Source organism: Dermochelys coriacea, chromosome 20, assembly GCF_009764565.3.
Source record: "Dermochelys coriacea isolate rDerCor1 chromosome 20, rDerCor1.pri.v4, whole genome shotgun sequence".
NCBI classification, from domain to species: Eukaryota; Metazoa; Chordata; order Testudines; family Dermochelyidae; genus Dermochelys; species Dermochelys coriacea.
The window spans coordinates 5,511,718-5,613,643 of NC_050087.2; the positions used below are offsets into that span (position 1 = coordinate 5,511,718).

Here is a 101,926-nt window from a genome sequence, read left to right on the forward strand (position 1 = left end):
CCAGGCTGGGTGTTGCATGGCGGGCTGGGCAGAGCTGCTGGGGCTGTTCCCACGGCTGATGCAGCAGCCCCCACCCCCTGGCCCTGCACCCTGGGGCCAAAGCAGAGCTGGGGCTGTTTGCCGCACGGCCTGGTGTGTGGACGGGCCCAGTCCCTGCCAGGGAGCTCTCCAGTGCGGGGCGATGGGGCGTGGCTGGGAGAGCCCACAGCGGACGGGTGGAGCGAGGACTATTCCCGGGGTGTGTGTGTGTGTGGGGGGGGGTCATTACTGCAGAACCATCCACATTCAGGAAGGCAGGGCACTGGCAGGACACCTGGATTCTATTCCTGCCTCTGCCACGTCACTGTCCTGCTGTGCCTCAGTTTCCCCTCACTCCCTTTGTCTAGTTAGATCCTGGGCTCCACCGGGCAGGGAACGTCTCTTGCTCTGGGCAGTGCCTGCTACACCGGGGCCCTGACCTGGGCTGGCGTCTCTGTGTCTTACCACCATGCTAATGGCCAGGCTCAGCCAGCTGCAGGCAGCGCTAGGACCCAGGAGGGAGCGCTCCTTTCTTGTGTCAACGTCCTGAACCCAGGCAGGGCTGGGGGTGCCCCTCCCCCCGTCGTAGATGTGACCTCCAAGTCCAGCCTAGCTGTGTTCCTGGGAGGCCCAACCCTGGAGCCTTCTCCCCACCTGCAGCGTCCACAGGGGTGTTTTATGAAGCAGGATTTGTGCAGTGTCACCCCAGAGGCAGCTGCATCTCAGCACTGAGCAAGCGAACCCTGTATAAACAGCCCCCATGCTCCACCCCAGAGGCAGCTGCATCATCTCCACCCGGGAGTTCTTTGGAGCAGAGACAGCCTGGTGCCTCCTGACGCCCCAGGCGCTAGGCCAGCACTGCCCATCCCGTCAGGCCGCGGATGGGTGGGTGCTGACGGGCTGGGACTGCCAGGTGGGGGCACCCTACACATCAAAGCAGGAGCCGGCGGGGCTGAGTTTCCATCACTTTATTTTGCAAAAATAGAAAAGTCCCCTCTGCGAGAGCTGGGCACCAAGGGGGTGGGCAATGGGAAAGGGGCTTTTCTTTTAAAATACCATGTAAAGTTTGGCTGTAAACATGACCGAGGGGTGGGGGGGGTGCAAAGTCCCCCTCCCAGATCCCCCCGTAACTGGGTCCTTGGCTTTGGTTTAAGGTCTGGGGTTTCTTTTTGGCAGCTCAACAGGATCAGGGAGCAGCAGAGATTTTGGGGGGGGGCTGTGTCTCATGCCAGGGTGGGACCCCTGGGGCACCCCCTGCCCCACTCTCTGTTGGGGTGGGGGCAATTGGGTCCATTTCCCAGGGCAAAGATAGGCCAATAAATAACAAAGGGAAAGTGCTGCCAGGCTGGGGAGCTGTAGAGGCTGCAGGGGGCAGCACGTGGCTACAGCTCACCCTGCCCTTGCAGGCCCCCTCACCCCCGGCCAGGGTCATAAGCATGGGACACCTGGCAAAGGTGGCAAAGTCTGGGCACCTCCCCTTGCCCCCCCATGCTACGAGGCCAACCCTCCCCCCGCCCCCCGCCGCAGAACCTGCTTGTGAGGGTGGTAGTGCCCCCTGCTGCAGGAGTTTGGAACTGCAGCCCCAGCACCAACCGGGGCCTTAGGAGAGGGAGATTCCCCCGCCCCATCTTGTAGTGTAACAGATCAGGGACCCTGCCGGACTCCTTCCCCTAAATCTGGGGGTTGCTGAGGGAAGGGGGAGCCTACAGGGGCTGTGTGCATTGCGTGGGAGGGCGGATTCAACCGCTACCGCTCCCCCCCCGCCCCCGCCCAGCTGTGGGACGACTTTGAAGGGGTGTGTGTGGGTGACAATATTTTCTCCCAGGCAAGGATTGGAGTGGAGGTTTTGTGGGACAACACTGGCCCTAGGGAACATCTGGGGGGGAATCATAGGGGGAGTCCAGGGAGGAGGTGCTATCTACTTTGGTCCATAGGGGGTGCTGTAGAGCAGTTGGGGCCCAAAGCGGCTGGGGATGATGTGCAAAGGGCCCGCCCCAGTGCTGCCCCCTGGGGGCAGCACCCATTTCCTACAGGTACGGGGGGGGGGTGTTTCCCATGGTTACATCATAGAGCAGCCTTGTTGTGGGAGCGGGGGCTGAGTCCCCGGGAAGGTGGCAGCTCCCTGTCCCCATATGACCCCATCAGCTCCTGCCCTCTAATCCCTGCCCCCATGGCCCCCCTCATCTTTGGTCTCTAGTGTTGTGTGTTCCCAAAATCATCAGCACCAAGGGGTGAGGCTGAGGAGGGGCATTGGGGGGAGATGTGTTAGTCGTGGGGGGCAGGAGGCTATGGGAAGCAGCGTCGGGGGTTATGGATAGGGAATCAGGAGTGGGGGTCATGGGGGCAGGATTGGAACTGAAAGTTATGGGTGGGGGGAGAGTCAAGAGCAAAAGATGCCCCACTACACCAAACCTGAACAGGATCAAAAGCAAAACCAGATACAGCCCTGCAGACCCAGACCCAGACCCAGACCCAGACCCCTGTCTCTGGGCCCCCCCATCCCAGCAGAGGCCCCAGGAGACGGGACAGTGACCCCTTGTCCCTCACCGCCAAGGAATGATCCCAAACCATTAGCACGTTATACAACAAAAACATAAAATAAAATAAACCTCCCAAACTTGGACCTCGCCGCCCCCCTCTGAGATCCGCGTCCCCCAAAACCTGCAGGACACTGGGTGATGGGCAGCATCCATTCTGGGGCAAAGTCCCCCCTCCCCGGCCCCCCGTTCAGCCTCCTTTTCCAAGACGCTCAGGTGTTCTGGGCTTTCCACGGGCTGGGGGGGGGGGCTGCTCTGACCCCCACCTGTTCCCCAGCAATCCACAGCTTCAGAGATCTGCATCAGTAGTCCAGGATGCCTGGGTTCCAGCGGGGAACATCAGTTTAGGAGGCAGGGTCTTGATTGATCTTAAGTCGGGAATCTGGAGGCAGCATCGTTGGGGATGCGGAGGGAGGGAAGGGATAACACCCCGACATCCCAGCCCAGGCTCACTTCCAAGTCTCTCTCTCTTGGGCTCCAGGGCGGCCCCCGCTGGACGGGCAATTGCAGTGCTGGGACAGAGTGGGGGGGTTCCACTGAACCCCTCTAGGTCCATTTCCAGGGATCTGCCCCCCACCCCAGGCAGGCAGCTCCCTGGCCCGGCCTTGCCCCCACTAGATTTTTGGCTTGGAGTCAGACTTTGGCAAACAAAAAAGCTTGGGGGGGGTGGAGAAAGAGAGGCTCCAGACTGCCTCTCCCAAGAGAAGGTTAAGGCAAGAGTTACACCTCTGAGGCAGCACACAGACAATCTCCATTAGCTGCCCCCCAGCCCATGCCTGCCCCCCCCAGCAATGGGGGGCAGATTGAAGGCAGCTGTGGCTTGTTTGAACCAGCTGGGTGTTGGACAGGGGGTGGGGTGTCTGAGGATGGGGCTTCTCCCAGTCCCCACTCCCCAGGGTGCTAGGGGGTCTCCTCGGGGCTCTTGCTCTCGGCAGGGCTCTCCTCAGAGCTGGGGGGCTCTGCCGACGGGGGCGGTTGCGACGAGTCATCCTCGAACATTTCGGGGTTTTCCAGCATCTCCCGGATGAGGGGGGGCATGGGGCCAGGGATCTCCATCTTCAGGGTGATGGCTCGCTCCGCACCTGCGATGGGGATGGGGAGAAGAAAGGAGGCTGTGAGCTTCCCTGCAGCAGTGCCCTGTCAGTAGCAGGTGGGAGATGGGTGCTGGGAACTTCCCCCCAGCAGTGCCCTGTCAGTAACCCAAGGACACTGGTGCCGTAAGCCTCCACCCCAGCAGCGTCAGGAAACACTAGCGCTGCAAGCTTCCTCCCCAGCGGTGCCCAGCGGACAGCCCGCACCTTTGGTGCTGATGCCTCGCAGATCAGTGATTTTCATCAGCATGCGGGGGAACATGTATGGCTTGCTGGGTCTGCGACGGCGGGCGTAGATTTTCAACGCTTCCAGCAAGGGCTCCTGTAGCTTGTCTACCTTCTCTGGCTCCTCCAAGTCCATCCGATCTGTGGGGCACACACACGTTGGTTGTCACAGCTCCATACCCAGCCCCCTCCAACCCCCATGGCCAGCGCTCCCACAGCGCCCTCTGCTGGGAGAGGCCTGGCTGTTGTAGCCGGGAGCTCCTCCTATGGCCAGTGCTCCTGCCCCACCCCTTACAGCGCCCCCTGCTGGAGAGGCCAGGGTTGCAGCCCCTGTGATGGCATCCGTGTGCCCAGCCCCCCCGGTACCTCCGCAGATGAGGCAGATGGCACTGAGCAGTCCCGTCTCGGTGTCATCCATCTCCAGGGGTAGCAGCTGCCCAGCAAAGGCGAACACCAGGTCAGTGAGGGGCCCAAAGCCGGCGTTGTGCATCTGGGTGCGGTTCAGGGTCAGCCCGTCCGAGAAGGTCATGGTGTCCTGCTCTGGCGTGTAGCGCGTACAGATCCGCAGCATCTGCCAGGGATGGGATATGGGGTGAGCGCCGGGACCTGCTGGGCCAGCTCCTCCTCACACAGTGGGCAAAGCCTATTGAGCCCTGGGCTGGGCAGGGGCCCAGGGTCTCATCAAGCCACAGCCCAAGGAAGAAGAGACTCTAGGCAGCTGAGTTCCCCACTAAAGCCCCAGGCTGCTCCTCACCAGGATGTCCAGGCAAGCCGCCTTGAGCAGGGTGATCTGGTCGGCGATGCTGAGGGTGGTGAAACCCGGCAGGCGCTTGGCAAACTCCACGATCTTGATGATGCACTTGGTGGCCAGTTCACTGAACTTGTCCCATAGCCCCAGGTCCAGCTGCACCCGGTGATCGGCGCTGGAGTTCTGGGGGAGGGAACGGGGAAGGGGGGTTAGTGCTGCACCACGGGGCCTAGGGGAGGATCGTCCCCTACCCTCTGCAACTAAGAGCCAGAGAGGGTGACCTGCGGCTGCTGGGAGATTACCCAGCCGGGGCCGGGCACGGAACCTGGCACCCCAACCTCATCTCCCTGACAGAGCCGGGCACGGAACCTGGCCACCCCAACCTTCTCCTCGCAGGGCTAGGCATGGAACCGGGCACCCCAACCCCTTCTCCCAGCCAGGGCCAGGAATGGAGGCGGGGTGGCCCAACCACCTCTCCCAGCCAGAGCCGGGCAAGGAACTAGGCACCCTGACCCCGTCCTCACTGAGCTAGGCACTGAACTGGGCACCCTGACCCCCTCTTCCAGCCAGGGCCGGAACCGGGCAGCCTGACCCCCTCTCCTCACTGGGCCGGGCATGGCACCTGGGTGCCCCGCCCCCGTCTCCACACCAGAGCCAGGCACAGAACCTGGGCCTGTAAGGGGCACCAGTGCCTCCTGGTGGCCAGTGTGCAGAATCCCAGCTCTGCACTCCCTGGGGATTGTGCACTCAGGGGCGCGGAGCAGCCTGGCTGAGAACAGCTCCCCCTTGTGACAGCAGTGGCAGCCCGGAGTGGTAGAAGGCGGCTCTGTTATTCCCACAGGCTGATCCCTGGGGCTTGGGGTGCAGGGACCTCGAGGCATGTTCCAGTGACAGAAGCAGAGAAGGCAGAAGAGGGTTCCCAGGTGGGCTGGGGGGAGACGGGCAGTGCCATGTGCAGAGGGCTCACCGTGGTGTATTTGCCCAGCTGGCACAGCGAGGGGAAGGTCTCCTGGTGGGCCTTGCTGACTTTCTGGATCAATTCCTCCAGCTCGGGAGTCATTTCGTAGCTGTCCACCACCACCTCCTCCTTCACGTCCTTCTTCTTCTTGTTCCTGTCGTTCCGCACAGCTGCCGGAGAGGGGGTGGTGGTGAGGACACAGCCCGAGTGACCAGCCCTGACCCCGGCTCAGAGTCCGTAGCTGGGAGCGTGTGGGAGCCACACGGTCGGGGGAGCATTTGGCCCTGGGGGGGTCTGACCCAGCTCAAACACCCCCCCACAGTTGGGGCACTCCTCTTTAAAACAGAGATCACCAAATCAGTGGTCAGTGGCCAGTATAAACTGGTGTGGTGCCATTGACTTCAGTGGGGCTAGGCTGATCTGTACCAGGTGGGGCTCTGGCCTGACTCCGATGGAGTTACGCCCACCTACACCATATGGGTATCTGGCCCCACTGACTCCAACCCAGTGACGCCCATTTACATCATACAGCGATCTGACCCCACTGACTCCAACCCAGTGACGCCCATTTACATCATACAGCGATCTGACCCCACTGACTCCAACCCAGTGACGCCCATTTACATCATACAGCGATCTGACCTCACTGACTGCAACCCAGCAACGCCCATTTACATCATACAGGGATCTGACCCCACTGACTGCAACCCAGAGACACCCATTTACACCATACAGGGATCTGACCCCACTGACTGCAACCCAGTGACATCAATCTACCCTGGCTGGGGCTGGAAGGGCCACATGACTAGGAAGCTGCCATTGTTGCCAGTCGGATCACACGCTTTGGGTGTTCCCTCTCGGCCTGGCTGTTTCGAAACAGTGTGGGCTAGTGGTGGGAGCAGCAGCTGGGGCCGCAGGAGACCTGAGTTCTATTCCCAGCTCTGCTGGTTGATCATGAGCGACTCACAGCTATCTGTATCCCTCAGTTTCCCCAGGTGCTCTATTTAGACAGTGCACCCCATGAGACGGGGGTATTTCTTGCATTGCTATGGTGAGGGAGCATTTGGTGCATGTCCCAGTTCCTGGGCAGGTGGAAGTGAATCCTGTCTCTGCAGAGGGAATCATTCCCCCTGCCCCGGGGCCAACCCTGGTAACCCAGGTTTATACACTGTGGCGCTCTATCCCCCCTCCCAGCAGTTAATGCGCACAATTGGCAGAGGGATGGCCCAGCAAGCATCTGCCCATAGCAACCTGCCAGCCCCCTGCCCTAGCGATGGGGGCCCCTTGAGGCTCATTCCCATCCATGACCCTGGGAGCAGCCAGCGAGACGATGGGCATGTAGGGGTCAGCAAGGGGAGGGCCAGTAGGAGCCAATCTGGTCTGGGTGTCGCCTCCTCCGAGCCAGGCTGCACTGGGCTGGTGTCCCAATGCCCACCCTGCAGGTTCTACACCCCTTGCCCATCCTGACCCCCGGAAGCGGTTCGGCCAGCCCAGCTGGCCCCTGCCCGCCGCGGTTCCCAGCTGCCCTCCCAGCCTTCGCTTGGGAAACACCGAAGCTTGTGCTCAGCCCAAGGAAAACAGGAAACAGCAGACAGGGAGGCCAGATAAAGCGCGGGGGGGGGGGGGAAGAGTGCGGGGTACTCGGATAAATGGGAGTGGGGTGTGACACAGCATTGCCTGCTCCCAGGCTCTCCCCCTTCGCCCACAGCATATGCCCAGGGAGCCCATCACACCAAAGCCTGCTGGCTCGTGATAGCTGCCCCCCTCAGGCCTGTCTGGCACCCCAATAGCCCCTGCCTTCGCAGTGCCCCAGCTGGCTAGACCCCTGGGCATGTGTCCTGCAGGGGAGGCTGGAACCTGATTGGCCGTCCAGCTTCTAACACTGGCAATGGGCAGCTGGGAGCCCAGTCTGTTGGCTGTCCGGCTTTGACCACGTCAGGGGTTCTCAAACTGGGGGTCAGGACCCCTCAAGGGGTCGCAACGTTATTACACGGGGGGAGGGGGTCACGAGCTGTCAGCCTCCACCTCAAACCCCACGTTGCCTCCAGCATTTATAATGGTGTTAAATACATAAAGTGTTTTTAATGTATAAGGGGGGGTCGCACACGCTGCGTGAAAGGGGTCGCCAATACAAAAGCCTGAGAACCCCTGGACCACGTGCAGGCGCCCAGCACCAATGGATTCTGATTGGCCACTTTGCTTAGCACATGGGTCAGTGCCTGACGTGGCTCACCGGATTGGCTGCCCGGTGTCTCCTGTGAAGGATGGGGCTTCCCGGCTCTCCCTCTGTCCCACTCCGACTGCCCCGGTCCCGCTCCCCGGGGAGCCCTCCTGCTGCACCTGTCCAGGCGGGCCCACTGCAAAGTGCTTTGAGCCCTGACCCGTCCCGGCTTGGCCTCCCGGTGGCAGGGGGAAGGAGGGAAATGAACTAGGCTGCAGCCAGGGAGACGGAGACAGCCCCATGCCTGCGGGGGAGAGGTTGGTTCATCCCCGCCATCCCCAAACCAGGGCACCAGCAGTCCTGAGGCCCAGCGAGCCCAGCAGGGCCCCCTGCCCCCCTGGGTCCCAGCGTTCCCGTTGAGTGTGCATTCTCCTGGCCCGCCCTGTGGCTGCACGTTTCCAGGCTGCACTTCCGGCTCACCCCAGCACGGAGCGCCAGGGGGAATCTGGCAACAGGATACGCGAGCCGGCAGGATATCCACTTATAGCCTCAGCCAGCACAATGCCGGCAGGGAGGGGCTGCCAGCAGAGCTCCCCCCCCCGACACCCCACTGCCTTCGGGATCCAGCCCTATCCCCCCAGATGCACAACAGCCCGGGCTGTCGTGGCGTGGGGGGAGCTGTTCAGCCCCCCCACCCTATCTACTGGCACCTTCAGCCCATCGAAGCCAGGGTGACGCATGGAGGCCAGGGGCGGGGCGGGGGGGGGGGTTGTTTGAAGAATCAGGTGAGATAGCCGAAGCTTAGCAGGCGCGTGGAGTGGGGGGTAGCAGGGAAAGGCAGTTCAGAGAGGCAGCAGGTCCCCCACATCTGGGACCTGAGCCAGTCTTCCCATGCAGTGCTGTTCACATGCCCACCAGCTGCCGGGGCGGGAGGGGGCAGCCCCTTGATCTCTTTTCGGGGGGGGGGGGGGGGGGAGGGTCCTGGAGCCCATTCAGTTCTAGCTGGGCCAGCGCTGGGGGGTGGGAGGGATGCCAAGGATACCCGCCCCTACCCAATCCTGGCCCAGTTCCCACAGACCACCCATTTCCTGTCGCCTTCGAGACATCTCGCCCTCACCCCCGCCCCAAAACCCTCCACCCTTAAAGTGACAGGGGCCTGGAAATCAATGGCCAGGGCTGAGACAGACATTCCTAATTACGGGCTCTTAAAGAGACAGTGATTAATGGGGGCCCCACCCCGGCCGGCTCGTGAGGACATGCCTTAGCAGTCGGGAGTAAAAGCAACAGCCGCCGAGAGGCACTCTGTCTCCAGATGGACCATCCGGCTGACAGCACTCTTAAAGGGGCAGCGGCCCTTTTCCAAGCCTTCCACCAGCTCCCGCGTGATTCAGCAAAGCGGGCGGGGGGATGGGGTGTGGGTGCGAGAGATCACCACCACGTGGGCACAGTTACGGTGGCGCCTGTGAACCATGGCTCCAGCTGCTGGGCCTCAAAGCCCACTTTGCCAAGGGGCCAGAACCAAGGATTTGAACCCCGTGAGATTCGGATCCACTTCTGGCCCATGTCCTGTTCCCACCTGGTTCCGGCTACCTGGCCCGGCCAGCCCAAGAATTACCTCTATTGGAAGCATGTCTTAGCGCGTCTTCGCCATGGGCGCCAGACTTGCATGAGACAGGCCTCAAACCAGAGCCTGGATCCAAACTCCCACCCCCTGCCACAGACCTGAACCGGGCCAAACTCAAACCCTGGATCCAAATGATCCAAAGCCAGGCCTGGATGCCATGCCCTAGCCCCATCACAGTCCGGCCCCAACTGTGTCAGCTGGGCAAAGCTCTTGGGCAAAGCTCTCACCAAACACTATGGGGCTCTGCGCAGCACATGTGGGTCGGGGAACCCCTGCTCCCTCACCTCTGCACCAGTGACTTTCCAGTCTTGGGGCACAGCAGTGCCGTGGGGCAGGGCCCTGGGCAACACAAGAGCATGCAGGGGTAGAGGGCTCGGGGGGAACAGGTGCACGTGGGCCTGTCTCTCTGCATGGGGCCATGCCCCAGTTGGATCCAACCTTCCATCTGATCCCGCTGCAGGTGGATTCTTCCCCCACCCTCCATTGCCGTTGCCCCCACCCTCCCGCTGCTCCCTGGCTCCTCACCTTCTTTGGACATGCCAACCTCAAAGCACTTCTGGAGCCGACAATACTGGCAGCGGTTGCGGGTCACCTTGTTGATCTGGCAGTTCTTGTCGCGGTGGCAGGTGTACACCATGTTTTTCTGGATGCTTCGGCGAAAGAATCCCTGAGGGTGGTGGGGGGGAGACAGGGACATGCAGGTAATGGGGGGCGGGGTTCAGAGGTAGGATTGTGGCGGGGGGAGGGAGAAGAGGCAGGGAAGGGGTTACCCCATGCACCCTACAGCTCCGAGCAGGTGCCTTGGCAAAGCTGCACCCCCAAACACAAACAGAATCCCCTGCCTGCTTGCTGGACCACCAGTTGCTGCAGCAGTAAGAGCAATGGCCCATCCAGCCCGGTGCTCCGGCTCTGACACTCTCAACCCCCTTCTCACAGGCAATCATGGACTGATCCCTCCTGACCCCTGGCATTTAGGAGCTGGCTTGTGCTGTCAGCAGGAGAATGTATAGGCCTTCTGGCTGGGATCTGCAAAGAGAGTGGGGTGTCCAAATGCAATGCACCCAACTCCCTTGGGCCCCGTTGCACATCCTGGCCTCCAATGCAATTCACTATTCATGTAATTGCCTTGCCTTTCTCTAAATCCTATAGAATCGTAGAGATGTAGGGTCAGAAGGGACCTCGAGAGGTCACCCAGTCCCTCTCCCTGCACTGAGGGAGCACATATATCTAGGCCATCCCTGACAGATCCTATTGCATAAGAACATCCAGTGGTGGTGACTTCCACAGGGTCATCATTTTGAAAATGCTCTTCCTTGGGATCAGTTTTAAATGGGCCAAGTGTCCCCCTTGGCCTTCACGCCCCACAAATTGTCTCTATCCTGGTCATTCTTTTTAGGGCTTGTCTACATGGGGAAATTGACTGAAATAATGATGACACCTAGCTTGTTTCATCAGCAAATCTCAAAGTACTCTAAAAAGGGGGTACCTATCACTAGCCCCATTTTACAGTGTGGAAACTGAGACACAAAGAGAGGCAGTGACTGGTCACCCAACAGAGCCAGGCCTAGAATCCAGGGGTCCCAAGCCCTAGCCCAGCACTCAGGCCCTCAGATTGTGCTGCTATTCCAGAACAGTGGCCCCCTGGACACTCTATTTTGGACTAAAAGCCACTTTTCCTGCAAAATAATGACTGCACTTCCAAAACTTTGTTCCTCTCTGTTTGCACTGTGAGCCCTTTGGGGCAGGGACTGTCCCTGGCACAATGGAGCCCTGATCTCAACTGGGGTCTGTGCAGCGCCCAGCACAATGGGGCCCTGATCTCAGCTGGGTTCTCTGCAGTGCCTGGCACAACTGGGCCCTGATCTCAGCTGGGGTCTGTGCAGCGCCTGGCACAACGGGGCACTGATCTCAGCTGGGAGGGGTGCCCCACGGAGAGCCAGGCTCCTGAGGGGCAAATCAAGAAGCTGACTGAGCCTCAAGCTGTGCGGCGTGGGTCCCCATTACCTTGCAGCCTTCGCAGGAGCTGACGCCATAGTGGTAGCCAGAGGACTTATCGTTGCAGACAAAGCAGGGCTTGTAGACGCGGGGGGGCGGGGGTGGTGAGGGTGAGCTGGGCACCATCTCCTCCGAACTCGTGCTCTGGGTCTCCACGGCTGATGAGAGAGGGAATGGCAGGGGCATCAGGAGCCAGCATCCGGGTAAACTCCAAGGGCCGCAAGACCCAGGCGATCGGGGACGGCCCTGACAGCGTGGGGGGAAGGGGGGCTGGTGAACCCCACCCCAACTTCTGACAGGAGCCTTCTCTGAGTCCTGGTGTTGGGGGCTTCCCATCCTGGGGGTTTCCTGGGGGGCGGGGGAGTAGGGTCAGGAAGGGCCCCAAGGAACATGCTTCTGTGGGATCCCTCCAGCCTGGGGCAGCCAAGGCCACTTGCTAGGTATTTAGCACTGGCAAAAATAACCAGAGGGGAATGGGGGTGGGAGGGGGAATCAAATCCCTCCAAAACCTGTCCCAATGCCAGAGCCAGCCCCCCAATTCTCTGTCCTGCTCCGCCAGGCCAGAGCCAGCCCCCACATCTGCTGCTCTCCTCCCAGGCCAGAGGCATCCCCCCATCCCCCTGCTCTCGCCCTTGCCAGAACCAGCCCCCACAATCTCTCTGCTCCTGCAGGCCAGACGAGGCCCCCATCCCCTTGCCTTCCACCCCAGGCCAGAGACAGACCCCCATTCCCCTGCCCCCCCCGAGCCAGCCAGGCGCCCCCAGGCCGGGCTGCAAACTGTTTTCAATTCTATCTTTCAGCGCAGAGCGAATTTCCTGTAGCCGGGCTCTAAATGCCACATTCCAGTCCAAACAGGTTGGAATTGTTACCAGAGCCGTGTAACCTAATCCCCCTTCCCCCAGGCCCACGGCATGAGGCGGGGCGCAGGGGGATGGAGGGGGCACACCCATACCCCACGGGGACTGCGGGCTTATTCCTCCACAGAGGGCCGGGCATTGTGTGTCCCGCCTCTTGCCTTTCGGCTGTTTTATCCCCACCCTACCCCTGGGAAGAGCAGCTGAGTCCCAGAAACCCCAGAAAGCCCAGGTGGACCCCCGCGATGGAACGGGGAGGGGGGAGCTGGGGGCTGCCTAGGTTTGGACAGTCTCCAAAGCATCAGCTTCCCCTGTTTGCAAAGCCAGGGGGCGGGGGGCCAGCATCCCATGTTCATTTTTCTTAAAAAAAGGAAAACAATAGCAACCCTACAACGTTGGGCCTCTGAGCAGCCCTACAATAACAAACCAGCGTGTGGAGTCCTATGGCCCTGAGCAGCTCTAAAATAAATCAATGTGTATGGACTTGTGCAAAGAAGCAACCCTACAACAACACACTAGTACACCCAGCTCCAGCACTCACAAGAGACCCAACAATAACAAACCAGCATGGCAGAGTTTGCAACTTCCAAGCAATCTTTCTTCCCTCTGAGTTTTGGGGGGTGAGGGGGTTCTATACAATTAAGTTTAAGTTGCCTGGCCTTCAAGTTATATCAATAACCTTCCAAACACGACCACAAGCCACTGTCGGAGTCTGCAGCCAGCCAGCCAAAAGCAATAACTCAAACTGCTCCCTTTTGATGTGATGTTAACTCTGGAACTTAATGATGAAACAGACCAAGAAACATCACAGGTGCAAAGTTTCCAGGCAACTCCCAGAGTTCAGCAGCATCCCACAGGATACAGGAAAACCAGGAACTTTCTAGGGGAGATATTTTAAACTGATAGCATATTTCATTCACTGCTTTGTTCCTCTTGTGCAAATTGTGGCCTGATTTCACTAGCCCCTATATAGGTTTCAGAGTAGCAGCCGTGTTAGTCTGTATTCACAAAAAGAAAAGGAGGACTTGTGGCACCTCAGAGACTAACATTTATTTGAGCATAAGCTTTAGTGAGCTATAGCTCACTTCATCAGATGCAGTGAGCTGTAGCTCACGAAAGCTTATGCTCAAATAAATTTGTTAGCCCTTATATAGTATGAGAGAGGAGCAGAGCTGTCAATGTGTGCAATGCTGCCCTCTACTGGACACAATCAGAACTGCCCAGCTGTATGCCATAGGCCCTGTACTGTTAGCGGCTCAGGGGCACACTCCAGTAGCTCAAGCAGTAGAAGCCAGGGTAATACTAGAACAGGATTAGGTTCTTTCCCTGCTGCTGTACCCTCTCCCTGAGGTATTTAGTGGTAAATCAGGCTACACAGTGAGCCCTCTAGAGAGAAGGGTTTTCCACTGGGCACTGTTCAGCCCACCCAGGAAAAGGGTGGGAATCGGGGAAGCAGCCACAAGCAACAGGACTGAGCCCAGAACACGTAGGTTCTGCTGCTGACCTGGTGTCCACGCATCTTTCCAGTCTCATCCTGAAACGCACAGAATACACACCCCAGACATTTGCTTCTGGCTGAAAGATAGGACCTTCACCCACACCCCCTTCCCCAGGCTCCCTCCTTGGTACCCTGCCCCGTCAATGGGCACTACCCTACTTCCACTCTGCACCCTCTCCAGCCGCCTTCCTTGGCTATAGCCCCCTGCTCAGATCCTTTCCCCCTCCCTGGATACTAGCTCCCCCTCTATCACCTGCCTAATTCCCCCTGCTCCCAGGATGCTGGCTCTGGCTCTTCCCCAGCTCCCCACCCAACACCCCAGACACGGCCCTTGCCCAGCGCTGGGAGCATACAGCCGGGCTAAAGACGGTGTAGGCGGCACATACACTCCTGGGATCCTCTTTTCTATCGCCACCACCCACAGCAGAGTGCATGCACAAGGGGCACGCCCTCACTTGCCTCACTTCTCCCAGCCCCATTTAGTGCTGGCAGGAAGGCAGAGCTGCCCCCAAGCTGGGGCCTGCTCTGTGCTGGTCCCATGCAGGGCACAGATTGCATGGGCAGGGAAGCAGCATCCTCTGCTAGCCCTTGCTGCCCAACAACCTTTGTAAGCTCAGGCAGAAATCCTCAGCGGCCAGGAATCGGAGATGGCAAAGTGACACTCCAGCAACACCACTACCACCGGCGACCCTGTGCAGTGCACGCAGCACCTTGCACACCAGGGCCCCGATCGCAGGTGGGGCCTCTCGGCATGACTGTAGCAGCGGTTATAATACTGGGGTGTGGATCTCAGGGCCTCGCTGATCAGCTTCCCAATGCGGGAGAAAGCCGTAACACAGAGGACTGGGTAGTTTACTTAGTGCATCTTGCATACGGTCCCTTTGCCAGTCCTGGAACAGAGGTGGTCACAAACTGCACACAGGAAACCCCCTCTGTAATAAATCTCACCCCCAACCCCAAAGCCCAGTTCCCAGGGAGCAAGACTGCCTCAAGAATAATTAACCCTGGTTAGAGAGATTAGGGCAGGGAGCAAACCAGGCCACAGCCAAAGTTTACTAAGGAGTGGGCCTAGATGGAGGGTTTCCATGGGCTCCTGGATGTCATGGTGGTGACCCCAGCCTCTCCAAATTCCACTCACTTTCCTGTCCCCCATGCATGTGCGCAGTTCACAGGGAATGACATGGAGGCAGAAACATCAACCCCTCCCACACACACACACACACACACACACAATATTTCCACTGTGGGGAGCACTAGTCCCCAACACCACCCCAGTTCTGCTGTCCCTGGGCACCGCTGAGCCTGGCATAGCGCAGAGAACAGACCCAGCTGCAGGGTGTGGGGTTCTGCCTCTGCCATTTGTGGCCAAGGGGAAGCCCCCTTGCACCCTGGGCGCAAACTGTCTCTTGCTGCTTGCAACAGCTCTCTGGTGGGTGCATGTCCATCCTCCAACAAACTAAACAATAGCGCGTCTCTTCCAAGGCAGAGCACTGCCTGCAGGCTAAGAACTAGCATGACTATGAAACAGCACCACCTAGTGACTCCCACCGTAACATAAATAAGGAACAGGCCTCAGTTTCACAGGCCATCCAAGCTGCCGCCACTCGCTTCTCCACCAGGCTTCCTTTCTGCCCCAACTTCTGCCAAACAGAATTAGGCCAGCCAAAACCTCAGCTCTGAGCCCCCAAAGATCCATGGGAGTTCAGATCTAGGGGAAAGCTGGCAGCTGGCCCCATGGATTAGTTACATGCAAGCACTCGGGGTCCCACACTTCATGCCCCTCTCCCGCACCCGTTGCACCCCAGATCTCACCCGGGAGAGCATCTAGCCTTTTGCCCTGGCTGATGCATGGGGGAGCTCCTGACTCCATGCATCCCTGTCCCTTCCCCCACAAAGGAGACAACCTCATCTCCATGACAGACAGGCCAAGTGGACGATTAGAGGCTCATGAATTTTAACCCTCTGCATTTTTTCCCTTCTTTACAATAAGACAATAGGGGATTTGAGACCTCTCCCTGTGCCTCCTCTCCCGCCTGGGAGATCAGCAGAGAGACAAAGGAGGGGAGGGTAAGGTGATTATATCTCAATTGCAGCCTTTTATTTACCTGAAAGTAACCCATAAACACACAGGGAGGCGCCTTTGAAAGGCATGGGAATGCGTGTGTATCTCTACATCAGTGGAGTTGATTGTGAGTCTGCAAGAGAGTGTGTCTGTGTGGATTGTGTTTGTGTGGGTGCAGAAATGGGAGAGCATGTGTGCGCTTGATTGAGTGCATATGCTCAGCCCCTGGTGAGCATGTTTGGCTTTAATTCTGGGTGCGCAGTCCCAGGTGAGCACGTCTTGATTTGATTCTGGGTGTACACACTCCTGGTGAGTGCTTACATGCATGTATCACCCACTTTATAGGAACATAAAGACCGCTTCAGGACTCCTGCTCCTCGCCTCCTGCTGCCCCCTGCCGGGGTAGGCTGCTAACCCCCTTCAGACCACCCTCTCCCCCACCAGCAGCCAGCCCCCAGAGATCTGTCTCCATGGCACAGGGAAGGCCCCTCCCTTACCAGCATCTGACCCATGGGAGCCAACTGCCTAGACACCCAACCCATGCAATATTCCAGAAGCCTCCCGCAGGCCCCTGGGGCAGGGACAGTGCTCAGCTGACCCCAGGAATTAGAGTGCTGGAGGGCAGATGCCTTGGAGTCCGGGTGGGGTTAGACAGCAGTTCCCAGGCTACATGGGGGGCAAAGGGAGTGGGGAAATCCGGTGTGGACTGGATCTCGCCCCAGGGACGAATCCCGCCCCATCACACTCAGCCCAAGGCCCATGCAGGACTGGGTGAGGCCCCCTCGCCTCCGCCCCCCCCCCCCGGTCTTGCTATGGAGCCTGGGGTCTGAGAGCTCGGACTGCACTGGCCATGTGGCTTCCAGTGGGTCCAAGGCTGAGCTTCAGACAGGAGTCACCAACCCATGCATCAGAGCCCTCCTGCCCCCAGCTGCCATCTCTTGCTAAGTAGGCAAGAGCTGGGCGTGGGGCTGGGCTCCTAGTGATCATTACAGGCCCCAGCCCTTGAAGGGGCATGTGTGTGGACGAGGCCTGGTTCAACGCCACCCTTCGTTGTGTTGCCCTGGCCCCCGTCCCCTGGCTGGGACACCAGCACCAGGAGGCAGGTCTCTGGGAAGCAGGGGGCCCAGTGCTCTGTGACAGGGTCCTGCTGAAAGGTGCTGGGGAAGGGACTCGCCCCCCAGGGACACGGCTGGATTCTGAGGGGGCCCTCTGAGGCAATGAGTCTATTCTGTCCTTGCCCCCAAATCCATTTCCACAAACCATCCCGATCAGCCTCGTCTGCCCATCCCCATGATCCATCAGAGCTGGCAGAGATACCCAGGCCTGGCCGTGGGCAACAGAGAGGGTTGGTCCCCAGGGAGAGGGGGCACCCTTCTGGAAATCCAGCCTAGGAGCTCCATAACCCCTTTCCCTAGTACCGCCCCGCTGCATACCGGTCCCCCCAAAATACCATCCCCCCGACACAGCTCCCCTGGATACTGCTCCTCCTGGATATCACTCCTCAGTACCACCCCCCTGCATACCAGTCCCCCCAAAATACTGTCCCCCGACACAGCTCCCCCCAGATATCACCCCCCAGTACCACCCCCTGCATACCTGTTCCCCCCAAAATACCATCCCCCGACACAGCTGTTCCCCCCAGATACTTCCCCCCAGACATTGCTCTCAAAATAAACCCCTCCCCCAGCAGGCTTGGCAAAACCCGGCTCACCCATTTCATCAACAAGAACTGAGCACAAAATTCCTGGCCTCCTGATTGCATTTTACAGCCTCCTTCCTTCCTGCCTGGAGCAACAGAGTGGTGGGAGAGGGTGTGTGTGAGACAGAAAGAAAGTGTGATGGAGAGAGAAAGAGGGAGATATCTTTCCAATTGGTTGCTCTGGGGAGCCCTCCTAAATCAGGGTGATGCTCAAACCCCACAGCCACGGCCAGGGCTCCCCCAACTGCCCTGTGGCTGCAGGCCCGAAGCCAGGCTCACAAGGCTCCAGCATCATTAGCAGAGATAAACCTGGAGCCCTGCAACAGGTGGGAGCAGAGGGGAGGAAATAAATCCAGCGTCAGGACAGTTCATGCTGTGCCCAGGGCCTCCCACCGCAGAGGAGAGGGGAAGAGCCGGGTGGGTCATAAATCCCCCCTGCACCTCCAGCAGTCTGATGTTCTGTGCTATGCCTTTCATCACGGGACAAACAAACCCACACGTGTTCCCAGCCCTTGCTGGGGGCCACTCTTCCTCCAAGCAGGTGGAATAGGGCTGCCAGCTCATGGGGCTAGAGATGTGGGGGCAGGATCCCCACTGCTTGTGGGACTCCCAGCCCACCAGACTCACAGCACCGAGAAGCAGCAGGTGGCTGCTAGGTTCTAATCCTGGGCTTGGGTGGGGAGTGTGGGCTAGTGGACTCCTGGATTCTAACAAAAGATCTTGGGGGAGAGCATGGCCTAGTATGTGGAGCCCAAGGCTGGGCTCCAGGACTTCTGGGTTCTAATCCTGGATTTGGGTGAGGCGTGTGGCAATGGAGAACACAGCTGGGGCTTGTGAATCTAGGCAAGTGCGTCTTCTAGGTAAAGCAGGGGCCAAGGAATAAGGACTTCCAGACTCTAGTCTCAGCTCTCGGAGGCAATATGGTGGTTACAGAACCCAGGAGTCCTGACTCACTCTATTTCCAGCTGTCACTGATTCTTGGTGTGATCCTAGGCAAACCACTACATCTCCGAAGTATAATATGATTAACGTGAAGTTCTCTGCCTGTGTCTGTTATTAGATAGGGTCAAAACCCAAGGATCCAAAGACACCCCTTCTCCCAAAGGCTGGGAGCAGGGACCATCACCGATTCCACAGGACATTCCTCCCAGAAGACCCATTAAAAACACAAGCAGTCCTTAGATGCAGCTGCCTCTGGGGAGGAACACAGCAGCTGGTTACTCGTGCTGCATGATGGTTTTAGTGAGGGACCGTGCAGGAGAATCTCTTCTCATTGGAGTGATTGCCCAAGCGGGGATCTGGTCACCAAGCCCTTGGATTAAGACCCCTCATTTCAGGGGCAGGACACAGGGGAGATTTTAATGTGCAATGCCCAGACATAGGCTGGGAGACTCGCTCTGACCAGTGTGTATGTTATACCTTGCGATGCTGGAAAAGGAGCATCTCTTCTTGCAGTCGGCACCACGGATCCCACCACGCTGGCTGGCGGGGGCGGGCTGTTTCCTTCAGCTATTTACCAATGGCAACTTTGGTCTATAAAGAAAGCCCCAGCGATCCTGCTGCCACTGACATAAATGGGGAAAAGTCCAGGAGAGGAAGAGAGGTATGTATGTGGAGGGGGGAGAAAGAGACAGTTGGGTGCATAGATAGATAGATGACTTGCAAGCAGCAGTCTGAGCCCATACAGTTGCTGTTATGTTAATTTCAAATCCAAGGCCTTGTCTGCAAGGCAAAACAGCACCAGATTAAAAGATGTGAATTGAAACTGATTTAGGCTTTGTCTACACAAGAGATTTTTTCAGTATGACTGAAGGCTACCCTGGTAAAGCTACCCAGGTCTAGCACCCCCCAACCCCCACCCCCAAGGCACTCCTGGTCTCGGTCCACACTAGGAAGTTGTAGTGGTTGAATCTTACAGGTCTAGTTAAAGCAGTATAACCATACACACACACACACACACACACACATATATATATATATACACACACACACAGGCACAGTTACTGGGTAGGTGCAATTATCCCAGTACAAATGGATCTGTGCCAGTGTAGCTCATTCCCAGATGGGGAGGGAATATATACCAGTATAACTGCATCCACCTGAGGGGTTATATCGGTATCACTATCAGTAAAAAATCAGTCCCCCAACCAACACAGTTATACAGGTACAAACACGGTGTACCAAGCAGACACCCACCCAGCCGACTAGACTGATTTTATATAGCTGGTGTATCTTGGTGACCCTAAACTCCCTGCGCTGTAGTGGCTAGGTCGACAGAAGAATTCTCCCGTCACCCAAGCTGTATCTACACTGGGGACCAGGCTGACTTAACTACGGGCTCCGAGGGGTGAAGTTTTTCACACAGGGCGATGTAGCTGGGTTGATCTATAGTTCAAAGGTAGACCAGGCCTAAGAGTGTCCACATAGGGGGTTAAACTGGGGTAGCCAGAGCCCTTTATCCCAGGATGATGATATCAGTATAACTTCCCATGTGGACAAGCAGTTCGTTCCTTGATGGGAAATAAACAAAAATCGAGTAGCAGTGTCTCTCCTTCTCTAGAAGAAAAGGAGGACTTGTGGCACCTGAGAGACTAACAAATTTATTTGAGCATAAGCTTTCGTGAGCTACAGCTCACTTCATCGGATGTAGCTCATGAAAACTTATGCTCAAATAAATTTGTTAGTCTCTCAGGTGCCACAAGTCCTCCTTTTCTTTTTGCGAATACAGACTAACAGGACTGCTACTCTCAAACCTCTCAAAGTTTTTTTCCACCAAATGCATCCGATGAAGTGAGCTGTAGCTCACGAAAGCTTATGCTCTAATAAATTTGTTAGTCTCTAAGGTGCCACAAGTACTCCTTTTCTTTTTGCGAATACAGACTAACACGGCTGCTACTCTGAAACTCTCAAACCTCTCCTTCTCTAGGGCTCCCAGGCCCAACATAAGGTGCTAGCTCCTGCTTCCCGGAGGGACAACAGAGCTTTGCATTTCTATGGAGACTCTTAGCAACTCTTTATCATCTCCTCAGCCCCCAGAAGCAGTATCCTAGAGACAATCAGCGATTGGAGGGGAGAGGGATCCTGATGTGAATTAAATTAACTGTTACCACTTAAGAAAGAGACCGGGTAGTCCTCATGGATAGTTCTCTGAAAATATCGGCTCAATGTGAAGCAGCAGCCAAAAAAAGCCAACAATGGTAGGAACCATTTGGAAAGGGATAGAGAAAATATCATAATGCCACTATATAAATTCCTGGTGCACTCACATCTTGAATACTGTGTACAATGCTGGTCACCCCATCTCAAAAAAGGTATATTAGAATTGGGGAAAGTACAGAGAAGGCCAACAAAAATGATTAAGGGGATGGAACAGCTTCTATATGAGGAGAGATTTAAAAAAATTGGGTTGTTCAACTTGGAAAAGAGATGACTAAAGGGGGATGTGATAATGGGCTATAAAATCATGACCGGTGTGGAGAAAGTGAATAAGGAAGTGGTATTTACCCCTCCACATAACACAAAAAACAGGGATCAGCCAATAAAATTAATAGGCAGCAGGTTGCAGAAAAACATAAGGAAGAACTTCTTCCCATAATGCACAAAAAGAAAAGGAGTACTTGTGGCACCTTAGAGACTAACAAATTTATTTGAGCATAAGCTTTCGTGAGCTACAGCTCACTTCGTCGGATGCATGTAACTCATGAAAGCTTATGTTCAAATAAATTTGTTAGTCTCTAAGGTGCCACAAGTATTCCTTTTCTTTTTGCGAATACAGACTAACATGGCTGCTACTCTGAAACCTGACATAGTGCACAGTTAACCTGTGGAACTCATTGCCAGGGGATGTTGTGAAGGCCAAAAGTATAACTGGGTTCAAAAAAGAATTAGCTATGTGAATGGAGGACTGGTCCATCAATGGCTATTAGCCAAGTTGGTGAGGCTCAAAATCCCTTGATCAGGGTGTCCCTAAATCTCTGTTTGCCAGATGCTGGGACTGGACAACGGATGGATCACCTGATAATGTCCTGTGCTGTTCAGTCCCTCTGAAGCATCTGGCTCTGGCCACTGTGGATACTGGGCTAGATGGACCATTGCTCTGACCCAGTATGGCTGTTCTTATGTGCTTATGAATGACCCAGCCCAGTGAGGTGTAATGGGGACCACAATGACAGGTTTCAGAGTAGCAACCGTGTTAGTCTGTATTCGCTAAAAGAAAAGGAGTACGTGTGGCACCTTAGAGACTAACAAATTTATTTGAGCATAAGCTTTCGTGTGCTACAGCTCACGTCATCGGATGCACTGTGACTCGTGCTCCATTCTGGGGGCATCTGCCTGGATCCTGGATACCTTTTAGGGCATCAGTCCTAGATGGGTCTCTGCTGTGAGGAGTGTAAAGAGGATTTTGTACTAAGGCGGCTGGACATAGATAGATCCCTGGAGTTGTCTCTGGATCTGTCTACATGGCAGCTGCTACAGCCACAAAGCTACGCCATGCAGATGGGCCACTTAAGCACCATGATGTAGACACTTCCTACATTGTTAGGTTGATTGAACTACAGCACTTAGGCCATGAAATTCTTCACAGTCCTGAGCGATGTAGCTAGCTAGGTCAACCAAATGTTCAAGCATAGACCAGGCCTCTGGCTTGCTAGCTCCCAGCCTGGGCTAGGTCTTCACCAGGTCACGTCTACACTGGGGCTTTGGCTGGCATAGAAATGCCATTAAAAATCACCCCCTCTCCAACACTGCGGCACCAGCAAAGTTTTCCGGTCAGAGCTGGCCCTGGGCTGCTCCATGGCTCCCCATGGTCTCCCCGAGACGTTGCCTACACCCGGTGGCGTGTAACTGCATGTGGGCCACGGAGCTGGCTGCCACTGGGGCATCTGTCTCGGTGTTTTCAATCCGAACCGCTCTGGTAAAGGATGGAAGATGCTCTCATCCCACCCCCGGGATCGTTCCTGGGTCTGCAGCAGCTGGATAAAAGGACTGGTTGCTGTTCAAACACGGTGGTGGTGGTTAAAGCAGGGCCAGGCAACGTCAGGGAGTCAAAGCGTGGAGCAGGGCTTTGCATTCCCATCAGGTGGCTGCCGCATGCCAGCAGGTGCAGCGAGCAGCAACCTGCCAGAGTGATTAATAACACTGATCCTTTGCCCTTTGAAAGTGCTCCACAGACAATTGTTAATTAAGCTTCCGGGAGGCAAAGCAGGGCTTTGGTACACGAGGAAACTGAGGCACAGCGCAGGGAACTGACTGGCTTAAGATCACACAGCTAATTCCTGGAGCAGCGGGAAGAGAATCCAGGAGTCCTGATTCCCAGTGCTCAACTGTAATCCCAAAGGTCACCCAGCACCCAAAACTGAGAACAGAATCCAGGAGGCCTGACTCCCTTCCCCTGCTCTATCCACTAGATATCACTCCTCCCAGAGCTGGGGAGGGAACCCAGGAGCCCTCCCTCCCAATGTCTGCGCTCGCTGAGCTAGGAGGGGAAAGGTCAGGGGAGTGTTCATGGTAGTTCTGATGGAGCTCGGGGCTCTGCCAACCAGCCTCATTGTCAGATACAAAATCAGATTCAGGCAAAGGCTTAGGTTGGGCAAAGCCAAGAGGGTAAAGCAAAGAGGAAGCGTGGCCTAATGGCTATGGCCTTAGGCTGGGACTCAGGCTAGACCTGGGTTCTAGTCCCAGCTCTGCTATATGACCTTCTTGAGTAAGTCACTTCCCTGTGCCTCGGTTTCCATAGCTATACAATGGGGATAATACACTGACCTCCTTTGTGGAAGAGTTTATAAGCTGTTTATTCTGCTGCTCTGGATGATCAAAGTGCCAGCCCTGGATTTGGCCCAAGCAACAGTGTGGGTGGCCGAGGGGTCCCCTGCACCCCACCAGCTCCCATTACATGGAGGGGGGCAATCCTGTCCCATACACTCCATTATATTTCAACCCCTCTCCCCACACACAGGCTCAGCTCTGGGGCCCTTTCTGGTCCCTCCCCGTGGCACTGCAAGGGACTCAGCGATGGCATGGGCACCCAGACAGCACTCTCTCAATTGCACCTCCTCACCCTACAGAGTGAGAGCTGGCCCCTGCCCCCAAAGAATTGACAGTCTAGACAGAGGGTGGCGGGGGAAACTGAGGCACAGAGACTTGACCACGATCAGTGGCAGAGCTGGGAATAGAATCCTAGTGTCCCGACTCCCCATCACTCCTGCTGTACTCTCCTCCTAGAGAGCAGGCGGCCAAAACCCAAGGTCTGTATCTGTACCTGACCTAGCACTGCCAGGGGCTTCGTTTCCCCTTAGCGTGGAGCAAGGACTTTGGGATCTAGGAGCGGAGAAGAGCCCCTTGGTCGTGTCTAATGCAGCTGTCCCAGCCAGGGCAGGATGGGTCCCTACTACATCGCTTTAACCTAAAGCGCCTGGGCTCCTGGCCCTTCCCCTGGAGAGACGACGTGCCTGTCAGATCCAGCTCCTGGCCCCAGTGCAATGGGGCTCCCAGCCTTTCCCCTGGGGGGAAGTCCCTCTCTGGCTGGATCGGTTCTCCTGCCACTATGTTTTTCCACTTTTCCTAATTCCACCCTCTGTAACGCATCCCTCTGCCCCTTGGCGTTCACCCGCCTCCACCTACCCCACACATCCAGCTCCCTCTCGCTCCCCTCATTGCATGTCCATCCCTTCGGCCCCAGGGCTGAATGCAACATTTCTCTCCCCCTGCCCCCCCATCAGCTTTCCTCCCCTCCTGCCCCTGCCCCTCCCCCTCCCCCATCCCAGCGCTTCCTCCCCATCCATTGGGTGAGAGAGAAAAAGGGGCCCAGCTCCTGGCTTCTTATCAGATCTGGAGCCTGCTGGTAACTTTACAAGAGGCTGGGACAGGCTCCTGGCCCGCTGAGGCCACCAGCTATCGGGCCTGTCATTTCCTGGAGAGAATCACATTACAACCCTAACTTAATCCCTTCCTAATAGCTTCTGTATACAACACGCCAACCCTCCCAGGAGCCCTGGGGTGGGGGTGTTACTTTGGGGAAGGGGTGGATTGAACCATCCCACCTGCGCCCCTAAATCCTCAACCCCAGAGGGAGAATGCTGGGCGCTCCACTCCCCTGGGGATGCGTGTGGAATGGAGGGACACGCAGACGGAGGGACAGATCTGTGGAGCCTGTCACCCCATTCCCTGGCAATCTGACAGCCCCACCTGCAGACCCAGCGCCGGGAGCCAGGAAGGGCCCAGGCCCCGCGCATCCTAGGGCTTAGCACTCAGAGGCAGCCACAGCTGCTGCAGCCCCAGGCTGTTTTACACGGGGCTGCCCGGGGAGGCGTCGACGGGCTCCCGTGACTCAATCTCCTTCCCCAGGCACCAGCTCAGGCTTGCAATCGTCTCTCTGCCAAAGCCACGTGGGCACCTGACGTACGGTGCTCCCCTTCCTCCCCCCCGCCGCTGCCATGGCCCCGCTGCCAGCCTGTTCCTATAATGCTGGGTCATTTCCTCTCCGTGCAGCAGGTGCCCCTCCACCACCCGCCCAATAGCCAATCAGAGAGGGGCCAGGAGATGGCGTCACCCCAGGGCAGGGTCCCTCGCTAGCCAATTGCATCCTGCCCGCCGCCACATGCCCGCGTCAGAGCGGGCACCAGCAGGAGGGTATAAGCAAAAGAGCCAAGTCACCGGCAGGAAACGTTCAGCACAGAAGGGGCAGCTGCCGAGCTAACTGGGGCTGAGCTCTGCAGTTGACGCAGGCCCCAGCTGGGCAGCGTGGGCTGGAGGGGGCAGGACTACAGGTGCTGTGCCCAGCTCAGCCCTGCCCTATCTCTGCTCCCCCTTTGCTGCACCCCAGCTCAGGCCTGCAGCTACCCTTCCCCCCATGCTGCAACCCGGCTCAGCTGCCTGGCATCCCCTCCTCCTTCAGCCCTGCGCTGCTTTCCCATCCCAGCACCACCCTCCACAGCTCTGAACCCTCTAGGAGGAGCAGCCAGTGACTCACCCCATAGGATCCCCCCACTACTAAGCAGCCCCCGCCGCCCATGGCTTTTCCAGCCACCCTGCTTGCGCGGCACCTGCCTTGCATCTCTCACCCCTTGCACCAATGGGCACTAGCCTCAGCATCCTCACCCCTTGAGTCTCCAAAGAGCCAAATACCCTCAGAGGCTTGGAGGAGCACACTGGAAGGGGTCATGGCCCACTCCACCCCATGGCTCCTGAGGTGTGGGGCATTCAGTTCTCAGTTGTTAGGGGCCATCCTTTGGGGGCTGTCCCGGAGGGTCAGATGGGAATTTGGGCTGCCCCAGGCCAGCCTGTTCAGGCCTTGGCCTCTCTGCCCGCCAGCGGGGCTGCTTAATGCCAGCCGCTATGATGGTGTTGGTAGCCAGGGGCCTTGCGTGTGTGGCTCTGGGCTGTGACTTCCCCTGCAAAGCTCATCTTCCACAGGACACCAACCCACCTTGCGGCTCGTGCCTTTTGCTAGCTTCTGGATGCACACCAGCGATGCCAGCACAGGGTGGCTGCCTATCCCACTCCTGGACTAGCTAGAGGCATGGCAGGTAGAAGGGCAGGGGCGGTCTCGCCCTCCAGCAAGGGAACATTTAGGGGCACACACCACTGGGGACCACTTATCTTATCTGGGCTCATTTGTGGCCCCACAGCTCTACCTGGCAGCCAAGACACCCCATGCTCACAGGAGGCTGCAAAGCTCTTGACTGGTATCTGCCAGGACCATGCCAGGATCAGCGGCAATCCACGGCCCTATTGAACCCTTTAATACAAGATCACTGGGCAGCCTCCCGAGGGAGCTGTCATGGGGTCAGCTCTCCCGCAAGCCTGGTGCTGATGGCCCAGCCCACTTGCTCTTGCTGGGCCCAGCCAAGGTTCCTACTCCCAATTCTCCCGCTGCCTGACCTGGGGCAGGAAGTTTGGTGGAGGTTGGGTTTTTTTTTTTGTTTTTTGTTTTTTAAAGCCTAAATTGCTGAAATTGAGGAAATTCCTGCCCTCGCCTCGCACAGCTTCAAACAAGCCATTTATAACCGGCCGTAAAATGTTTGCAGCTGGGTCACTATATAAGCCATTTGTCTCAGTAACTGCATTCCTGACACTTTACAAAGGGAGTAATCCACACACGGCCCTCCCCCCCCCCCCCCCCCGCATGCTCAGACACACACCACAGCCAAACACCCACACATGCCTGCAGCCTCAAGCAAAGACACACAACCGAGCCCGGGGCAGGACTGACGGCTCACCCAGAACCGCACCTCCACCCCATGCCCAGACACACCCATGCAAACCAACACACACACAAGTGCACGCTCCTCTGCTGTCTAGGAGACACACATTCACCCACATCCACATCACTGATCAATCACTACAGCAGCTCTTCCCTGCCCGGGAGGTGCCACAAGCTACTAGGCTGGGAAGCTAAGTAACCACTGCTTTTGCCAGCCCAGTCCCAAATTCCCTCCTGCTCCCTTTGACAACAGCTGCTCCTGGGCCATCCTGGTGACCTCGCTCACTGTGGTTTCCAGGACATCTGGGTCAGCAGAACAGGGGGGTTGAAGAGAACTACCCCATAAGTTGCCCTCAGGAAGATTGCTGCCAAGGTGGGGGTGGGGATAGGGGCTGGATGGCAGGAAATCGAAATAGGACTCTTCCACCTAGGGTCTGGATAGGGGCCCTGGCCACTCATCTCAGTGGGGCTACGCTGATGTAAGACCTGCACCCATGAGCCTTGTGTACCCTGCTGCCTGAGGGGTGAGGGTGGCCCCAGCTCCCCCAGTGTGCACAGAGCAGGGGCCACCCCTCTACCCAGCCTGATTCCACCCTGCTATGTGGGGTGACTGGCAGCCAAGCAGAGCGGGAATTCTGGTCTGGCAGGGCCCCAAGCCCCTCCTTCCCAGGTGGGGATGACAGCAGAGGAGCCCACCCCCAGGGTGGGGACAACCCAGTTGGCCTGTCTCCACTGGGGGAGATTAGCAGCTAGGCCCTGAGCCAGAGGAGTTGCCAGCCCAGAGATGAGGACAGACAGAGGTGTGTCCTCACTCAGGAAGGGGAGGGGCGAGCAAAGAGCAGTTCGGTTGGGTGGGCCAGTCCAGCCCAACCCACAGTCCAGGTGCTGCTTCTCCGAACTACCTGGGGGTCGGCTGGGGCTGGGGCAAGGAGAGGGGGGATTCTGACATTGGGTTACCAGCCGGAACTCAGGGGCAGAGAGGTCACTGGGGTAGAGGGAGGGGTGTTAACACAAGGGGGGGCACTCATTCCAGGCAAATGAGGAGAACATTTTAGGTGTCACACGCAGCCAGTGCCAAGGAGCAACTCATCACACCCAGGATGGGGAGTCCTGGATTCTATTTCCAGCTCTGCCAGTGACCCGGGGCAAGTCCCTTCGCCTCAGTTTCCTTTCGTCTGTGCAGATGTCTATGAGCTCTTTGGGGCAGGGACTGGCTCTGCTGCAGCACCCGGCACATAGGGGACCCTGATTTCAGCAGAGGCATCTAGTTGCTACTATTCTAAACAGCCACAGGAACGTGCATGTTCCACCGGACCCCAATCCCTGATTCCCACCGTGGTGAAAGCAGATGGCTGAGGTAACAACAAGAGAACTGGCTCTCCCGGCTGGGAGGGCACTGGGAGAGCACTCAGCCCTGGTTGTTCTCTGGGGCACCCTGCACCAGGTCAGGACAGAACCATTCAGGCACATCTGCATGCAGCTGTCCTGCTGTCATCCAGCATGGCTCCTGGGAGCAGGGACTGCTGGGTCATTTCCCACCCTCCTGCCATAGAGTGGGGAGAAGACCCCAAGCTGGGAGCAGGTTAATCAGCATCCCCACTACACCTGGGAGAGGTGGGGCCCTGCCCAAGCTAAAAACTCCAGGGGGATGGGTACCGTGTGGAAAACTGAGGCTGAAGAGAGGAGCGAGTCAGGCTAGGAGCTGGGAGCAAATGAAGGAGAGAAAGGAAAAGCAGTCACCCTCCTCCCCCCAGGCACACATAAATGGGGGCCCAAATCCCCCCTCCCCCGCAGTGTTTTGGGGTGTCTTTACCACCTGGCTCTGAATGCCAGACAGGTCCTGGCTTTGCAATGGATTCCTAGTCTAAGAAAACCCATCTGGGTGGGAACTTTGCGGAGGTGGCATCTTAGGGATTCAGCCAGGCCTTGACCTGCTTCCCTGGCCCAGGGTGCTAAGGAAGGGTTATGTGCCACATTTTGGAGCGGGGAGTTAGTGAGACAGGGGCAGCCTTGGCAGGAAAAAGCTTGGCAGAGCGGGGTGGGGCTGGCTCTGAAATGAAACCATTGGAAAGGGGTGGGGGGGCTGAGATGGAACAGAGAAATGGTCAGATTTACTTGGGGGAGGGTGCCCCACAACATCCCTATGCCCATCTCTGCCCCGCTAAGTGCCTGGGGCTGCAGACGGGGCACTCGCCCTGCCCTACAACCGGCTGCTGAAAACAGCCTGTTCTTCAACTTGTAAACAGTAGTGGTGGCTGCCAAAGGCGGAGAGATTTGGCGGCCACTCAAAGGGAGCCTGTGGGCTGAGAGCAGCCCGGGGTCCTGGGGATGGAAGATTTCTTCCCCCCCCCACCCCGCTCCATTTACTAGTTCCACACCCCTTCCCTGCTCCTGGCCCTGCCAAGGGGGTTACAGGTGGGGTGCTAGATGCAATGCTGTGCCCCCTACACCTCCGGCCACAGGGCTCCTCTCCCAGCACTTCTCCAATCCCTCATCCTGTTTGCACGGCTCGGTGGATCGCCGCCAAATTTCCATATTTAAAAGAAAGAAACAAAAAATTCCCTGGCTCTGGCTAGTAAGGATGGAAGAAATGACCCCTCTAGCCCTGCTCCCCGCCCCCCTCCGCACCTTCCTGAGCTCCCCGCCCCCCCATACACACACCCCCACGCCCTGCTCGAGGTCCCCTGGGATTGGCTTCAAAGCGCACCCTCATCTGGTCCTCATTTTCCTGCCCTCCGGGGCTTTTCATTAACGCGCTGAAGACAAAGGGGGACTGGAAAGGGACACGCGCCCCCCCCCCACCCCAGCCAAACAAGATAGGGGACCCCGGGGCCCCTGGAACCGAGCCATGTTGTCTCCCCCACTGCACCCCACCCCATCAGCAGGGTAAAGCGGAGAGAGGCCATGGATGGAGGATGACGGGGGGGAGGAGGAAACCCACGCCCCCCCCAACCCCTCTCCAACAACACTTCTCACCAAACTTCCCCCCACCACGTAAAGTTCTAAAGCAGGAAACGAGCGAAGCGAAGAGCCGGGGCTCGACCGCGGGAGCGAAGTGGGTTCTCTACTTCCCCCCCCCCCGCCCACTCGCGTAACAACCCCCCCCCCACGCGCACATGTATAAACCCCGCGCCCCATGCCCCAGGCCGGGCCGGCACACGCCCCGCCACACTGGCGCCCCGAAGCGCTCAGCCACGGGCGTGCACCCCTCCCCACGGCAACCCCCAGCCACGGCCCAGCCCCACGCGTGGCGACCCACCCACGGCACCACATCAGTCACGCCGCGGCCCACCCCACCAACCCCTCCCTTCCCCAGGGAGGAAGCGGGGTCCACCTACATTGCAGGCTGGCCGGCTGGGGCCAGCCGAAGGGATCCAGCGCCCCGAAGCAGGGGCTGATGCTCGCCTTGCGCAGCATGCAGGAGCCTTGGTTGGTGACATCGAAGAGCTGCCGCGGAGCTACGGCGAACGCCTCCATGCAGTCGTACATCGCGGCGGGGAGGGGGGTGATTTGGGGGTTGGGTGGGGGGAGGGAATCCCTGCTGCGCCCCCTCCCCCACAACACCACAGGGGGCGAGAGCCACACTTCGGCGGGGGGGCGGATTTGTTGGTGTGGGGGGGAGCCGCCGGGTCAACTGGGACCTCCCCAAAAAAGCCCGGCACTGGCTGGTGGTGCTGCGCGGGACGCGCCTGGGGTGAGTCCCACCGGCTAGTGCTGGGTACCTATTGGAAAAGCAAACGCCTTTGGCTGGGGGTGGGGCTTGGGACAGAGTGGGCGTGGCTATCAAGAGGAGGGCACACCTACACACACACACACACGGGCTTTCGGAAACACACACGTGCACAAGCTGCCCCCAGCCCCCCCCCACACACAGTCTTTCTCACACACAATGCATCCGATGAAGTGAGCTGTAGCTCACGAAAGCTTATGCTCTAATAAATTTGTTAGTCTCTAAGGTGCCACAAGTACTCCTTTTCTTTTTACACATACACAGTCACACATTCTTGCCGTTCCACGCAGAGAAGGTCTCACACACAAAATGTCACACATGCACACCATAGGGACACAGCCACACAGTCTCTCACCTAGTTCCAGCCTCGCACACAAGGTCTTAAGAGCACACATACAGTCAGTCTCACACACACAGTTACACACTCAGTCTGACACACAAAGTGTTTCGCAGTGTCACATGCACACACAGTCTCATACACAGTGTCAGTGTCACACGCAGCCTCAGTTTGTCATATGCAGTTTCGGTGTCAGTGTCACACGTGCACACAGCCTCATATGCACACAGTCTCTGTGTCATATGCACACACAGTCTCGCAGTCTCACATGTGCAGTGTCTCAGTGTCACACACAGGTTCATGCTCACACACAGTGTCACAGTGTGACACGCAGTCTCAGTGTCACACAGTCTCAGATGTGCAGTCTCACACAGTGTCACGCTGTCTCACAATCTCACACAGACAGCCTCAGGACCATGCACACACAGTCTCACATGTGCACACCATCTCTCTCACACTGTCACGCACACAGCTGCACACTCTCACAGTGTCACACGAAGTCTCACAGTCTTGCTCACACTGTCATGCTCACACAGTCTCACATACACCCGGACACTCACCCACCCACAGGCAGTGGTTTTATTTCCATACACATCAGCTCCACTGCTTGTGGGCAACAGGGGCTGTGGGTGGCAAAGCCTTGACACCAGGGATGTATTTACACGTCCCCTTGTGCCAACCTGCCCCCCCCCACAAGCTGCCTGCACAACCCCATCTCACCCCCACCCCCACCCTTGGGTAGGGCGCAGTGATACATTCCTGTGGCTTGAAAGTCTCCATTTCCTTTCAATCTCAGATGCCTCTCAGTAAAAATAAGATCCGCCTTCACCCAGCTCCCCCCGCCCCCCACGCCCGCCTCTGTTGCCTGGGCTGGCCTGGCCTCCCCCCTCCCTGGTCTTCCCTTCCCCCCATCCTCCTCCCTGGGCCTTCCCTCCCCCACCGGCCTAGCCTACCCTCTCCACAGCCTAAGCAAGGCCAAGCCGAGTGGAGCCATCCTCCCCTTCCAGCCCCTCCCCCTGCTGCCTGGCCTGGACTCCCCCCCTCCCTGCCTTCCCTTCCCCCCCTGCTGCCTGGCCTGGCCTCCCGCCTCCCCTTCCCCCCCTGCTGCCTGGCCTGGCCTCCCCCCTCTCTGCCTTCCCTTCCCCCTCCCACCTGGCCTGGCCTGGCCTGGCCTCCCTGCCTTCCCTTCCCCCCCGCTGCCTGGGCTGGGCTGGGCTGGGCTGGTCTCCCCCCCTACCCCCTCTGCTATGTGCTGTGCAGGCTGGCTGGGCCCAGCCTCCCACCTCTGCTGCCTGAGCTGGCCCAGCCTCCCCCTAGAGCAGCCTCTCCCCTCTGTTACCCGGGCTGTCCCGGCCTCCCCCCCACACCGCCCCTATCCACTGGCTGGGCTGACCTGGCTCCTCCTATTCCACTCTAACCTGGCTCTCACCAGCCTTCCCTACTCTACTCCCTGGACCACCCCGGGTCCCCCCAGGCTTCTCTCTCCACTAGCTGGGCTGGCCTCCTCCCCCGGCCTTCCCCCTCCCTGGCTGGGCTGGCCTCCCTCCTCAGCCTCCCCCCCCCACTGGCTGAGCTGGCTCCCCCCCCCTCAGCCTCCCCCGCAATGCCTGGGCTGGCCTCCTCCCCTGGCCTGCCCCCTCACTGGCTGGGCTGCCCTCCCCACATCTCCCCTCACACTGGCTAGGCTGGCCTGCTCCCCCAGCCCCCTCTCCACTGGCTGGCCTGAACCCCTCCTGCCTCCTCCCCACTAGCCGGGCTGTGTCCCCCCCCCCGCCCGCTCACTGGCTAGGCCTGCTTCTCCCCCCTCCGTCTTCCCCCTCCCTGGCTGGACTGGCCTCTCCCCCAGTCTTCCCCCTCCCTGGCTGGGCTGGCCTCCCCACCATCACTGGCTGGGCTGCCCTCTCCAGAGCCCCCTCTCCATGGCTGGGCTGGCCCCTCCCCCAGTCTTCCCCCTCCCTGGCTGGGCTGCCTTCCCCCCCTCACCAGCTTCCCCCTTCGCTGGCTGGGCCAGCCTGGCTCCCCGCTCGCTCGCTGGCTGGCTGGGCCAGCCTGCCCCCCCCCTGGCAGCTCCCCTCCCTTTCCTTCCAGCACAGAGGCAGAGCAGCGAGCTTTGCTTGAACTCTCGGAGAACCCCCTTTGGGTACAGTAACCTTCAACTGACCCAGCTCCATGTCAACCCTTCCCTTCCCTGCCTGCAGCGCGGCACAGATCCGATGAGGCGCCGCCAGGACACAGCGGGCTCCCGCCTGCTCCTACTGAGCCCCCCCACCCCGCCCCCCCAGGCCTCTGCCACTGTTGCCCCCCCCCGACCCAGGACAGGGGCGACCTTCCCACCCCGCACGCCCCTGCCTCAGCCACGTCTCCCGTGTGGAAGGGCCAGTTCGGGATACGGGGCTCAGGGGTTCTCTGCAACGGGGCGTCTGGAGCTGGGGTTTTAGCTCCAGTTTCGTAGCTTGAGGCCCCGGGTCCCCGGGTGGGGAGGGGGGGCTATGTTGGTGGAGCTGGTTTGAAACACGGTTTTCAGCCAAGACCTAGTCAGGGCTGTGGGGGTTTCAACATGAAATGACTGGGCCCTAATGCCCCTGCTGCCTCCTGCAAAGAGGGAAAAGGGGGATTCACAGCGGTTGTGGGGGGCCGCGGTCCTGAGCCTCTGGAGGGGCAGCCACGTGGCTCCACAGGCAGCTTCAGCAATTTATAATTGCCTGGAAAAAATAAACCGTCAGCGAGAGCGAGAGACAGACCCGCCCTGGGAGCTGGTCACTGAGCCAGGAGCAGGGGCCAGAACCCAGTGCCTCCTGCCAGGGGGTGAGCATGTGTGTGTGCAGGGGGCCAAAGGGGGCAGATCTGCTTTACACACCCTGAGGATCTCCTAGAGCAGAAACTCCTGGGAGATTTGGGATCAGGCATCCCCTCCAAAACTGTCCCCATCAGAGCATCAATTCCCCTCCCCTCAGATCTCCTGGGGGAAACCCCCTGTACTCCCCACATCAGATCACCCATGGCAGAGCACTCACAAGTCCAGTTGGAGCAGGGCAAGTCTGAATGGAGGGGCAGTATTCCCTTCCCCCCCCCCCGCCTTAAATTCTCAATGCACCCTGAACTGGCAAATGATGTATAAAGTGACGTACACATTGCGGCTGGAAAGAGGTTGTGTGTGTGTGTGTGTGTGTGCGCGTAAGGGTCAGCTATAGGTACACACACACTGACCCGTGCCACGGCGGACCCCTGGGTGGGGCATGCCACGTTGCGGCTGACGTGCTGCAGGGCTCGAAAGGGTTTTTCTTTCCTCCTTCCCTTTCAAATGCATTTGCTGAAATCCAAAAGGTCCCAATTAGCCTGACCCGCCTGCCCGGTAATTAAAACCAGAAGCCGCTCGGCACAAACCCCGGCTCTGTGGAAGGCCTGAGCGTGGAGGCACGGGCTCCCGCTCCTCTCCCAGACTCACACAGACTCTATTAAGCCTTGCAGACATTCCCTCACTCCCTGGGCGTAGAACTCACCCGCTCAAACTCTCGAAGCAGCCCCACATCGAGGGGTCCTGTGCCAGCTAACATCGGGGGGGGGCAGGGGGCTGGAAGGAGCCCCTGGACTGGGATGGGCCCCTCCCAGCTCACCCCGGTGGGGGTTGATAGGAATGGAACGGAGCCAATTCTTTGCAGGGAATCTAGTGAATTTTGCCCCACAGCTGTGTGGGCTGGTGGGTTTTTGTCGTTCACATTACTTACTTGTGAGTGTCATGGGGCACGCTGGGGCGTGCGATTGCACGAGTCACTGTTGTGCCAGAGGCTTCAACATCAGCAGGAAAGGAGTGAGCGGGAAGCATTTTGGTTTAATCATCCTAACTTGTGCTCAGGGAGATTTTTGGTACATTATTCACTGTATTCACACTCGTGTTGGTGTGGCATATATGTGCAAGTTGCATCGAGCGTGTGCCAGTGCAGCACACGCATGTCGGTGCACACTTGTGGTACAGCATGCCTGTTGGTGTGGTGCATGTGTCTGCATGTTCATGTTGGAGCATGTGTTCTTGAGTCAATGTGATGCCCGGGTGTGCATGCTTGTGTCACTGCACATGTTTGCATGTGGCTTCATCATATACGGGCTTCTGTCAGTGCAATGCATGTGTGTATGTCATGTCAGTGTGGCACATGGAGACATCTTGGAGTGATGTCTGTGCATCTGTATGGTGTATGCAGACATGTGCGATGTCTACAGGCCTTTGTGTCCATCTGTCCATGCTTGTGTGGGTGTGATATGATCGTGTTAGCACCGTGCACACGTGTCTACATGTGCATTCTCGGTACAGTGTGGCATGCGTGTCGTACTGCTTTGTACTTCTGTCAGTGTCCATGTGGGTGTGCTGCTGTCGCCATGGCTCTCCTGTGTGCTCACATCTTTTCAACACGTGTGTTATTGCCCTCTACTTACGTCACCCTGGTACGTGCTTGCCTTGGGCTGGCATGCATAGGCATGTGTGACGTGTGTGCCCATGTGCTGTGCATGTATCTGAGCTGCAGAAGCATGTATGTTCCTCTCAGTATAGTGCGTGTGTGCAGCGTGTCACGTCTGCACATGTGTGGCATGGGCACGTGCATGGGATGTCTGTTGCATGTGCTTGCGTGCAATATCTGTATGGTGTGCACACCCTTGTGGTGCATGTGTGTGGCATGTGAAGCCGTGTGTAATGTCTGTTTTTTTGGGGGGAGGGGTCGAGCTTGTGTTTCTGGGGCAGCGAAGACTCTAGCTCCCGCTCCCATTCAGGCTCCATTCCGGAGCCCCCAGGTCTGCCACACCCCCCTACCTGCTCACACCCCACCCTGACAGCCCCTGCATAAGGCCAGGTGACAGCCCTCGACTCACCCCCAGCCTGCTCAGCCTCATCCCCTTCTGCTAGTCACTCCCCACCCAACCGCTGCCAATGAACTGGGACCCCCAACCCGGGTGCTTCTTGCCTGCTCCATGCAGAGCGCCCGACAGGAAGGGCCAGGGCTGCCTAGTACAACCTTAGTGACTCTGATAGATGGAGCCGAGCTGGGCTGGGGGGAGGGCAGAGGCCTACGAGAAGCTCCCTCCCCACACACACACCCCACCCCAGCTGCAGGCAGCACAGGGACCAGAACCCCCTCCCCCCAACCTGTGGCAATTAAAACTATTAGCCTTCTAATGTTTCACGAGAACCAGATGTGCCTGCGCCAGCCTTTGTGGGGGTGGGGCATGGGGCAGGCTAGCGAGATGCCAGCATCCAGGTCCTCTGCAGCCTTCTGCCCACCGGCCAGGAGCCCCCGAGAGCCGCCACTCAGCGGCACAAGGAGATGCAGTCTGGCCCGTGGCCCGGTGCCCCAGAGAGACTGACTGGAACTCCCAGCTTCCAGTGCCCTCACCCCGGCGGGCCACTGGGACCGGTGCATGCTGGGAGTTGTAGTCTCCCTGGTCCGCCCCCCTGAAAGAGGGCAGCTGTGGACTATGGTGTAGGACTCCTATGGGGCCACCCCGGTGGGTTAAATGGGGCTGATTGCATCAGCAGGCAGCACCCTTGGCGTTAGGGTGTCACCTGCTCTCCCCGTCACCCGCACCTGAGGGAGCCACTGTCACTCACTCCCCTGTCACCCGCACTGAGGGGGCAACATTTTCTGGGTCACTATGTCACCTGCTCACCCCGTCACTCACACCAGGGGAGGGGAGGACACCTTCTGGGTCAGGGTGTCACCTACCCCCCAGTCAGCCGGAGGAGGTAGGGTGGCAGCCTGGCTTTACCATGTCCCTGGAGGTACAGCGTCACCTTCCACCTCTACCCCCATAAGCTGGCTGAGGGGGCACAGGGAGGGGAGGGGATGCTGCTGGGAGGATGCAGACCCCCAGCCCCTCGCCTGCCCACCCAGCCACTAAGGCTTCCGGTCTGAATAAAGCCCTGTTTGTTTTGCACAGAGACGCTCACACTTTCCTTCTTCTTTCCTTGAGGCGCTCCCCCCCCCCATTAAGCTGACCCATGCCAGAAAGGAATCCCTCATCTTGCTGGTGGCTGGCTCCCATGTGCCCAGCTGACCCAGGGCTAAACCTCTGTTCCCCCCATCCTCTGCCCCCGTGCCCATGTTGCTCCCTCTGTCTCAGGGGAAACTTTTCTCTTATTATGTCTGAAATCCCCACAGCCTCCCAGCTCCAGAAGACATTGATCCCCCTGGGGAGGGGAAGGAGCAGGCCCCCACAGCACCAAGTTGGGGAGGGTGGGCAACAGAAAGGCCCCCTCCCAAAATGACCTGTGTTTAATGATATTATAGACACCCTGCCCACCTAGTACTTGCACAGCATAGACATGAACCTTGTTCCATTAGCAATAGCACTCCTGCTGGGAGCTCCCCCCACCCCCGCCAGCCCTCCTGCTCCACTCCCTGCAGTGCCCCTTGCTGGGAGAGGCTGGGCTGGGGTAGCCTGGAGCTCCCCGCAATAGTAGCCCTCCTGCCCTCTTCCCCTGCAGTGATGCATGTTTCTGAGAAGCAGAGTCACTCTGGCAGTGTTGTGCAATAGTGTGACTCAAATGACATCATCTCTGCCCAGAGCCCAATCAGAGCCAGGCCAGACCTGCCAGGCCTGTTCCTGGGGCTCCGTGCATTCTGCCCTATGCCACCCAGGCCCCCTGGACTGCTCCAGGTGACACCCCCCTTGGCTGGCCACAGTGGTTCCAGGAAGCAGCATATGCTGCAACCATCTGGGTTCCTAGCAGAGGGTGAGGCTGGCATTTCCACTTCCTGTTGTGGCACACTGACTACTTCCGGTGCTGGCCACATGGCCCGGTGCCAGACCCTTCCACCATCCAGCCCTGCATGCCATGCCCCACCAGGGCACCAGTTACTGGGAGTGACACATTCACTGTCTGGGAAGAGGAACCCGACACACTGTCAGCAAACTGGGAACACAGCTGGATCGTCCCTGGCCTCCCTCCATCTCCTCCCCTTCCCCACCAGGATGGACAGACGAACGATGCACAGTTATGTTCACGTTTATTCACAATGGCACAGGCACGGCGCGGGTGCATGCTCTCAGATGCAACTCACACTTAGCCCTACTGCGCCTTTCACACATCCATCACTCGATCACTGGCTCATTGGTCACTCGATCGCACACGCTCACAATCACAGCTGCATACCAACAGGCAGACAATCACAAGTCAGTCTTTCTCATTCGTGCCCTGACTCATTCAGAGTCACACCACCACTAGTGTCAAGAGACCCTCCAGTGGGTTCCTCATTGACCCTCAAATCCACAGCAAAGAATTTCCCTCTCCATCAGCCACCCACAGGCATCTTCGGCAGATCACCCCACCACCACCATCTCTCTCTCTCTCTCTCTCTCTCTCACACACACACACACACATACATACACCCCATATCTCACATACACACAAAGCCATCTCAGCATCATACTTTAGACAGCCCTTTCCCAGCTCAGAATCCCAGCAGAGCTGCATACAGCCCACGTAGGGGACTTTCACACAAGGCCCAAGCAATTCTGCACAGGCCATGCAAACCCATAGGGGCAATGTCACCCCAGCACCCTGAGACCGACTGACCCTCTCAGCTCTCAGCCCACATGGGGGAAACTGAAGCACGGGATGGGACTGGTCTCAGGCCACACAGTGAGTCAGCACCCGAGATTAGAACCTGGGGCTTCCCAGTTCCCTGTCCACTGCTCAGTCTGCTAGGCCACACTACCCGAGAGCAGAGGGCTGCCTATCTTTGGCTAAGATTCCCCACCCCCACTGTTAAACAGCTGCCAAGCTCTACCTCAGAGGTGGCTGCATTTCAGTGGTGCTCAACATCTGGGTTCACAATGACACAGGCTGTAGATCCACCTCCACCCCCACCCCCTCCTTCAGGGTGTGAAAGGGTCCCTGACTGGGAGGTCAGGAAGACATCACCCCTGCTATAGTGTGAGGGCAGAGGAGATGGGCTACTGGGCACACGGGCCATTGCTTCTGTTCTGGGCAGGACACCTGGCTGGATGGAGCCATGGGTTTGATTTGGGGGCTGTTTGGACTCTCTTTCGTGCATGCCCCAGTGAGGAGATCTACACTGTGGCGGTGAAGGAAAGGCTGGCCCAGGGGGGAGGCGAGGGGCCAAGCCCTCTCTTGAGCCAGCAACAGCCCCAAGGCTTCTTCCCACATTCCAGCCCCACTGATGCCATAAACACTGCAACATTCATGATCCATGTGGTGAGAACAGAGGGGGAGGGGCAGCATCAGCACCATGGGTGGGGCTGGGCAGCCCCGGGCGTGGGGGGGAGGTAAAGGAAGCTAGTAATAATCATGTCTCACATTCCTGAGGCCCCCACCCCGCTCCCCACAGCACATTGCCCCATACTGAGCCCCCACCCACAGCACAGTGCTCTGACCCCCCTCCCAGCAGGGCAGCTACTGACCCTCATCCCACTCCCTGCAGCCCACAGCACCCCCAACCTCAGCCAGGGCTGACTCTGAAGGAAGAGCACTCCCTACAAGGCCCCCCTCTCTCCCTGCAGCACAGCGCCCCCTAGCACCACACTAGGGCATTGGGATCAGGCCTGACCACCCCACCGATTCCAGGTGGAGGTCTCCCTCCCCACTCCTGAACACACCCACTGCTGCTTAGCTTCACAGCTGACAGGCTCGCAGATGGTCCAGGACCAGAGGCTGCTTGAAATGGTCACACTGCCCCTAGGGACACAACCACCCCCTTGGGCCTTGTGCTGGGGCTGCAGGGATCAGTTAGCATCCCGGCCGTCCCCCATCTTGTTAAAGGCGAGGGCGCCCATCAACGCCTGGACAGCTGTTCATCAGCGGGTGGGGAGGGCAGTCAGCTCCCCCTGACCCCTCCCAGGCAGCTGGGAGCGCACCCCTTCGATAGGGGCCGTAATCGTGTCTGATGGATGCTGGGCTCACAGGTTTAGTCTGGAAAGGGGGAACAGACCCAGCCTACAGGGGTGCGGGATACACAAGCAGAGGCAGGAAATTGGGGGAAGGGGCATTTGGCAGGGGGGGATTCAACTCCTGCTGTGGATCCAGGATCGGGATGGGGGGGCAGCGCCGTCCCCCAATTTTGGATTTACAGATTCATCCTCTGTTTGCTCCCTGGGTGCGTTACCCGCTCTGGGCTTCAATCAGGGACCCTGCAACGGGGGATGGGGAGGGGACGTCAGCTGAGCGGTGCTAGGGGAGAGGGTGGCTGGGGGAAACAGTAGGAGAGGGTCAGTTATTTGTGGACGGGGGTCAGGGGACCTGGGGGTTTCAGAGCTGCGGGGGGTTGGGGCAGTGCAAACTTGCAGGGCAGCAGGGTGATTCCCCTTCCTAGAACCACCTGTGGGGGAGGGAATTCCCACAGAGCAGCTCAGCCATGGGATTTATTCTCCCTGAAAAGCAGAGCGAGGCAGGTCTAGTGGTTAGAGCAGGGTACTGGGAGCTAGAGCTCCTGGGATCTATTTTATCCCCTGCAGCTTTGTAAAGTAATATCATGAGAGGCAGAGCATTGCTGAGGGGAAGCTCACAGCATTGACGTCCCGGCTGGGCACTGCTGCGGGGAAGCTCACAACACTGGAGTCCTGGCTGGGAACTGGCAAGGCACACCTACAATGCAGACGGAGGGAGGTCTGCATTGGCAGCCCCCATCCCTTGTCTCTTTAACACCAGTAGCCAGCACAAGCCGAGGATCCTGTGGGCAGAGGAGGAAGAGCAGCAGCATTAAGCCGGGAGGAGATGGAGATAAGGGGCACTCAGCGCTCCCAGAGCTGGGGGAGTCACTCCCTCCCTCCCAGCCGCCAGCACCAGGCCCCTCTCCCGGGGGCATTTGGGTTCATTCGGGTGGGGAGGAGAGACGCATGCTGGTTCTGCTCTGGCTGGGCAGACAAATCAGAACCTGGAGGGGGAGGGCACAGACCAGCGCAAGGGGGCAGCAAGTGGGAAGCCTAAGGCAGTGCTGTCTAGCGGCCAGAGCATTGGGCTGGGAGTCAGGACACCTGGGTCCTATCCCTGACTCCTGCCACAGACCATGGGTAAATCACTGCCCTGCCACGTGCCTCAGTTTCTCCTCCCACTCTTGGTCTGTTTTGACTGTGAGCTCTTGGACACAGGGGCTGTCTCTCACCCCAATGCAACGGGGTCCTGATCTCAGCCAGGACCTCCGGGTGCTGCTCCTAAGGGCCCTTCCCCGGGCACCATCCCTGCAGGAGCTGTCAGCAGCCTTGAGGAGCAGGAGCTGCCACTGGCAGCCTCTGCTGGCCCTTGGGGGCTGCATCACCCTGCCCCTCCTGCCAGTGCTGCGATACCAGGTTCGTTGTGTCCAGCAGCAATGCCTGTGCCCCTGGGGAGAGGGCAAGGGGGTTAGAACAGGAGACCCAGCACCCAGGACTCCTGGGTTCCATCTCCAGCTCTAGGAGGGGAGTGGAGTCTAGTGGTTAGAGAAACCAGGATTGGTTGTCAGGACTCCTGGGTTCTATCCCTACTCTGGGAAGGGAGTGAGGGTCTAATGGGTACAGCAGGGCAGGGTCTGGGACGCAGGACTCCTGGGTTCTTCAGCCCGTCTTATCACTGGCAGAGTGTGTCCCTGTCCCCCATCTGCAAAGCTGGGATATCCAGGGAGGGCCACAGGGCTGAATTAGTTCATGTCCATATGGTGCTTGGAGATCCACGACTGGTGGCACTGGGGCTCTCTGGCTCTCCTAAAAGTGATCAGAGATGAGGGGAGGGGAGCCAAAAGCCGCCAGGGGGCTTAGGACTGGTGTTTCTGGGGGCACCTCTACTCCAGCCACTACGGCATAAATGGGCCTGAAAGACACTGAAAGTTAACACTAAAGAAAACAAACCACAGGGTATAGGCGGCCGCCAGCTACATCCCCCCCCCCCCGGCTGGCCTCCCCCCATGTACCCCTGGCGGGGTTCACTGAGAGGCCAGTATGCTTGGCGCTGGGATACCGCTGGCTCCCCCTGGAAACCCATGGGCTCACTGCGCTCAGGACGGGACAGCCCCACATTTGGGGCTCACCACCCTGGTCCCTCTGCCCAGCTCCCTGGGATGCTGCAGATCAGGGAACCCCAAGTCACACCAAACTGGGTAATCACCCTGAATCCCGCCCCTGGCCCCCAGAGCAGCCACGTCTCAGCCCTCCCCAGCATCCCAGCCTGGGGTCCACTGTGCTACAGAACCTGTGGGAGGTGCTTTCCGCTCACTTCAGGCCAAAGGGTGGGGGGGAGTTCCTCTTCCCTGGATATCCAGCTCCCCACCCCCGGAAGGATGATCCCAAACCCTGGAGATGGGGAGCCCCACTGGCAGGTTATGGCCCAGCTAGGCAGGCTCAGCCTGGGGCTGGAAGCCAGGTCGCCTGGTTTCTATTTCTGCCTCACCACGTCCCCCTCATTACATGCCTCAGTTTCTCCATTTGCATAACGGGGGCAGGGAGAGGAGTTTTACCACTTCTCCGGGCTGCCGGGGGCTCCCGGTGCCACAGAGCGGCCGAACGCAGCTTCTTCTGGGGTGTGGAGAGCCACCCCTGAGGGTGAAGTGCCAAAGTAAAGATGTATCCACCGCTGCTCCCGCACCATACAGTGCACTAAGTCCACCTGCCTCCTTGATCAAAGGAGGCCAGGCCACTGAGCTGGGACCGTCCATGTGGCCTTGCAGCTCCACCTACCCGGGCAGGGGATAGGCCCATTTATACTCCAGGAAGCTCACAGCGTTGGAGTCCCAGCTGGACACTGCTGTGGGGGAGCTCACAGCGCCGGGATTGGGGGATGCCCATTTGCAGTCCGGGATCTCACTGAACAGGACACCGGAGCTGGGGCTAGGACGTGGGAGACTGGGCTTGGGGGCATGACAAGGGAGCCCCAGGGCTCTTGGGGGTCCAGAGCGGGGGTGGAGGCCGAGGAAGCTCAAGGTGAATCTGGTGCTGGGTTGATCGCCGTGGAGGCTTGTAGCTACAAAACGCACAGGCCAGGCAGGGCAAGGCGCCACCTGCACTGCCCCCCAGGGGCAGCAGGAGAACGCCTTCAGTCCCAGCTTTGTGTGCCAGACACCTGCCTCTGCGAGCTCACCTGGGACCCCTGAGCTCTCTCCAGGCCGGCGCAGGGGACGGATCTGGGTCCCATTAGCAACCCCAGCAGCTGGAGGGCGATGCCCTCACAGCCCCCTGCCCATATCAGAGCGCTGCCCGCGTCACCAGGCAGTATCAGAAGGGAGGAAGCAACCCAGGAGTCCTGACGCCCGTCTCCTGCCCTGCTCCAACAGACTAGACCCTGCTCCCCCACCAGACTCAGGGATAGAACTTGGCTCCCACCACTGGCTCTAACTGCTAGACCCCACTCCCCTCCCAGAGAACCAAGAAGAGAACCCAGGAGTCCTGACTCCCAGCCCCACCCGCCCACCCCATCTCTAAGCCACCCATCCCCTCTGCACATCCCGGCCCCTCCCTCCCACATTAGTCACCCAGCCCTTAATCCCAGCGCCCGCCAGATCTGCTCTGCAAAGCCAGCAACGCCCCTGACAGGGAGCAGCGAGGGGGTTGCTGTACCAGGGCTTGCCCTCCACTCTCCAGCAGCTAAACCCCAGGTGCGGCCCAGTGCAATGGGCTCGGGCGGCCCCGGGGCCCAGCAAGCGCTGGGATGGGCCAGTGAAGTCCGAGAGCCCCTGCAGAAGGGAGAAAGCAAGCCAGGGAGGAGCCCTGACCCCATGCGATGGAGAGCCGAAGGACTGGGTGGGAAAAACTGCCTGCCCGCTGCCTGCAAGGGGCTGGCGAGGGGAGCGCACAGAGCCCCTTTCACTGCAGCGCCATGCGGGCCCCGCTCGGCAGCTCTCATCTGGAGCCAGATGAAATAATTCTTTCCAGCGGCGCTGCCAGCGCCCGTCCATCAGGCACTGATTAAAGCCGTCACCCTCCGTCGGCCGAGCGAGAGCCGGGCCTGCGGAAAAGCCAGTGTGAGCAGAACAGAGGCCAGCTTGCTGCTCGCGTGGAGTTTGGCAAAGGGGGCTGGGGGAGACAAGGGGGCTGGGCCGGGGGCAGCCTGAGGGGCAGATTCCTGCCCACACCTGTGACAAAAGTGTACCCCCTTTCCTGTTTCCTGAAAAATGAGGAGACGGTTCCATGGTCACAAACTCCACCTGGCCTGAAAACTCCCCCCACGCTGCAGCCAGACCTGCTGATCCCCACATCCACACCCCTGCTCTGCCCCATGGGCCCCCCCCAACCCCAGGCTCCTGCCCCCCATCACAAATGGCAGCTTAACCTCACAGCACCACTACAGCCCTCGGGGGCTCTCGGACCCCTGCACTGAGCAGCAGGGGGCACTGTGCCCATCAGCTAACTCCCTGGCATAGGCGGAGCAAGGGTTCGCCCACACATGCCCTCCCCACACGGTGGGGGGATCGCAGCAGGCTCCGTCTTGCCCAGCTGGTCCGGCCCCCGAGACGCCAACGTTCCTGCCCCTCCCACGCAGTGTACTTGCCGCTCGGCCTGGCCCCAGGGCAAGCACCACCTGGGATTCCACTGTCAAAAAGCCCAGACAGGCTCCCACGCCCACGCGGGCAAGCCCCTGGGCTCCCCGTACCGTGGCCCACATTGCACAGGCTGCTGGCCAGGTCATGCCAAGCAGAGCGCTCACCGGGTCTGGCACAAGGCTGGGCAGCCCTCCAGGGAGCAACCCTAAGGTCTAGTGCCCAGGGCGGGGTGGGTCCTGCTACCCACCCCACGCTGCCTTCAGATCCAGCCCCAGAGAAAGGAATGATGTTGGAGCCCCTCTAACGAGCCGGGAGGTGGTGTGGGGAGGAGGGGCTGAAGGTTGGGATTGAGAGGCATCACTGGGCAGTCACAGGGGGCATGACTCCTCCCTCAGGAGCCCGCCATGCAGGGGAGGACCCTGACGCCCACCGGGATAAGCCCAGCCCCACATGTGGCGCAGACACGTGCAGCCCATGACTGACAGCTGGGGCAGCGTGGGGACGCGGCTCCTGCATGTTGAGATCCGCACACGGGAGACCAGGCCGGGTTCCAGGCGTGTCCCAGCAGGCAGGAGAAGGCTGAGCCCCACGGAGCCCTGAAGCCCTGGCACTGAGCCACCAGCCCAGCCAAAATGCTCACCGGGGACAGGGTAGGGGGCCTGACCCATCCCTGGCACTATAGGGCAGCAGGGACTGCTGGGAGACATCCCCCTAGAGAGCCACCCCCACCAGAGGCAGGACTGTGAGCTCCCAGGGCACCATGGAAGACCAGAGACAGTGTCCCCCCGTCCCCATTTGACCATCAGGACATCCCATCAAAGCATCGCCCATCACATCAGGTCGTTGCGATGGGTCACCATGCTATCCCTGAAAAGTCCCAGCACCAGCTCCCCACTGACCCTGCCACGGCCTGACAGCAAACCCAAACGTGGCCTAGCACCAACCCCACTACATCCGGGCAATGACCCCATCGGGCAATGACCCCATCACATCCCAGGGCCAAACCTAAAAATATCCCAGCGCCACGCCCGCCACACCCTGATGCCAGCCACACCATGTGCAGGCACCAATCCTGCCACTTCCCAGCATTGACCCTGCCACGTCCTGGCACTGATTCGGCCGCATCCTGGCAGCAGCCCAACCATCTACAGGCACCGATCCTGCCATGCCCCGATGACAAACCCAAAATTGTCCTACCACGCCCTGGCACCCACCCCACCATGCCCCGGCGGCACATCCCTCCCGCAGCACCCAGCACAATGGGGCTCTGATCTGGGATGGGAACTCCTGCTGCTACCCGAATAAGGAGAATGGAGCCCACCATTATCCTCTACGCATCCAGGCCAGCCCCACTGCACCTCGCCATTAACCTCTTCACATCCAACACCAGCCCCACTGCACTCTGCTATTAACCCCTTCACAGCCAGAGCCAGCCTCACTGCACCTCGCCATTAACCCCTTCACATCCGGAGCTAGCCCCACTCACTCCAGCGTGGCACCACCAGTCTCAGCATCAATCCCATCTCAGCCTCGATCCCATGCCAACCCACCCTCAACTCACTGCATGCTATCGCCAGCCCTGCCACGATGCAACATCACAGTCTCAAGCTTCTTGTGATTCCCCTAAACAATGATGAACCCCCCTCCCTCAACATGGGCACCCCCAGCCCCGCCGAGCCCCTGGTACTTACACAGAGACGCCATTTCCTTGGGCAGGTCGGTGGGGAAGCCCCGGAAGTAGCCTGCACTGGTGAGCACCTCAAAAGGGGGTGAGCCCCGGATGCTGCTGGAGAAGGCGAAGGGGTAAACGGTGGGGGGGAACCCATTCATGTGGCCCAGCGGGGTCCCACTGGGGCAGACCCTCTCCTTGTTTGCTGCCATGGCGGGGGAGGGCCAGCAGGGGGTCGTCCGTCTGCTATGGAGCGATGCCCAGCACCGACCCGTTTTCAGCACCAGTCGAGGATCCTGGTGGCATCAGTCGCCCCCCACGGCGAGCACGCCATGGCTCCCAGGCATCTCCCTTGAAAGACACAGCGGGCAGTGGAGTTGGGGTGTCCTCCACCAGGATTAACCCCTCCCGACACACTGCCGGCGTTCCTTCCTCTTGTCGTCGGAGAATCCGGGGCATCCGCTGGGCCTTCCTGGCTGCGGGAGAAGAAGGACAGAATGAGACGGTGCTGGTGAAACTGCCGGCCAACCCCTCCCTGCCCGGTGGCGGAGCTCAGTACCATGCTGCCGCTTGGCACAGATGTGAGGGCAGGGCGAGCGAGAGCTGATGAGCCAGCCAGGGGTCTCGGCCCCCTGGAGCCTAGCTGCATTGCACGGGCACTGCCAGCGCCCAGACTCCCAAAGCCCTGCCCCCGCAGGCACCCCTGCAATGTGGGAGAGGGTGGGCAGGAAACTGGGGGCAGGGGGCAGGGCCTGGCCCGGAGGGTCGGTGGCATCCTGCCTGGCTGCCTTGACAGAGGAAGAGCAGCTGCAACCCTCCGAGCTGCTCCAGGTCCAGGCACGGCAGGGCTCCGGGGCCGAGCTTTCCCGCTGGGCCTTTCAAGGTAGATTTGCACCCAGGACACGGGCCCCAGGAAACCCGGGGCTCTGGTACAGCGCCAACCTGGTCAGGGCACTCCTGACCCTGTGAGGGAGGTGGGGATAGCCCAGGAGCTCAGAGCAGACACATAAACACACACGGTGCACCCACACACACCCAGTACAGGCCTGTGCACGCAGCACAGACACTGGGAAAGCAGCTCCCCCCACCCCTTGCATAGGCTCTGTGTCTCTCAGCTCCCAACTGCCCCCCCACCCCATGTGAAACAGCCCTGATCCCAGCCCAGTGCCTGCAGGAGGGAGACGGAGGAGGAGAGAGTTGCCAACCCTCCCGGATTGTCCTGGAGTTTCCAGGGTGCAGTGAGGAGGGGATGCACCATTAATACACCAGGGATCTGGCCTGCCGCTGCCCCCCGAGCATCGCCCCCCAATAGGCCTGTGCCAAGCCTCATGCCCCTGGGCGGCCAGGATCCCCAGAGCATCCCCAAAAGGGCATCTCCTGAGCCAGTGGGGGCTGAGGGCTGACTGAGGATGGAGCAGAGACCCAGCAAACCCCACTCCCTTGGAGAAAGCTGTCCAGCCCCCTCCCCTCCATGGGCCACCTGTGAGCCCCCAGTGCATCATGGGAGACCAGAGACAGTACTGCCCCCATGGGCCACCCTGTGAGCCCCCAGTGCATCATGGGAGAGCAGAGGCGCTCAGCTGGAGGGGGCCCTTCCAGATGTGCAGGCAGAGAGCTTGCTGGGAACACAGCTGTCCCAGCATGCTCTCTGCCAGGGGTGGTGTGACGCGCAGGGCTTCGAGTACCTATGGAAGCCAGTCCCGCCCCGATTACGGAGGACCAGATGGCTCCGCAGGCCCATGGGAAGGGTGATCTGGAGGCCAGTTCAACCAGTAGCCTCTGACCCACGGTACAGGGGCCATAACCCCAAATATCCAGCCCCACCTGAGGGGAGGGGACATACCACCGTTTGGTTTGACAATCGGGACACCTGCCTTGTCTTTCCTGCTCGTTGCCAGCTAACCCCAGAGGGCTGAAGACTGGGGTTGAGGTGGCAAAGGTTCAAACTGGCTTTGATAAGCTCATTAGCATGTGCCTGACCCCCCACACACACACCTCAGTCCATGGGTCTCAAGTGCTTTGCAACAGATGGGGAGATTGAGGCCCAGCAAGGGGGAGGGACTCACTTAAGGTCACCCAGCAGAGCTGAGAATAGGACCCAGGAGTCCTGCCCCCTCCCCCAACAATCCTGTGCCCAAACTCACAGCTCAGGTGGGGTTGCCAACCCCCCAGGATTGTCCTGGAGTCTCCAGGATCATAAGATTATGTCATGTGATGAAACCTCCAGGAATATGTCCAACCAAAATTGGCAACCCTACACCGCTGCCCTGGGAGAGGAGGAGGTTTATTGTAGCCCAGCGAGTTTGAACGCCCCCTGGCTCAGAAATGCATGAACAGGAGAGTCCTAGACCGGCAAGCAGATCAGACCTAAACCCAGAGTCCAAACGACACACACACCCTTACTCACAAACAAACACACACACACCTACTCTCACACACATGTACCAACTCACATGCACAAACACACCACACTCTGACTCATACACATGAAGACCAACTCTCTCTCTTTCACAAACACCCCTGACCCTGGGTGCGCATTTAAAGTCCCCATCCAGATCTATATTTTGATGGCAGTCCCCACATCCCAGTGGAGAAACCCCGGGTCCAACCCTGGGCTACCAAACAGCGCCAAAAGTCCCCAACCCAGACCCCCTCCCGCCACGCCTGGACAAGGCCCTGACTTGTCCCCGTGCTGGAGCGGTGCATGGCGCTGGCCCTTTAAGCAGCGCCGCACAAGGCCGCGTGTGTCTGTGTGCTTTTCCTCTTGAACCGGGGCCAAAGGCAGGCGATTTTTTTTGTGCTTTTACCATCTGATTTAAATCAAGAGTCATTTCAGGTTCCCAGATAAATGGAGCTTATGTTCTCGATGCCAGCGCTAGTCTGGGCTTGGCTCGCCCCGCCTCAGCGCAGCCTGTACCACCCCGGGGGCAGAATGCGAGCTCGTCACATCTTCCACATGGAACACTACACCCCAGCCCTAATTCACAACAGCCACTCTGCGGGCTCCCGCTCCCCCCCCCCAGCTCTTGCCCCCCACCCCTGCTGCTTGTTTTCGGTCCCCCTCTCCTTTGTTCAAGCTCCTGCACTCGCTCCCCGGGGGTGGGGGGAATCTTGCCTCACCCTAGTTTGAAGCCCTTTGGTACAGCTCCTAGGCCGGGAGGCGAGGGCAGGAAGGTGGTGGGGAGCGTGGCAGGAGGGCCAGTCGTGGGAAATGGGTGAAAGGGGATTGCTGGCATCACGCCTGGGGGAGAGCGGAGAGGCAGTGGCTGGCACGATCATGGTGAACAGCAGAGCTGGGCTGGCATAAGGAAGGGACGTGGCAGAAGGGTTGGCATGCTAGTGGGGAGAACCATGGAGATAGTGCTGCCCAGCTCAGGAATAGCAACTGGCACAAGGATGGGGAATAGCAGAAAGAGATAGCAAATGGCACAAGAATGACCGGAAGAGGAGAAATGGCCACAGGTGAGGCAGAGGCCCAGGTGCTTGGTCTCGGGGGAGGGGGAGAGGCGGGGAGGGGCTATGCTTGGATTGGGGGGGTCTACCTCATCCCGCTGCAGAGAAAAGAGGCCCTGATGCTCACCCCAGTGGTGGGGAACTGTTGTCACCCAGTCGGGAAAGCCGCTTCTTTCCCTTCTGATCTGGGGTCACAGTTCGCCGGGGGCTTCCTTACTTTGAGCCCCACGGGTCAGATCCAGGCCCACAGTGTAGCCAGGGGGTAAATTTGGCCCCATCACCCTGCAGATCCCCACAGAGTAGGCAGTGGGCTACACTCCGCATCTCTGTCCTAAAGGCCCAGGGCGCTGAGGTCCAAGCTGTCCCTAGGGATGACCTGCAATGTGGTGCCCCCCACTGGTGAGCGTGGGAAGCTGGAGTGTTGAGCCAGGCAGGAGACTGGAGGATATAAAGCGGAGGAAACTAGCGTCCCGTGAGGAGGATGCTGATGTGCATCATGCTGGCACAAGATGGCGGGGACGATCATTGCACGCTGGCTCACAAGCTTCATGTGTGAGCTTCCTGGCAGCAGTGCCCAGCTGGGACACCAGCGCTGTGAACTTCCCCGCAGCAGTGCCCTGACATGACTCTAGCAGGCACCCAGCCCAGCTGCACAAACATCCCTAGAGGCCAACCGTCTCTCCGAACTGGCCTGTGCACACATCCTATTGGGGCGAGAGGACGGTGTTGGGTGCCTTTAAAAATCCAAGAGCTCGCTGGCCTACTGCTCCGCTCCCCCTGCTGCGGAGGACCCTGCCAAGCGGCCTGTGTAGCGAAAGCCATGAGATTTCAAGTGAGCCGCTCACGTAAGGGCTCCGTTTCCGTAAGCTTTTCCATATGTGAGGGCCTCTTGGAGCCCGGGTTCCAAAAATAAATGTGCTGTCAGGCCAAGGTGTCCAGCCCATGGAAACCAGTGAGAGAACCAGCTCACAGATACCCCTCTGCAGAGAGAGGGCCCCCCGCTTTCTTTCCAGACCCTGGGCTGGGCTGGCGGGGGGAGGGGGGCGGGGTCAGCTGTGAGGCTGCTTTCCAACCACTTGGGGGATCGCAGGTTACATCCACACAGGGGCAGCCTCCAAAACGTCATGAGTTTGCCGTTCTCAGCCAGAACACAATGGGATCACACTCAACGGCGCTGGCTTCTCCCACCCTCGGCGTGGTGCAGACAAGGCGCTCACCCCAGCCTTGGAAAAGCCCAGAGGAGGTTTCGCTCCGTGCATCTGAGGGGAGTTGATGCTTGCAGCAAACCCAGGCTGTTTGGGTAGGCCTCACAGCGCATGCCTGCCAGTGCGGCTGACCCAGCAAAGGACCCCCCAGGGCGGACGTAGCTTCGACCGGCAACGCCGCACCATGCACTGGTGTTGCTTACTCTAGCCTCCAGCGTCTGCTGCACCAGGGGCTTCTGTGAACGCAGCAACGCCAGCCAGGGATCCCACCTCTTCATGCCGTGGTGCCAACCTGGCCTTTGACTCGAACCTCCTTGGCGTGGCCACCGCCCACACTCCGCCCAGAGAGCTTCATCTCTGTTGTGACCATTTTCTGTATGGCGGGAGTGCCCAGAGGCCCTCACCCAGACCAGGGCAAAGCTATGCCAGGCACTTCCCAGCCACAGAGCAGGGAGGAGACGGTCTGAGGAATCAAGCCTGGGCGGGCGGGGAAGTGACTCACCAGAGCAGGTAAAACCCAGGTCTGCCCTGGCCTGATCTGCCCAGTTTGGCCCTTTGGGCTCTGGTCCATTGGAGCAGCCTGGGCTGTGATGTTCAGCTAGGGAGGCCAAGCAGCCCACAGCTGTACCCCGCTCAAACCTAGGGCTGTATTTTTTGGTAACGGAAAAAGAGAGACGTGGATTTTCCACCCGCCTTGCTCCCAAGGGATTTGACGCAAACGTCCCCCCTCCAGCTCCACACTGCTGAGCATGGTGCCTGGGATAACAGTGCCAGTGCCTTCCACGCTAGCGGAACGAACCAGTGTGAGGACCCAAGGCTAGCTCCTCAGAGGTATGCGTGCACCAAACTCTGGGAGTTAGGCACCTACGCACCTCTGAGGAACTGGGCCCAAGTGCTCAGAGCCTCCACTGCAATGGGGGTCATGTGGCGTAAGAGCCAGGGCCCTTTTGCTCCCTTTCTGACCCATTTGACTGGCATTGCCCTCTGGATACCTATCCCATCGTTCCTGATGTCGGGGAGGCTGGGAGATCTGGCGGGACTTTGGGATGGGGCCAGGAAAAGGGTCAGAGGTTTCCAGGGGGCTCCGCACTGGCCTGGGGGAACAGCACTGAAGCCAGCAGAAAGCACGTCCACTCCAGCACACCTGGGAACCAGCAGGGCATCCCAGAGCCCTCGGGAGGGACATTTCTCTGGAGCTGACAAGCTGCTAGCTCGGAGCCACGTGCATGTGAACGGGTGGCTCTGGCCGCTGGGCAGCGGAGTCTGGCGAGGTCCCGGTGCACCCCGGAACAGCCGGGCTCAGCACGGACTGTCACTCCAAGCTGCTACTTAAGCCATGGGGCTAATGCAGCTGGGGGGGGCCGGCTGACAGACACAAAGACTGGGGCCGAGCTGTGCGCGGAGGCTGGTGTATTTCCCACTGAGATCCAGACACAGCCACTCTTCACCGGGGCCAGGGCCTGGCATTGGAAGGTGCCATTCCGCTGTCCCCACACACACACACACCCCCTTATGGAGCTCAGGGTGTCACGCACAGACACAGGGGCACAGGCACTGGCAAAGCCAGGAACAGAACCTATGTCTCCAGGTCCTAATCTAAGGTCCCAGCTGCTAGGCCATGCAGCTGATCTTGGGTTTCCAGTCTGTCTAGGACCTCCGCCTATGCTGTGGTGTCCGAATACCTCTCAGTCTTTAAAGGATTTCTCCTCCCAACCCCCCCGTGTGAGGCAGGGCAGCATTGGCTTGCTAAACCCAGGGTTGTGAGTTCAATCCTTGAGGGGGCCATTTAGGGATTTGGGGCAAAAATTGGGGATTGGTCCTGCTTTGAGCAAGGGGTTGGACTGGATGATCTCCTGAGGTCCCTTCCAACCCTGATATTCTATGATTCTAAGGGCAGGGCTGTTCTGCCCATTGTGCAGATGGGAAAACTGAGGCTCAGAGCCACTATGCCGCAGATCCTCAATGGTGCCTAAATAGCTTGAAGCCAGGCCTTGGGCTAGCATCCGTCCTTCCTCTCTGCTCTAGGCCAGCTCCTGGCCCTGTTGAACCTCACAGGACTGCTGACAGCGATTTCAATTTGCCCGTGTGACCCACAGCCGCCCGTTCCACACCCTCCCCGTCAGGACATGGCAGCGAAGCTACCGGAGGTGGAGTGCGGCACATTCCAGCCTAACCCCCTTGCCACGGCGTCCTTCGGAAATATTTCCCCTCTGGGGTTTGCAAGCCGTTCCAGCTTGCAGGGTGGGGTGGGGAGGGGAGGCTGGGTGGAATCCATAGAGCTGGGCCTACTTTGGGTTTGTGGGTTTGTGTTTTTTTGTCGTTGTTTTTAAAAAGCTACTTGAAGGTGGGAAAATAAATACAGATTTTCCACTTTCTCAACAAACTGTTCCTGGCAAGGGAGACAATAATTAGACTGTAATGGGGGCTGTGGGTGGCGGCAGGTTAAGGTTGCGGGGAAAGGTATTTGTAAGGGAGAGACGGGAATTGCCACCCAGGGAAGTCTTGTCTCTTACCGCTGGCACTGCAGGAGCCGGATTTCCAGAGAGGCTCAGCTCCCGGTTAGGCACCGGTGACGAGCTGGATTTTCAGAAAAGTCAGTCTGTGGCCAGGATCTCTTAGCACTATTGGGACCTTAGAGACGGGGTGGGGGGCTGGGAGCCTGGACTCCTTGATTCGGTGCCTGATTCTGCAAGGGGCAGGGTTGTCTAGTGCTTGCAGCAGGAGTGTGTTTGGGGGGGTGTCTTTGGGTATGTCGGTGAGGCTGTGTTGGGGTTGGGGTGTGTGTAGATGGGTGTGTGCTGAATGTGTGTTGAACAGTGTGATTTTTTGTGTATCAGTGTGTGTGTCTGTGGGGCTTGTGTTAGCGTGTGTGTTGATCTGTGTGATTTTGTTGGGGTTGGTGTGTTTGTTGATGAGTCTGTGCTGAAATTGGGGGGGGGTGATGTGTGTGTGTGCTGGGATATGTGAGCGTAAATATTGATATGTGTCTGTTGGACTGGTGTGTGTGTGTGTGCGTGCGTGTTGGAGTGTTGTGTTGATTGGGGAGTATTGGAGTGTGTCTATGTTGAGCTGTGTATGTGTTTGCTGGGGGTGTGGGAGTGTGTCTGTGTTGAGCCGTGTGTGTGTGTTTGCTGGGGGTGTGGGAGTGTGTCTATGTTGAGCCGTGTGTGTGTGTGTGTGTGTGTGTGTGTGTGTGTTTGCTGGGGGTGTGGGAGAGTGCCTGTGTTGAGCTGGGTGTGGGAGTGTGTGCGTGTGCACACGTTTCTGCTTGCTGGGGCATTGGAGTGTCTGTGTTGAGCTGTGTGTGTGTGTGTTTGTTGGGGGTGTGGGAGAGTGCCTGTGTTGAGCTGGGTGTGGGAGTGTGTGCGTGTGCACACGTTTCTGCTTGCTGGGGCGTTGGAGTGTCTGTGTTGAGCTGTGTGTGTGTGTGTTTGTTGGGGGTGTGGGAGAGTGCCTGTGTTGAGCTGGGTGTGGGAGTGTGTGCATGTGCACACGTTTCTGCTTGCTGGGGCATTGGAGTGTCTGTGTTGAGCTGTGTGTGTGTGTGGGGGGGTGTTTGCTGGGGTTGTTGGAGTGTGTCTATGTTGAGCTGGGTATGTGTGTTTGCTCTGTGTGTGTGAGTGTGTGTGTGTGTTTAGGTGTAGCTGGGGGGAGGAGGGGTATATCTCTTTTCTCCCGGCCCCCGCAGCTGCCACGCCAGGCCCTTATTCCAGTGGGTGTGGCTGGGCCCGAACACACGGGGCAGCAAGAGCCAGAACCTGCTCTCCTGTGCCCAGTAGGAACCAAACCCACAGGCTTAGGCAACAAAAACAAACCCAGCCCCGTGGAGTTTCCTGGGCCGAGCACCTGGGCGCATGCAGGTTCTTCCCCGACTCGCAGCGCTGCATTCCTGAGCGCAGCCACAGCAACTAACCCCTTCCGCCCCACCAGGGATCCCGGCTGCACGGGGAACAGGCCCAGCCCAAACCTCACCCCGAATTAAAGCGAGCCAGCCCAGCCCGAAATCCAGCCGGGCTCAGAGGTCTGGATTGGGCTTGAACCCTTCGCTGGCCAGGCTGATGGGAAACCCAGCCAAAGAAAGTAGCAGCCAGCCCCTGGCAACCGCCAGCATTTCTGGGGCTAGGCTGGAGCTTCTTGGCCATCTTTAATGCCCTGTCCCGGGGCAGAGGGTGGCATTGGGCACGATCAGCCAACATGGGGCATCAGTAACGCCCTGAGCCAGAGCTCTGGCACTGAGCAAGCTGGGGTGGGAAGCATGGCCTGTTCCTTTCTCCGCAGCAGACCGATTCCCCACCGTCAGCGCCACCCACACGGGCCCAAGCCAAGCTCCGAGGGCTCGAACCAGAAGCCAAGAGGCAAGTCATTCTGCAGTATGGACGAAGGTCAAGTCGCAGCCCTGAGTGGGAGGGTCTGCGTGGCGTGGACGCGTTAACACGGCTAAGAGAGCTGGGTCCAGCAATTGTGAACCCAGGTTTACAATGCAGTGCGGACACTCAAGAGGGAGGTTGGAAACAGTGCATCCACAAGCCCAGATCCCCCAGACCCAGGTTTACATGCAGCATGGACGTACCACAAATGTTCATTAGTAAATCATTTGCATTTCCCCCCGCCCCTGAAGCCTGGAAGATCTCAAAGCTCTTTGCAGGCATTTATTAAGGCCTGCTCTACAGTTTGGAGACCAACTTAGCCATACCAGGACAGCTGAAGGGGTACGACCCAGCCCAGTGGGGACCCAGTTATACCAGTATAAAGATGTTTAGACCTGCAACCACACAACGGGATTGACCCACTTTCACTGCACTGATTTCTAAACAGCTGTGGTTAAAGAGGTACCAAAGTGGTATGCGGCCTAAATCCCACAGCCCTCAGGGTGATGGGTGAGAGTCAATTCTGAGCTACAGGTGGGGAAACTGAGTCAGAGAGAGAGCGAGAGAGAGGAAGGGATTTATCCGAGGTCACAGAGTGAGTCAGTAGGAAGCTGGGAATAGAGCCCAGTAGTCCTGGCTTCTGGATGGCACCACTCTAACCACTAGACCACAGTCCCCTCCCCAAGCATAGAAGCCAGGAGTCTAAGTCCCCCCGTCCCCCACGCTCCAACCACTAAAGAACACTCCCCTCCCCATGCTGAGCACAGAACCCCAGGTGTCGAGACTCCCACTCCTTTGCTCTCACCACTAGACCCCACTCCCGTTGCCTCTTTGTCCCTGTCTGGGAAACGAGGAGAATTCTCACCATGGAGGGATGTTTGGGGAAATGAGAGAGGGTCAGAGATGCCTGGGAGCCCTCCCCAAACTCAGTAAGTGACTCAGGACCTGCAGAATCAGCCCAGGGTAACTGACCCCAGCCAAGGATGGAGAGGGGCTGACCCAAAACCCCAGTGATTATAAGGTAGCAGAGACCTCACCCAAGCTCAGGGCCCTTTGTGTCGGTGCTGCACAGCTGCAGAGTGAGACCCGGTTCCTGCCCCGGACAGCTCAGTGCCTAACTAGAGAGAGAGGATCAAAGACGGGTCCAAGGTCAGCGGCAGAGCCAAGGCCAGGTCTGCTGAGTCCCAAGCCAGTGCTCTAGCCACTGGACTTCACTGCTTCAAGCTAGGCCAGCCCGTAGCGCCAAACAGCGCGGAGCCTGACGCCACACAAAGACCCACTGCCACCGCCAGCTGGACTTCCGTGCCAGCCGGAGTGGGGAGATTCAGCTCCCCCGAGGGCTCTGGCTCCATGGGGGGGGGGTGTTTCTGACCGTGGAGGGGCTTTAAGAACATGGGGGGACTGGGATTGGCCTCGGAGCCCCTCTCCCTGCCGTGCTGGGCTGGGCCTCCCAGCCCAGCCGCCGAACAAAGCTCCCATTTATTGCCTCCACTCACACGTCTGGGGAAGGTATTTCCACCCAAACCTTTTTCCATGACCGAATTAGCTCCTTTGAAAAAAAAAATATAATAAAAATAATAAAAAAATCCAGCCAGCAAGCCGGGGCCTGTCTCCCAGCTAGCCGGGCAGGGATGGCTGAGCGCAGCTCCCCACCCCCAGCTCCCCCCGGGCCGGGAGTAATTTTAGCACCGACATCTGGCTTCGGCAGCCCCGGTGGGCGGGCAAGGGGGGGCTGGAATGGGCTTGTTCCTGGCATGCGGGGGCAGGTGAGGGGCTGGCGCCGGTGGCCCAGCAGGCAGATCCAGCTGCTGTCAGAGGCTGGCAGTGTGAACCCTGGCGCTGGTGGTTCTGGTTGGGGACTGGATCCTGGGCCGATACCAGGCTGTGAGGGGAGGCTACTGCCTGGCCTTGGTAGTGTCCAGCCTGCTGCCCGCAGTGCCGCAGTTTCGGGTGTGACTGGCCAGGGAGATCGGCCAAGACCCAAGGTGGCTGAGTCACGAGGGTGCAGTGGCAGACAGGAGAGACACCTCCCTCACCTCCCAGTCCAGCCCACGGCCTCCTCCAGCAGTGCTGGTGCCCAGGGCACTTCCCAAGGCTTCTGCGAGCGGGGCAGGGCCACACAACGCCCCAGGGAAGGTCTCAGCCACAGGTCTCCAAGCACCAGGGAACCCCAGAGCTCCCAGCCCCTCAGCTCAATGGGATAGTGAGGCCACCGGACGGGGCTCCTGTTGCAGTGCCTGTCCTGAGATCTCAAAGCACCTGCCTGACACTTATAGATCCTCACAGCCCTCCTGGGAAGGGCTCAGTGGGAAACCGAGGCACACAGAAGGGAAGCAACTCCCACAGCGAATCAGAGCAGAGTTGGGGAGTTGGAGAGTTGTTTCACTACCTGAAAGGGGGTTTCAAAGAGGATGGCTCTAGACTGTTCTCAATGGTAGCAGATGACAGAACGAGGAGTAATGGTCTCAAGTTGCAATGGGGGAGGTTTAGATTGGATATTAGGAAAAACTTTTTCACTAAGAGGGTGGTGAAACACTGGAATGCGTTACCTAGGGAGGTGGTAGAATCTCCTTCCTTAGAGGTTTTTAAGGTCAGGCTTGACAAAGCCCTGGCTAGGATGATTTAACTGGGACTTGGTCCTGCTTTGAGCAGGGGGTTGGACTAGATGACCTTCTGGGGTCCCTTCCAACCCTGATATTCTATGATTCTATGATTCTATGGGGAAAGAACCCAGGAGTCCTGGCTCCCAGCTCTCCCACCACCACTCCCCTTCCTGAGCTAGAAATAGAACCTAAGAGTGTGGGGGGGCTCTCTCTGCCCCTGCTGGGTCGCAGCCTCTCTGATCTCGGCCCCCATGTCCCTGCAGAGCCACCATCGGGCTGTGGTTTAATGCCACTGGGCATGCCCACACCTCTCTCCTAAAGCCCAGCCAGAGGGCCTGGTATGGCGAGAGATTAGCCGGAGCCAGGACGCGGGGCGGGGCGGGAACTGTGAATTGGCGTGGGAATGGGGCAGCAGCTCCCTGGGCGTGGGCAGCCAGAGAGAGGTGGGGCCGCAACTGCCTTCTACAACAAGAACACCTGGCATTGGGAGGAACACGGTCTTCCCTCAAGGTGTCGTTATCCCAGGGTTACAGAAAGGGAAACTGAGGCACAAAGAAGGGGAAGTGGGCGGCTTGCCCAAGGTCAGTGAGTCAGCAGAAGAGTCAGGAATAGAACCCAGTGTTCCAGCTGCTAGGCCCGTGCCCCTCCCTGTTAGAGCACCTGGTGAATGGGTTGAGCAGCAGTCTGGGCTAGCAACTAGGGCACTGGTGCCTAGGACTCCTGGGGTCGATTCCCAGCTCTGCCGGTAGCCTGGGGCAAGCCCCTTCCCCTCGCTTTGCTGCTGCGTCCCATCCCTCCTGCGTCCGTTTGGACCGCGGGTTCCTTGGGGCAGGAAGCGGCTCTTGTGGGGCTTCCGTGCAGTGCCTGGCGTCTCTGGGAGAGCGAAGCTGACGTGAACAGGGCTGGAGGAGAAATGGTGGGGAGCAAGGGCAGCGGATCTGCCCTGGGGTGGGTCATAGCAGTGCGGGAGATGACACAGGGCTGTGGGCCTCGGTGCCCTGGGGGGCACTATGCAGGCAGAGTTACGCTGGGAGGAGAATGTCCCCATGGGGGAAAGTGTGACCAGGAGAAGTAGGTCAGTTTCCATTCACTCCTTGGCAGATACCAAACAAAACCTTTCCCCTGTAGACCAGGCCTACCACAGCCCAGGGACCCAGCCCCAGCTTGCAGGGATGGCCCAGTGCTGAGACCACTAGCCTGGCCCTTAAGAGAGTCAGGCTCAATTCCTGCTCTCCCACAGACTCCTGCATGCCTTTGGTCATGTCACTTAGCCTCTCTGTGCCTTGCTATAGAACGGGGATAATCCTGCCTGCTGGGTGGGGGGGACTGTGGGTCACACAGGGATCCTGGGGTAGAGCAGAAAGGAGCAGTGAAGGCCTCCAAAGAGGTGACTTGCTCCCCCTCAGCTCAGATGATGCTCCAAGTCCTTGGGCGCAGCTTGAAACCCGCCATGCCCTGAGCCATGGCGAGGAGCTGCAGCGCCGATAGCTTCGAGGGCCTACCCAAGAGCAGGGTCCCATTGTGCCGGGCACTGCCCAGACACAGGGTCAGAGACAGCCCCCGTCCCCCACAATCCAGACAGAGGAGGGGAAGGGGAAGTCCCTCAGGGGCAGAGCTGGGATGGGGTCTCCTGAGTTCTCCTCTGAATGCTACTTGGGCCTTTCGTGGGGGAGTCTAGTGAGAAGACAATATTTGTATTCAGGATGTGAGTCAGGAGTTCAACTATTGCTAAACTGAACGATGCCCATGTAGCCCTGGCACCGTCTTTAGTTCCAACGCCTCAGACTCTGCCCTGGAGCCTGAGAGCTTGGCCGGGTCTGCCTGCTCAAATGCCATCCCCAGCAAGAGAGATCCTGCAGCTGGAATGTTGGCTGTAGCTCACAAAAACTTATGCTCAAATAAATTTGTTAGTCTCTAAGGTGCCACAAGTCCTCCTTTTCTTTTTGCGAATACAGACTAACAGGGCTGCTACTCTGAAACCAACTATACTGGGGTCTGGACACTGGGATTTCAGGCCACAGTCCCCCGTCCCACGAACTGCCTTTCCCTAACGTCCTGCTTCCAAACCCCTTGCACCTCAGCGGTGTCTTGACTTGGGCACCACAGAACCGATAAGAACCACAACACTGGACGCTAGCACATGCACCTAACCGTGCTGTGATCCGTTCATAAAGACCTCCCTTCCCAGGGGCTACTCAGACCCTGCTAGGGCTTGAATGCACAGCCGTCCGCTCCAATGGCCACCTGAGTTAAGGAGGAATCCCCCTCAGCTCTTAACAGTATAGGGTCTATGACACAGTTGGTCCACTGTGATTTCAGCCAGTAGAGGGCGATGGTGAGTGTGCATGGGTGCTCATGCTCACACATACAACTCATGGCCACACCCTCCTTTCTGTGTACTTTCACTGGTGTACCTGGGTCTCTTGGCTAAGAAATAAAGCTGATCCTTTGACCCACTCCACCCCCCTGGCCAAATTCCCCTTGAGTGAGTCCGTTCTGCCTCCCTACATTTCCCTCATCATTTCAGTCAGATTCAGGAGTCTTCTTCATTCCGTCGCCTAAGTCCTCCCACAGCATTAAACAGCTGCTATGCCCCACCTCAGAGATGGCTGCATCTCCATGCCTGGTGCAATTCCGCCACCCCTCCCAGCCCCAAGCCTGTTGGGATGCCCTGAGCCATTCCACATCAATGAGCTAGGCTCACTGCATGGTGAAAAAAATGGGGAGGACATCGGGGTGCAGAAGGAGCAGAGTCCAGCAGCCTTGGGTCAGATCAAGCATTGTATCAGATGAACAGCTGCTCCAGTGTCCAGTTGGAGGATGGGGCTCACCCTGACTGCAGGGATCTTATGCTGTGAGCCAGGGTGTGTGGGGGTGGTTTAGGTAATTGCTGCTGGATCCCATGCAGTCCCCAGTAATAACAGTGTGTTGCCTGGCAGGGAGCTTCCCAAGCAGCCTCTTTGACCTCCCAGCTGGAGGTAATTCTATCACCCCCATTTTACAGAGGGGGAAAACTGAGGCACAGAGGGATAAAGTCACCCAGCAGGTCACTGGTGGAGTTGGGGACAGAAGCCAGGTGTCCTGAGTCCTGATCCTCCAGCTCTAACCACTCTCAGAGCTGGCAACAGAACCAGTGACTCCTGCCCCCCAGCTCCAATCCACCAGACCCAGCTCCCCTCCCAGAGTGGGAGACAGAACCCAGGAGTCCTGGGTTCTAGGCTCCCCTTCTCTAACCACTAGGCAAAACTCCCTCCCAGAGTCCGGGATAGAACCCGGGAGTCTGGTCTCCCCTTGTTCTAACCACAATTCCACACCCTCTTTCTAGAACACTTTGCCTTTAATAAATACCCACAACCTGAGAAATGCAGCAGTGTTTGCGGTATCATCTATGTTCCAGCCCTTCTGCCGAATGCCCCAATAATAACAAATGTTGCCCTGATCCGAGCAAACCGATGAGAAAACATCTGCCATTTGTTTCAGGGGGGAGTGGGGTACAAATCCTTTCACAGAGGGGACTCTGCAGAAACAGCCCCACGGTATTCAGTGTTCTCTGAGATGCTGCTCAGCTCAGCCTGTGACTACCAGTGCCTCAAACTTTGCCTTGGGATCTGAGAGTCAAGCTGAGTATTTCCTGCTTGTGCCCCAGCCCCAGCGAGAAAGATGCTGCAGCTCTGGGGTCTGCAGCCGATGCAGGAGCCAGGCTAGACTCCAGCTCACTCACCCTCAGTGGGCCAGAGCTAGCGGGAGGGAAGATTTCTCCAAATGGATCGTAGCCAGCAAGGAAACAGGTAAGGCTGGGGATAGGGTCCCGGAGCAACACAGAGACACAGCCCCTTCCGGGGCAGGACCAGCCCCTGGGAGCCAAGGTGAGAGGCCAGAGCTCAGGGGAGTGGATGGAAATGGGGGAGCAGCCGCCTGGACTTGCCAGGAGTCACTGTTGGGGCTTTAGGGAGGCAGCTTGGAAATAGCAATTTCTTCTCCCCCCCCCCGACCCCAAACATCATCCACAGACACCAAAGTGACTTTGCAAAGGGCTGGATTAAGCCTCATGCCCTCCCTTGGGAGTTAGAGTACAAATGGGGAAACTGAAGCATGGAAGGCCTTGGCCCACGGTCATGCACTGAGTCAGGGGCAGAGCCACAAACCGAACCCAGATGTCCTGCCTCCCAGTCCAACCTCTAGGATTACACTCCCTCCCAGATCTGGGGGTAGAACCCAGGCGTCCTGACACCCACACCTCTGCTGTGCCCATGCTCCCTCCCCCCGCTGAGAATGGAACCCAGCAGTCCTGATGCCCATACCTGTGCTCTGACCACACACGCTGCCATAGCTGGGGAGAGAACCCAGGCGCCCTGATGCCAGGCCCCACGTGCTCTACCCTCTAGGACCACGCCGGGCTCTGCTGGACAATGCCAGCCCCTTGAACAATGGACCGCCCAGCAGAGGCCCAGGGGCTCCAGAGTCTGCCTGGAAATCGACTCCAACCCAAGGCACGAAGAGAGCACAAGCTGCTCTCCAGCCCATTGGGGTACCATGGCTCTGAGTCCTGGTCTCAGCTGCCAGGTGGCCTCTCCCTGTGGCTATGCCAATAGACAGGTGAAGGAGTGTGTTGGCCACTGAGCCGGGCGCCCCTCCTCCCACAGAGGGTGCCCCCCAATGCACATAGGCTGGGGTGGTCGGCGTGGCCAGGGGCTTGCCCTGTGCTCTAGAGAAGCGGAGGCATCTGGGGCTGAGAGTTTCCAGGGCAATGGGGGGACCAAAAGCTAAATGGAGCAGAGTGTCTAAATCCCCTATTCAGCCTGGCAAGTTCAGCTGGCTCCCCAAGGCGGCCAGCTCTGCTTCCACAGCCACATCCCTAATGCAGCTTGCCGAGCGGGACCCACCTGCAGGGTCTTGGCCTGTATCTCTGGCACAGAATCACCGGAGGGTGAGCCAAGGCAGATGAGCTCCTGTCCGTGCCTTTAGGTGCACCTCACCTCCGCCAGGCCCCCTCCTGGGCCAGACCCACAGCTGCCGTAACTCAGCCTTGGCCCCGCTGATTCCAGGCTGGGGTCCACAGGGTGACGCCCATCGGTACCCGCCGGAAATAGGCCCGAGATTGCGAGAGGTTCCTAGGGCCCGAAGGCCAGGCACGCATGGGAGAGCGGAGGGACAGACGAGGCAGAGAGCAGAGACGCACGTACAGCACCTGGCGTCGCGGGGAGCCCGCAGGACCAAGGCCTCAGCTTGCTACTGTAATACACAGGATAGGAGATAGAAAGAAATGCACCCAGAGAGAGGTGTGTAGGGGGATGGATGGAGAGAGAGACAGAAAGACCCCCTTCTCACCCTGGATATTGGGGGTTAATGGGGCACGACCCACCCTAAGCCCCCCATTCCCTGGGGGGCTAAGGGTGGGGTGAGCAGCACCAAGGGCACAGTAAGTAGGGTGACCAGATAGCAACTGTGAAAAAACAGGACGGGGTGGGGGGTTAATAGGCGCCTATATAAGAAAAAGTCCCAAAAAACGGGACTGTCCCTATAAAAACAGGACATCTGGTCACCCTAACAGTAAGCGGGGCAGGCCCTGCTCCACAGTGCCCCCTCCCTGCTGCTTCTAGGCCAGTGCAGGGAGAGCTCCCACCCCTCACTCCCTCACAGAAGACCCAACACTCCCAGCCCCCTGCACCAGGCGGAGTCGCCTAGAGCCCCGGGGGTCGGAGTGGGGTTGGGGCAGAAAGGAGGCCCTCCCCAAACCGCCCCTACCCCCAGGGCCCTGTTCCCCCTCCCCCACGGGAGCCATGTGCCACCCACGCAGTCAACCTGGGGAGTCTGCACCCCAACACAAACACCTCGGCTCTGAGGCGCTGCCACCGAGCCCCATGGTCCCACCCCCCACCCCCGGTGAGGGCCTGAGGGAATAGGCCTAGGGGCGGGTGCGTAAGGAGGGACCCTCCTCAAATGCACCCAGCAAATTTCCCCCTCCCTCCCAACACAGGTTGGATGTAAAATCCCCCTTCTTCCCCTCCAACAGCACCTCCCCACCCCAACCCCTCCACCCTGCCCCCCCAGCTCTGATCTAGCAGAGAGGGGTCAAGGAACAACTCCTCCCCCCCACCCACTTGGCCAGCAGCCCCCTGCCCCATCCAGTAGCACAGACCTTCCCTGAATGATCTATCCCATCCGAGGGGCACAAAACCAGCTCAGATCCCATGGCTCTCCCCATCAGCTCTGCAAGTAGCCCCCTGAGCAGTAGGCGGGGGGATAGAGGGGGCAGGACTGGCATAAAGAGAGCTGGCACCTCCCCGGAGCCAGGGGGCTGCAGCTTTCAAGGCAAGGAGCCAGCACCCCCCAAAAAATGACCATTGATGGGGAAAGAAAGATGGGTGGGGACCTAGAGTCGCAATGGGGTCTGGTTAGGGAATGGGGCTGGGGGACTGGGTGCGATGGCAGAGACCAGCTGTGAGATTCTGCATGGAGCCTGCCGTCTGGGATGAGACACGTGTGTCCTGTCCTTACACACATATACCTACTCCCCACCCCAGACACCCCCCCACACTCCCACCCCGAGCCCCACACTCCAAACACGTCTGTGGACACCCCTTCACTTTGCCCCACTCTGCCTTCCCCTCCTGCCCACCCCGCCAAAGCTGGGCACAGACGCCCCAAAGAGCCCACGCACTCCGGCAGGGACGGGGACGCCACAACCAGCCACAAATCACAGCTCCCAGCCTTCCCCTCCTCCCCCCCGGCCCGGCCTCGAGCCCCAATGCCTGAGCCAGTCGCACCTGGGAGCCACGGGTGGGGTTCACACCTGGAGTGGAGGAAACTTTCCCAACTGGCTGCGTCCGTCCGTCCGTCCGTCCCCGGGCGCGTGTGGGTCCGTCTCTCCCTTCGCCTCGGTTGTGAGTGTGTGTGTGTTTTTTCCTAACATTCACGAAGAAATCATTATACTCAGCTATTCATAACCCCGGCCGGTCATGTGACGCAGCCCTGAAAATATACAGTACATTTTTTCAGAAACCACAGAATGACTTCAGGCAAAGACACGGAAAATATTTTCACTGCGCTCCCCCTCCTTCTCCGGCTGCCGCTGCACTGCCCTGCCAGCGGCACTGCTCCCTGGGCTGCGCACAAGCGCTCACCCTCAGACATGCATACCCCGTGTTCAATGTGACACACTAGCACCCGATCCCATATCACACCCACTCCGGATCTAATGACTGATCCACACACACTCACATCCCCTCCCGATCCCATATCACACCACTCCGGATCTAATGACTGATCCACACACACTCACATGCCCCCCCCGATCCAATATCACACCCACTCTAGATCTAATGACTAATACACACACACCAAATCGAATCTCTCTGCCACACAGCAGATCTAATGACTGATGCACACCCCCCCATCCAATATCATACCTCCCTATCTAATCTCTCTCTGTCTCTCTCTCACACACACACACACACACCAGATCTAATCTCTCACACACACACACTCATACCCCAGTTCCAATGACACACACACTCCCCAGACCTAATCTCTCTCTTTCACACATGCCCCAAATCCGACATCCCCCCAATCTAATATTTGCACACGCTCATGGCCCAGAGCTATTCTGAGTCACACACACACACGACTCTCACACACACACTCCCCCAAATCCAATGACACACACACTCCTAATATTGACACTCTGCACACCTCAATCTAATATCACACCCCCCCCAATCTAATATGACTGACACAGACACATCCCAGATGTAATATACACACAAATCCACACATCCCAAATCTAATATTGCACACATGCACACCCCAATCTAACATGACTGACACATACCTCCCAGATCTAATATCACACACACACACACCCCAAATCTAATATCGCGCACCCACACCCACCCATCTAATATGACTGACAGACACATCCCAGATCTAATATCACACACCCCAGATCTGATTTCGTGCACACACACACACACACACACACATCTAATATGACTGACACCTCCCCGATCTAATATCACACACACACACACATCTAATATGACTGACACACACAGTCCAAAGCTAATACACGCACTGAGGTTTTATCATCAATGGGGCCACGGAAGGATCCTGATTGGAAACCGGGGAATTATTCCCCTGCTCCTCCTGGCGCTGGGTCCCTGAGTGGGTTCAGCCATAGAGCCCCTCTCTCTCTCAAAGGGAGGTGCCACCATCCTCCCTGCCCATGGGTTATTGGATGGGACATCTGACTTCTCAGACCCATCCGCTATCTATGAGCGCGCTGTGAGAGACGCCGGCTGCAGAAGAACGGCAAGCGGGGGGGGGGAGGTCTGACAGTCATAGCTAGTGCGAACTGCACAGCTGCCACTTGTGCGCAACGTTGAGTGTGCAAACTATGGGCCTGCTACCCATGGATCGTGGTGACTGCAGACCTATTGCTCGCGCTAAGAACTGGCCTCCCCCGGGCCAACCTCAGCCACTGTTCAGGCCAAGCGCTGATTGTGTCAGTTGCAGAAGCATGTGAGATACTGACACACCCCACTGAAAATCGCAGGCATGCCAACCGCAGAGCATGCCAGCCGCTGACCATGGTAACTACAAAGCCAGTGATCACGCCAAGCACTGGGTTGTACCAAGTTCCATCCTAAAGTTCATGCCCAGCGCAGAGCAAAATGTCTCCAGAACATGCCAGCCCCTGGACCTGAAAACGAGGGTTATACCAACCACAGACTATGCCAACCAAGTGGCTGCCAGCTATTGCTTAGGTAACTACCGGTCATGCCAGCTGTAGAGCATGCCAGGTCCTGAAAACCATGGAGCCCCTGAATACACCAACCACAGAACTGCCAATTATTGCTTATGCAACCACCATTCGTGCCAATACAGAGCATGCCCCGCCACGGAGCATCATGCCAGGCTTTGAGAATGACAACCCAAGACTCCGCCAGCCAGAGCTGATAATGACGCCAAACCACTGAGCTGGCCGACCAAGCCCTCACCAGGAGCTGTCTCCTCTGGGGACTAGGGGAAGGAATGCCTGTGTCTGGACCCGGACCCACAGGCCCCCAGTAGCCAGCAGAGCTCCTTCGTCCCAAGCCCCATGGTCCTCAGGAAGCAGGGCACACAGCGCAGGCGTGAATTTCACGCTTCCCTGGTCAAATCTAGGCCACCCCAGAGCTGGCAGTGCCCCCAGCCCGCCCCTTGCCGGGGAACTGGACTGACACCTTGAAAACTCAGCCCACACAGGCCCTGGGCTGAATCTGCTGTTACTGGTTATTCATGCAGCTTGGCTGAGCCCAGATCCCATGCACACATGACCCTGCACCAGAGTGGCTAAACCAGATTAGTTTAACCCCCCTCAAGGACCCTCTGATTCCAGTTTAAATCTCACGTTTCACTTTCACTTTCACTTCCCCCTGCTCCTGATCGCCTGGAACGAAACCCACGCCAGCCTGATTTGAACTGGAGCAGATGCGTCCACACATGGCCCCTTGCTCTGGATTAACTAAAGCAGTTCAAACACCCGCCTCTACTTTCAGCGTGTTAACCTGCATGCAGCCAGTCCCAGGGCCTGATCCTGCTGCCCCTGGCATCCGAGGGGTCCAGCATAGGCATGGAGCGAGTCTGACTTTGATTCACGCAATACAACCATGACTCCCGCTCCAGAGAGCTTTCCGGGACAAGCCCTGTTCACCCAGCACTGAAGTGGCATTGCAGCAGCTCCCTTGCATCAGCCTCGTCCTCTCCCAGATCCTGGCATAGAACCCAGGAGTCCTGGTTCCCACCCCTCCTCCACCCTACAGATCACACTCCCTGAACCCAGGAGTCCTGTCACCCAGACAACACTCTCTCCCACAGCACCCAACAGGGGCATTGGGGCCAGCACTGACTGTGAGGGGAGAGCGCCCCCCTACTGTGCAACTCCCCCTGCTCCTAGCTGCTGCACTGGTGTTAGGGGGAGAGCACCCCCTACTGGTAACCAAGGCTATGGGGCCCACAGGGTGCCTCTGGGAGACAGTGCAGGCCTGTCCTCTCCCTTCCTGCAAGGCCTTGCTGGGAACAGGGCTGGCAGCGGGCACAAGGAACAAACTCGAGCACTGTGGGCAGACATCCCCTCCTTGTGTGCCCTGTGCATGCCGGAGGCCACAAGGGAGGTGCCCCTGGCCATGCTGAGCCCCTTTCAGGGCACGGGTGCCTGGGAAGAGCGCCTGTCCCCATGGCTGCAGCCTAATGACCTGCAGCTGTACCTCCAGCTGTGCCGGAACGTGCGGGCTTCGCTTTGAACTCGCTGGCTTTGTGGGCGCCAGTCTCTCGTAGGGAACCATTTGGAAATGGTTTGTTTGGCGTTTGGATCGGGGGGGGGTCTTTTCTTTCCCGAGAAAGACCGAAGGAATGAAAAAGGAAAAGAAAAGCCAAAACGAACCACAAGGGAGGAGGGAGAGAAGGAACGGGGAGAAGGAAGGATGGAATGAAGGAGAGAGAAGGGGCGGGGCAAAGAAGAAAGAACATAACACAAGGGGAAAAAGAAAGAAAGAAAGAAAGAAAGAAAGAAAGAAAGAAAGAAAGAAAGAAAGAAAGAAAAAGAAAAGCAGGAGGCGAGGGAGGTGCCCACGCCAGTGGTGCCAGTGCCCTGCTGCCTGCTGGAGTTGTTGTTTCTCTAGCTGATCACGTTTCTGCGGGACGACCAGACCCTGAGCTTGCTCCAGGCCCCCTTCTCCAGCGACATCTCCATGCCCACAGGGCAAGTCAGCCTGAGAGGTGGGAACAGAACCCAGGAGTCCTGCTCCCCCAGAGCTCCAGGCAGGCCAGCCCAGGCAACCCTGCCCCTCCTCTGGGAGTCATTCCATGCAACTCAGAGGGCTGCAGTGCTCCTTGGAGGGCAGCACCACTACCCACCTGTCACTGACTGGCAGCAGCCCTTGGTGCCATGCCTGCCTCTCTTTGAACCCCCACCCGCAAGGCCTTATAGCAAGGGCAGCCCCCCCCCCCCCGGGACTAACCCGCTCTCCCTCTACGGGGGGCACTGCTCTTCACTCAGCTTCCACTGGACATGCTAACCTCCCCCTCCTTGCGAGCACTGAGCAGGTACCCCAGGGGGGTGCCTGGCCCCCAGTCAGTCCCTCACACCCAACCACCTCATCCCCATCCATTCTCCTCCCTAGTCCTACACGCTGCTCTAACTACCCTCAGCAGGGATCAAACCCTGGCCCTCCGGAGCTAAGAACAGGAGCCATGACGCCTTGAGCTACGAGACAACAACCCTAGAGCCACATGAGCTCTAGTGGCCTCACGGAGGGGGGGTGATGCCCACCGAACCACAGGCTAGGCCTCTCCAGAATGGAGGGCAATCGGCAGCTCAAGGGCTCACCGGGGGGAGCCCCGGCAGAGAGAAGACACGGAACCCAGGCTTGGCTGAGACACGTCCCATTGACGCTCACCTTTCTCCTTGAGCACGGGACAGAAGGACACTGAAAAATTTGGACCCACGTGAAACTATCAGGTTGGGTCGAAAGACCGTCTACCACTGAGAAACCAGCTCGCGGGGCTGACGGCGCAAGGGAGCTGGGATCTGCTTGGTGCCGCTCCCCACCCCATTCCTTGAGCCCCTTCCTATTGCCTGAGCTCGATCGGTGCCAAGCCCCGTCTGGAGCTGGCAGGACCCCAGTGACTAGCAGATTTATTTGCCACCCTGGAGAAGTTAGGCTCTAAGACAGATGGGCATGGGATCGCGGACCGGACGACAGGTGCAGGGAGGGGGATGAAGGGAGGAGAGAGCCAGCACTCGGCGGGGGTGAGGGTGGGGGTGGATTTGGGCCAGATACTGCAGAGCCTGGGTAGGGATCTTACCCTCCTGCTTCAGCATGAGCCAACCTCACACTTGGGGGGTAGAGGGGGCAACTTCCCTGGGGGCCCATCACTGCCCCCTGCAGGGCCTCTGCTGCAGCTGGAGCTGGGACACTGGGCTAGATGGCCCGGCTGGCTGATCCAGGCTGGCTCCGCGTTTATTAGACCCTGGCTGGCTTTCCACCCAGGGCTGGTGGCCATCGGAAGGGACAGAGCCCTTGGTGCACTGGCATGGAGGGGACAGCTCCCCGGGGGGAGGTAGTGTGTGTCCCCCCACCCAGCAAAGGGTTAAAGCTGATCCTGCCTCCCGGGAGCCCCTGTGCGTCAGGGAAGGGCCTGACAATGGGACCCCACATGAGCCCATGCTGAGATCGGCCGGGCCCCCCAGGGCAAGTGCCGCAGCAACAAAAGGGGCATTGACACAGTAAATCAGCCGCCTGGCAGCCGGGCGCCCAGCCTGGTACCCAGCCAAGCATCCTCCCCAAAAGCCACGCCGCTCCAGGCCTCCTGACACAGGGAAGGTGAGCTGGGCACCTGGGTTCCATTCTTGCCTGGCCTGGGTGAGCTGGGGGGTCAGTCCCCATAACGTCTCACTAGGCCTAGTTGTGGGTTAATGGCTAGAGCAGGAGGGGCAGAGAGCCAGGACTCCTGGGTTCCACCCCCACCTTGGAGGGCAATGGGGTCTAGTGGGGGTGGGGGTTGGAAGCCAGGACTCCTGGGTTCTATGCTCAGCTCTGGGAGGGCAGTGCAGGGGGTGGGGAGCTAGGACACCTGGGTTCCATTCCTGCCTGGCGTGGGAGCAGCTCAGGCCCATCTCATTTCCGCTTCCGCCATGTTTCTCAGTTCTCGCGGGCAGCAGAAATGCCAGAATCTGGGGCCAGAAAAGGTCCCGACCGGAGCCATTGGTTCTGGACCCATTTTCAGGATGACAGATCAGGCACAGCCACTGTGCCCTGTTCAGCTCCACCCTGCCCTGCGCTGCAGCCAGCTCTGGGGTGGAGGGTGGCAGTGGCATTACTGTGAGGGGTAGTGGGGATGCGGCTGTAACTCCTGGGGCAGTTCGGGAAGGTTCCCCTGAGAGAGCTGGGCCAGGATTGCGGCTTGATGTGGGGGGAACATCCCAGGGTCCCCCGGGACCAGCACCCCAGGTTTATGTCTCATCTGAAAGGCAGCCCCCCAACACAAAATGGGGGACCAGCCCCCACCCCATTCTTTGCATCTGAGTGACCCCTAGTGCCAGGGCCAGATTAGGGTTTTGTGGGACTCTGGGCCAGAGCAAGTGGGGGCCCCTCCCCACCCTTTCTGCCTGCAGTCCCACCCCCCCCCGCCCTCAACCGGTGCTCCTGCTGGGGAGCAGGGTTGGGGCACGGAGGCTTGGCCCACTCCAACCACCCGCCTGCCACTCCTCCGGGCAGCAGCAGCCCAGTGTCCCCTAGCTGTGGGTCAAGCGCTGACTGGGAGGGGAAGCAACCCTTCCAGACCCCCCCACATCCCACTCTGTGCAGCACAGCACCCCCTAGTGGTGGGGCAAACTCTGACTGCCAGGAGAGAATGCCCCCTACCAACCCCCCACCCCCTGCAGCTCAGCGGCTCCTAGCACCGCTCAAGCTTCTGCGCAGACTCCGAGGGGAGAGCGCCTCCTACTGGCCCCCTCCATCGCTTTGCATCTTCCCCTCCTGGGGCTCCTGGCTGGGCCCGGCCCCATTCAGCACGGGGCCCATGTGGGGCTGGTTCTGTTGCAGGCCCTGAGCAAGGAGGCAGAGGAAATCCTCAACAGAGACACATGTTTTCAGTTAAAATCAGCAAGGCGAAGCCGCGGGGCCGGGACTCAGCCAAGATATTTAACCCAAGTGATGGGATTCTGGGCTGGGAAACGCGCTCCCTAATTTACCCCCGCCCCCCTCTCCCTCACGACATGGCGGGCCGGGGGGGACGTGGGGGGGAGGGCTCTCTTAAACGACATTGTTTCCCAATGAGGCGAGATTAGTTCATTGCCGGGCAGCAAGCGGTGAAATTTCCCGCAGCTCCCAGGGCTGGCGGGTGGGCACCGGGAGAGCCACAGCCAAAGGCTGGAGGGGAAGGGGGACTGTTAGAGAGACCGGGCCCCAGCCGCCAAGTTGGGGCTCTGTGTTCAGAAACCTACCAACACCCCGCTTCCAAAATCCAGGGGGTTCAGAACAAAGGGGGGCGAGGAGAGACCCCCTTTCCAGAGCACGTGGATAGAGAAGATGAGAGGCGCAGGGACCGTCGGCCCCCTCCTTCCCCCCTAGGATATAATCTAGATCTACAGATCACCCCCCATTCGGGACAGGGCATGTATTGGCCTGCCCCACTGCTACCCCTCCTCAGTGGTCTGATCCCATCCTATCTAGGCTCTGATGCCAGTGGGCACCCAGCTGGATAACAAGAGCATGCTCAATAAAAACCAGGACTGGATCCTCCCAGGTGCCCACTCATCACTCTCCTGCCCACTGCAATTCCCCCTCCCTCGCCAGCTGTTTGCTGCTAACCCCCAGGTGGGGGCAGCACCCAGGGCCATGGGGAGACGGCCTGGGAGAGCAGCACCAGGGGGCGGTGGGGAGGTGGCACGCAAGGGGTCAGGGGGGTTCTCGGCCTCCTCACCAAAAGGATGGTGTCAAAAGTTGGTTAGAAAAATAATCCACAGGGGAGATCTACGGCGACTAGCAGCGTGTCCCCTCCCTGCATGGTTGTGCCCTGCCAGTAGTGTAAATCAGGAGTAACTCCAGGACAAGCCGTGGAGGCATGAGAGGGGCAGAGCCAAGGGGCCGGATTCTGCTCTCACTCACTCCGGTGTAAGTCAGGAATAACTCCAGGGCCACTGGCAGGGAGATCAGAGGAGTTTTACGCAGTTGGAACGCTCCCTTGACTTCCTGACTGACGCTGCGGGAGTCAGACCAGAATCGGGACTGCCCCACAGGGGAGCGGGTCCGTTTCTTCCTCTCTCTGCTCCTTGGCATTCGCGCTGTGACTGGTAAGCGCTGGGAGAGGCCCTAATTGCAAACAGGTTTAACTGGCACGAAATAACTGGGCCCAGCCCAGGGAGTGGCTGTGAGGAACAACTCTGCTGAGAAAAACACACCATGGGGTGAGGAGCAGAGGAGCCCAGAGCCGGGGGTGCCACATCTCCTGGAGTGGGGGGAGCCTGGGGTCCCCAGGATACTTGCTCCAGGGGTGTTGGCACCAATCCACCTTCTGGTGCAAAAAGCTGGTAATGCATTTCACAAGTGTATGTGTGTATGGGAGGAGATTTGCACATGTAAAAGGACACGGGTCGGTGGGGGCTGGATTGCTCCTGGCCACAGTAAAACCCGGAGCTGGGCGCCCTGTTGGAAGGACGGGCATTGCAGCTGGAGCGAGCTGAGGCCTGGCTGGGAGCCGTCTGAATCATAACTGCATGAGCTCGCTGCATCCCCATTCATTGTGAAACCACCTCCTCCCTGGGTGACTGGCAACACCAGCTGTGTGGGAGCCTGGGAGGGGAAGAGCAAGTGGGACAGGGCGGAGGGCTGCAGCCTGGGACTGGCAGAGCCAAGTGCCCTGGGGAGCCTGAGTGACAAGAGGGGGCTGCGGGTCGGGAGTGAGGGGCACCGGCAGAGCTGTGGGGGGAGCCCAGGGCTGGGCTAGCAGGTGGCTGCGGGTCAGGATGGAGGGGCACCGGCAGAGGGGCACCGGCAGAGCTATGGGGGGAGCCCAGGGCTGGGCTAGCAGGTGGCTGCGGGTCAGGATGGAGGGGCACCGGCAGAGCTATGGGGGGAGCCCAGGGCTGGGCTAGCAGGGGGCTGCAGGTCAGGAGTGAGGGGCACCGGCAGAGATCTGTGTTGAGGGAGAATCAGAACTCACAGCACAAGTTGATCTCTACTCACGAATAACCATCCATCACTTCATAGATACACTTCATAGAATATTAGGGTTGGAAGGGACCTCAGGAGGTCATCTAGTCCAACCCCCTGCTCAAAGCAGGACCAATCCCCAATTTTTGCCCCAGATCCCTAAATGGCCCCCTCAAGGCTTGAACTCACAACCCTGGGTTTAGCAGGCCAATGCTCAAACTACTGAGCTATCCCTCCCCCCAACCCCTAGCCCAGCATGGCCGATGAACTGTACTGAGAATGGCACTGCTGATAACAAATAAAACCTGACCCTACACTGGTTTTTCACTCTCTTCCATCCCCTGCCCCCAAAAAATCCCTCCAATTATTCCTTTTTTCTATAAAAAATGGTGAATTTAAAATACATTTCTGAATACATTCTACCCTCATCACTGGGGGACGCTCCAAACCACACGACCAAGGCAGCCGGTCAGACCTGGCGATGCTGGGAGAGGCCAAGGCACAAAGAACACCCCCAAAAATAAAAATGTTGATCCATTTTGGGGGAGGGGGTCAAATATGGTCAGATTGCCAGGCGAGTCAGCCCTTGGGGGTGCTCAGCCCTGGGGACAATCCAGGGCTGCCAGTAACGGCGACCCCCTGGCGTTCCCCTGGATCAGTGGGGAACAGAACCCGGAGTCTCCCCCCCACATCCACTTTCAGCCCCCAAGAGACCAGTAGGATCCTTCAGGTTATCATCTCACGGTGACCTCAGCAGCATTGTGCCGGCCCCTCCCCTCTCTGGGGAGCCCTCCACCAGCCCAGGGACAAGACCTGGGCTCCTGGGTTCATTCCCTGTAGTCGCAGGGGAGTTTGCAGCCTCACCTGCCAGAAGGCATTGTGGAAGGGGAAGTGGGGGGTGGCGGGGGTTAAAAATGTTTTAAAGAACCCCAAACTCCCCGCCCCCCAGTGCAGAGAAAAAGTGGGTCCCCTCCCAGCCCCACCCCGTGCAGCTGCTGGCGCAGTCACGGCCAGATGCAATTTCAAAGGCCGAGCTCAGATCTCCCAGCAAGCAGCTGGCAGGCCCTGAACACTGCGTCCATGATTAACAATGTGTGGGTGGGGGCTGCTCCCCCCACCACGGAAACAGCAGCATTCACCTGCCCAGGGTCCTTTGGCCACTGCGGCCGCTGATTCCAGCCTGCCCACAGGTGGTAGTGGGATGTCAACCACAGCCAGGGGCTAATAGCAGGGGCTGATGTGCTGGCCACCAGCCACCGGCCATGGGCTCCCTCTGGGGGAGGCAACCTGGCCTGTGGCAGGAACCTGCCCCCTAGTGGGGCTGGGCTGGGCCAGGAGGCACCTCTCGCGGGGCCGAGCCAGGCAGGCCCTGCCAGGTTAGTGGGCCATGCCTGGGTGCAGGCCGGGACCTGCCCCTGCTGCGTGAAGGCTCCCTGGAGCGAGCCAGGCTGCAGCAGCAGGGTCAGAGTGTAAGGGCAGTCTGGGGCGTGTGGCCCCCGTGAGCAGAGCAAGGGCGGAGGGGCCACTGGAGCTGGAACCATCATCCTAGAGATGTCCTGGCCTTGCTCTCCCAATGTAGTTGGGCACCCAGCTTCCGAGCTGCTAAGGGAGCAGGGGGTTTGCTGGGAGTCAGCACCCCTGGGTTCTATCCCCAGCTCTGCCAGTGCTTTGCTGTGTCATCCCAGGCAAGTTCCCCCCCACCCCCAGCACACACACACACATATACACACTGTGCCTCAGTTTCCCCCCCGCTACCATGTGCAATGGGGATAATGCTGTTGAGCCCCCTGGTGCTGAGGTGGGCAGGTCAGGGACAGGGCAGTGAGATTCAGGGGCAGCAAAGCCAGGAGCAACCAGATAAATCCGGGGGGGGGGGGGCAGGACATAATGGTGATGGACAGTGTTAGTTTAAAGAGACAATGAGATTTGTCAAGGCCTCGAAGGGCACAAGGGTGTGTGTGTGTGTGTGTGTGTGTGTGTGTGTGTGTGTGAGAGAGAGAGAGCACCTGGGTGGGGTTGGGGGTGTGCCACTGTGGGTTGAAGGTGTGGGGTGGTCTGTGTGTGTGTTGGGGGGGTGCGTGGGGTGTTGTCTGCTCTGTGTGGGGCTGTGTGCTCCCTGTGGGGTTATGTGGGGGGGGAGCCGCAGGAGGCGTTGTGGGGCCAGGGTAGGGGCACTGACAGGGGAGAGCTGGGCAGTACCCATCTCTTGCTCTCTCTCACTGGCTGACAGTTGCTGGCATGGCCCATGCCCAGGGCAGGGTCCCGTGGGTCACATCACAGTGCAGAACCAGCCTCCAGCCACCACAGTGAGTGAGCCAGGGCCCTGCTGCCCACTGCCTCTGACTCAGGCTGCCCCACCAGTCTGGTACCAGCTGCAACCCCCCCCCAGCCCCCGCCCAGCTCCACCTTGCTTGCATGGCAACACCATGGCTGAGGGCCCCTCCCCACACAACTCTTCAACAGGCGTTCCCTGCACCTCACAGTCTTCCCTAGAGCCCTGCTGGGCTGTGGACTGGTGGGCAGCCAGATGTGGGGGGGGGCAGCTAAATGTGGAGCAGGGGAGTGAGAGACACCCCCTTTTTCCAGTCTTGCCTCTGCCTGCTCATGACCATCACAGCTCATCACACAAGTGAGGGGGACACCCTCCCTCCTGGCCAATGGCTCCTTGACTCAGTTTCCCTCCTGCCCGCTCTGTTCCTTTCTCTCTCTTCTCTGGGTGTTGCCGCTGCTGGCTCTTTCCAGCTTGACCCTTTTCCATCCCCTCCATCTCTCTCTTTTCTCATGCATCCCTCCCACTCCGTTTGCCAAGCAGTTTCTGGGGGGAGGCCGGGACGGGGGGGAATGTGTCATACAGAGAAAACCAGAGGCCCACTCTCACTATTACCAACCCCCTGACTGATCTGTCTAAGCAGGCCGGGCTCCGTCATTACTGTAGCGTGCTGGGCTCCGGGCGGGTGGCAGGTTGGCATGAGGCGGGAGGAAGTGGTGAGGCCGAGGGCCTGGGAACCGATTCCGTTACGCCCGCGAACAAGAAATGACACAGCCTGGAGGCAATTTGTTCTGGGGGTGGGTTCTCGCCAAGGTTTGTTTATGGCGCAGTGCAGCTCGGGCCCCCCCTTTATGGAAGGTGCCATTCAGGGGCCCAGCCTGGCCTCCCTCCCACGGGACTCACTGGCCAGGCTGAATCCAGCCCTGTTGGCTGGGGTAGGGGAGGAGGGGGGTTGGGGGGGCCTTGCCCATTGCACCCCCTTTTTGCAGGCTGTCTCTGCAGGGAGGTGAGGATTCAGGGGGTCATGGAGCCCTGTCCCCTCTCAGGGGAGTCAGTATCGGGGCATGGGGCTCCAGAGAGAGAAACCACAGGACTGTCAAAGTGGCTGTGAATCCCCCGCACAGATGGGCAGATTAGCCCCACTGCCAGCCTCCAGCAGCACTTCCCACGCTCGCCCCTCCTCAGGGTCTGCTCCTGCTCTGACCCAATTCCACATTGTGCTGCCCCCCACGCCTCTTTTGCACTGCCACTGAAGGTGATACAGAATCAGGCCCACCAGAATGGGATCAGGTGGGAGGCCCTCCCCCGTGTGGCAAACCTGGGCAAAAGAAGGGAATCTCCATGAGCTGAGAGCAATATAGGGCTAATGACACACACACCAGTGGTTCTAATTCTAATCATTACCAGGGAGCGCGGATGCAGGCACGTTACAAGACCAAGGGCATCAGAATGAAACTACACTGGAAAAAAGTCCAGGAGGTTAAGGTGTCACATACCACAAACCCCCTGCAACATTTCACTCTTGAGCAGGGCACATGGCGGGGCAAGCCAGGGCAGGGAGGGTAGGGTACAGGCTTTCACACCTTGCCGCTCTTCAATCCAGCTCAGTTCAGACCCGTGGGCCCCCCAAACTGATTGCTCCATCCAGGTCAGGCTAAAAAGTAAAAAATAAAAAAATAAAATACCCAGCAGACCAAGCAACCACGTGACCTGGTGACTCAGACAAGCCACAGTTGTGGTTTGCCCTGAAAGCGAAATCCTGCATGTGAGAGTCCCCTCCCCGCCTCGGTACTCTATTCTGGGCATCGGCCGCCCCTCTCTGTTTGGTGCCACTATGGACGTGCTCTCCACTGGGGTCAGCTTCTGCAGCGTCCCTCTCTCCTCCCCAAGCCCCTGCCCCCTTCTCTGGCTCTCCTCCACGTGACGCTCCCTGTGCCACACATCAGCCCCGTGTGCAAACATTGCACCCTCTCGGTGTAAGTGGCATGTGTGGGACTCTGCATCATGCCAGCAAGGAACCCGTGCGGGGGAGGTGGGGAACAGGGGAAATCAGGGCTGCCCCATTCTCTCTCTCTCTCTCTCTCACACACACACACACACACACCCTGACTTCTTACCCACGCTAGAGCTTCTGGGGTTGGCTGGAAAGAAGGGCAATGAGAGCTCTTGGGAAACTGGTGCCATCCCCCCGGTTCAGTTCTGAAGCTCCGCAGCGGTGCGGATGGCCCGGACTGGTCCAGTAAAGGGGGATGGGAAGGGGCAGAGGCTGCTGTCTCTGCTGCTCCGTGGGTGCTGGGCATCCCCCATCAGAACTCAGACGTGAGCCGCAGCCCTGGCGCAGCCCAGCCGCCCGTGGTACAGGTGGAGTGTCCGGCTGGACAGAGCTAATCCCCTGGCACATGCCAAGATCTCACCGGTGCCACCTTGGAGGAGAGCGGAGCAGCTGTCCCTCCATGGGGCTCCCAGAGGAAACACCCCAGTATCTCTGCCTGAGAAGGACCCCATGCCAACAACAGGGAATCCATGGGAACCACAGGAGGGAAAGGGAGACCCTCCGATCTCCCAGGATCTGGCCCTAGAGGGATGGGACCCGCTCCACTGACCCTGCCCTCCGAGCCCTGGTGCCAGCTCCGGTTACAGATGAGCTGAGCTGCAAAGTTCTCAGTCAGATTTTGACCCCCCCCCCACCTGCCCTAGGCTCCAGGTTCCAGTCTGGGGATGGTGAGTCCTAGTGAAACAGGGAATGGGCCACTGGACGGAGCTGGATGCCCGCCAATGCGATGGTACCAGGAGCCAGCGGAAGATCCCAGCTTGCTAGCACTGTACAGCACGTGGGCGGGGGGGGAAGCCAAGCAAAGCCTTAGCCACCCCATGTAGCGAGCAAAGGGTGGTATGGGGGAGGGGGGGCTTTTCTCATGAGAGAAGCTCAAATGTGCCAGCAGATCATCTCTGTGCATCTCCCCAACCACTTGCCCAGCCCACCAAAACTACAGTCTAGCAGGGTTCTCCTCCGGTGCGCAGCTGAGGAGCCCCCCGCCCATGGCAGGGCGGATCTCTCCCCTCCCGGCTCGGAGAAGTTCCCCTTTCTGCAGCCCAACGTGCCTCGGTGCTGTGGCTCCAGGCCCTCGCCCAGCCCCGGGCAAACATGCAGCCCCTGCCCCAAACCACTGCCACTCCAATGGGACGTGGAGAAACTGAGGCACAGGGCGAGTCCCTGACCGGCTTGAGGTCACATGCGGCACCTGCGCTGGGAATGGCGCTCAGGTCCCGGGTTCACACCTCACCACAGCCCTCCCCGCCCCACCGACACTTGGGCAAAGGTGTGATCTCTTCCCTTCCACCAGCACACCACGCCCTTTCCGCTGCCCCTCCACCAGCAGGAGACCAGGCACACATCGGAGCAACCAGGGGTTAGAGCCGGGGTGGCTGGGAGTCAGGACTCCTGGGTTCGAGTCCTGGATTCCCAGTGTGATCGTGGGCCTGTCTTGTCTGATAGCTGGAGCAGCCTATGGGATGAAGTCAGGATTCCTGGGTTCTGGTCCCAGCTGTTGAGCCAGACCCTCAGAGGAATAGGGAGTGTGTGGGGCTGTCAGTAGCCCCCTTGAGCAGCAGCATGGCCTAGCAGATGGGGCCTGGGCACCAGGACGCCTGGGTTCTAGTCCCAGTTCTGCCCCTGACTCAGCATGGCCTTTGCAGGGAGGGGTGTCCCCAGGGGGGCTGGAACAATTGGTATAACCGGAGGGGCTGAGCCATTGAATCAAACTGTAAGCCAGGGATTGCGGCAGCCCCTCTCGCTCCAACACCTAGGGGTGTCCCTGAAACAGGTCTGACGATGCCTACTGACGTCAGTTTCATTGTGCAATTGGTTAATTTCCTAAAGGGGGGGGATTCTCATTTACCCCTCACCCTCCTCCAGTGCTGGATCAGCAATTGAAGCTGATTCTTAGCCCAGCTGGGAACTGCCCGCCCCCCTTGGCTGACCTCTGTCACCCCCTCCCAACTTAACTCAACATGATCCCTCTAACATGGCTGGTGTGCGTGTGGGGTGGAGGGGATCCAGGCATGGTAAAAATCCCCCATCCCCGCATAATAGGCAGAGCACTCGGGTGCTCCATGCTAAGCAGGGGCCCTGCATGCCAGGCTCCCCCCCGCAGTAACAGGAAACAGCTGGGTGGCTGCTCAGAGCATACCTGGGGGGGGATAGTGAGGAGTGGCCCCCCCACACACACACAGGCTGTGCTTTGTAGTCAAGATGGGGGGGAAGGCCCAGCTGCAACAAATAAAAGCAGATGGGAAAACAGCAGGGTGAGATTGTGCAACCCGCAAACCACACGCCCCCCCCCCACGGATGTTACAAGGGATGGGCGCAGTCCCTCGGGCGCAGCACAGAAGGGCGAGCCCAGGAGCCCTGGGCTCTGCCCCTGACTCGCTGCGCGGCCTCCGGGCAGCCACTTCCTCCTCCACCACCTCTGTGCCTCAGTTGCCCTCTCTGTACCAGAGGAGAGAAAAGCCCTGAGCGGGGGTGGGGTGGGGGGGGCTGAATGTTAACAAACCTGGGAGGAAAGGTGCTAGCAGCAGGCACGTGGGCTGTTGGCATGAGGGTGGGTATGGACTCAGGAGGGACTCAGAATGGGTCAGCCGCGTGTATTAGACCCTGCACTGCTAAGAGCAAAGGAGGAGTCTCCATTAGCTCACTTGGGAGGGGCAGGAGGAACACAGTTCTAGTCCAGCTGCGCCATGATAGCTACAAAGCTCCCAGCTAGCGGCAGGTCTGATACAATATTTGAGAGTGCAGCTGTGCTGGGTGAAGGATCCCTGTATGAACAGCCCCAGAGGCAGCTGCATCTCACTGCTATGTGAAGGATCCCTGTATAAATCACTCCTGCACCCCACCCCAGAGATGGCTGCATCTCAGCACCAGCTGAGGGATCCCTGCACAGCCATCCCCCCCGCCCCACCCCAGAGATGGCTGCATCTCAGCACCATCCAAGGGATCCCTGTACAGCCATCCCCCCCGCCCCATCCCAGAGATGGCTGCATCTCAGCACCAGCCCAGGGATCCCTGTACAGCCATCGCCCCCGCCCCACCCCAGAGATGGCTGCATCTCAGCACCAGCCGAGGGATCCCTGTACAGCCATCCCCCCCCCACCCCAGAGATGGCTGCATCTCAGCCCAGGGGAGATGCCTCTTCTGCTGAGCCTGAGAGTCTGTGAAGTGGGGTTGCTACGGAAACAAATTGCCACTGAAGGTTGCATGGGTGGGGGAGAATAGAGAGCTCCCAAGAGGGACCGGGGAGCGAGACCCTTGCCCAAAGGCCAGGCCTTTTAACCAGCCATCCATCTCCATCAGGGCTAGGATCTCCCTGCCTTTAATGGGGCATCATAAATCGCGGGGCTGTCACAGGCACACTGCCGCCCCCCATGGAAAGACAAACACTGCCGCCACCTTTAACCCTTGACACTCTCCATCTCACCGGCAGGGCCGCTGTCTCGCCCTGCGCGGGGCCGGCAACCAGGAAGCCCCCAGTGCGCCCAGAGCCCAGAGGGGGGTGACACACAGGAAACAGCCAGCCTGGATCGGCCCAATGGGCCCATCTAGCCCGGTATCCTGCCTGCTGCAGTGGCTGGTGCCAGCAGCTTTGGAGGATCCTGCAGGAGGCAGTGACGAAACGACCTTCCCTCCCCAGCTGGGAACTTTCCTCCTAACCCCACTACTCAGTGCATGGCACAATTCCCCCCCGCCGCCCCTCGAGAGCAATGAAGAGTCCCCCCCACCCCACACACACGCCCCTCCTCCATTGAGGGGCATGGAGCTGCTGGGCCCCTGCTAATCTCCAGCCCCGAGTGATCTGCTCAGGCCAGGTGGCTGGCTGGGATTGGAGGGCTCCCCATGCTTGCCCCACTAGCCTGTGCTGCCTCAGGCATGGGAGCCAGCGCTTCCAGGCATGATTCCTGATGAGCCGCGGCCCAGCAGCTGACCCCAGCGCCCTGGTCCACGGCCATGCAAGGAAGGGCTGAAACTCTGGCAGTGAAAGCATGGGACTGCCCCTGACTCTGTGCCCCGCTGCGTGCCTTAGTTTCTGTACAGTGGGCGGGGGGTGGTAGGCAGTTGCTTCCTAGGAAAGCTTTGAGACCCTCCACCCCCATCCCCACGCCAAAGGGCTGGAGGATCCTGAGTGCGAATCCTGGTGCTAGTGCCCGGTGTGTGACTCCTAGTGGGCCGGGCATGTGAACCCTGATCCTAGTGCCCGGCACCTGGGCCATGCAGGAGGATCCTAATAGTACAACGGGACCCCGAGACACCCCCCCCAAAGGCAGGCCTCCAGTCCCTGCAGTGCACTGCCTTCCATGTGGGCGGAGTTCAAGACCAGACTTAGGGAGACTCTATGCAATGACACTAGGCAGCCCAGCAGGGGGAGCTAGGGAGCCAGAGGGAACCACCCTGAGGTCCCCTGTGTCCACCAGCACAGAACCCCCTTGGTACCCACTGCAGCTGCTCCCTGCTGCTAGGGGATGCTACAGCCAGGGTCAGGGTGGGGTCTGCACAGCGGGACAGGACCCCCACCCCACTCACTGCACAAGGGCTCTGTGCTGGGACGTTGGCAGCCCGGAGCTCCCCCTTCAGCCCCACGACTACCACAAAAGCTGGCCCCACAGGCCCGTTAACCCTTGATGTGGGGGCCACCCGAGGGGGAGAAGGGGTTAAGCAGGAGGCTTAGATCTAACGACCCCTCTCCCACTACTCTGGCATCCAGAATTAGCCCCCACCTTGGGTCTGTCCTAATGCTGCACTGGGTCTAGCGTAGCATCATGGAAGCTTTCCAACCATAAAAAACATGCCGCTCCCTCCCCCCCTCTAGCAACCGGCTCACTAGTAGCAAACACCCTTCTATAGCTACCAGCTGCTGGAACTGCTCCTTTAGGTGGAAGCAGTAGAGATATGTGCTGCGGGGTTGAATGCCCCGAGTCCAAATCCTGCTGCAGAGGGGTCATTGCATTAGCAGGACCAGGATGTGCATGGAAAGCAAGGCTGGTTTATAGAGGGGAGTTAGGGAGGAGAAAGACCCCAGGTATGAGGCTAAAGTAGTTACAGAGCCCACGTGCTAAGTTCTATGGAAAATCCAGCCTGTATCAATCCATCTCCCCATCCTGCCACATCACACCCACACTGCACTGGGGCCAATCCAGCATCACTCTTACCCACACTAGACAATCACTGAGAACTAGGACACAATCACACTAACCAATGCTTTGAGCAGCAGTGTCAGTCGGGGGGATGCTTAGTGTTTGCCCAGAAAGTGCCCTGGGGGCCCTGGGACTCTCTGAGAACCTCAGCGTCCATTGTGTCTGCAGAGAACTGGAAAAACCATGACCCAGATGCACCCTACCAGCTCCCAAACCAGAAGAGAAAGAAAACAGAACCCAGCAGTGAGTTTAGTTTTTTTTTTTTATAAACCTCACAGATTTTGGGGGGGAGATACAGACCCGTGACTTCTGACCAGCCAGCATTGCCGACAGTATTACAGTAGGACCCACCCAAATCCCCATGCTTACCTCAGCGAAGAGGTGCTTGCTAGGGTACAAGGCTACAGCTTCAAATTCTGCACAGCCCCTGTCCCCTTAGGAGCAGGTGACCGCGGGTTTATATAGAGGAAGGCGGAGCTTGGGCACCCCTCAGATCCCGCCCACTCTTGGAGAGACAGTATAAAAAGACCCACTCCCCATTAGTTCACCTCTTTGCCTGCAGGTAGGGTGAGAGAAGGAGGTGGTTAGCTGCTGTGGCTGGGGGCACAGGGCGTGTTCCTGGGGGGAAAAAAAGGCTTTTTCTGACGCTGCCTTCAGGAGACAGATTGTGCTGGGCAGGTTTAGTGAGAGAATTGGGGAAGAGGACTGATCTGAGCCCGGCTCGGTGAGGGGTTCTTCAGGAGACAGAGCGGGGCAAAGAATTGAGGAGGGGTGGCGATGGGTGACTAGAAGATGGAGGGAGGGGTGTGGTGCTTTGCATGGGTCCCACGTGCTCCCCACCTGCACCTGTTGAGTTCCTGGTAGTTATTGCAGCCGGGCCGGCTCCCAGGTTGGCACTCAGACGCCTGCTCAGAGACTTGAAGGCTGCTTGGGACCATCACGATTGTCCAGTCTGACCTTCTGTTCATGGCAGGGCACTGAGCCTTTGTACCCCCACACCCCCACCATAGGCCCAGAACCTCTGGCTGAGCTGCCATGGAAGTGTTGCATTAGCACCTGTGCAGCTCCTGTGGCTGGGGGGGCAGGGGGGGCTGCAGGGAGGTTTCCTGGGGTGCCCTGAGTGGTTGTGAGGGGGGCCCCATGCCTGGTGATGTCTCCTTAAAGCATGACTTGGTTAATGTCTGGTGAAGCCCCCCCCGCAGCCAGCTCTGTGTTGGGGTGCTGCCTGCCCCCTGCTGCTGTATGGCGCCAGTGGCAGGGAGGGATTGATCGCCCGGCTGCTGGCCGCACTGCGTGAGCCCTCCCAGGTAATGGGTAATAGGATTACCTGGCAGCTCCTGGGGGAGGCACCTGCCTATTGATCTCCATTAGCTCCCCCATTCAGTCAGCGTTTGAGTCGCGCCAGGGTCACAGGCCCAAGCCTAACCCAATCAATGCAGCGCTTCAGAGGGGAAGGGGTCTCCAGCAGGGAGCAGGCTGGGGGGAGTCGGCTGCTCTCTGTAGGCGAAAGAAGGAGGGTGTGGGGAGGAATCACAGTCCCTGCCTGATTCATGCTGGAGGGAATTGTGTCTAGGGCTGTATAATTCTTGGCCTGGTCCCCCCACAATGGCTGATCCATCCCCAAAGCTGACAGATGTGGGGTGGGTCGTGGAAGGGCAAAGGGGATCGGGGTGAGCTGTGCTGGCAAGGTGGGGAGGATTGGGGTGGGGACTGGCCTGCTGCCTAAGAATTAGAGTGGCTATGTGTCCTACCCCCCTTACGGCTGAGAAATAAGGGGGATTCTCCTCTAGCTGTGGAGGCAGGAGCAGCTGGTCTTTTGGTGTGGTGGCTGCATGAATCCCTGAATCTGAATCCCTGTTAGGGTCCTGAGTGCCCCCTGCTGATGCCCCTGAGCTGGACACGAGCAGCAGCATCATGGGGAATGGCCTGGGGTTTGGAGCCAGAGTTTGTCCTATTATAACCACCAGGGTCCCTTTGCCAAAGGGATTCCAAACACATCCCCACACAGCACCCCCCAGGTGTAGTAGGAACAGCACCCGGGCATGGTGCAGCTAACGGGGAGGTATTTATCTGGGGTGTTGGGCACAGAGGAGATTGGCCCAGCTCCTAGCCTGGCTGAAGTCTGGAGAGGAGCTTGGCCCCCGTGACTCTAAGGATGTTATTGTGGATTTACCCTGGGGTGCACGAGAGAGAAATTGGAGACAGTGCTCAGCCTAACACCCCGCCCCATCAGTAACCGGCTGCCCCCACTTTCCCAGAAGCCAGCCTCTCCACCACCAGGAAGAGCTCCCTTCCGACTTTCTTCATTTCTCCCAATTGAATTTATTTCAGGCGCGTGTGAAGTCATTGGGCCGCCTCCTGATTTCATTAGCCAGCCCCATGGCCCGCGGGGCGGCTGGGGCTGTCGGCTGGATGGAGATCTATAGGCCAATATCGGGTGCGAGAACTAGCCAGGCCGGTTCCCGGCAGACACATTACGGACGGGACAATCGCCTCGCGGCCTCGGCGCGCCTGACGGATTAGCGTATAAACCCTCCGACAGGCTGCTGAGTGATGCGGGGGGGGGGGGTCCTCTGGGGTGGGAGAGGAGGCTTGGAGCAACTTTGTCTGCAGTGCCCAGGCTGGCCACAGAGCAGGTTGGCTGGAAACATGTCATCCAGGGCCTGATCCTGCCCCCAGTGGGGCAGTGCCACCATGGTCACTTTAAGGGTGTAGGAGCAACTCCCGGCCCCCACCATGCTGGCTGCATCCACTGCGTCTCTGTCTCTGGCAAGTTAGGCAGCAAGTAGGAGGGGAAACGGAGGCAGGAAGAGGGGAAGGGACTTTCCTGAGGTCACCCAGCAGCCAAGGCAGGAATAGAACCCAGGTATCCTGCCCAATGTTCTGCCCATGAGACAATGCTGCTTCTGCCTGGAAGTGGGGTGTAGTGGTTAGGGCAGGTGGGCCAGGGCACTGGGACCCCTGTGTTCTATGTCTGGGTCTGCTGGGTCATGTGGTCTTAGCTAAAGTGAGGTCAGGCTGCCAGGACTCCTGGGTCCCATCCCCAGCTCAGCGGTGCCAAGATCAAGGAGGCCCTGGGGCACAGGGTTGACTCACCCCGAGAAAGGGAAGAAGCTGGGTCCAATTTTCTCCCTACAAATCTCTGGATCCCATGGCTTAGATCTATCCAGGTCTGTCTGTCCCATCCTCCCTCGCTGTGGAGAGGCGACATGCCCCTGGGAAGCCCCGTCCCTCCTCACCTCGCACCCCCCTGGGGGGCCCATCTCTCCCTGGCCTTGACTGCCCCACAAGCTGGGCCAAGGCGCTGCTGGAGCAGTCAGCTGCTATGTCATAGCATAGGGAGATGAGATGAGCCAGAAACATGGCCTCCTCAGCCCCACCCTCAAGGAGGAGAGTCCCCCTCTCAGTGCTTTGCTGGCATGAGCCCACTGACCCCCTGGGAGCCGTCCGGACCCTTATCCCTGATTGGCCTCTGGGGAAACTGAGGCACAGAGAAGGAAAGCATCTCATCTGAAGCATGCCTGCTTGTTCAAGAAGGAGCAGGGATAGAACCCCAGAGTCCTGGCTCTCAGCCCCCCCACCCCCCGCACTCTAACCACTAGCCCCCACTCCCGTCCCAGAGCTGGGGATAGAACCCAGGAGTCCTGCCTCTTGCCCTGCCACCTTTCCCCAGTGTAGATGCAGGGCGATGCTTTTCAGTGGATTTTAGCTGGCCAGGACCCAGGTTGGGCAGGAGACTAGAACCCTGGACCCCCCGCAAGGAGGAACTAGAATGGTTGAGTACACACTTCACTGTTTATACTGTGGTAGCACCGAGATCGGGGCCCCCTTGTGCCGGATGCTGCACAGACCCCATTCAGACTCCTAAGAGAGAACTACTGGGATAGCAGGGGACTGTGGTTGGGACTGAGGGGCATTGGCAGAGCTGGGGGGGGGGGAAGCTCAGGGCTGGGAGAGCAGAGGGCTGCGGGTCAGGATTGAGGGGCACTGGGAGATGGGCTGTGGGGAACCTGGGGCTGCGAGAGCAGGGGGCTGCGGTCGGGATTGAGGGGCATCGGCAGAGCTGTGGGGGGAGCCCAGGGCTGGGATAACAGAGGGCTGCGGGTGGGAATAAAGGGCACTGGCAGAGCTGGTGGAGGGAACCTGGGGTTGGGAGAGCAGGGGGCTTCGGGTCCGGAGGGAGGAGCTCTGGCAAAGAGGCTGGCGGGGGGAGCCCAGAGCTGGGAGAGCAGGGGGCTGTGGTCAGGAGTGAGAGGCATTGGCAGAGGGGCTGTGGGGAGTTTGGTGCTGGCATACAGGGGGCTGCAGGTCGAGATTGAGGGGCTGCGGGGAGTTTGGTACTGGGATAGCAGGGGGCTGTGGTTTGGGATTGAGGGGCACTGGCAGAGGAGCTATGGGGAGCCCAGAGCTGCGAGAGCAGGGGGCTGTGGTCAGGATGGAGGGGCACTGGCAGAGCTGGTGGGGGGAAGCTCAGGGCTGGAAGAGCAGGGGACTGCAGGTCGGGAGTGAGGGGCACCGGCAGAGCTGTGTCTGTGTACAATGGGGAGGAAGCCCAAGGCTGCGATAGTGGGAGGGGGCTGCAGGCCAGGGAGGGAGGAGCAGGGGGTCAGCTTCCTGCCCAATGCGAGGGGGCCCCGCTCCGGTTGGGCTCCCTGCCCCGTTGCCATCCAGCTGCAGCAGACGCTGAGCTCCCCGGCCCATCTGCAATCGGTTTAGAGTGAAAAGAGGATCTGTGCAGCGCTGGCATGCAGGCGCCCCCCCTTCCCGTCCACAGCCAGGGGCTTCCAAGAAGTTAAGCAAACAGAGTTCTCCGGGGGAAGCTGGGTCCGTGTCCTGCAGCCTGATTCTCCCTGTCAGCGCCCGGCCCGGGGAGGGAGCGACCTTGGTCCGTTCCCCGGGTGGGGGCTTTCTCCCGGCTGGCCAAGCGCCCGGTGCTTTGGTTCATGGCAGGCACGCTTAGCCCAGGCCCCATGTGGCACAGACATGGCACCCGGGCGACACAGACCCCATGCCCGAGCGCCAGGCAGAGCAGTGATGTAACGCCCCCTCTGGAAAATAACCATCACCCATGGGGCCTCAGCCAGACCCCGAGCCTGGGAACCTGGTGTGGACCAGACACCGGGACGCTGGCCCCAGCGACAGGCCCAGCCCTCCCGTGCTCACCGGGCTCCGCGCCCCAGGACAGGAGTGCCAGGATTCCCACACCTCGGCTCGTCCCATTGCCAGGGCAGCCGGAGTCTCTCCCCTGAGTGCCCAGATGCCGGAGGGGACGGGGGCTGGGCTCCTTTGGTTGTTGTCCTCAGCCTAACCCGGGCAGGGACCCCTGGACTCTGCCCAGCCATGCAAGGGGCAGAGCAGCCCAGGAGAGGACCCCGCTCAGAGCTTTGCAGCAGATGCTCACCTCCCTCCGGCCCGGCCAGGTGCCCTCTCCCGGCTCCCCTTCCAGGTGGTTTCTGTTTCCTGCCGACAGGCTGGGGGGAGAGCCCGGGGGACAGGTGTGGGGGTGGCTGGGACTGAACCCCTGACTGGTTAGCTCAGAGGCTATAGCAGGCTCTGATATGGTGCAGCCACTGGAGGGGGACAGAGAGCAGCTGGGGGTAGAGCGCCAGGTTGGCGCAATGGGCTCAGGCACTGACATGGGGCATTGGGCGCCCCCGGTGGTAGCCCTGGGTAACTACACTACCCAGCATCCGTAGGGAGGCCTGTGTTTGGGGAGCCAAGGAAAGCCTGGGGATTGCTGGCTGCAGAGACCAAAGTCTCGATTTCCATCCTCTCTGTGTGTCACAGCCCGGACGCCTGGGTTCCATGTCCAGCAGGGGGATGGGAGTGGGGTCTGGTGGTTAGAGCAGGCGGCCAGTGCGTCAGGACTCGTGAGTTCTTTCCCCAGCTCTGACGCGGACCATGGATGAGTCCCTCCCCCATTCCCTGCCTCAGTTTCCCCACCTGTACATCTAGGTCCCAGTGGCCCTTTGGGGCTGGATGGGGAGATGTGCCCCATTCTTCCCAGGGGATGTGGTTTGTGTGGTGCAGAAGTGGAGTTCCCGGGGAGCTGCCCCCCAAGCTCCCCGTGCCCCAGCCCTGCCCTGGGCAGCCGCCGTCTGAAGCAGAGAGGGGCATTCAGTTGTGGGGGAGGGGGAAATCCCTTCTTGCTAGGGAACAGGCTGAGACCTACCAACTCTTCCCAGGCCCTTGAGAAGGGAACTTCCGGCCACTGCCACTGGGGGGTGCCCTTGAGCTCACAGGCTCCCTACTCTGCTCCTGGTCGCCCTACCGCCAGGGCTCATGTCCCAAAGGCCGGCGAACCGAGGGGACGGGGGGAGGCCTGGGGAGCGGCAGACTCCAGAGCCCTGCTCACCCCTGCCCTAGCACAGCGCCCCCAACTGGGTGTACGGCGGGAGAGAGGGACGGCGGAAGCAGAGCCGACGGAGGGGTAGAAGGAGGGGGGAGTGATGCAGGGGTTGGAGAGGGGGATGGTGGAAGCAGAGCTGACGGAGGGGTAGAAGGAGGGGGGAGTGATGCAGGGGACGGAGAGGGGGATGGTGGAAGCGGAGCTGACGGAGGGGACGGAGAGAGGGATGGTGGAATCAAAGCCAATGGAGGGGTAGAAGGAGGGGGGAGTGATGCAGGGGACGGAGGGGGGATGGTGGAAGCGGAGCTGACGGAGGGGACGGAGAGAGGGATGGTGGAATCAAAGCCAATGGAGGGGTAGAAGGAGGGGGGAGTGATGCAGGGGTCGGAGAGGGGGATGGTGGAAGCGGAGCTGACGGAGGGGATGGAGAGAGGGATGGTGGAATCAAAGCCAATGGAGGGGTAGAAGGAGTGGGGAGTGATGCAGGGGACGGAGAGGGGGATGGTGGAAGCGGAGCTGACGGAGGGGATGGAGAGAGGGATGGTGGAATCAAAGCCAATGGAGGGGTAGAAGGAGGGGGGAGTGATGCAGGGGTCGGAGAGGGGGATGGTGGAAGCGGAGCTGACGGAGGGGATGGAGAGAGGGATGGTGGAATCAAAGCCAATGGAGGGGTAGAAGGAGGGGGGAGTGATGCAGGGGACGGAGGGGGGATGGTGGAAGCGGAGCTGACGGAGGGGACGGAGAGAGGGATGGTGGAATCAAAGCCAATGGAGGGGTAGAAGGAGTGGGGAGTGATGCAGGGGACGGAGAGGGGGATGGTGGAAGCGGAGCTGACGGAGGGGATGGAGAGAGGGATGGTGGAATCAAAGCCAATGGAGGGGTAGAAGGAGGGGGGAGTGATGCAGGGGACGGAGAGGGGGATGGTGGAAGCGGAGCTGACGGAGGGGATGGAGAGAGGGATGGTGGAATCAAAGCCAAAGGAGGGGTAGAAGGAGGGGAGAGTGATGCAGGGGTCGGAGAGAGGGATGGTGGAAGCAAAGCCGATGGAGGGGTACAAGGAGGGGGGATTGATGCAGGGGTTGGAGAGAGGAATGGTGGAAGCGGAGCCGATGGAGGGGTCGGAGAGAAGGATGGTGGAAGTGGAGCTGACGGAGGGGTAGAATAAGGGGTACTGCCGTCCCAGCCCCTGCTTGCCCGGAGGGAGGGGGGGCTGGGGTTTCTCTGGGATGAGGGGGGAGGGAACAAACAGCCTCATTAATGTCTCCCCTTTGCTAGGAGTGAGTCAATATTTTCTCTGTCTCACCCTCCCCCCGGCCCCCAGCCCTGGAGCCCAGCCCAGCTGCCTCTGGGCTGAAATAACCACTTCAGAGCGTGGTGGCTGGAGGCGGGGGGGGGTGTGTGTCCATGGAATGAAACCCAGGCTTTGTGCTGCCCTTTCTGAGGGCTGGGGGCTAATTACAGCAAACCACGTGGGGGAGGGGGCTGTGGCATGTTTGGGCCACATGTGAGGGGGTACGGGTGGGGGAGGGGGAGAGAGAGCGTGTGCACTAGTGTGTGTGTGTCCAGGGGGGTGAGCGTGCAGAGGGGGCCGACCTGTGACAGCCAGCAGGATGGCGCTGGAGGGGTGAGAGCCTGGGGAGTGGAGTCCGCACTCACTCTGGTGTCTATCTGGAGTCACCCCACTGAGCTGGGGGGAAGTATCCTGATATACACCAGGGAGATCAGAATTCCGCCCCCGCCCCATGTGCGTGAGAGTGTGTGCGTCTGTGCACATGTGTGTGTCTGTATCTGTATGTGTGTTTGTCTGTGTGTGTTTGTATCTCTGCGTGTCTGGGCACATGTGTGTGTGTGTGTCTGTGCACCTCTGAATATCTGTGTGTGTGTCTGTGCATGTGTGTTTCTGTATCTGTGTGTGTCTATCTGTGTGTCTGTGCACGTGTGTCAGTATCTTTGTGTGTCTGTGTTTGTATCGCTGTGTGTCTGTGCACATATGTGTGTGTGTGTGTCTGTGCTGGAGGCAGCATGAGTGTACGAGGGTGTGAGGTGGTTGGGGGTGCCCAGACATGGCTGTGAGGGAGGGGCTGGGGCTGGCTGTGTGTGCAGACCAGGTGCAGGAGAGTGGGGGGTTGCACATGACAGTGCAAGGTGTGTGTGCACGAATGGCTGTGCAAGACTAGGTGAGTTAAAGAGGCGCGTGTCAGGGCAGAACACGAGGCCCCGCCTGCCAGCCCATCTCCCCTATCACAGTCTCACCTAGGGGGCCGGTCCAATGGTGCCTCCCCCCTCCCCCCCCATCCTGGGGCAGAGCACGCCCTGGGCAGGCAGGGGTTAACACTCAGCGTTCCCAGCCCTGGCACCCTCCCTGGGACTTTCCATTTTAATTAACTTCTCTTTTAAAGCGGAGCAGCTCCTCCTGCCGTAGCATAAGGACCTCCTCCCCCACAGCCAGCCCAGCTCTGGGAGCGGGGGGGTAGTAAAGTCAGATTCATGCCCCCCACAAGGAGCTGGGATGGGGTGTCTGGCACAGAGCCCTGAGCCCGGGGCAGCCGATGGCTGAGGAGTCAGACCTGTGAATTGAACATTAGCCGGGGGAATCTCCATTCGCTGTTAGCCATGTGGCGACTAGGACACGCAGATGAGCGCTTCTCATTCAGCCCAGGAGAGGGCAATGGTGCACATGCCCACATGGACGCACAGGAGGGCATGCGCACGTACTTGTGAATGCACATAAATACGCACAAATGCACACGCATCCACACAAACCATATACATATACACACGTATGTATACACAAATACCTGCATGCATATAACACACACTGATGCATGTGCGTGCACACACACACACACACAGAGGAACCAACTCAACTTTCTGTAGCTCCCTGTTGGGTGAGGTGGTTTGAAGCAGCCCCAGCCCTGAGCTGTTGCTCTGTTGACATAGGATCAAGCCAGCAGGAGGCCTGGGGGGGGGGGAGTGCAATGGATGGGGGGGCCCAGTCTGCACCTTGCAAGAAAATGGTCTGGGCTTTTTCTAGAGCAAGAGCACCTATGTGCCCAGGGCAAACCCAGCTCGGCCCATGCACCCCCAGTGCTGGTTGGGCCGGGAGCCCGAGGGGCTCAGCAGTTGTGATTCTGTGCGTTCTGGCCTAGTGTGTGCGGGTATGGCTAAGTTCCCCAGCACAGTGCCAGTGCCAGTGCCACTCAGTCCTGACCCGCAGCCCCCTGCTATCCCAGCCCTGGGCTCCCCCTACCTACCAACTACTGAGGTTTCATGACCTGAACAAATATCCACTAGGTCTAGGCATGGGGCCAAAGCTCTGAGACCCAGGGCCACTCCCCTGCCTCCTCCCGCAGTGACGCACAGAGGGGAATTTTGGATAAAGGGGACATTTACAAACCAATTTAGGGGGGTCTCTCCCCCACTCTCCAGGAGTCTCTTCTTTATCCCCCTGGCAGCACGTACCCTCTAGAGTAGCTGTGATGGACGTAGGCCTAGCTGATTGCTGCTTGAGATCCCCCCCATCCCATAGGAATAGGCCTTATGCAGAGAACCCCCTGGCTCCAGATGCCCAGGGGGCACATGCCAGGGTGAAACTGCCCCCCATGATTCTGCCATCCCAGCTGTCTCTGTGGCAGATCCTGCAGGCATGCACCACCATGGAGAAGCAGGACCAGAACCCGCACCCTCTAGCTCCGGAGACACCTGCCCCTGCCTGGGTCTGGAAGCCATGGGGGTGCTGACACTTCCCCATGGGCCCAGCCACTGTGGCAGCTTCACTCCCACCGAAAGCCGGCATGTCTCATGGTGAGTGGCTGTGGGTCTGTCTGTTTAGGGCAGGTTCAGGAGGAACCGGGGAGAACCTGGTTTCTGCTGGGCTAGTTTGCGGGGGGAAGATCCGGAGCCACCGATCCTCCCCGTTGGGCCCTGGGGTTCGATGCAGAGGGAATTTGTTGCACAGAGATGGTGGGCAGCACTGCTTTGCAATGTGTTGCGACATACAACATACACATATACACACCCACTCTAACCCACAGAGCTGGGCACAGAACCCAGGAGTCCTGACTCCTAATCCTACCCCCCGGCTCTAACCACTAGACCCCACACCCCTCTCAGGGCTGGGAATAGAGCCCAGGCATCCTGACGCCCAGCCCCCCTCCTCTAACCACTGGACCCCACACCCCTCCCTGTCCAGAGCGGGCAACAGAACCCAGGAGTCCAGACTCCCAGCCCCCCTCCTCTAACCACTGGACCCTACGCCCCTCCCCGCCCAGAGCTGGGAACAGAACCCAACAGTCCAGACTCCCAGCCCTTCAGCTCTAACCATTAGACCCCACACCCCTCTCAGGGCTGGGAACAGAACCCAGGCATTCTGACTCCCGCCCTCTCTAAGCACAAACTCCCTCTTTCAAGTAGCAAGGGGGCAACTGGGGAATGGGGTTAGGTGTCGGGGGGGGCCCAAGTCCAGCATCAAAGGGAAAAGCTCCTCCTGCCTCCACCCCGCGCCCCTCCCTCTGGAGACCGCTGCTCCCCAAACAGCAGCGCTTGGCTACCTACTCCGGAGTCAACTACAATCCGGGCCTTGTGCTGCTCTCTTGGCTGCGGCTCAAGTCAAACACCAGGGCTGATTTGTTGCCGTCGGTGGCAGGGGATGGAAAGGCGCACACAGGTCTGAGGGGCCGCGGCCGCCATGCCGGGCGGCGCGGGAACAAGGGGGGCATTGAGGGGAGAGGTGGTTCCCCCGGGCTGTTTCCCGGCAATCTCTTCCAATATAGAGATTTGGGGAAAGGGGGGGGGGCGGTCTGTAGCACAGCCCTGCAGGGAGCGACGCGGCCAGTGGAGGAGGCTGGGGCTGGAATCAACCGGAGCTAGTCTCCCGTGCCCACTAGGACGCCCTCCCTTGGGAAATTTGCGAGGGGTGCCCTGACCTCCCCCACACTGCCCCCATCCGGGGCGCTGTGCAGAGAGGGGGGGCAGCCCTGAGTGTCCCCCTCCCCACGACCTTCCAGCCTAAGGGATGGCGTAATGGAGTTTGCATACACATACCCCTCCGCTCACTACTGGCCCCTTGTGGTGAGTTGCGGCACTGTAGATGGAGAGCGCCCCCTGTGTTCACCAGCACGTCCTTTCTCCCCGGCCTCTGGGCCGCTCCCGGCCCTGAGTTAACACAGAATCTTCTTGTGTAGATTCCAACGCCAAGGGACCACTGTGATCATCTCATCTGACCACCTGGGTAGCCCAGGCCTGCAGATCTCCGTCTCCAAAAGCCCTTCCTTCCTTGCGGATCCTCCCCGGGCCAGCCCCCGCGGATGTTCACTAGCCCGCCCGTTCGGCACGGGCTCCTTTAGCAATTGGTTGGGCCATCAGTCCCCCTCTGTGGTTTACCTGTGCTACTCAGGGGCAGACTGGAACCAGCCGCCCTGGGACAGCTGGTCCGCAAGTTCAAACCGATACCTCCATTCTTGTGCAGCATAAAGCGAGTGAGTCTGGGGAGTGTCTCTCCCTCCCGCCCTGGCCCATGAGGGATGCAAAAGGCTTCTCCTGCCTTAGGGGTCCCAACAGCACCCCCTTCACTGCTTGGCTCCAGCATGGGGTTGTTTATCACCAGCTCCTGCCTCCCTTCTCCCCTGCCCCCCAGCTCTGTTGTTCCCCCACTCACATCTCTGCAGCAGACTCCAGGGCCCCAGCCAAGAATTACCAACTGGGCGGGGGGGGGGGAGGGAGTCCCCGGGGCTGGGGAGTCGGGCGAGGGCAATGGCTTGGATCTGGGCTGAAGCATTGAAAAGGGAGGGAGGACTGGGGGTCAGGACTCCTGGGTTCTCTGCCTAGCCCCAAGACAGTGATCTGGGCATTCGAGCAGGAAGGTTAGTAGTCAGGACCCCCAGGGTTCTCTTGCCACCTGCGTGTAGCCTAGTATAATTCAGGACGACTAGTGGTTTGAGCAGGACACCTGGGTTCTGTCCCTGGCTCAGGGTGGGAGTGGGGTCTGGTGGGTTAAAGCAGGTGGGCTGGGATTCAGGACCCCTGGGTTCTATTCCTAACTCTGAGATGGGGATGCTGGCCAGCAGTTAGAGCAGGGAATCAGGACACCTGGGTTCAGGATCTCTGCACTCTGGGACGTTGGGCAAGTCCCTGCCCCTCTTTGTGCCTTAGTTTCCCCTTCTGTACCACAGAGACGACATTTGCCTTGCCCAAAGCAAGGCCGAGGGGAGGGGGGAGGCTCCATCCTGACAGCCCTCGGAGGCCCCTGGAGGATGGGGCTAGAGAAGGGCCCAAGGTTCCCCTGGAGGGGAGCCCCAAGCCCCAGTGACTGCACCTTACCGCAAGGCAGCGCAGCCCTCGCACAGGTAAGCAGAGAGGGGCTGAGTGGCCAGAGCTGCTCACAGCAGCTCCCCAGCCCCAGAAAAGCAGGAGGCCATGGGATCCAGACCCACCTTCTCCAGTGAAGAGCTCCAGGGACTGGGGTGAAACCCCAGTTTCTTATGGAGATGTGGAGCAGCCTCTAGTGGAGCGTAGAGTAAACAGCAGCACTCCCAGCTACCATCCCACCAGGAGCTCGGAGCTCTCAGCTGTGGGGTCAGGCCCTTGATGCCGCTCTAACACTGGATCAGTGCTGTCTTGGAGAGGTAGTGTCCTCTAGTGGGTATGGCCGGTACTCAGGACACCTGGGTTCTACTGCCACCCTTGCTGGGTGACCTTGGGCATGTCACTTCCCATTTCCGGGCCTCAGTTTCTCCTCCTGCCACTGGTCTATTCCAATTGGGCTCTCTTACTCTGTGTCTGTGCAGTGCCTAGCCCAATGGGGCCCTGACCTCTGATGCTGCCTCTTGGCACAGTTGCACATAACTAGTCATTTCGGTGGCTGCATTCTGCCAGCAGAGGGACTTTATGTATCAAGTCCACTCCCGACTGCAGCTGTTAAAGCACTGCTGTGTTCCGCACCAGAGGTGGCTGCTCCTCAGTGCTGGGTGAAACCAGCTTAACGAGAGACGCAACAGCCTGGGCCTTTGGGAGCAGTTGGGAACTGACTTCCAGCCTTGAGCAAGTGTCTGGGAGTCAGGACTCCTGGGTTCTACTCCCTGATCGAGTTAGGAGTGTGGCTTAGTGGTTAGCACGGGGACTGGGGATCGGGGCTCCTGGGTTCTGCTAACACCCTGTTTGATGTTTGGCAAGTCACAGCCTATGCCTCTGCCTCAGTTTCCCCATTTGCAAAAAAGAGGAAAATACAAAAGGCCAAATTTGACAAATGCTCACAGATGCATGGATGGCACGGGGTGCCGGGGGGGGGGGGGAAGCCTGCGCTCTGTAAAGCCCCTCGAGCCCTGGGTTTCCTGTGGGCAGGGCACGGAGAGCCCGTGTCCAGCCACCCCGTGTGGAAGGAGGGAAGCCAGTGTTTCTGCAGGCTCGGTGCCGGGGCTGCTGTGAGCACCTTACATGTGGGGAGCAGAGATTTCCTGTCTCTAGGCCTCGGTGATGGCAGCCGCAGACCAGCAAGCTTCCGACGGCTTAAAATACCCTCGCCCCAGTAACAGCGTTTCCTGCCAGCAGCTGCCTCTCGCCCTCTCGAGGCAGCGGCAGCTGGGGCCGGGCGCTGGGCAGAGGCAGGGGAAGGGGATCGAGCCACACCCCAGTGGGGACAGAAGAAAGCCCCCCACATGGCTCAGCAGCAGCCCCTCCAGCCGAGGCACTGAAATGGGTCCCGACTAGGCCATCAGGGAGGGAGCAACAAGATGGCGCCTCCCAGACAGCAGGGCGGGGAGGGGTTGCCCTAGGTCCTTCTGGGATGCAGAGGATCCCCAAGCATAGGGGCTGGGGACTGTAGATAACTCCCCACTCCAGAACCAAGAGACCCCCCCCACAGCAGGGCAGAGGCCATGGCAGAGCCAGCCTCAGCCCTCTGTTTCATTCAGCCTCTGGGGGGGGGCAAAGCCCCCTGGCCTTCCTGCCGAGCGCTGGATGGGTGCGGGGTACAGGTAGAGGAAAGAGAGATGGGGTGGGGGGGCGAAGAGAGAAAGCAAGTGTGGCAGATAGAAGGGGGATGTGTATGGGGATGGGGAGGCATATGAGGATAGATAGATAGATGGGATATGTATGGGGATAGAGAGATAAGATTAGATGGATGGGCGGATGGACAGACGGACGGATGGATCGGGCACACACCCATGAACCCTCGCTCAGTCTGTCTCCCCTTGACCTCACCCCCAAGTTTCAGCCCTGGCCACACTGGGGGCGGGGATGGCATCTCATGCCTCCCACCCCCTGGTCGGTGAGTCCCCAGGGCTCTCTGGTGAGCCCCGGCTCTCGGCTTGGGAGTAGGTTTAGCTGAGCCGGCTCCCTCCCTTGTGGGGCTTTTCAGCCCCCTGGGTAACCCGCCGGGGGTGTCTCCAGGCCTGACGCCAGCACGCAGGGGAGGGGAATGGCCTTAACAGGGCCCTTCTGCGCTTGCTGCTGAACTCCGGGGCGGTTGGGTTTGGAGTGAGCCATGGCTAGCCGGAGAGCCCCTCCTGCCCACAGCACCCCCGGGGGACAGAGGAGAGTCAGGTCATGATGGGTAGCAGGGGACTCTACTGAGGGTGCTGGTCACAGACAGGACTGTGGGGTTTGCCAGCTCCCAGCCTGCATGGCCTACTGTCCCCAGGAGGGGTCTCTCTAAGCACCAACCCGAAGGGGAACCCATGTTCGCTTAGCCCTCCCCACGGGGGGCAGAGACCCATGGGCTCTGGGCACCACCTCAGGGAGACACCTAGGGAGCTGGCACCCATTAGAGTGAGAACCAGCCCTGCCCATCTCCCCACCTGGCCCCAGGGCAGCGCTTGGCCTGTCCACGTGTCTGGCTCTGCGAGTCTGTCTGGGTCCCCATGAGCAGGGGTGGGTCTATATGTCTGTTGCCGTGTGGCTGCGTCCCCCTGTGTGGCTGTGCCTCTCTCTGTCACAGGGCAGGTGTCGGGGTGTCTGTACGAGTGTGTGTCTCTGCATGTGTATGTCTGTCTGTGTGTGTCACTGTCTGTGTGTCTGTGTGTATCCGCGTGTCTGTGTACATCTGTGTGGGTCTGCATATCTGTGTGCGTGCATCTCTGTCTGCCTGTCTCTGTGTCTGATTGTCTCTGCATGTCTGTGTGTGTTTGCGTGTCTCCATGTGTCTGTGTCTGCCTGTCTCCATGTGTGTCTGTGTGTGTCACTGCATCTCTGCATGTCTGCATGTGTGTGTCCCTGTCTGCCTGTCTCTGCATGTCTCTGTGTGTCTATGTCTGCCTGTCTCTGTATGTCTGTGTGTTTGTGTCTATGTCTGCCTGTCTCTGTGTCTACATCTGCTTGTCTCTGTGTGTGTCTGTGCGTGTCACTGCATCTCTGCATGTCTGCGTGTGTGTATCCATGTCTGCCTGTCTCTGTGTCTACATCTGCATGTCTCTGTGTGTCTATGTCTGCCTTTCTCTGTGTCTGTGTATCAGTGTCTATGTCTGCCTGTCTCTGCAGGTCTCTGTGTGTGTGTCTGTATTTTCAATGTGCCCCTAGTTGCCACAGCAACCCCCTGGCATGTGACAAACCCTGCACTGATGTAATTCACCAGGGATAATGCAGCCAGCGGCCACAGAGCCAAAAAGCTACATGAGCCCCGCAACGCTGTCCTTCCCCTGCTGCCCCCCAGAGAGGGTGGCCCATTCCAGGGCAGCCATTGCCAGAGTGGGGGAGGGGGCCTCAGGGCTCTGCCCAGCTCCATCTCCTCCCTCTGCCACTCTGCTGGCACAGACAGCTGGGGGCCCATTTTTTCCATAAGCCATGTCAGCTTTCCTCCCCTGACCACCACACACACACCCACCTGGATATGATCCCCATTTTACAGGCAGGGAAACTGAGGCACGAAGAGGGGCAAAGACACAGAGTACATAATACAGCCCAGGAGTCCTGGCCCTCTGCCTTTCTCTGGTCTAACCACTAGGCCATGCACCCCTCCCAGAGCTGGGAATACAACCCAGGATTCCTGGCCCCCAGCCCTTCCCTGAGCTAACCACTAGGACCCACTCCCCTCCCAGAGCTGGGAATACAACCCAGGAGTCCTGACTCCCAGCCTTTCCCTGCGCTAACCACTAGATCCCACTCTCTCAACATAAACATTTCCCAGAAACGATGGCCCATTCCTCGCAGCCACCTCCTGTACTGCCCAAGACACTCACCCCACCCGCTGCTCCAGCCCTGGCCCTTTCCTGGTGTTCCCCACACTCCGCGGATGTACGGTCTGTACCCCTTCTGTATCACTCAGTTTCTCAGCCAGGCATTGGCAAGCGCTTTCAATGAGCATATGAAGGATTAGGACGTTAGGTCAAATCCCTGCCATCCTATAATACAATGGCAAAGGCCACCCTGTGACACGAAAAGGCAGGGGTGCCTGATTCTCAGGGCAATACAGCCCGTTTGCATCACACTAGTTGTACCTAGGGCCATTGACATGGGGGCGAATATCACCTCAAGGCCCCTTTGCACTGCTAGAGCGGTGCACAGGGGCCTCAGCATGAATCCAAGCCAGGCCCGGGCACGGGGAATGGCGACGCTTCTCAAATGCAGCATTAACCTGCGGAACTCACCGCCACAGGGTATTAGCCAAACAGTTGACTCTGCTAGACTAGACCATAGCACCTCTCACCTACAATGCTACCAGGGATTCTCTTTTGGCTCTGGAGGCTGCAGAGCAGGTGGTTCTGGGTTCTAGCTCTTCTGGTGCCAGCTGATAGAGCTCAGTCCCAGGGCCCTTTCCTTTGATGGTAATATAGCTTATGTGCTTTAGCCATGAGCAGCTAATGGTCCAACATCCAGATGGCTCTTCTTGGCTTGACAGGGGCCCATCTTTGACCCCTGAGGGCGAATGGTCATCCCCAACTCTGTGGGCTCTCTGTGATGGAGGAGGGGGTGACAGCAGAGTGCGCAGCCACGGCATCTCTCTGGGGGCCAGAGACACAAGCCATGCCAGACCTGGAGACTCGACTGCCGGGGGGTTGATGCCGTGGGACAGGTCAGATCTCCTGCCCCACAGCGGGCAGCTCATGGGCTACCAGCTCCTACAATGAGCAAATCATGCCATATCTAGCCCCATAGCTGCCCAGAGCCAGTTGGAAAGGGGAGGAGTGCCCCCTGCTGGCAATCCCAGGCTGGAGCAGGCATGGTGATTGCTGATCTCATAACATTACGGAGAGTGAAGGGGGCCATATCGGTCCTTTACCCCACCCCCACCTGGTGCCAAGGGCTCCCACCCCGTTACTTCTATTTAAACCATAGGGCATGAATACACAGCTCCTCCTGCCCCTGCCATGCCGCATCCCAAGGGAACTGGCCGTGGATACAGGTGAGAGTAGCCCTGGATTTAAGGTGCTCAGTTTGCCACCCCAAGGCCTGCTATTTGCAAAATGCCCAAGGCCTCCAGTTTCAGAGGCGCTGAATGCCCTCAGCTGGAGTCAGCAGGAACTGCAGGGCCCTAGGGCTCATTAAACCGGGCAGGTGGGGTAGCCAGAATCAGTGGCTGCTTCCGAGCGTTGGGTGCGCTGGCCCTGTGCCCGTCACAGCATCCATCGCTCACATCCAGCCCCCTCTGAAATTCTGTACTAGTCCTGCTGGGAGAGCAAACGCCAAACATTTCTGTGAGCTCCTGGGGGCCGGGGCTGCCTGTTTGGTCTGTGATTGTACAGCGCCGGGCGCAGTGGAGGCCTGGGCCACGCTTGAGGTCCCTGACTGTGACAGCAATACAAATACTGCGCGGACTTTCTACCTGGTGTCGTCATTTTAACACCCTATCAGAGCCGACCAGAAAACCCCTCAGAAACGCCAGCTGGATTTGCAAAATCCACCCACCCAGGAGGGGCTGGGTGTCTCATTGCCAAGTGGACAATCCCAGCCCATAGCCAGGGGAAAGGAGCAGGGAAAGGCAGCTGCTTTCCCTCCCAGCCCTGTGTAATGATGAGTTTTTCACAGCGGAGCTGCTAAGAAAACACAGCGGGACAAGGCACTGGCTGGCTCCGGGACTTGAACCTGGGCGACAGAGCCTTGACTGGAAGCTGTTGGCATCTCACTGGTGAGCAATGAGTTGGCAGGGCCTCGGCTTGCTGGCATGGGTCTGAATGAAGGTGCCAGCTCATTTCTCAGCACTAGGTGGCAGCAGGAGGCCACCGGCTCAGCCCCTCCAGTGCATCTTCTTAACCCAGCCCTGGGCCCACGGGTGCCCTAGGAGGTGGGATTAGCCTGAACCCCAACAATGCACAGTGGGCTTCAAAAGCAATGTGTCCCACCTGCTCCCCTGCAGTGCCCAGCTCCCCTTCCTCCCCAGCAGCGCTCACTCTTCCTGGACGGGAACCCCTCGCCCCAGCAGCTCCTCTGCCAGGGTTTGTGGGAAAGGCACCTTCTCCGGACACTGGGGATTCCACCTCATCCACTCCCAGTGCCTGGCCCTGAGCACTGCCCCACCCTGCAGAGAGAGCCGCTGGAAAGTGAGAGCTAGGACTACCTGCTCTCTAGTGGAGAGGGTGCTGGCCTAGGCATCATAGAATAGCAGGGTTGGAAGGGACCCCAGGTGGTCATCTAGTCCAACCCCTGCTCAAAGCAGGACCAGTTTTTGCCCCAGATCCCTAAATGGCCCCCTCAAGGATTGAACTCACAACCCTGGGTTTAGCAGGCCAATGCTCAAACAACTGAGCTATCCCCCGCTCCTGGGTTCTGTCCCTGGCCCTGGCCCAGCTGTGTGACCTCGGACAAGCCAGTCCCCTGACTCCTCTATGTCTCAGTTTCCCCTCCTACCCTTTGTGTGCTTTTCAGGGCAGGGGCTGGCTGTCCCTGTGTGGTTGGGCAGCGCCCAGAGTGGTGGAGCCCTGTGGAATGCTGCTGTAACACAGATACTAATCGGGGGGGGGGCTGAGTAATGTGGGGTTTGGGGTGTGGGAGGGATCCAGGAGCTTTCTGCCCCC

General features: G+C 59.1%; 1 protein-coding gene across 3 annotated transcripts; it reads right to left on the reverse strand.

The window, feature by feature from the left end:
• Positions 1–971: 971 nt before the first annotated feature.
• RARG (retinoic acid receptor gamma) lies at positions 972–64,479 on the reverse strand. Of its 3 annotated transcripts, none has more exons than XM_038379115.2 (9): positions 64,281–64,479; positions 45,882–46,335; positions 11,367–11,515; positions 9,888–10,029; positions 5,587–5,747; positions 4,626–4,802; positions 4,238–4,442; positions 3,854–4,012; positions 972–3,637 (listed from the first exon to the last, which is right to left on the reverse strand). In XM_038379115.2, exons 2-9 carry the CDS (start codon positions 46,069–46,071, stop codon positions 3,456–3,458), a joined length of 1,365 nt encoding a protein of 454 aa, XP_038235043.1. In that variant the 5' UTR covers positions 46,072–46,335; positions 64,281–64,479; the 3' UTR covers positions 972–3,455. The 3 variants fall into 3 exon arrangements, with proteins under 3 accessions (XP_038235043.1, XP_038235042.1, XP_038235044.1); XM_038379114.2 differs by having other exon boundaries at positions 64,255–64,479; XM_038379116.2 differs by lacking the exons at positions 45,882–46,335; positions 64,281–64,479 and adding an exon at positions 30,011–30,416.
• Positions 64,480–101,926: the final 37,447 nt, after the last annotated feature.

Coding starts and splice junctions, on each gene's coding strand:
- RARG (XM_038379115.2), bottom strand. CDS start 46,071: ATGGCAGCAAACAAGGAGAGGGTCTGCCCCAGTGGGACCCCGCTGGGC. Junction 11,516..45,881: donor CAAGGAAATGGCGTCTCTGT/GTAAGTACCAGG, acceptor CTCTCTCATCAG/CCGTGGAGACCCAGAGCACG. Junction 4,013..4,237: donor CATCTGCCTCATCTGCGGAG/GTACCGGGGGGG, acceptor TGTGCCCCACAG/ATCGGATGGACTTGGAGGAG.